This window comes from Cydia pomonella, chromosome 1 (genome assembly GCF_033807575.1).
Source record: "Cydia pomonella isolate Wapato2018A chromosome 1, ilCydPomo1, whole genome shotgun sequence".
NCBI classification, from domain to species: domain Eukaryota; kingdom Metazoa; phylum Arthropoda; class Insecta; order Lepidoptera; family Tortricidae; genus Cydia; species Cydia pomonella.
Window position 1 is genome coordinate 11,255,746 of NC_084703.1, and position 104,704 is coordinate 11,360,449.

General features: G+C 35.8%; 7 protein-coding genes across 9 annotated transcripts in view; 6 read left to right on the forward strand and 1 right to left on the reverse strand.

Moving 5' to 3' along the window:
• Positions 1–6,094: 6,094 nt before the first annotated feature.
• On the forward strand, positions 6,095–6,902 carry LOC133534605 (uncharacterized). Its single transcript, XM_061873794.1, has 2 exons — positions 6,095–6,500; positions 6,576–6,902. Exon 2 carries the CDS (start codon positions 6,576–6,578, stop codon positions 6,861–6,863), a length of 288 nt encoding a protein of 95 aa, XP_061729778.1. The 5' UTR covers positions 6,095–6,500; the 3' UTR covers positions 6,864–6,902.
• Positions 6,903–10,012: 3,110 nt separating this feature from the next.
• LOC133534607 (uncharacterized) lies at positions 10,013–14,164 on the forward strand. The gene is made up of 3 exons (XM_061873808.1): positions 10,013–11,730; positions 12,351–12,495; positions 13,304–14,164. Exons 1-3 carry the CDS (start codon positions 11,484–11,486, stop codon positions 13,968–13,970), a joined length of 1,059 nt encoding a protein of 352 aa, XP_061729792.1. The 5' UTR covers positions 10,013–11,483; the 3' UTR covers positions 13,971–14,164.
• An 806-nt stretch (positions 14,165–14,970) lies between these two features.
• On the forward strand, positions 14,971–26,412 carry LOC133534618 (uncharacterized). Of its 2 annotated transcripts, none has more exons than XM_061873828.1 (3): positions 14,971–15,195; positions 18,754–18,827; positions 25,745–26,412. In XM_061873828.1, exons 1-3 carry the CDS (start codon positions 15,172–15,174, stop codon positions 26,133–26,135), a joined length of 489 nt encoding a protein of 162 aa, XP_061729812.1. In that variant the 5' UTR covers positions 14,971–15,171; the 3' UTR covers positions 26,136–26,412. The 2 variants fall into 2 exon arrangements, with proteins under 2 accessions (XP_061729812.1, XP_061729803.1); XM_061873819.1 differs by having other exon boundaries at positions 14,978–15,195; positions 25,742–26,412.
• Positions 26,413–28,229: 1,817 nt separating this feature from the next.
• Positions 28,230–40,243, forward strand: LOC133534627 (uncharacterized histidine-rich protein DDB_G0274557-like). Of its 2 annotated transcripts, XM_061873846.1 has the most exons (4): positions 34,328–34,825; positions 35,535–35,587; positions 39,286–39,601; positions 40,101–40,243. In XM_061873846.1, the coding sequence occupies exons 1-3, from the start codon at positions 34,808–34,810 to the stop codon at positions 39,599–39,601; spliced, it is 387 nt and encodes a 128-aa protein (XP_061729830.1). In that variant the 5' UTR covers positions 34,328–34,807; the 3' UTR covers positions 40,101–40,243. The 2 variants fall into 2 exon arrangements, with proteins under 2 accessions (XP_061729825.1, XP_061729830.1); XM_061873841.1 differs by lacking the exons at positions 34,328–34,825; positions 35,535–35,587 and adding an exon at positions 28,230–28,725.
• Positions 40,244–45,287: 5,044 nt separating this feature from the next.
• Positions 45,288–50,903, forward strand: LOC133534640 (protein doublesex-like). The gene is made up of 2 exons (XM_061873853.1): positions 45,288–47,713; positions 48,052–50,903. Exons 1-2 carry the CDS (start codon positions 47,631–47,633, stop codon positions 49,115–49,117), a joined length of 1,149 nt encoding a protein of 382 aa, XP_061729837.1. The 5' UTR covers positions 45,288–47,630; the 3' UTR covers positions 49,118–50,903.
• A 6,771-nt stretch (positions 50,904–57,674) lies between these two features.
• Positions 57,675–65,408, reverse strand: LOC133534652 (uncharacterized). Its single transcript, XM_061873862.1, has 3 exons — positions 65,189–65,408; positions 63,162–63,393; positions 57,675–58,336 (listed from the first exon to the last, which is right to left on the reverse strand). The coding sequence occupies exons 1-3, from the start codon at positions 65,213–65,215 to the stop codon at positions 58,203–58,205; spliced, it is 393 nt and encodes a 130-aa protein (XP_061729846.1). The 5' UTR covers positions 65,216–65,408; the 3' UTR covers positions 57,675–58,202.
• Positions 65,409–96,840: 31,432 nt separating this feature from the next.
• Positions 96,841–104,704, forward strand: part of LOC133534662 (uncharacterized) — a 10,451-nt gene continuing 2,587 nt past the window's right edge. The window contains exons 1-2 of the mRNA XM_061873874.1: positions 96,841–96,953; positions 103,539–103,591. Coding sequence (XP_061729858.1) covers positions 96,936–96,953; positions 103,539–103,591 — 71 coding nt within the window. The 5' untranslated portion in view covers positions 96,841–96,935. The remainder of the gene's footprint in view (positions 96,954–103,538; positions 103,592–104,704) is intronic.

Consider the following 104,704-nt stretch of genomic DNA (forward strand, 5'->3'; position numbering starts at 1 on the left):
CGAAGTCCATGCAGCTATTACTAATATTCACCACAATTCACTGCAACGAGCTACGAAAAGTCAATTCCTCAAAAGATTAAATTTATGCAGACGCCGAAACGGGGCTCATTTTGAACAACTACTTTAGTTAGTAAGGTTATTAAATGAATATTGTTTTATTTTGTGTGTTTTAATTTTTCGTTTACAATTTTCATGGCCTTCCGTTATTCTGATTGTATTTGTTATTTAGAGAAAAATGAACCTTATCAGTAACCCTTTCAATCTGCATCATAAAATACACACATTATTTTTTGTCACATTTGACCGGTTCGAGTCCCGACTGAGGCAAGCGATTTTTCATAAATCCTTAAATGCAGTATTTATTGTTTTTAAAAACAAAGGAAAGTCTCCCTTACAGAAAATGTGCTATTTACAGTATTTAAGGTAGTTGCCATCCATGTGGCATTCGATTTTTCCGCCCTGTATATATAAAATATACAAATACATACTTAAAGACATAGAAAACATCCATGACTCAGGAAAAAATATCAGTGTTCATCATACAAATAAATGCCCTTACCGGGATTCGAACCCAGGACCATCGGCTTGATAGGCCGGGTCACTACCCACCAGGCCAGACCGGTCGTGTTATTATTGAGTTTTAGGTTAAAGTTGATCGATAACAGTATACATTTTTCTAATCAAAATTCTTAAGAATACGAGAAACAAAGTAAGCATATGATAAAATAATTTGCGCATGAAAAAGACTGAAAATGTGTCAAATTTATAGGTCTGTGGCGTCTGGGGCCTCTATGTCTTGTTTAACGGAGCCATTAATTATGTAAATAGTCAAGACAAAACACAACTACATGTATATTAATGGAATTCATGGAATGTCTTTTCGGTCTTTTTTATGTAATAGGCATCAAACGGGCAGACGAGCCGCCTGATGGCAAGCGATGATCGCTGCTCATGGACATCGGAGGAGCCACTTACCAAATTTTGAGAAAGGGTGATAAATTATTATTTTTTACAAGAATTTAAATGGCTAGGAGAGTCGTATTTTTTAACATATAGCCTTTAGTCTCATTAATATTTGTACAAAATTTGAAATTCGTCACTTTCATAGTTCAGGAAAAAATAAATAAAACAGTTTTGGGGTTAATCGTGTGTTTTTCACCTCCAGGGGTAACAGACGGATGAAACTGTGTGTGCAGGGTATTACCTCCTCAAAAGGCATCGTTTGATTATAGTTTCTACCCAAAAACGCTGGGGGCAATTTTTCTTTGGTTATCCCTTTAGTAGCAATCCTTTCGTACAACACATCTTGCGTGTATTTAATTAAGTACAATAAACACTTTATTGTACGAGAAAAATAAATATTACATCGGGTGGAAAATAACTGGGTAGTACAAAGGCGAACTTATTCCTAAGAGGGATCTCTTCCAGTTAACCCATACCTAAAAGAGTACCTAATTAAAAACTATATCTAAAGTAATTATATATTATTACATAGGTACTATAAACTATATATAAATAAATATCTGTATATACATATATGAACAAATATAAATATATATTATTACCGCACACATCTTCCTACCTATTAGTAGCCATAGTTTTTTTACTTTATATTTTAGTGATGCCTTCCTATATACTTACTTTACTCTTTGGTAATGCCACTGATTGAAACTTTCTCAAAGGAGGTGGTAGCGCGTTCCAAAGCTTAACAGAATTTACGGTGAATGATTTGTGATATGATCGGTATTTATGAATCAGGATAGAGGGAAAGATCGGTGCTAGAGCGTAGTCGGTGGTTACTAACGTCTGCTAGAAACTTGAACCGCTCAGAGAGGTAGGGTGGGGAAGAGGGAATGAATAGTACTTTAAAAAGAAGAGATAACGTATGCATGTCCCTACGGCGGCGGATAGGCAACCACTTAAGCTGATTACGGAATGACGAAATATGGTCAAATTTGCGGAGACCAAAGACATATCTTATGCAAACATTTTGTAGACGCTCCATCCTATTGAGGAGTTCCTCGTTGAGGTCAAGGGTCGCTAGGTCCGCATAGTCTAGGAGAGGGAGCAGAAGAGAACGGGTAAGGATGATTTTCGTATTAAACGGTAGGAAATTTCGTAGTAGTAGAAGCGAATGAAAAGAAGAAAAGAGTTTCTTGCTGACATTAGAAATATGAGCCGACCAGGAAAGAGTCTGATCCATTAGTCTCGTTTCACATTCATCTCAAAAGTGCGATTATTTGTGGCTGACCCTAATATATATGTAGAATGGGATACATGCATGAAAAATACTTTGTTTGTTTAATAAACACGTTATACAACACGAAATAAGAATTACAATTATTTTTAACTATTTTGTAGAGGTATTCGAGGTTAAAAACGTAAAACTTTAATATATTTTTTTATATACCTGTGACTATGACATCCACGGCCGCACGCTTTTTGTACTTTTAAGGACGTTTGCGCTCGCGGTGCGCGCACCACATTTATTTTCGCAATTTGGAAGTTTCTGGGGTACAATATAAGTACTTAGTGAAACAATGGGGTGGCATATCACATATATTTATTATAATTATATTTCCATAGACAATGTTTGGGCAGAATACATTTACTTTATTTTAAAATTTACTTCTACTATCTAGTGATCTATGTAGATAACAGGTTTATTAGAAACATTTGAATCTCAACTGGAAGTAGAATTGATCAACATCTTCCAAAAAATTGCGTGCGCGGAACGTATTGGTTCGACTCCGTACCACTAGATATCAATCATTGATGTACGTAATAGGGGTAGATGAGGTACCAGGCGCTCGATCGTGAGCCACAAAATATAGGTTCCGGGACCTATATTGAATCAGTCGTACGGGTGACGCTGAAGTGTCAACATTGTCGTCAAATTCGATAAAATATTGCCAAAGAATGCCGTGTTGCGCCTTTTTCCAGTGCTTCAATAGCTCCAAGCACAAAAACAAAGCTCACGGTATCACTTTTCATTCGTAAGTACTGTTATAACATTTGAAAACATATTTTTTTCTAAATAAAATTAAAAATTTCCTTGTTATTGAGTGAGCGCGACAGCTAAATAATGCATTACCCATGTGAGTAACACGTTTATCCGAGTGTCAAGTAGGCCTGCCCACTTCATGCATTGTAGAGTCAGCAATTTTTTTTATAAATAATGCAACTTTTTAAATCATGTGCTCCTATTCCTTGAAACTATAGAATGTAACCGGTTTTTATTTTAATATACGAATAACCGGTTGTTAACCAAAAATTCAGTTTTTCTGATAGTATTGTTAAAACAATATCTTGCATTAACTTGAAATCCAAATATCGGGAATAGTCCATCAAAAATTACTAAATAGTACTTGTACAACAATAGGAAAACTATGGACAACATTTTTAACGAGAGCTCGGTTTACAATTTTAATATGCGAGTTATAGTGTAGTTTTAAGATGTATTTATGTATGTTGAAAACTGTGTAAAAATATTTAGAACAGATATTAGATCAATCAAATTTAACCTTTTATCATAAACAAAAGAAATAAATAATAATCATCTCTATTTGTCAAGTAAAATGTATGATGACTGGTCTGGCCTAGTGGGCAGTGACCCTGCCTATAAAGCCGATGGCCCCGTCCCGGGTTCAAAGTTCTAATGATGGATCCATGAAGAATTGAGGGAACACTTAAAGTCTTATAGGTACACATATAGTGATTTTTGTGGTTTTTGTTTACAAATTAAGCATTTTCATCCAAAAACTGGCAATTAGTGTAGTGGAACTGCTGATTATAAACAGAACGAAACTCCCTAACTACGTATTTACCGTTTGAGTATTTGTTTTAATTTGTCCTCTTTGTAGAGCAACTAAGGTGATGAAAATAAAAACGATGAAAATCAGAACGAATACTTTAAATTGAACATTCTAATGTAAGGGCACGCTGCCGTCTCAAATCGAGAAAAGTGGGACATTGCTAATTTCGCCTTCGATAGGGAATGATTAAAAAAAATATAACTTCAAAATCAGTATTAACGTTAAAAAAATGAAAACTATAATGTTTAGAGAAAAAACTTTCACTTATTTCTATTTTAAAACGAGCTGCAGCTGTGGAAATGCCTAGCGATTGAATTGTGAAAATTAAAAATGATGCTCGGTTTCGTTTTTGATACAATTTTTTTTTCTCCATACATTATAATTTTCCATTTTATACCGCCCTCTCCGCATATTTTTTTTAATTGTATAGATAAACTATCGGTTTTACATATAAAATACATACAGTTTTACATATTTTATTTGTGTTAGCGAAAAAAAAATTGTTTTCCATAAAATAAATAAAGTGCCTATTTATTTTAATTTCGTATATATTTTATAAATATTTGTTTCCTGACGCTACCTAATAAAGACCGCCGTTGAAGGCGCTTATTCCCATGACTTACAACTTGTCCAATATAAGTGAATCCGTATACGTATCGTAACTATGAATAAACAAGGTTCACACTTTTATATTGGTTATCTTGAGTCGTGCGCTCGGTGAACGATTGGAATATATAAATACCAGGAGTAACTACGAATTACCAGTGATTACATTATCTCTTTTCAAGCGTACTTGTCTTTTCCGAAAAACCATCAGAAGTGAAACCTCGAGATCCCTATCAACTGAGATCATATCGTTATACTGGTTTTCTCGAGGCGACACGTTAGTTAAACATAGTGAATAGTCGACCAGGGTTTCAGAAGTAAAAAACGAGGGTCAATTTCATGCTTTAAAAATATGATAGTCAATCATTTGATATTAATCTCAGTGTAACTCGCTCGCTCAGATATTTGCTTGAAGTGAGAGACGGTCTAAGATTAGGTAATATCAAATCATTGTATTTTTTAAAAATCGAAATGACTTAATATCACTTTAAGACGACAATGTAAGAAGTATGTACGTCTCGCCTACACATTTGTATAATGTTATTAGTTTTTCTCTGTTGCACCTCGAGGAATACGCAAAATATAGGGGTCTCGCTTGCGCAGCACTGTTAACTATATTTGGTTATCCCTGTTGCTCGTTGTGCACATGTACATTATAATGGTGTGTAGTATTTGCAAATGAGTGGGTGCTGGACCAGATTTTAGTTTTGACAACTATTAACGTCACATATCTACCCCTTTTACTTACATCAATGATATCAATACGTTCCGCACCTATGTACGTACATATGTAAGTACATGGTTGATTACGAGTTAACGTAATTGCCGCAGTGGATGTGTTAGAATTAAATTAACCCTGACCGCTAGTCTACAGCTAGTGTAGCGGAATACCGCTAGTTTGACAGAGACGAGTTTTATGAAAATACATTTCCTCAACCTCCTAAAACGTGTTGTTATTTTACTAGAGACTAAAATCACAACTCGGGTGCCCCAATCTGTCAAACCAGTTCTTTATTTTGGTACTAAATTGAGTAAATTGACCTATGTGTTATTCTCGAGTAAGTTTTCCGTTTTATATGGAAAACTTTCTCCTTTGAGAATATTTTCCACAAGTAGTAAACGGAGAACGTTCTCGAGAGTTACGGCACAACTACAGGCCATTCGAACTGTTATCTTAGTATATCGGATATAAAAACACAGCTTACGATCTCTACTGTTGACATATTTATATATAATAATACATATTTGCCTTACCTTAATTATATGATAATTAGATCATAGTTATTGAAGTTATTTGGAAATAAAATAGAAGACCTTAGTCTCTTTATCATAAGCATAGGGTTTGGATGGGATTTATTTTCATTAAAGGTAAATAAAGATGGTATATATTATATGAACTATTATGGTTTTTTTATTTCATCTAATTCCCGATGTAATGTATCTATAAGAGAAATTACTGTGACCCTAAAATACTTGGTACTGCGTACAAAACACTTGATGATTGGAGTCTTGCACCTATTTCAGTAATAACATATATACTCATCTATGATCTATTTTATCCGAGAAATAAAGCCAAATAAAGTATTAAAACCTATTGATCTTGACTATAGCTACGATTTTCTATTAATATGTAGGTATATCTAAGTACTGAATAATTTATGTCAAATACACAATTAGGTACGTGGTGTCAATGTCAATCAAGCTGATTATATCGGCGGATTTATAATCGCATCACAAATATTTATGTACGATTAAAATACTTACCTTAAAGCAATAAATGATTACTAATTATTATAAATAAAAAGTTAAGCTCAGGTTACGCGCAACGTGGGAAATTAAAGACTAGTTGATTGAGTTCGCGGGCTGCTACTCGTTTAGCGCTAATGTTGACTTGCTGCCACCGCGGAGGGAAAGTTGGTATTGTTGCAGCACGGCCGGACGCCGCCACTGCTTGTCCGCGCGCTCAAGCCCCTCAAGGTGACCCACTGCGACGATCTACCAGTTTCGCTAAATGCGCTCCGACGAGTCGCATTCCATATGCAACCAGCTTATCGGGAGACACATTATAATTGTTAAACAGTATGTAATGTTAATATTTTTTCAAGTCTTGTCAATATAGTTATACGTATTTATATCTTAATTATGTTATTGCAGATGATGTCAGTGTACGTGATGTGTTTGTTGGCGATGTTAACGCCATCTCTGTGCCGACCGTACGATCCGGAGGACGCAGGCCTCAAGACGGTGCTGCCATCTAGCGGGCAGTTTGAAGCGTTTTATCCGCGTGAGGCGCACGGCGTGCCGAATGGCTCGTCGAGGCCTGCGCACGGGCACGGCAGTTTCTATAAGCACCGCAACCCGGCGCTGGTGGACGTCAAGAACGCCGCCGCCTACGGCTTCAGGTTCGACGGCATGAGGAGATTCAATTTTGATGACGAATAGCTTGTGATTGCAAGTTAATAAACAAATTCATATTTAAAATAGTTTTTCCATTTGGTTAAATATACAGGGTAATTCTTTAGACGTGAGCAGGACTAAGCTTACACAATCATTAAATGGTAATGAATCGTTTACCATCATATTTAAGTAAAACAATCACGCTTTTTTGTTATTTAAGTTTTTGGTAAGGAAAAAATTAATTATCTAAGGTCTGTTTTTTATTCCGTAGACTAAAATGACGTTTCATATGTAAGACATGACATTTCTTAGTACCACATGAAATGTAATTTTAGTCTACGGAATAAAAAAACAGTATATACTATCACGGATACCCTACAACACTTAACTAACAAAGATAAAACCTCTTTAACCGTTATGACAGCATTTTGATTATGAAGAAAATAAAATGTCACACTTGGGTGAGATACGATTTGTCAAAAGTAACGAGATTACGATGACATTCAAGTTGCCACTTGTTAATAGATAATATAATATTAATTAACACTTTTTTAAACTTATTAAATAAATTAACGTTAATCTCACAAATACTGGTACTTAATTTTTAACAAGCAGAAACGTCTGCGAACGATGCTATTAAACTTCGAGTAGATTTATTTAAAAGTGTAAAAATTACTGCCTTGATGTTTGGGTGAGACTGAAACTTACGGCCTCTGGATCGATACTCCAGCGCTCTGCCATCCGAGCGACCAACACCTCATCCATAGGCAGCAAACTTTCCCACCATATGGGTCTAGGGTACCCTAGCGACATCTACCGTAAGAACATTATACTTCTTAGACGGCTACCAGAGTTCCAAGTCATATTAGAAATTCACCAGTACCGATGTGCTACCCATACTAAATTATTTTTAACAAGCAGAAACATATGCGAACGATGCTATTAAGATTAGAATAAATTTAAAAGTGGAAAAAAATTACTGCCTTGGGTGAGACTTGAACTCACGGCAACTGGATCGATACTCCAGCGCTCTGCCATCTGAACGACCAAGACCTCATCCATAGGCAGCAAACTTTCCCACCATATGGGTCTAGGGTACCCTAGCGACATCTACCGTAAGAACATTATACTTCTTTGACACCTACCGGAGTTCCAAGTCCTATTGGAAATTCACCAGTAACGATGTGCTACCCATACTAAATTAATATTATTATTAAAGTTGCAGAAGTTTTAAATAAAACATGACACAAAGAAAACTTTCATTCTATAAATGGAATAATCTGCATCCTATACAATACTACGTGAATTTTCCAAAATTTTCCAAGTGGTAATTTCGATATATGGGAAATATTCCGACGGCTCCAATTATACACAGTGTTTTTAGGGTTCCGTAGTTAACTAGGTACCCAGTTATGCCATGTCCGTCAGTCTGTCCCTCTGGGACTTTGCTCCGTGATCGTTAGTGCTAGAAACTAAGGTGCAATGACATAGATCAATAAATCATGCCTGGCGAGGAGTGCGGAGCCGAAGCCAACACGTAAAGTCCCTTTGGCACTTCAATAAGACTTAAGGTGTACACCGAGCGGTAGCTGTCCTTGCCCGTGTCATGGGACGCACACAGGACATATTGTAAACAGGTAGAAGTATACAGAAGTAAATATCTAGGTAATCCGTGCACACTAAAGGAAGCAGTTAGCAACCTGAAGACTGCTAGGTTTTGTGGAGGAGCTGGGGTGGTTAGAGTAGCGCTACCTCGTTTCACGAAAAAAAAGGTACAATGAATGTCGATTTGCGGAAAATGCCCAGCAAAACTAAATAACTAACTAAGCTGCCCTGCGTCGATTGATTGCACTTGTAAAACGTAAAACCAGCGGACGATGGGGTCAACACATCCCTACGCCTTAGTTATTATTTATTTGTGTTCTTTGAAATGATTTACCTATAGCAACCAGGCCGAGGCCCAACACTTCAATAACAATTTGCAAGACTAATATCGGTCTTCGAAATACTTAACCGCAGGTACCCAATTGATTTCAAATGTTTACTAACCACAGCTTGTTACACAACAAACAATACTTATTTACTAACATTTATTTAGTCGGGAAATTATCGCAAAATTTATAAACAAAATATTTGTTTTATATAGCTTGTAAATAAGCATACTATTTGCTCGCGGTTTTGACGGTCGGTATTTAACATATTTAAGAAAACGAACTATTTATTACTCAATAGGTACCTAATTAATACTTACATATGAGCTAGATAGCTTTGTAATAATGCCGATAGTCAGTAAGTAACGAAACTAATAGATTTAAGGCTAAATCTCACTAAACTTGACCGAGGCCGGCAATATGTCTCACTTTGTCGCTTGCCATGAGGACGAAATATGGTTGTATTATTTATAGGAATAACCTGCAAAGGCGTCCTTATGGCAAGCGACAAAGTGGGACGTTTTGCCACACAAATTACGAGGAAAACCTAGGTTTATAAATTGTCCTTTTTTTTTAAAGCGAAACCTATGAACCATGAATATATTGCTGAAGCGATCGACATCAAAATCAAAGTGATTTGTTATAATTTAGTTGGTGGAAATCGTTTTCTTCCGAAAAAGATTTTCATAGAAAAATTACCGTTATTTCGTTAGATTCATAAAGCTATTCTTCCTTCTTAAAGTTGGCTTCGTAGAAGAAAAATCACGAAAACATGTCTAATTTTTATTTATTTTCAATCGTACCGTTTTCTTGCATACTATTCGCTATGTGCACGACTGTCACGCAACCTAGCGTCCGCAAGTATAGGGGAAAATGTCAATGCACTACATCTTATAAAACTACTCCAAAACTAAAAACTACTGAACATATTTTCATACGACTTTAATCTATCAATAGAGTGATTCTTGAGGAAGGTTTAGGTATACACATAATTTGTTAAGGTTTTGTGTAAATTGTTTGAAATATAACGATGTTGTCGGAAAAAATCACGCTAGCTACGAGTAGGAGCTTTAATCGAAAACGCTGCCTAATCCGTTTGAGCTATAACAACACAATGTATGGTGGGGATGTCTCTCTTTCATGGGTCTACAAAAAAGTCCGTGATGTTGAATGTCTATCTTGTACTTCTAAATATAACATACTGTACCCATTCTTAACTTCTAGAAAATGATCACATAGTATGTGGCATTTGCAAACCTACTTACACGGATACAGTATTAATAATTATCAAATTAAATACGTCAGTTATATTAAACATTTCATACAGATTACAATGGTCCCTTACACCATACAATTTAAATGACTATTTCAGGAGTAATCGTAAATTAAAGTTTCATTTCGAGCCATATACCTTGTACGAAATATTAAGACACTATCCGCAGTTAGTTCTAATTTTTACCACCTTATGTGCTGGGATCGGTTTACTTACCCCCACCAGGTACTTCGCACGGTCCCAATAGCAGTATACTTTTAGTATAAAATAGCTAGTGTATATCACTGTAGCTGAGGGATATGACTAGCAAAATTGTAATCAGAGGTAGGTATACTTTCAGAGTTATTGATGTTAAACATTACGAGTAAAAGCCACGCAATCGCTAAATCTTCCGTCGCAAGTTTCGTGCGGCACTCCATATATTGTTCCTTTCTAATTGTCTGACTTTACGCTCCCTCTAAGTTTAAATAAATAATGGCAGCGGTTGCCTAACTTTATGAACGTGCTGCTTTGAAGCCGGAAGTGGCGAATTCGAATCCTTTTGTATTAGGCCAAGTATGCCAACAACAACAAGACACACGGAATTTGTTACTTTCAGATAATTTACAGGTAGGTAGGTGGGTAAGATTGTTTCATTTTCCAAGTACAAGTTCCAATATAGGTCGGGTTATTGAATCAAATAGTTATGAATCTATTTTTAACAAGTAGATACCTCTGAGAACGATACTACAATTTTTATATTCACGGAAAAAATTGAAAAATTTACGCTTCCGGCAGGACTTGAACCCGCAAGTCTGCAATCCGTGCATTACTCTAAACCAATTGAGCTAAAGAAACCTTGCATATATTTCCATTCCTTCCCTTATGTATACACACGCCTTCTGGGGTGGCGTAAAGTGACAGCTACCGAAAGACGATTACACCTTTTAACGGCACCGGAGTCTCGGGTTTTTCCCTTCAATATAAAAATTTCAAATAGTTGTGATCAATAATGAATTATTTTGGTGACGTGAATTGACGTGAAAGTGATTCAATTATGTCAATAAAACTACTCCAATTTTTATTATCAGTTTGCTTAATTAACCATTCCTCAAGAATCACTTTATCGATAGGTGAAAACCGCGTTCAGTGTTTTTCAGTTTATCGCGAACATACATACACACAGACAGACGCGGCGGGTGACTTTGTTTTATAAGTAACTATGTAGTGATAAATGTTGAACTAAAACAAAACAAAAGTTTTACGTTTCACTTTCATAACGGTCAGTTCTCCAGTTGGCTTTCAGCAATGATATTAATTAGGTTAGTGTCAACATTTAATTAACAACAACTTAATTCCAAATTGATTTTGGTAGTTTTTTTTTAAGCTATTTTATTTTCGTTTGGACATACGGTTACTTAATAATATACTGTTTTCTATCTGTCAATATAACGCGGATTCAATGAAGAATCCTTTTCAAAAATGCAAACAAAATACCTTATTGAATCTTCTTTCAGGTTATTTTTTGTCCTTATTTTCTGTCAAACCGCCTTGGGCTTCTGGGACATGGGAACGTCCACAGAGGCCCTGCCTAAAGACATGCGAACGCGGCTGAGCATGTTTCAGTGGCAAGTGCAGACCGACTGGTTCGAGTTCTGGTTCCCGGATTGGGACTGGGCGGACTCTTGTTATAGACGGCGTATGAGCGTCGTAGCTGGGATATCTATACGTACGTGTTGAACGATTGGACCGCCAAGTCACTATGGAATTTATATAAACACTTGTAAAAACCACACAAGTGATGTCATGGTCAGGTTACCTTTGTTGTTAGTTCTATCCATTTTATTAAATAGACATAATTTAAAAAAATAACTGCTCTCTACGTTTTCCTAATAGTTATCTGGTGCTTTATTTCGTGCATGGTGTCAAATAATTTATTTCAAACACAGGAAACATCCCTATTATTTTAGTTAGATACCTACTTACGTAATATATTTACTTATGTATTTCCGCTTATGCCACAGTCTCCCAATATACATATAAACTTCATTCACCTCACACCTACCTTGATAGTCGCAATTAATATTTAAAAAAAAATGCATTCAATTCAGAATTCAGGGTTTAAACAAGTGGATTTTAAAATTTAAAATCTAATGATTTTATTGGATAAAACGTCACTCATGTTACCAAGTATCATCTGTACCTAATATATGAAAAAAATGGCTTTGTATAACATATTTTAGTATAATGGATACGAAAAATAATTAAATACATTATAAGTAACCAAAAAAATATACGTACAGCAACGGTTCAAGAATTTTTTTCGGGTAAAGTTGATTTGATTTTCAGAATTTACAAATCTCGGTGTGGGGAGCCTTATTAACCGGCGGACAGTAATCACATCAGCGAACATTGTAGAAGCTCACTTAGATGTGGCGCAGGATCTCCGCGTATGGGCACTTGGTCGAGGGACTTACTACTACACACCTTTCAGGTAGGTGCCCAGCCTTATTATGGTAACATTACCTACACCCAAGTGATAGAGTACGATGGTAGTACGATGTACGATACACTTTATAAGTATTACATAAGGGCCAAAAACATCCACACTTCCAGATATCGGGCCCGAAGTCAGTCCCAATGTCGAGCTGAATAAGTGTTTTCCGTTTCACTGAATATCAGCACATCTTTGACTATATTTGAAATGTAAACAAATGGTTAATATGCAAAAATATCAAACATTGAACATTTTTGGCAAATAAGGGGCCCACTGATTAACAGTCTGCCCGACGGTATCGGCCTGTCAATTGGAACAAAAAGTTGACAGTTCCGAACAACTTAGAGACAAAGTATTTTTTACATGTCAAATGTAGTAAATTTTGCTAATATTTGGTGAAACGGAAAAGTACTCTTACTCGGGCCCAACATCGGGCCCGTTTGCATATCGATGTAATTGGTGTAATAGAAGATAAATATGTGTACCTGTATTTCATGCCTGAGTTGAAATTATGTAATATATCGTTTTTCTCATTACTTTGCATGTTTTAAATTTTTGTCGAGGTCTTTAGACCTGTTTTCGAGAAGCAGTTTACAGGTACAGTAGAAGCCGCTTAATAAAATTTCCCGCGTCATTTTCACGGGATCGTGTAACTTGTGTTTTTATGCATTTACTTACGGTTAGTACCTAAGCTTTCCTGCGTAAGATGCGTTTTATACAAGTAGGTACTGCCAGTTTAAATGTAGAGGATTCATTTTCTGATGTAGCACATGCAGGGGTTGTACGTATAATTATCTATGCACAGGTATCGAGTTTGGAGAGCCCGAAGAGTCATACCCAAGAGCAACAACCCAGAACACGAACACGGCCCAAGAGGAACGCATATTCCGAGACACGACATCTCCATCATCCACACCAGAGAACAAATGTATTTGTATCCGTACATGCCGCGCACGTACCACTATTCAATAAGAGCGCTCATCCCCCCAAAGCATATGTCACTTCCGGATGACATGATATTCGCAGGGGCTGGTTTCGAAGACCTAACGCACATCAAGGAGAACTACAAAATAAATTATCAGACGCTGCACAAACGTGAAATCGTCGACTGTTCCCGATACCTCGTCAAATGGTGGGGCAAATTTATATGTTTTAAGAGTAATTACGACCAGAAGAAAAGAGCTGGAGTGCCCGCTGGAGGCCCGGTATTGACAAACGATATGCACGTTGTGGGGATAGGATGTTTTGAGATAAGGTACAATGAAGATCGTATATCGGTGTTCACGGATGTGAGGTACTACGTTGACCACATTTATGTACTGTCCAATATTACTTGGGGAGAGTACTATGACTATGCTTATCAACTTTATGGTAATTATTTAAGTTGGTTTTGGTTGGGAAAAAATCAGGCTTTCATACCGGCTTGGTCGAGTTATATTATGCATGACAATTTTGCTCCTTTGGGAAAGTAACTGTAGGTATAGGAATAATTATTATACCTAACTGTAATTAAAAACTTCAATAAAGTTTTATTAATCTGCTACCCCAAAACTATTGGATCTATAACTCTATGCAGTAGGTTGGTAATCTTGCACTTATAAAAACGCAAATATCAAAACTCTCGAGGTTGATCGTATTTTAAAATAATCATTGCTCTTAGGGATAAAAAAATTAAGAGGAAATAGTGGAGTATGTTTGGAAAAATGACCGCTAATGTTCCTCCTTAAGCGGCAATGTCTTAAAGTGGGTGCGCATCCATTACCTCCGATAGGTTGTCCATAATGACAACGACAGCTGGTCGTAAACTGTCCCTGCTGACCGATATCTACGCCAGCTCCCACTATAAATCATAGCACGTTACTTTGATATCGATCAGAAAGGGGAATTTTAATTTGTATGCATCTTATAAGTAACGGGACTTTTGAGATAGGAGGTAATCTTACGAGTATTATCGATTTAATAAATTAACATAATATGTCACAACCTACATACTTACCCAACAAAATAAGTATAACTTCACAGATTCTTTCCGAGTCAGGGGGGCTTCCTATAGAACCTTTATATTATAGAAAAAGTAGTATTTAAGCGTTCCCTATATTATGTAGCCTGTTTATCGACAAGTAAGGTTCTTAAAAATATCGTATTGAGGGGCGCTTAAAGTGCTATTGGGTCAGAGTTGCAAGTCACGTTGGACCAGGGTTTCGGAAGGCTGGTAATGAAAACGTTGGCCATTCGACACGGCGGCGACGCATCCTTCCGCCCGCGGCGGAGCGCGACCCCCCGAACCCACCTACGTCAAAACACTAGCCACTTCACGAAAAAAGTGTGAAATTATCTTAAGTGGTCTGTATCTACGAAACTCCCTCTTAAAATCGGGCTAATATAACGGTACATTTTAAGTAAAGATAGAGGCATAGATAAGTTAATAAGGTTATTATTATACGTCCGGACGGGGTCGGGGACCGGCTTTTAGGGACGGAATGTTTCTGAAACCGTGTATAAAAAACGAGTGGACCTCTGGGATCAGTCATTCCGCGCTTGACCAGGGTGCGCGCCTCTCCGCTCCGAATAACTATAGTGTGGAGCCTCCTGAACCCTCGCTGTTCCAGTCCTGGCTTTGAGTTTGTAAAGGGTGAACGTTTTGCTCGCATCTGTATCCTCTACGGCAGTGCAATGTTTCCGGATATGAGTGGAACGGTAAGTTGTACTTGTTCTAAACTAGTATAAAATATTGTGCAACAACTATACCTAATGCTTGTGACTTTATTAGGAACGCGATGATTATTTTATATTAAATACTCAACGAAATACTTTAGCGTAAATAAACATTTTATGGCCTTAGCAAAGACAATATATAGGTATGTAGAACTTGTTCGAGCAAAAACGAGAGGTTGACATATCGACGTAACTGTTATCGATACGTACAAAGCTACATCAACTCTATAGAAAACACTAACATTGTTGAAGATGATAGCTACCGCGAGATACAAGCTGCATGTATTAGTGATTTGACTTATAGAGGTTAAAAGTTCTAATAATAATAATAACAAACAAACAACAAACAATATTTGCCTAAAGTTACTAGGTTTGCTTTAACATGTTAAAGTAGGTGCCTACCTACTTTGCGAATATTATATTATGTGTATTATTTAGTAAACACCTTTATAATGGATGTGACACCAGTAATAGGATGATATAGACTAATCCTGTAAAATAAGTATTTATCATCGGTTTTAAAACTGGCAACATTTTACCAAAAACATGAGCCATAGAGCTGCTTACGATTGATGCTTCATTGATTTTTGTTTATTTTAAAATTAATGCTAGCCGTGACTGGAGCTAAAAACATAGTATTTATTGAAATCAATTGCAATATTTCATTCAATAATCGACAAAATATCAATAATACACCATATTTTCTCTTAAATGTCCCATGATTGGTGCCGTTAACCTATATTGTACAAATAAATAATATTGTTTTATTGTGTATAATAATACTTAATAAAGTTTGTCATTCGTGTCATTATAACGTTTATAACTTATAAAGAGGTATATAAAATCAGATCTGGTACCTTGCTCTACCATACTACTTATATTCTAGTACCGTTAAATTATTATTTGTCTCATAGCCACCTAACTCTTAACTATTTCATTTCCAAAGTAAAACAATAAGACAATAAAAGATAAACAGGAAAGTAGCTTGATAGTTGTACTAACCAAAATAAATTAATGAATACCTTTTTATATTATCAAAACAGTCGCTGTTGTTGTTTACCTTCCCTTAATGATGGTATATTGTAGGAGTTAAACCGAGCAACTAGCACTTGCAAGTCATGCGGTCGGCTACTGCCCACTGGACTTCGTTGTCACGGCTGACTTATCCTATTGTAATGTCATCACGTCATTATTTAATTTGTACATTCTTCCACATTAAAGATTGAGTAGGACAGAAATATTCATAATAATCAGTTTAGTTTACTTCTAAATTTAAATTAGTTCTCAAAAACGACAAGATTTACTTAGCTATTAATCATTCTTATTAAGATAATTTGCTTCTCCGAGATTTTACGTTTAGGTACTAAGATTTATTTTATAGTTAAATTTAACTTTATAATTGATTGCTAGTTAGGTGCGTTTTTATTAAATCTACCTTTTGCAAGAAGCTGTATATATTACAAATCAATGTTTTACAAATGAAATAAGCATTTAATGAATTCTTTTTTATAGCACACATATTAAGGTGAAATAACTTTGGGGTTAAAGGATTGCCGATGGCCGGCCGGGACCATGGTAATATAAATTTACGAACCGGGGCTCGCTCGGCCCATTTAAAGATTATTCACGGACCGACACAAATTACTTTATAATGTTCTGGCAAATCACTGTTATTAAAAAAATATTTGGAATAACTCGATACATATATGTTTTATCCCACAAATAGGTTGAAACCTAAATTAACTAACGAGAAGAATAAAATATAGTTCCTTTAGGGCCTACGCTAGCTGACGCGGGTGCACGGAGCGGACGAGCGGGTTTACGAAAAATTGTATGAGCAACGCTAACTGAAGCGGACGCGTGCGGCGGGTGTCCGCGTCACCTAGCGTAGGCCCTTAAATAAACTATGTGAAACTAAATTGAAATTACTACTTTTTACCAAAGTATTTATGGAATTCAAGAAACGGGCAAAATTAGTTCTGCATATATATAGTCAGTTATACACGACCACTTAAAGGGAGTTCCCTGTTCTCTTACTAACTTATTTCCGCTAGCTGTACCCATTTAGGAACAATTAGCGAATGATACTGATACTTATACATTTATTAGGTCCATTAATTGTCCAGGTTGGGTCCAGATGTACCCGAAAATAATCAGTAGATATGAAACGCGAGAGCTCTCAAACATTATGAAAAAACAGATTCCTGAGTAGGTATTTATTTTAGACTGCGAGCCTGGAACAAATTTCCATGACCAATCGTCTTCCGGGCGTAAACTCGTATAGTGGTTAACGGCTATGTATGATGAACCCTCGTGGACGTCAGCTGCCGCTCCGTTGGTGGGTTAAGGAATGGCAGCCACCGAAACACGTAAAAAAATTGTCATCGCCTTCCGTTTGATACTTTATCAGATGATACTTCAGATGCTATTGTTAATTTAAAAAATCGTCAACCATTTATATCACGGTGGTAAGAACGTCAGCTGGTCGCATGAACATGTAAAAAATATATAGATAGCAATAACAAATCACGAAACTTTGCATGAAGCATTTCATCAGGTGAAACGCCTGAAGCGCCATAAACGGATTACGCAATTTACACATTCACATTACGCATACTTTGCGGACATAAAGTGGTGAGGCGTGTATTTTTTACATGTTCATGTCATAAACCGACGGTCTTTCCACTGCGGTACAATCGGCTGACTATTTTTGGTAATACATGATAGCATCTAAACTATCATCTGATAAAGTAAATAATTACAAATTAATTAATATGGTCCTATTCTGCCTGAAACACAGGAACTCCTAGTTCAGTCATTTGTCAACTTTTCCGTATCCTTAATCCTTAGTCTTTAAGTGCTACCACTGTCCTATACTGTTTTCAATAAATTATTTGTATTTGTAAAGTATCGAACGGGAGGCGATGACTGACGAAATATGCTCCTGGCCCGCGGTCTATTTAAACTAGTATCAATTACTAAATGCATGCTTACGATATTATGTTCACTTGCTGCATAACCAAAGCGAAACTATCGGATTTTTTATATATATTTAAATTGCTATTCTGTTATAAGTTATAAAATATTTGTACAAGAAGGATAGACAAATAAATTTCCAATGTCCGTTATATTTCAACTCTTACTCAATTAGTAAAAAAAACACTAAACCATAAAACTGCCTTAGTAATGGCTATAGTTAATAAGCTTCAATTATTTTTTATTAATTGCTTTCTCACTGAACCTGATTGAAACGAGCGCGTGATTGACAACTGCGTTTATATAAAGCATTGTAATTAGAACAGAAACCATCAAGCAGTTAATAAACGACCTCTAAAGTCATTAATCACGAAGTTATTATAGATCAAATCATCTGTCTTGAACCTTCCCCTATACAATGAGTAAAAAGACAAATATTTACGAAACTTTTTAGGGCGTTTCAGATGATTATGATTTTGTGGACTAACTGAGTTGTGTTCTCGTGTCGTTTATGACACTTATACTTTAGGGTCATTATAATATTGCGGTATCCTTTTGTTGCAGACTCGCTTCCTTTTGAGCTTGGCACTGCTTGCCTCGACAGAAGCTTTCTTCTTAAAATGGGGTTCGGACACGTCGTAAGTACATACATAAATAAAATCGAGGGGCTACTATAATGGTCACGTTTATTGTGTATCAAAATCTAGACAGTAAATAGTACATTACGATACAAATGCGAAAAATAGGAAATTCGAAACGAGTGACGATAAATTAAAACACGACCGAAGGGAGTGTTTTAAATCGACACGAGTTGCGAATTACCTATTCGCACATGTATCGTACAACGTTTTACAGTACATGTGGCCCTTTAAATGTTCGACATAGTAACGTAATATGCTAATTTGTATGCCATATGTACTGTAAATATTATTTTACACCACTTAAAAAAACAAACTGATGATTCGGCACATGATAAACGTGACCCTTATAATGCCATAATTGTGGTGCTCACTCTTACATTGTCTTTGTGAATTACTTGAATCTTAGAAATTATTGTGCTTAAACAAGAAAAATGTAGGTAATAATAAAATTGCCAAAACCGAATGCAATGTCTCTAAAAGATTAATTACCTCCTTCTTTAACCGAATGGTGATTTTAATTTTTGGCTCAGCGACTTCAAAATGCAAATGCTGCGAATTTTAATTTATGAATAGCTAAATATATGTTTAAATCCAATCCCTGAACGGTGCACCGTGACTAAACAATGACAGATTTTATTTCCACCCGCGACTCAAGAAGTGGCTTCCTATTCTTAACGTTTTCTCTAAGTATTTGATTTCCTTTTCTTTTGTGTACAGTCACCCATAAAATCGAAAGCTTTATTATCTTTTAAATAACTATAATCTGCTACATAGTATACAGCTTTTTCTTGATAATAACGATGTAACAATTGATGCCGGGAATAATAGAGTAAAGTTAACAAAAGATGCGTCAGTTAAGCGACTAGCACAACTTTAGATTTTTTTACATATGTAGAAACTTATTTTTACAACTTTTATTTATTAATATGATTCAGCATATAATATAGATTAGACTTAATTATTCCAAATGCTCATATTTAGATTCAGTATTTTTATAAAAAAATATATATATGACAAAATAGGGCAATTTGCCCAGAAGATGAACACGGTGCCGTATCTCTGAACGTTTTGACCCCAAAAGATGAACCTGTATAACACTTAAATCAAGTACCCTAATATTGAACGACAAGATGCCAATAGATGAACTAGTAAATATACAGTGTAACTTTGCCCCTTTTGTTGAATTCTGCCCACTGAGCAATTATAATCGGTAGCGAAAAAAGTGGTCTATAAAATCTCAGTTTCTTTGTGCCAGAGAGAGGATTATTTGTGCCACAGAAAAAAAGGTCTCATCTGGTCTCACCTGATGGATATTTAGCCACTTAACATGGGCTCTTGCTCATCCCAGCTCAATTAATATTTTTTCACTATATTTTAAATTTTCGAAATTTGCAACTTTACTCCTTAAAAAAAATGCCCTGGTGGAATTTTGCTTCAAGGAGAAAATATGATCCTCAAGTAAATTTAAAAGTTTTTCTACACTTTTTTAATTTGTATTTGTAAATAATATAAAAAAGTAATTAAGCTACCGGTTAAAGATATGAAATTAACTATTTTTACAATTAAACTTGTTCAGTGTTGAAAATGCTATCCAAAACATGAACGAATAAATTACTTGGTTCAAGTTTTGGACACGGTATTGAAGAATGAACTAACAAACTTAATGCGAAAATCATGTATCAGAATTAAGCCCAAAAGATTTTTAGTTGAACAGCCCGTACTAAAATAAACCTCGAAATAACTGGGTTAATAAGAGAAAGCTTCGTTCATCTTTTAGTCAAAAATACTACAACTAGCTAGCTGTCAATTTAATACATACATTATGAGTCTACCTAAAAAACAAGCCCTTACCCAAAACTTGACCGCCGTTCATCTATTGGCTTAAGCATACAATATTGGAACCATAACTTGAACTGCAAATATTTTAATAAAATAAGATAAAATATCCAATCCTTGATAACGAAAACGTTGGAGGAATTAGTATTATTTGTAGTTTTCTGTGTAAAATCATGTAAATAGATGCATAATTCAATTTTATACTCAATTATAAGCTTATACTTTGAAGCGCTAATCTTATTAAGATCTCCATACAAATGGCGAATGTGGTGTGGACCGCGAATTTGATGATCGCTCTCAGCCACACGCACAGCACAATTGTCTGGGAGTTTAAATGTCAGCCTCGGAAAAAATACCCTCAGGTGCGTAAAATAATTCACGATTTAATTATATCGATTTTAAAGCCAAATGTTCATCCTTTGGGGGCTAGTCATCTTTTGGTGCCACTACCTTTTTGTGTTTTCATGATATTTTTGTCGGTGGAATTACCTAGTTTAAATTCTATCCCCTTTCTATTAAGTTAAAAAGAATTTAATTACTTTCTGATGATCAGACGTTTTACGTTAATCTAGTTGGATATTACTGTAACTGTATTACATTTTTACCTGCTGATGATACTGAAAGGGTTCGCTCATCCATCACGTACACACGCTTTCTATCGGCAAATTTTCTAATTTGCGCTATGTAATGCAAGTATGTTGGTTTTTCGAGGATAATTATCTAGACGATCGGTCTGGCTTAGTCGGTAGTGACCCTGCCTATGAAGCCAATGGTCCTGGGTTTGAATCCCGGTAAAGGCATTTATTTGTGTGATGAGCACAGATATTTGTTCCTGAGTCATGGACGTTTTCTATGTATTTAAGTACTTGTATATTATATATATTATTATGGTTGTCTGAGTACTCACAACACAAGCCTTCTTGGCTTACCGTGAGACTTGGTCAATTTGTGTAAGAATTTCCCTATAATAGATATTTATATTTATTTATTTATACATTCTCTATCATGTGAACTGATTTCAAAAATTGTTCTTTTATTTGTAATAAGGTGTTTTTAATGTATTTTCATAGAAATTGTAATAAACACACGTAAAGTTGGTTAAATTGCAAAATGGATTCGAAAATGTTTTTTGTAAATAAAAAAATAGTTACCAAGATAGAGAGACGTCTGATTATATTTTTCCTCTAAAATGTATAGTAATGTTATTCTTTTTTTTAATGTTACTAATCTTTATTTACATAATGGATATATACAGATGATTACTATAAATACCTTATATCTAAAATAGGCCCTTGAGGCATTGTACCAAGGATGCTGGCGGCATTTCCTCGTTGTATCGCAATACTGATATGTTGTGCGAGGGAGACGCCAGCTCTTTGGTCACCAGTTACGCCAACCAGACGTTTTGCGATTTCTCCAAAAAACTTGTGCGCGCTGGGACCCCATAGACCTAGACCTAGTGTTGTTATAAATGTTATAATATTAGCGTTATTATTATATAGACATTTTAAATTTTTTCTTCGGTAGAATTTGGAGATGAGGGGGGGAGGGGGGCGAATGGTATTTTTTTCATTTTCCTACATAAATTTTTCGCTATGAAAAAAAAAGTTTTAAATGTTTTGGGATGTACACTTTAAGCTCTTTCAAATGATACCTCACTTCACCTAGTCACTAGACTTTAAAACATTGGTCATATTCAAAATATAATAATAATACTTTCAATGTGCCTGGGTTAGTGTTGTTCATAACCATTCAATAATTCAAATCGATAGCTTGAGTGGTTCTGGAGATATTTAGCGATGTGACACACAGACAGACGGCCGGGGTCAGAGTAACTATTCAATAATTTAAATCGATAGCTTGAGTGGTTCTCGAGATATTTAGCGATGTGACACACAGACAGACGGCCGGGGTCAGAGTCGATAAGAGTCCCTTTTGTACCTTTTTGGTACGGAAACTTAAAAAGGGATGCTAGATTTTTATATTTACTACCCAACGAATTATCGTATTAACGTATAAGTATTAACTATGAGAGACACAATTTTATGATCCGAAATTGAGCTTTTGTATAAAAGTGATTCTTATGAAGAAAGAAAAGTATGTATTAGAGATTACGTAGATTGTAAATGATATGCCTAATGTAATCCATCGTTACAAACCACATGTTCCTAAAGTTATCTATTTTATATTTTACGTAAAGATACGGGTTATTCTCACTATAGTTACCAACAAGTTGTTACCAGTGGTAACTACTGGGATTTTTTCCCACCTTTTACCAACTCTTTGGTCTTAGAGTTCAATACTAATAAAAACAATAGAAATAGTATAGTATAACTATAGAGTGCTTTAATAAAATTATAAGTCGATTAGTCTTTCAGTAAACTGCCTTAAAAGTGATCAAAAATATTAAAATAAGTGCAAGTGCAAAACATAAATATTTAAGAAGAAATTAACAGGTGTTTGAAATTTATCTTATTTATTGTAAATTGAATTAATTGTGACGTTATCTATGAAACCTGGATCTTTTGTCGAGGGCGCTTAATCGACAATAAGCTCCCTTTCAATAAACTACGTCACAATTATACGAACAAAGTAACAAATCAGTCAAAGATGACTATTTTTGGTCACTTTTAAGGCAGTATTCTGAAACAGTAATCGACTCATGATTAAAATAATAACTACCTAACTTACTTATAATTAATTTGACTTTTAATTAATTATTGATTAAAACACTATATTTATACTCTTTTATTAATATTGAACGCTAACAAAATTTTGATGGTAACTACTAGGAAAAAAAATCCCTGTATTTACCACTGGTAACAACTTGGTGGTAACTAGTGGGAATAACCCAAGGATGTCAGTGTTTTACTTTTGGTTGGTACTGATCGCCCTACTTCGGCCACTTTTGATTGTTACCTACATAGATTGAATAGAACGAATTTGCGTATTAATCCTTTTTTACTTGTTAACGTAAAATCAATACAGTGTAAGCTTAACAATAGGCACAACTTATTATTACTTGCTTTTTTTTCTCCTTGGGAATGTAATTGAACTGACTCGCAATTCCGGAACTACGAATAATGCGATACTTACATTATACAATCATCTGTTCTTTTTTTTTGCTTACGCGCCTCTTTTCGGCTGCCACCGGAACGGAACCTATTAGTTCGATCTTTTGTTGCATCGGAACCATACACATCGGGGTTTTTGGTGCGGGAAGCTTTTGTGTATTTATAACTTTTTTTATTGTAAAATAATTACCAAACAATAAATTAAAAATAGGTAGTAGCTCCAAATGTGCTTCGAAATGTTAAAATTGTATCGGTTTTCACAGTTGTTATCCATTTTTTGGCTAGTGTAAAACGTTGTTTTTTTTTTTGGGTAGCATGTAATTTCATAAATGTGTCCATCGGGAACAAAATGTAACATAACTTTGTTAATATTGTAGTATAAATAGGTATTCAAATTAACAATTTAATTATTAATGGTATGGCGTTCCAGCTGTTGAATATTACATAAAACAAACGAGAATAAGTCTCTTGCTTCAAAACGAATCATGTGAGCCTAATCTCGTGGGGTCTAACTAGTACCGTAAGATGGGGTGAATAGGGATTGCGGGAGGAGTAGGAATGCGAATCCAGAATTACTTTTTTAAGTAGCTACTTTAATTTTCGGGCTCAGGTTGCTCTTAAAGTAATTTAATTCTATTTTTAGACATATTTTTTTCTTTTGGCAACACTAAGTTGCCAAATCATACAATTTTAAAACACAAATTATCTGTCAAAGTTGATGCTCGAAAGCGACGGATTTTTGTTTGAATTTAACTTCGTTTTTATGTGAAATTTGCCAAAGTGAGTGTTCATCATAAATAAATAAATATATACTTACGAGGCTTATTGAAAACAGAAAAACATAAGTTATATTTTGATGAACATTGCAAAGTATTAAAAGCGATACGGCTATCAGAAGTATACACGGTATTTTTTTAACTCCGGTTTTCGGCGTATGACTATGACTGTGGCATAGTTAATTTAGTTTTTTCGTAAAAAGTAGTTAAAAGGGTTTTTTTAACACGGACACTATATTTCAAATCCACCATAAAATTGAAAACTATGACATATCAATGACATTTAGAATAGGAATCGATTGCCCGAGATAGTACTTGCATTTAGTTGCAAATGTATAAACTCATACTAAACACTAATCAATATATAAACAGGCCCTAACGCAAGTGTACACGTTCACTAGATACAAATAAATTATTTATTAATGATTATGTCCAAAATGGAGTTAGTTAGAATGTCGTTTTCTTTGAGAAAGTAGGTAACTTAATTCAAGCTCAGGAATGCACCCTTGAAATTAACGGACTTCGTGTAAGTTAAAATCGATTTTGAGATTATTATTACATTATTAGTCACAAGTAAAGTTAACACGAGAGTCCTAAAAAAATCGAGGTTAACCTCTAGGATAGTTTTTGCGACCGACCGTTAATTGTGGAGATCCTTGGCCGAGGCGATTGTCCAGCAGTGGACGTCTTTCGGCTGAATAATGATGATGATGAGTATTCCACCAGAATCATGTGTTTGACTGTCTACACACGGGTGCCGTATGCGTTCAGAGAGACTGTTAAGATGGAAGTATACATATTATGCTGAAGCGACTGACATTAAAATCAAAGTGATTAATTAAGATTTAGTAAGTGGAAAAAGTATTCTCCCGAAATGGAATTTCATACAAAAAGCAAGCTAAGATTGCAAAGCTATTCTTCCTTCATTAGCCATCCTCATTTATAGCAATAGCTAGGGCAGTTTCCATGTAATAAGTATCTAATATCTGTTTAATGCGGTTCAGTTGGCACCGCGCTCTATAGCTTATACAGGCGTATTACTTGTATGCAGGTATTAAGAAATCCCTCATGCAATGGAATAACTTTAGATAGATATTATCTACGTCGCACGTAAATTTTTTAACCTATGCAATTAATCTGCTATTTATTGCTGTACTGACCCAATTACATCGATTTTGTGTGACCAGTAACATTTAACTATATATACCTTTTTCACTTGTTTCAGCAGGCAGCCGTCGTCATCAAAATGGGTTCAGACTATAGGGCCGAATATGTCTCCCGCCTATCGGTATCAGTACTACTCGCCGTACGAACCCCGCAAGGTGTATCAAATGGCACCCCAGCAGTACCAGGCCGAGATGCCGATGCACGCACCGCCGAGCATGGCGCCCATCCCTATCAGCATTCCGGCCGGCGCCAGCTTGACCCCGGTGTCCCTCCAGCACGTGCAACTGGTGCCCTGCATGTGCCCCGTCGCTCCCGAAGAAGCCGAGAAGCTACAGGAACAAGTTGGACCTGGGCCCTACTTGGCTCAAACCTACGCCCCACAGTCGCATTCCGTCCCACAACAAATGACTGTCGCCACGGCTGACAATACTAAAATCTCATCCAACCAATAGTGATTTTGTACCTTAATATGTAATTATCATTGCAGCGCAATAAAGTCTAGTGCCTTATCGTTGTATCGCTGTCTGTATCTCAATTGTTAATACATTCAGTTGCGGTGAAGCGCCGGTGGATCAAAAGGGCATTTAAATATTTTTAAGAATCCCACCAAATAATTTAGTGTGTTTTACCCTAATTTATTTTTATTTATATTATTTCATGCGAAGACTGATAGAGTAAGTGAGACACATGTATGTATGTTCTTTTTAAATAAAGTAATACAGAATAATAGTTGTTATTTAATTTTCTACATTAAGTTTAATATTAAGTACAGCAATATGTCTATGAACCGTATTCTTCTTACGAGTAGGTACTATGTATTCAAAGTGCTAAAGCTAATTTATAATACTCATATTGAATGGCGCAATCAACTTGTACCCGATTGATTGTCAATTTACATATCAAAGAAACTGGCCTAAATCAACGTAACAGAGCAAATAACTGACCAGTGTCGTAAGATTCCCATTAGTCTGGAATTGATTCGGATGTACGCCCAACCCACAATGCTTGGCGGGCACGCGCCTCCTTGCACGAATGCGCCCAGGGCTTATATTCCGGTAAATTATAAACCGCAGATGAGTCAAACGGCTAAGTGAAATTGTAAAAGACCGCTCGCAGTTCACGTACATTCGTTAAGATTCTAGAGGCGATAGTTAAACCGGTTCGCCTGATTGGACGATTCGCCGGTGCTTGTTGAGCAATGGAAATACTACGCTCGTACTCGGAAATAGCAGGAAAATTACGCAAACACTTTCATTGTGTTTTCGATCTCACTAGAATGATACCGACCAGACAATCATAACAAATAGGCTAGCCCTCTTTTGTTACGCCCTAAGTGCTACCTGTAAATTAGTATACAAACATGTTTCTGTGAAGCTTAAAGAATATGAATGTGGGAGCACTAAGTAGGTAGGATAGCGCCCTTTGAGTTCACAGAACGTCGAAAGCTCTATAACTATAACTTACGATTAGAAGCTCTCAGCGCCGAAATGTGATGTACAAAGATGTCTTTAAGTCAGTAAGCACTCATACACATCACAAAATTGTACGTAGTACATACGCATCACAGGAAAGCTATTATTATAATATTAGAGCAATGGCAGTCTCTAGTGCCTCTACCGGAGTCAGAGATAGATAATTTCAAAGTAAGTACTTCCACTTTCCATAAAAGTAAGGTTTCACTTTTGACGCCTTTTCACACACACTGTCACTGACTTGACAGGCGATCAACAGAACATGTTTGGCATTTGTATTTTTTTTATGTAAAGCAAGTAATAAAACGTTTAATCCAATAACAAATTTTGTTGTATAAGTAAAACCTCATTACTAATATAACCACTACTATAGTCCGTTTTTTTAGCATTAGAAAGAATGTAAGCGATTTAGACTTGTCTTTTTATTGAAAATCACTTTTGAAAAAAAGTCACTGCAAATAATGTATGCTGTTGCCGTCTTACTGCAAAATTTCTGCAAAGGTAGATGTGCGTATAATTAAGCGCTCCAGAGCCTACATTCGGTTAAAAGTTTTTTTACAGGCATATATATCTTTTATTCGCTCCCTTTACCCTTTAACGGGCAAACTTCGATTTTAATAGGCAATAATGACCACAATGATTTTAAACTTCATTTGAAAATGACACGGTTCAATTTTGGTACTCGTCTGACCGTTAAAGGGTTAAAAAGAAAATTGTCTAAATATAAGCAAAATTGGAAATCAGCATCAACAGCATACTGTAAGTAGGTATTGTGTCTAAGAGTTGATTTTTAATATGTTGTTAGCGGTTGGCGTTATTGAGTATGTTACAGTGACTCCAAAACAGCCTGTACACGGAAGCTGTTTAAGCATACATTGCTCTCTACAAAAATAAAACGAATAGTATAGTATTCAAACGCAAAAAATCAGAGAAGATCCCTTAAAAAGTGGAGCATAAATTCCAAAAAGACACGGATGTTATGCGTGTGAGCAGTGCGCCTTCAACAGATGTTATACGATTTCTTCCACCCTCCGTAATATGGTTAAGTTTTATTACTAGAACATACTCGTATGTACACGATATTGTAAAAAGACGCACGAATGAACTGTAATCGATTACGACTGAATTTGTAAGTTCGTAAGCGGTGGTTTTGTTCCATCAGCACGTCATGGGCTAGGTTGCGCAAGAGTAGGAACTCGCGTCTGGAGTAACGACTGTGACGGATTTTATTTTTCAACTTTTTCAATCACTAAATGTAGCTTCTACTCAACCTACATACTTGCCGATAGTCAGTCACCTGACAGTGACTTGATCGTGACATTTTACCATTACCAAATGTCATTATAGAGACTTAAATATTAGTTATTACCATGTTACAACATACGGCTTCTTTGTATAAAAATAGTAAATAATTTAACCATTTTGGTCGGTGTAAAAGGAGTATATGTTTTTGAATGATGATAGCAGCACATAGTTTTACTGAAGAAGAGCTTGAGAACAAAATCATTGAGCTGAAGCACTTGTATAGTCCGATAGATTTAAACCCGACCTTCCATAACAACAAAATAAGGTGTGTAAAAAAACTAAATGCTATTCTGGACAGAGTAAACCGACAAAACCTTCAGAAAGCCAATACAAAGGAGATTGTACTGTGTGCTTTAACACTCATATATTATTTTAGCATGCGATTCAAACTAAGTAGCTCAACTTCTAAGCATTTTTCCCGGTGGTATAGTAAAAGACAATTTCTTAAGGCGGAAACTGTCTTTCAAAAAACAATGGATAAGCTACTACCTGAACGCAGTGAAGCGACAACAACAATCATGCTCACGTTTTTCACTGATGTCGCCTTATGGCCTTTTGAAAATTTGGTTGCCCAAATTTTTGAAATAGTTCTTTACTTCACTCGCCAAACAATATTAGTACTTAATATGATACTCACAGACGTACAGTGCGTGTTGTGTCACGATATTGAAGATGCAAGACATCGCATTAGAGTACTATACGACCTGCTAAAGAGTGAAAATTTAATTTTAGAGACACCTAGACTAATATCTTTTATAAAGCGACTCTTGGATTACTATACAAATGATATAGTTGATAGCAACAACAAACTAGTTGTTAATTTTTATTTGAAAAGAGGGTTTGAAATTTGCCTGCGTCGTATTTTTGAGAGAGTTGCTAATCAACACCGCATAGAAATTATATCCACTATGTTGGATTGGTTCTCGTCGCTCAACAAGGAATACGACGACATACTGGAACTCTCTGCGTTAGTTCAATATGCAGCAGAACTTTATAAAGTAGGCTTGTTAAGTAAATATCTGCCAGAAAATTTGATGATTCGAGTCCTAGATTCTTTTGTTGGGTCGACGAATCCATCTCACTGTCTGGTTGGCTGCCGTTTACTTCAACATTTTCTAGACAGACAACTAAACGCACAATATTTAGTGGAACCTAAATTGTATTATGAAATAACTGAGGTAAGTTTGAAAAGGGTTATATTTTTGTGTAGATTGAAATTTGTAAAACTGTGGATTAGGTTGTTAATTTTATTTTAAGCAGTCCTAATAATAAATTCAGACGCAGTTAAAAATTGGAGATCACAATAAGAGCGATAGAGAATTTATAAGGAAGCATAAAGAACAACTTCACGAATATTTTATACTGGCTGTAACGAAGCACTGTGAGAATAGTACGAATGTGAAGGCCGTCTTCACTGTAGTATGCTGCATGATCTTGGAAGTGCCATGTGGCATGACCGCAGCGTCAGCTGCTTTCATGATGATGGTAGTGCAAAATTTTGCACTGCATGAACAGAACATTCCGCTAAGATGTAAACACTGGATGCATGCCATTGTCATTTCTGTCATGTCCCTTATATGCTGGGTGCACAAAGCCCCATTTTTGTGTCGCTATGTGAACCAAATAATGACCCGCCGTGCGAAGGAAGCCCCACAGCTGAATCCACCCCTGCTGCAAGACTACAATGTGAGAAATACAAACCCGTGGACCAATGCAACACTATTCTTTGAAGATTGGGAATTGAGATATGGACTGTGGAAAGCTTTTTCAGTTTCGCCAGGTATATTATATTAGGTACCAACTTCATAGACTTCAATAGAAATGGCAAATAATGTAAATAAACAAAATCTGGTACTTTTTGTGGTCAGCCATGACTTCATTACAGTGGATTAACTTAAACTTTTATTTATATTATGTACTATTTAAAAATATGTTCATTATTAAATATTTGAATGAAACAAACCATCGTAAAACTTTTAGGTTAAACGTCAAATGTTTACAAATTTGCCTTATTTGTTTACTTTAACTAAAAAATAAAAAAAAGTTACTATTGAAGTTTACACGGTTAAACTGTTGGGAATATGGGATTGATACGTATGTGCCTAGATGTAGATAGAGTGCAAACGTCCAAAATGGTTTAGTAAATAAATCATAAATTGAATTAATTACAAAAACTCTACTTATTATATGTGCTATATACAGGGTGTTATCGTTAAGTGTGGCCAGGCCATAATTCCGTAAATATAACAGATATCAGAAAACTTCCAACGCACTTTCGGTATCAGTTTTCTGATATCTGTTATATTTACGGAATTATGGCCTGGCCACACTTAACGATTACACCCTGTATATGTAAATAGTACCAACTGAAAAAAAAACAGTCAGGCGTTGCTAGATTATTTTTTGTTTGTTTTGTGCCATTTCATAGGCTTTTACCTACAAATATATTTTTTCTTATGACATATTTATTTTCAGTGTAAGCATCTAAAAGACTGAAGAATTACAAAAGATATAACCAAATTGGACTGAAAAAGAAATCACGTGAGCTTACTTATTTTCTAATTAACTCTGGCGTTGCGTTGCTTATTGTTATAATTTATAGCCATGACAAGAATTATGACCAAACGTAACGATCAAGCAACGTTTAGTAAAACAGTTAATATGCTCATTATTATTTTTCAAATAGGTTATTACCTAATGTATGATCTATATTTTCATAATGAGTACCATGTCTGTGAATTTGGAGTATATTAAGTAGGCACATGGATATTTGATGCAGTTATGTTTGCGTATAAGCCAAAGTAAGTTGCCGCCTTAAAGATCTCGCTACGACGCGCTGTAACAAAAACGTGAACTTTTTTACTTTAAGTAGACAAGAGAGCTAATGTGAACTTTCCCGCTGACTAATTGATATAAATGTACAATGTCAGTGCAGCACGTTTACCTCGTAACATGGTAATGATTGAGTGCTATTTATTACAGGAGTTTCACTCTCGTTTAATGATGACGTTACTGTCTATGCTTACCGTATCATTTGAAAGATAAATGTCGCGCGGTGAAAATATATAATAAGCCCTGATTCCGATAACTTGATAGAAGGAAATGCGAGTTGATTCACTATTCCATCTAGTTAAAAATATTCACTTTGTGGTTTCGATTGTCGTAATCGATGAAAAATATTTTTTGTACAAAATTGCAAAACTTGACCCACATTATACCTGTCAAGTTGTCAATATTGTATACACCGTGTTTTATCTAATAAAATATTGAGGAAATAAGAAGGAATTAAGTAACCTCATTATGTCACACGGGATAGTGTTGGACTGAAAAAATATATATTAATAGACCTATTGTATTTTTCTCATTAAACACCGTAGTCAGTTAATTATGAGTGACTTAATTACAATTTACACAATAATAGTATCACGATATTAAAACTTTACCTGCGCTTACATTTAAAACTAAGTAAGAAATTAGAAGAGCAGTAGTAGATATAATGTCAAGCAGTTGGACAAATTCATCGTGAAAATTGAGTAAAAACCATAATAATGGGTTCGCAGATTTGCAATCGAGCCCTACTTTATTTGAGTCGAGTCGTCGCAATTTAATGGGATTGCCTTTATCGATCATCTACGCCATGCAATATCGCTGTGACAGATTACTAAAGCGAACCGCTCCATAATCATTTTACACAGTTGTTATTACAAATATTGCAAGTGCTCAATACGCATAGTGTTGATTAATATGGTAAAATAAAATGTTTTGTAGTAGAAAAGGAAACTTTTGGACTGTCGTTATTAAGATTCACTGTAAAAATTAAACCATTACAACATTTTACAAATGTAAATCAACAACAGATGCAAACTTTGTTCTGTGATTTAAAAAAAAAGATCATTTTTAACATTTATTCGATGTGATGTGTCTATTTGTTAACAAAACGCGAATTAATTGTTTAATCTGGTATATGCTAAATATATTTATCACCACACCAGCTGGTAAAGGCTCTCTTGGTACCTCAAAAACGGATAAGAAAGTTGCATTTTATCCACATGAGTGACAAAGTAATTATTTGCAAATTATAAGTTGTTTACTCGTGTTGGGTGATTGAATTGACTTTTAAATGATGATTTTGAATGATAAATATTTAATAACATTCATTTGGATTTGATTTGGTTTGACTTAATTTGATGTTTTACAGCTAGGATTTTGCTCGCCTTGCTGTGATGAAAAATTTCGTGTTTGTTTTTTTTATACTACGTCAGTGGCAAACAAGCATACGACCCGCCTGATGGTAAGCAGTCTGCATAGCCTATGGACGCCTGCAACGCCTGAGGTGTTACATGTGCGTTGCCTACCCTAACACTCCGCACCCTCGTTGAGCTCGCTGGCAACCTTACTCACCGGCAGGAACACAACACTATGAGTAGGGTCTAGTGTTATTTGGCTGCGGTTTTCTGTTTCAGTCGGTGTCAACATTTGTTTAACCCTTGCCTTGCAAAGCCTTATAACCCTCGCACCGCACAAGATTCCACTTTTCGAACCACTCGCACTTGCTAAGCTTGTGCGTGTAATGAAATGAATGAAATGCTGGATTATATACAATATCAATAGTTTCACGTAGCTCTTGACCGGCTTACTCCTAAAATGTATTTCTGTTAATAAATAAATAATAAATAAATAAATAAATATTATAGGACATTATTACACAAATTGACTAAGTCCCACAGTAAGCTCAATAAGGCTTGTGTTGAGGGCACTTAGACAACGATATATATAATATATAAATATTTATAAATACTTAAATACATAGAAAACACCCATGACTCAGGAACAAATATCCATGCTCATCACACGAATAAATGCCCTTACCAGGATTTGAACCCGGGACCTTCAGCTTTGTAGGCAGGGTCACTACCCACTAGGCCAAACCGGTCGTCATAAAACAAACAAACATTAGTAAACATTAGGTATTAAAGAATGTAAGGATTTCTTGTTTTGTCTGACCATCTGAGCACTTAAACTTGGTTCCCTCAATGCAGCTTTTATTTATTTGACGAATACTTAAGGAGTCAGCTTATACTGGTCGCATGATAGTGACCAGTACCATCCATGAGCAACTAGATTATGAACAGTCAACATAAATGCACATGAAACAACGCGCCTAAAGTCATGCAACCCTCTACAGTTCGTCTCATCAACGATGACGTCCAGATTTGTCAAATCTAACCTTTAATAACATGACATTACGAGTCAGTAGGGCACGCGTCTTCGTGAATGACACGATATATAATGCTCATCGTTCAAAATTATTTGCTACAGTAAATTTTTTTACATTTGAGGGACATATCTCTTTTTGTTAATCTATTACAGAATGGTAGATACTTTTGACACGTAGTCTGGGGGCCTAGCCAAAATACCAACAGTTTGCGCCGTAGCGAATGAAACGCTAATGTCTCTCTCTCGCACTAATATGGAAGAGAGACATTACCATTTTGTTTTTTGTGGTGCAAACGATTGGCATCTTGGCTAAGCCATCTGATCCGCTACTTTTGATGCTGACTGTACAAGGTGAGAGTAGTGTGGTACGAAAATTGGCTTGATGCACACTTTGTCGTTGCAAACTCCGTGCAGAGTTAGCCCATTCAGCACTAATCACGATACGTTGTCGTTTTGCCTCTACGATGCATTTTCGCTATATACCGGGATATCAATATTATTGGCTACGACGTAGCGCTACGACCGGTCCCACTCTACAATTATGATGTTTCTACTTATAATTAAATTATTTTTCGAGAACTTTGGACTGATATTTTCTTACTGTTGGTATACTGAACAAAAAACAGTTATTTAGTGCGTTAATCATTCTATAGTTTGATTAGGGTTTACAATTACTACTTCTGTTATTATTTTAACTAAATACTACTTACTGTTAATCGTATACTAAAATATGTTATTAATCGCTACCGGTAGAAGAGTTAGTGAATTTCACAACAATCTAGAAAATTCTGATACCACTGTTGGCGGATCGATGAAAAGAGATAGCGCTGCGAAAACATCGCATTTGAAACGGGACGAAAAATGCATGTGCTCCAGAATAGGGGATCAGTGCATTCGTGGGTTGCATTCATGCAAGGCATATATAAGTATTGACAGAAGCGTCGGCTTTCATTGTATATCGGCACATAGCGAGGTGCACATCATTTTCGCGCAAGTGTGGGAATGTGATTTTCCGGAATTGCATCGCCAGCGCTTATTGATCTGTGATTCGCACGATTATCTCGACGCTTTTTGCGCTGAGAGTTACATACGTTAACTTGTGCTTTCCACCTTACAATAGACTCACCGTAATGGATTGTCGAACAGTGGTAAGTGGTTTTTTCGTGATTCTATTATATCGCCTAACTGCATTTGCATGTTCTGACTTAATTCATTTATACACATTACACGCGCGTAAATCGTCATCAGTCATCATGTTCGTGATATTGAGAGATAATCTCGGTGAATCGATTTGTAGCGCTATTATTATGTCAATGTAAATGCTAACATGCTCCACGTGGGATAAAACCAATGATTAATTAGTACGCTCGATGATAGACTACAATGAGATGTATTAAAGATTAGCATAGTTGTTTTTTGATGAGCTTGAGGACTTAGTAATGTAAATATTCCTACATCTTTATGTCAACCAACATCTTTGATAGGTTGACATAAAATCCATCTATCTACTCCGAACTAAATATCTTATTAATGAATTAGATTATCTTTTAATAATCACTTCTCCTTATAAAACAAAGTTCGCCACCGCATCTCTATGTATATATGTCTGTATGTTCGCGATAAACTCTATTTTCATGCGGTTTTCATCTATCAATAGAGTGGTCTTGAGAAAAGTTTGGTGTATAATTTGTTAAGGTTTTGTGTAACGGGGCGGCTCGCTAGCAAAATATAAATTTAAGATTCAATTGCATACAAGCGAAAAACAAGAACACACATTCGCCAAGTCTTTGCTCATCATATTACATTCTATAAATGTTATAATAAAGTACCTAACTGTGAAATTAATTTCTGTTTCAGTTTTTGTTCAGCTTAGTCATCCTAATGGCAGTACTTCTCACTTCATCTGAAGGGTTAGTCATTAATTATACTTACAAAATTAAATGTGTGTTGCGGACACTTTCCAAAAAGTTGGAAAAGTTAACTTAAATTTCACTACAGGAACGTTTTGTAGTGGATATGCAAAGTTTGGTTACGCATACAAAAAAGTGACATGTTCTTGAAAATTTGTATAATCTATGGAAAGTTTTCGACGGCACATCAGTAAATATATACATATATCTTGCTATACTGCACAACTGGCCCAATGATGGTCCCACTTATCGCGGCAACGAGAACATCACTTTCTGATACCGTAACATAGTAAAAGACAGACACACTGTCTTGTCATTACACCGGAGCAAGCGTGACTATTGTACAGCCGCCATCGGATACATCGCATTAACGTCTCGATAATAGAGCCGTTGTCCAAATATTTGTGAACACCTTGGCCGTTCTGATATATCTGATGGCGATTGTGCACCTGCTGTAATGTTATCGACATTGAGGGATAAAGATATCGTTTTCGACATGTGATGTAGGTACCTAGAAGTGGCGCGGTCAATAGGTATTTGCCCGCCCTGGTGGATAAAAGTTTTTATTTAGGCGCCATTTATTTGCTATGCGGCGCGGTGAAAATGTACAGTTAGCTGCAGTGTCGAATGACTTTCTTATTTGCATTGAAAATGATATGCATGTAAGGTATATATCTGCAGCTACATACACCCGTGACACAGTTTTGAAATTTATAAATGGAACGCATTCAAGTGCGAATCGGACATGAAACATTTTTTTACAACGTTTTCATTTATTTTCATAAGATCGATTAATATAAGTTGTCTGTTAACTACAGATAAAGAACTGTTATGAGTTTTTCATTATTATATGTACGTATAGTTGGGAGGTAATGAAAAGGTGAATTTTCTTAAAAAGACGTTTAGCTACAATTTCTAAGAATTAAGATAAATAATAATATATTAGAATTTATAAATAAAAGCTTTTTCATTCAATATTCTTTTTTAATGTACCCGACAAAAGTGGACCCAAATTGATCCAAAATATTTTTATTATTGTTACACCTTCGTTTTCGGATTTTTAGACTCCGGCTCCGCCTCCAAATAACAAAGCTATATTTCAAATGAACCGATCAAGAACTTTTAGTGAAAATTGGTTGTGATAGGCAGACGGAAATTGGACGGGTTGTGTGTTTTTTCCTTTTAGTTTAAAAAATATCGAACCTACCAAAACTTATTGTCACCTGCATACGTATCAATATTCACATATGTGGTTGCAATAGTGCGTTATCTTAGTTTAGTATTATGTCACTACCTGTGAGTTCCTATAATTGGCTTCCTGTATCTACTATATTTTTCTATGTTAATGTCACAGCTGTTGGATCTCCAAATAAATAAATAAATAAAATAAATATTCATGTAAATCATATTTCATCACGGTAATGATCTTTTGCTAATCACTGGAAAAAAGTAGATAATTAACATGTGCAACGAGTCGAAAAAAAAAATCTTCTCCTGAAATCAAGCCAAGTATATGTCAAATGCAGAAACACTATAGGTACTTAAATGTGTTTGCTAACAAAATATTGTATTTTTAGTTTTCACGTAGTTTTCATTAAAGGCCTTAGGCCTTTTATTATTCTTTTAAAGAATATATAATTGAGTTATTTTTATTTTTGCACCGAAGATTGGTAATTTAAGTACTTAATCACAACTTGATTCGGAACCCACAAGTATTTTTTTAAGATACATCAAATATATATGTGTTAGTTAGAGAAATAGGCACTTGGTTGACACTTACAGTATCATTTTTTACTTTCACTGGTTATTACCATTGAGTAACAGGTTATCTTTGCGTATCAGTAATCCAAAAATGGTAAACCATTTGTGGAATTACATAGTACGCCCTCGGTAGCCGGAAACAACTGTAAATGGCATGTGCGCGGATCGCGCGAGCATATTACCCGCTGAAGTGTGACGGAACCACGGCTTTTACAAACGACATTCAACCTTATTTTCATAGGCGAAGATATGAAAATAAATCCAAACTTTAAAAAGTCGCGTGGCTGAAGTAAATATTTACAATTTCGCGCGTGAAGACGTGTATTACATAAGTTCGAGAAGTTTCTGTAACATACGTAACGTCCACACCTATTGTTTTTCTTCTTCACAAAAACGTAAAGAAAATTTCTACGGCATTAATAGTAGCATGACTTTTTAGGTTTCACTGTTGTGATTGCATTTAGTAAGAGTGCCAAAAAAAGCGTGTATTGTGTGAATGTTCTATCACTATTGTTAAATGAAACCTTAGTCTTGGCGCGGCGTACACATACCATGTCTCCTACAAAAAATGATCAGAACAATGTTAAGGGGGAAACTTGTAAACATGTGCCACTTGGTGACTCAATTACGAACCATTTGATGTTCGCGCTTACTATTTTGTGTAGTACAAGTAATATGATTTGTATAGTTATATTTGTTCCTGAGTCATAGATGTCTTCTATGTATTTGTATTTGTATATTATAAATATCGTGTTCTGAGTACCCACAACACAAGCCTTCTTTAGCTTACCGTGCGTGGGACTTAGCCAATTTGTATAAGAATGTCCTTAAGTATAATATTTATTTCATTTATTTATTTATAGTGTAGATCTGTTAATTCATAAACACAGTAAATTCCTCATTAAATACATACTCGCACCGTGAGTTCAAAACAGTCGTATAACATCGCAGATCTTGTAATCATTATGTTTCAATTTACGTCAAGCAATGATATTATATAACAAGACATAAGCAAAAAATGCTTCCATATTTATTTCATTACCTACGAATGAATCTGTTTCTCTTGATTAATTTTCGTATAACATACATCTTTGTTATACTCGTTTAGTCTCTTTCTGTGTGCGGGAGCTCGTTAGTACGTGTACATTTCTCGCTTGTCTAGGCGCGCCTAAAGGCAACTTGTACAGTCGAGTACACAGATATCTTTACAACCCAACATTTCAAATATATGTCAACGCGACCTTAAAGTCAGTGTCATAGAGGCGTGTAAATATATTATTGGCATGTTGGCTTGTAAAGATGTTGGTGACGTCGACTGTACAATTTGCACGAGGTAAGCGTTTCAATTTTGGAACGCCTATAAATAACTTATCTGAAGTTATAATATCATTGAGCTCAAATTTTCAATTTGGGTGGTCAACTCATCAAATTGTATAATAATAATATATTTCGAGTTCTACATAACTGCTGTTCTAGACATAAATATTTAAATTGAACTAGTTACTTATTGAATGCTTAGTTATAATTATAAACAATCGCAAGTCGGACTCGCGCCCAAAGTTTCCGAACTTCTTACTTCTTAACATTGTCTTAAGTCCAACTCACCCTTGACCGTAGACTTCTTGTAGGTTTCCCATCTATACTCCATAGTACTGGTAAAAAACAATTTTCTGTTTTTTTTTTCTCTTTCGGAGAGAATATACTGAAATGGTCAATCTTTGACATTATTAAACAAGGAACTTAAAAAACATATATCGGTTTCTCATGACAAGCTCTTTTATTTGACTTAGTATATTTTGCTTTTTCTTGTAACTTTTTAGTTTCGAGCCAGGACGTCAGCAAATACACATCTAAAAAAATAGCCAAGTACCTAAGTTGACTTAAAATTCAAAACATTTTTTGATTAATGTGTCGACCAAACTCATATCTGTTCCCAGGCGCAAGAAGAAAGTAGTCATCCACGTGCCCTATAAAGTGAAGAAGATTAAGCACACGCACACGGTGTACAAAACGATACACCATCACCACACGCACCACGACCACATAGATCCCCTTCTCGCGCACGCGCCCACGGAGGAGCACGAGCATTTCCACCACATGCACCTGCACGACGAGGGCCAGCACAGCCAACCGGTGCCGGGCATCGGCATCCCCGAGTTCCTGCCCGACGTACCGCTGGATGCACCCGACGAGCACGATCTGCCCCTTCATCCCAATCGACACATCATCCCGCTTTACAGAAGAAAAAACTAGGTAAATGCCAATATAACTATTACTATTTATGATTTGTCAGTAGTAGTTTGTTAATCAAGGAAATACATTTTTATTATTTAATAGAATTCTTAGTATTTTTATAATCATTTAAATATGCTTGCGTGTTATTATGTAGGTACCTATGTGGACCTATGTTAATTAGTTAGTGTGGGTCAAATCATAGCAGCTAAATTTGACACACTTCCCGATTTTCGATTGAGCTGTAATTTTACATACATAATAATATATAAATAGTATGACAATGCAATATTATGATGACACGGAGCTGATCTGATGATAGAGACATAAGGTGACCATGGGAACTTTGTGGTAAAACAATGCAAACTAATTGTGTTTGCTAGAATTGACTCCATTATTAGTATTAATAAAATTGCTCGTGAAAAGAAAAGTACAGTCAGCTATAAAAACTTGTAACAAAAATTATACACTTATGCTAATTAAATAATATAGCTAACTACCTTATTTCTTGTATTTTCAGAAAGTTAAGACATGGTAAAGAAGGAACCGAAGACTTGGAGAACCGGCCATACTTAAGTTATTTGTAACTATTGGAGCTTTAAATTTAAAAAAAAATGGGACAAAATTATAATGATGTTTCTAAAATTATAAATTTATCATTTTCCTTCAGTCACTAACATGTTAAAAGATTATAGGTACTTTTATTCAATCAAATTTATAATTTAAGCGTCGTCTATATAGTAAAATAAATTCAAGTAGAAGATAGTTAATATGTACAAAATCTTTTACAGTTCGCAAATGTTAATAGGTAGTTATTTAAAAAATAAGATACAATTTACTTTAACTTCCATTTGCCAAAGACTTAGACTTCATTCTTTATTTACTCGTTATAAATCTAACTCTACGTCACTTTATAATCTAATAATATATATAATTACTGTTAATAAGTGCTAAGTTGTTATTTTTATTTATTTACCATAACATTTAGATACTAAAAGTGTATAGGTAACTAGGCAACCTAAGTGTTTGATTTTTTATTTACACAATAAGGCGATGTGTTATAAAAATAAGTTGTTTCTAATATATGATACTTCACTTGAATGGAAACTAAACAGGCTCCAAACAAGTTGGTCCACATATAAGTACGTAATTGGCATGTGCAATGCGAAATCATACTAAATAAAATTATTGATTGCGAATTTGATTACCTGTTATGTTATTTAATTTCAACACATTAACGCTAAATATACGGTGTGATTATTATCATGTCTGACTGAGAAGTAAATATGCAGATCATACTGGAAAACTTTTACTAAGGGACTAACCCCGAAAACGCGACAAAAACTCAGCTTTTTCATACGTCGAGAATGAAGGGTTTCAGCAGCACATGTTTATTGAACCGATTTTCGTGATTTTGAAGTCAGTCCCAAACTAAAAGTTGTTTAGTATGATTCACATACCCCACCTTAACGAAATTCAAAAATATGGTGCATGTTGCGGTTAGGTATAAGTAGGTACAAAAAATTGCAGTTGGAAACTTGTCAAGTGGAAAAAAAAAAATCTGTGTCCGTACAAAATTTTCTTTCTGTGACCGAAAGAAAATCGCAATGAGGCAGAGAGGGAGGAAAGCCTTTCAATGGCTTGTTTTTACTTCTTTTTAAGATTCCTTCGTCAACTAGGAATGCTTATAGTTTCGTCATGTCCGTCTATCTATCTGTCTGTCTGTCCGTCTGTCCGTCAACGGCTTTGCTCCGTGATCCTTAGTCCTAGAAAGCTGATATTTGGCACGGATATATAAATTAGTTACCATGGGTCCCATAAACACGGGAAACTAAAGCTTAGTAGACTTTAAAGGAAAACTACACCGAACCTGATCCGTTCAACCGTTTTTGAGTTATTGTAAAAAGTCTATTTTCTACTCTAGTCTACCCTAAACTGAGCAGGGCCCGACATGCTCTTGGTTTTTTTAGTACCAATATAAGCATGATGCGTGCGTTTCATTTCATGCAGCTTAGAAATTTAAGTATAGTGTTATTTTAGTATCAACCTGCCAACCAAATTTTGTTTCATTTCCTAATAAATTCATTAAAGTTATCTGTAAATATTACACGACGGTTTACTCATTCTTACCCGTTTCCCCAAACAATATTATGTACATATAACTACATCGTGTTATTCACGAAGACGCGTGCCTTGACTCGCAATGTCATATTATTAAAGGTTAGATTTGACAAATCTGCGCGTCATCGTGGATGACACGAACTATCGTGGACTCAATAAATTTATTATAATGCGCTCACTGACTTTTAGCTTTTTGTTCTCTAAATGGTTAATAATAATTAATTTCCTAGAAATAAAACTATTTTATTACTTAACAAAAAGTAATAAGCTAATAAGTTAAAGTTGGCAAAATATAATACCTTTTACTCCAACGACTTTAAAATATGTGCCACCTGAATTTATTAAATCTAGACTGGAATATTTTTCTAAAAATAGCTGCCAACCTTTGCCAATTCAAGAGCCAAGGCACAAAATATTAAAATACACCTCTGCAGACTTGACAGACTGATCAAAGTTACTCATCGGAAAGGGTATGCAGAATAACCTAATAAAATTTTCCCCCAGCGTGTTTGGGTCGAAACTATAATCAAGCGATGCGTTTCGAGGAGGTAAAACTCTGGACGAACTTTCATCCCTCTGTTATCCCCTGGGGGTTAAAATTGAAATTAACGGAAATAAAAAAAAACACGGTGTATAAGTATAACTAGAATAATAATAAAATTTAAATTCTGCAACTTTTACTCCTAAGATGAACAATTTATACTCCTTGGAAATTATCATTCTCATCAAGACCGGATTATACATATGATGTTAGATACTTAAGTTTTCTTAACATAATAATATGTAGGTAAATGTAAGAGGTAAAGCTGATATTGTTATGAATAGGCTCGCCCAGGCATACAAGATTGTCGCGGTCATCGTCTTGTACCCATAATACAAGCTTTGCTTAGTTTGAGGCGAAGTGGATCTGTGTAAGGTTATCCTCAAAATATTTATTTATTTATATTAGTTAAGTACCTATTTTCTATTAAAAAGTATACTTAAGTAAAATATCGGCGTATTAACCGATTTTGCTTAATGAAGACGCTAAATATTAGGTACAACATGAATGAAGACATGAAGAAGACTTTCCTGATAATAGTAAGAAAAATGTTACAAAGTAGCGGCCCGATTCGAAGAATGATTAAGACACGTTTAAGATCTTAGAAAGATCTTTAAACCATCGGTAACTAAACGGCATGTCAAAATTGACTTTTATTTCGATTCCGCTGTGATCCCAATAAGTAACGTCAAAGTGACATTGGTTGCCCAAATTGAGCTGCTTCTGTCAATTATACGACATACGAGTACAAACTTATCTAAACCAGAACTTAACGTTATCGTATCTCATTCTTCGAATCGGGCCGTAGGTATCCGCGAAGTTAAGGAAAAAAAACAAACTTTATAACTTAAGGCAACAATGAAACTGAAATAAGTATGATATAATAACGTTGAGACGATAACGTAAGCGGGTCCCAATGTCTATGTGATATTAGTAGAAGCCACAAATGGCGTTAACTCTTACTGCGTGTTCTTTCACTCATCGCATCGCATTATAAAACTAAAATAACTGTGACCAAGATATAACGACGATAAAATGTGATGTTACTTTCTTATTTTTTATTTATGTAGGTACCTTTATTACGAGCATTACGTAGACAATACTTTTATTTGGAGTGCGGCAATAACGACATGTCCTACTTTGAACAAAATAGTTTTGCTGTCATCAAAACAATATTTCTAAACGTTACGAATATATATACGCTATAATGAAATATTTCGAAATTTACGTATTGTGTTACAGATGTGAACTTCAAATGTTTGTAAAAACTTTTTTTTAGGATATAGGAGGCAAAAGAGCTGTCGAATCTGATGGTAAGTGATTACCGTCGCTCATAGACACCCGCAACACCAGAGGGTTTGTAAAAGTGAGTTGCCGGCATTTAAAATGGGCGTACTCTCTTTTCTTGAAGGTACAGTTGGAGAAAAGCACAGTTGAGGACTGCCCATCAAGGTTGGAAATGTTGTCGCGTAGGGCGATGGCAGAAAGAAGCGACAGGGATTATCCTTTCGTATGCTCCTGACAATTTTTTTATAGCAATCATAATAAGTTCATAAATTCGTGTTTAAGTGAATATATATTGGAGCATATCTGCTCCTAAGCATAACGAACAATTACAGTGGAGAGATCCCTACCTTCAAGATTGCTAATGCGACGAAAAATGATATCATCTCTAACGTACACGTGTACACCAGCCTCAGGTGAAAAGGGGTGTTTCAGTCCGTTTGAAACGAATGTAAACCCCTGATGTTGCAGAAGTCCACGGCTTTGCTCTTGCCTTGGGCAGAATATAGGGCAAATCATTAAGCGGGGTAGAGCCATGTTAGTTTGCATATGTCAGTGCCAAAGTGGTGGTAGCCGACAGTTGTTAGAGCGTATTCAAATTTGTAAAATAAATATGATACCAGTTTCGTTTGAATGTATAAGTTACGTTGACATCACGCTTTCATTTAAATACAGTTAGGTGAGTGCAAATACGTCAAACATTGGGTAGGTTAGGTCATAAAATTCATCTTTAGACCTGTAATTCTTATTTTTTCTACTCGTCGACTGTAATGGTTGAATTAAGATTTCGTTTACCAAACTATAATTGCGTACTTTTCATGTATGGGCTCCCAACGTAACTACATATAAGATTCATTTCGATACGCTGTAGTCAACTGAAAAAAATACCAATCACGTGCCGCCGTGTTCCCATAGAAAAGACTAAACGAGCGTAGCGGGAGTCGCGCGTTTATGTCTACAATTTTGCCTACCTACTATAAATAAGTATTATTTTAGATGACTCGTAGAAAAAGTATTGTATACTATAGTGATATAATCAAGCTTTTCAATCTCGTACCTTACTTAGGCAACTCAGCAAGCTTCGTTGGCTAAACACGGTTAGGGTCGACAACGCACATGTATAAAAAAGATTACTTATAAGAAGATTGGCCCCCGCAAGGGATTTGGTTGTAATTTGAGGTGCAGTAGTGGCAGGTCCTAAGAACACTGTATGCGTAATATCAGCCTTCGATCTTCTTTTGTTTCAGACTTATCCACGAAAATGTCAAAAAATCAAGGTAGACCCTATGCTGATTTATTCTACTGGCGGAAATGGCTTGATAAACTATAGTAGTAAACTCTTTATTGTACAAAAATACATATTAAAATTAACATACAATTAGTAAGAAAGCTAAAAATTTATACAAAGGCTAAGGCTGGTTTGTCTCTGAATTAAAAAAATATATATTTACAAAAGATATACCTGAAAAAGGTTTTATTTGCCGCCATTTGACGTACAGTTTATCTTTTAATTAGTTTGTAAGTATAAGGGCCTGTTTCAAAATGCCCAAGTAAAGTATTGGATAGCTACTTAGCAAATAAATTTATTGCCAGATAAAACTTCCTTTAAAACTTAGCACTTATCTATCAGTTAAGTTTATTTGAAGATTATGAAACTCTAACGATGGATTTATTCGTCAGATAAGTGACATGTAGCTTATTCAGTACTTTACTTGGACGTTGTGAAACAGGTCCTTAATTTAATTTATTTTGTTGTTTATTTTGTTCTTGCGAAGTTTGGACACTAACACTGAAAGAAGAGAGTCAGCTCCTGGTAGCGGAAAGAAAGGTGTTACGGAAGATCCTGGGACCTATCAAGAGAGATGATGGCACCTGGAGGATCCGTAAGAATGCCGAAATCGAGGAGTTACTGGCCGAACCCAATATCATCGGCGAAACGAAATGCCACAGACTTCGCTGGTTCGGCCATTTACTGAGGATGGGTGAGGACCGAGGTGTTAAGAGAGCGTATTTGGGACGACCGACTGGTCGCCGTCCAGTGGGTCGACCCAGATACCGCTGGAGCGACAGTGTACAGGCGGATCTGTGCCAACTCAAAGCCGATAACTGGCAGGAAGTGGCACAGGATCGGGACAGGTGGCGTTCTCTCGATTTGGAGGCCAAGACCCTCTTTGGATCACTGCGCCACAAAAGTTAGTTAGTTGATGTTTTTAAACTATTTATAACCTAATAAAAAATTGTTCTGTTATTTTTAAGCTTTCGTGTAAACTGAGCGAGAAAGATATTTCGGAGACGCCACCTCATATCCGCGAGTGTCACCATAGAGCAACGACGCCAATGCCGGATCTATCACGTGGTTAGTGAATACATCATAGAGTGTTTATATTTCTACGAGTATTTCTTTATTCACGTAATCACAAGAACTATATCCAAACTTATTTACTAAGTATCGTTAACCAGTCAGGTTTGTATCGATACCGCATTCCGTAGTAGATTTTATACAAAAATGAACTATTTTATAACAAAAGCATCAAACTGTTCAATATAATATGTGTGTAGATAAAATACTCTATGTAATTGTGCATAATTAGGCATTATAACATTTTCGCGGTTTCGGGGCTGGCCCCATAGTAATCGTTGTTCAGTATGACCTACATATCCACCCCTCAGCGTATGGTCGAACATAACAATTGCAACCTGTATATAGATCAGAACAATTATATTAGATATATACTTTTGACGCGATTTGTAGAGATACATAATATATAAGTAAAATATGTGTACATAAGTATCCCTATTTGGAAAATTATTTCAGGTTACAGATACTCAGGTGGCGCATTGATTCATCCGATACTATATTATTACCGTATTTCACGTGATCATTAAATTCATCTCCAGACTTTAAGATATTTTATTTTATGCACTGATATTAATGAAGTGTTAAATTGTGGTCATATTTTACATATCTGAATACGGCTCCAATTGTCTTGTCTTGGGTAGGTAGGTATGTTCTTAGTACCACAAGTACCTACTAAATTTTACGTGATCATAAAATAATTCTTCAGCCCATATGTTATTTATTTTTGTATACCTATTCCTTCTTTACAAACTCACACTTTCAGATTAATAATCGCTTAATTTATTCGCATATTTTAGACGTGATCCGTTAGGATCGATACTAAACAGCGAGCGCAACAATATATCTTCTAAAAGTTACTTGATATTAATCCGTTGCCGGCGGCAAGTCATAAAAAATTATAAAACCACTAACAAATATCCTTCTCGAGGGGAATCAATAAATCCGATTGAAATAGATAATTAAATTTTACTAAACCCGTTTACACTTCGGAATATTTACGGACTCAAAACTGACGCCTACAAGCGTTATTTATTACTGACGCCGGCCATATTTTATGACCATTTTGTTTTATTAAGGTTCATTATGGAACTCGCCGTCAGTTATTTTTTATTGCTAGGAAATGACTAAAACGGTTGATAATTCATAAGGCCCCTCACAGTGTTTTATAAACATGGCCCTTCCGACGTGGCCGAGCCTCTAGACGGCCGACACTGAACTGATGGCGTCGCAAATTCGAACCTTCAAATACGGTAACTGCGTTCACACAGCGGACTAATCGAATGCGTTCCTTTGGAACGGTAACGAAATACTTATTTCATACCACGCCGGTAAAAACGATCATAACGTGCCATTTCCTAATCTGCAATTGCAACTCTCGCAGCGTACAAATTGGAACGGTTATCGCTTTGCCAACTTCCTAGAGTGTGCCTTGCTCACTGCATGCTTCGTTGATAATGGTCGTTATTGTCTTTTTGTTGATATTACGGGTTTATTTAAGTGAAATTGGATAAATGGTCATCTCACGATATTTCGCTATTCAATCCTGTTCGGTGCACCGACCGTGCGGCGCGGGCTCGCAGCGCTAGTTGCCTCGGCTTCAAATAAGACTAAAACTTAGGAATGAATTAAGTAAATACAGGCTGACAACAAAATGTGAAATAGATTTCGACCTTAGTGTTACAGTGTTCCTTGGGACTCGTATGCAGGATCTAGATATCTATATAAGTGTGTGATAAGACTGAGAAATGGATTTGAGTAAATACCTTGCAGTGCTGGTGGTACTCCTAGTGGACGGTGGCGAGAGTGGTGGACACGGAGAGAAACATCAGTAAGAAATGGCTTCTAACTTGATCTATAAAAGTATAAAATATTTCTTATGCTTTGCGAGTGATTGATTTGGCATTGCAATTCTGCTAACGAATTCTACGTGTATATGACATGTTTTTTACTTGTTCATAAAGGAAAATTATTTATTCCTACCGTCGCTAGTGTAGCGTGGTAAATACTTCGTCACACCTTTAAAATTCTTGGACCTAGATCCTAGACCAATTAAAATACTGTTTGTCATTATATACGCCATTTATTTACATCATTTATTAACGCCAGTTATTAGTATTCCTATTTAATTTAAATCGTTATTATCGACTTTTTTTGTCTTGTTCACAGTGATCATGTGAAACTACACGTCCCAGAGTTTATTCACCACGACCACCATACAAAAGTGATAACAATTCATCACCATCATCATAAACCAAAAAAGGAACATCACCACCATCACCACCATCATCATAAGCCACACATTCCTCATGGACACCACTACCATCATGTAAAAAAGGTGCACAAAAAGAAGACGGAGAGCAAAGGCCACCATGGTCACCACGGCCATCACGGACATCACAGCCACCATCACAAAAACCACGGGCATCACGGGCATCACGGGCACCACGGTCATCACGGCCATCACGGCCACCACGGTGGTCATCACCATCACGACAGCCCATCGTATTTTCCTCACCACGATACTCCTTCTATCAGCTACGACCCTACACCCACGACCTTCGAAGAGGACTTCGGCGGCTACAGCCCAGCAGTGCCGGCTTATGGTGCGCCCGCATTCATTCCTCGGACACCACAGGTCCATGGCGTAACACACACTGTCAAGCAAGTCAAAGTGTTCGATTCATTACCAGGTGGCATACCGAGTATCACAAATGGTCACGCCGCCGGCGGCGGAGGCTATCAAGTTACAGAGGAAGGGGAGGAGGAAGACGATGCTTTTACAGCTTTAGATGGACTTCAACAGAGTTATCCCGGAACGTTTTCTTTTGTGCAAAACGCGGCGCCAGAACCGGCATCAAACGATATATTCTCCTCGCTGTCTCCCCAAAGCACAAGTCAGGCTGCCAATCATGATCCATTTGCTGAAGCTCCCACACCTACAGCTTTTAGTGGAAATGAATTCACCAGCCCCTTAGCTCAGGCTCCGTTGTCCTCTTTAGCGCCAACTGAGAATGTTATTCCGAGCGCTGAATCTACTCCCGAGTTCCCGATGACCTTCCAGGCGGAGCCGACTGGGTTTGACGATCCCGCGAATGCGTTTGCAGGGGCGCAAGCCGGCAGCACTGCGCTGTCACCCGAGGACAAGGCGGTTAACGACATCGTGTCCTACTCGAGGGTCGCCGGCATACAGCAAACTATTAATACTGGAGGACACGAGACTGTGGTTTATTAATAGGTACTTAATATTTATACCTTATTTAAGTCATGTATAGGTATATCAGCAACGCCACATTTTGTGCGGTCTGTTCAATCGGTTTTATATAATCGGATTTGGTAGAGCAAGAACAATCTACCTAATCCTAATGAATTCTAAATACCATAATGAGCAGCGAGTCATTTCACTTCGCGCCTTGTCAGTTTAGATTGGCAATGTTTAAAACACATCTACTTTTGGGGCTTTCAAAAAAATATTCACCTTTTCTTAAAAGTTGACAAATGTTATTGTGTTTTTAACCGAACCGAAATAAGATTCTTAGACTCCAAAACAAATAAGAGATTACTTACGGCATTCGTTCCGCATACTCCGTTTTCGTTGTATAAAGAATATAAAAAGGTAAAAGTAACATGACTCCCTTAATTCTATTCCAAATTACATGAATGTTCTTACATAACTAGTTACAAGCAAGATTTTTTTGGAAGATGTTAATCGATTTTACTTCCCATGAGATTCAAATGTTCCTGATAACCCTACTACTGCTAGCACAATAGGTGCCTCAGAAACTTCCAAATTGCGAAAATAACTGTGGCGTCTGTGGGATATGCTCAAGTAAAATCGCCCCGACTCCATACAAAAAGCACACGGTCTGTGACGTCACAGGTTATATACTTATAACGTATGCTGTTGTATATAGTTTCTATACATTTAATAATAATAATAAGAGATAACCGCCATGTGGGATGTTGACTCGACGATGATTGTTCCGATAGTCGTGTCAGCGAACGGTCTCATAGCGAAGAGTCTCGACCAATACCTAGAAAGACTCTCGCTGGGTGGCTGGATCAAGGGTCAGATGCAGAAGGCAAATCTTGGACACGGCGCGTATAGTACGTCGGTTCCTCTCTCTGCGGCCCTGACCACCGGCAGCTTGGGCCCTGCCCCGCTGCTGGCAGCACCCTAGGTTAGGTTTTTTATAATGTGTTTATATGTATTTTGTATTGTTTTGTAAGTGTTTTTGTATTTCACTTTTATATGCATATTCTAAATAATCTAACCTACGATTTTAGACCAATAAACGAAATAATAATAAAAGTGGTTAATACACACTTAGGCAACAAACACATGTTAATATTTTACGTTTTTAAATTCAAATACCTTTACAAAAATGAAAATGGAATACACATTTTAGCATTAATTTCGTGTTGTTAAACGTGTTTAATGAACGATCAATATGAAATATTTTTTCTACTCGTCAACTGTAATGGTTGAATTTAGATTTCGTATACCAAACTATAACTGCGCACTTTTCATGTATGGGCTCCCAACTAAACTATAATTTTAATTTCAATACGCTGTAGTCAACTATAAAGAATTGCCGATCACTCTTGGCAACTATAACCACGTGCCGCTGCGCTCTCGTAGAAAAGACATAAACGAGAAGCTATTTCATGAGCATATTCATTCAACGCACGTTTATGTCTTTTGTACTACATTTTGTCTACTGAGATACTTACTAAATTTTCGTTCTTATTTAGGGTTTAAAATAAACAATATATTATTTTAGGTGACTTGTAGAAAAAGTATTGTATAGTGATATAATCACATTATATAAGAACTACAACAATGTCTGTAAACATGACACATGAAACATAATATTACTTCGTCTAAGTAGGTACTCTAACTAGATTATGAATGATAATGAGAGTACAAAATAAAATGGAAAAAAGAGCCAAAGGATGTATATTTTTTATTGCATAAGAATATTGTTTGTTGTAAAATGATGTAATAAATTATAAATTGTTACATGTAACACTTTCGTTTTGTCGCCTGTAATTTAGTACACTATGTAATAACCGAATCGAGACATTGTACCTCGGAAAGTCCGTCAAGCATTCGGTTGCTTTCATGGTAAGTAATAATAAGGCGTGAACGTTATTAGATCATTACTCGATGTCACCTATTTTTAACAAGTTTGAAAGTTCTTATTTGCGGTAAGTTGTAGAACGGCTAGTTGTTAGTTATGGCACCCAAAAAGTACACGAGGGACAATTTAACACGCCCCAGTTACGAGATTGCGGTTGAAAATAAACCGAATCTAATGGTAACGTAACCAAATATTGCGCAACCGACCGAATCGCTCAACTACTGAACCGAAAATGTGATTGAATTGTTGAATGTCGATAAATTGTTTTGGGGCGACGCTTCAACTTAAAATAAAGGGTTAGCCACACTGCTACTCAAAATACGCTAGCGCACTGGAAATACAGTACAGCGTGAGCATATACGCTGTGGCAAGATCCGATGTGGTTGATCTTTTATTCCTTTCCACGTCACAAATTCTCGCCGGTTGGGATAGCAAAAACAACATTCAACCATGGTAACAGATACAGGTTTAACTTTTTTCATAGACTGAGACACCAACTCATGAAGACAACGAAAAGTACGAAAACAGTCTAGGCGTCTGGCAGGCCACCAAGGGTATTGAAATCAATCGAATAAAGCCTCCCGTTTTGTACTTTGCCCTAGGAAAGTAAAACATTGAAAACGCTTTCAAACCTAACTATGTTGTTCATTTTGTAGTAGTATGTAGGCTCATAGTAATATTATAAGGATTAACTATAAGGCATCAATAAAAAATAATAAGGTAGAAGTACTAGTGCTCGACGCTGCACTAGTCACCGACACGGGCACTTTATTTCATGGAAATATAGGTTAAATTTGAACAACGAAGATTTTTCTGTATTCGAACTTAATCCTTGTCACTTTGACATAAAGTGCCCATGTCGAGTATTAGTGCAGCGTCGAGCTCTAGTACTTCTACCTTATTTTAATCCATCCTAAGCCAACTTTACACTGACCAACGAGCGACTACCATTAAACTTCGGATTCCTACAAGAATATGACATTCATTCTACGTGGTTTTTTAAACTCCGTTACCTTCCGGGTATGGTTAACTGGGGTTTTTTTTTTTGTATTTTATTTACTTTTATTTTTCGTGAAAACCGTAATAGCGTTGTTGTAAAATGGGCATGCTGTTTAACTTATCTAAACAACTGAAAACTGACAAATCTGGATAAGTTCGCCTTTATTGTATTTAATTTACTCTGTAACTGTGTTTCTCGTATTTTTATATGTAGGTACTTGTACAATAAAGTATATACATTCATACATTATTATATACCCGAAGGTCGTTTCTAAAGCGGTAGGTATAGTAGGATCCGAACTCTCGATTTTCTTAGACAGCAATATTTTGCAATAAATATTAAACATACATATATACAAATCAATATCATTTTAAACATCGATCGTTCAAGATAGTACTTGCGTTTAGTAGCAAATGTATACACTCATACCAATATGTAAACAAGCCCTAAGGCAAGTGTATACGCTCATAGAAGCCTTATCACATAAAAAATAAAATGATTATCTCCGAAATGGAGTTAATAAGTATACTGCTGTCTTGAGAAAATAACTTAATTTAACTAAAACTCAGGAATGCACCCTGGAAATTAAAGGAGTTAAAAAAACAGGGTGTAGAATCACCCACAGCCATAGACTATCGCTTGCCAAGTAAGTACAGACTTGCTCGGACGGGCTCTAAATAGAAGCAAAATAAACAAGAAGAAAGTTAAACACCAATCAGAATTAATATTTACATTTTATGTTAGCTATCTCATTATCTTTAGCAAATTAAGTTTTCTATTTACCAAACTTTTACGAGTTCCCTGTAATTGCATAGGTACCATTAATTATAGAGTCAAACCAAGCTAAGTTGGTAGCGATTTTGACAGCCCAGACGGAGCAAGTGTTAAGTAAACGTCATAATTTCATAGAAGTTTGGCGTTTAAAGTAGCAGTTGCACTGTCTGGACTATCAAAATCGCTGCTAACTTAGCTTGGTTTAAATCCCTCACGAATATAACTACTCGTACGCAGCGTCAGCATCAAAATTAGTGGATAATAGGTACGACGCGCCAAAAGTATCTATCACCCTCGAATACTTTTCCAAGTAATATAGGTGTATCTCTTTTTGTGAAGCTATTAGAGAATAAATCTGATACGTTACTTTTTATGTTGACTGCACTCGTAAATATTGTCAAGAAACTTTTCTGAATTAGTTTTCGTCGATGAGTGATGGTAACACAGGTAAATATACTTGGCTATCTTCAACAATGAAAATTCACCGGAAAAACGTTAGGCACCAATAACATGTGATTCATAAATATGGCATTGAGACATTTGGGAATAGTCTGCATGAAATACATAGTTACACCCAAGGTGGCCAAATAAACTATGTGTCGAAGTGTAAATAGGTTTTATATTTTTTATACATATTGTCTATGTTCATTTGACACCTTTTATGTATATTTCTTTTATTATAGTTGTCATTAAAATCTAGACTGGAAAGCCGGTTGTTTCGTTCTGCTCTCCAAAGTTATCCTAAATTAATGTCCACAATCCCCGGACTAAGGACTTAAGACTAGTTGGTGGAGAAATAGAGTTCATTTTTAGCAGCTTCTGATCATGTTTTGTGATATTAAATTGCTTAATAAATTGACTTGACTTTGACTTTGACTATGGTGACCGCTTCTTCTCGCATGGTTACTCTAAACTATTACGAGACTACAACAATCGGGATACTTGCAGGTACTCTGACCTAACCAGTTCATTACGATGCGTCCTCTTTGACGGCCTCAACCCAAGTGAACGAGCCTGTCTACTGACACGGAGTACTGGGGACACGGTAAACTGATACTGACTGCTTTGTTATATCTGCTTAAACTCAAGTTTTCCTAAAAAAACACCCGTCTTTATGTGTAGCTTTAGCGATAAGATATTATAAAACTTCTAATGTCGATTTTTTTAGGAAAAAATGAGTTTAAGCAGATATAACAAAACACGCCATTAACTAGCAAGTTGCTTGAGCATCACTTTCTATAGGAGTTAGAAGATTTAGTAACTTTTTAGTACTTTGGAGGACAATTTCTCCCAATAGGTTGAGTTTGGGCAGGTAAAACAAAATACGTGTCCGTTATTTTAGACTACTCTATAACATGTATAAATATGAATCAAATCGGAACCGGACAGTTGGGGTACCTTTCCTTGTCAGTGTGTAAGGTGCGTTGCGATATTTTTGGCCACTTCGGCTGTCACTATGATGCCGACTGAACTACATCTCCCAAGTATTTTGCTAAAGAGTCCTCCCTCATACTTCTTAATTCTGGTTTTATCGTAAAACTAGATCAACGGTTTAGAATCAATTTAGAATCACCTCACCTTATAGGACGCAAAATCTACGCAAGGTACTTAACTAAAGTGTATCGGAGCTATCCACGGGTCAGCACGACCGTCACTTTTTAACATCGAGCTGTTGCAAGATACAAACACTGACATTGTCACGCTGACATGTCAATCCCGACTACCTTATTCGTGCTAAATTCCGGAACCAGTAGCTTATTGTAATCTGGGGTAAACGCAAATGTGAGGGAGAGAATTTGGTATAGTTCAGATTTTAATATAATGTAAGTAAAACAATTACGGGTCAACTGAATTAAAGCGGCTGTCCAAGTTAGGTTATTTTTGAGTCTGAAAGTGTGTGAAAAACGTAAAATAATATTCGTACACTAAGATTAAAAAAGTTAATGAAGGTAATTTGTAATTAAAACTTTGGTAAATTAATTTAAAGGAGATATATTTAAATTACCTCGACCTGATTAAGATTAAGATAAAAACATTTTTAATGGATTATAAAATTGGGGAAATTGGACAATATAACATTATACCTACTCGTTTTCCTAGTGTTGTCCCGGTCCCGGCATATATCTCTAGGGAGCCTTAGGTCCGCTGGACTCAGTCTCAAATGATAACTTCGTACGTAAGTTCAAAGTAACCCGTTGGTTCTAGCCGGGGCCGGGGTTTAAAGTTCGATAGCGCCGAAAAGACTAAAACAGGCACTTAAGCTTCATACGAGTATATTAGGTATACTAACATGCAGTTCTTATTTATTATTAATTAATACGTATTAGCAAGTCTATCGTCAGTACTTACGTAAAACGTAAAGTAGAAATGATGAATAAATACGAGAGAATGGCATGCGAGGCACATGTCTTTGTAATTGTTACATCGGTATAGTTCTTGTGGGGCTCGCTCCCACACTTCGTTAGTGGGAAACGGAAAACTGTCAACGGAGAAAATGTACGCAAAAACTGCTTACGTTCAGTCATTTCTAATTCTAGAATATTTTAGAACATTGACACGTCGCTTTGGTGCGAGTCTGGAGGTGCCTTGACGCACGTAACATGCTTTTGTACTAGGATGAATGACCGAACTATCAAATTTTGAAAGATAACAGACCAAAGACGACAATGTCGCACTTCCTTTTCAATGAATCTATATGGCACTATGAAATGGAAAGTATGCAGCAATTTTCAAATCTCTTAGGCTAAATAATTAAGTTTATTAAAACTTAGCGAACACTGGTGAGAAATAGGTTAGACCTAGGTCTAATGAGATTAAATAATAAGTTGGATTTTATTATATCAATACTACTACCTATTAAATAGTAAATAGAGTGTTGTTATATGTTTGGCAATAAATGCTTGATTTTTGGATACAAAAAAACAGATTGGAGGAATTTCCTCAATTCCTTATGGAAAACCATTATCATAACTAATCTAAGCTTGCTGAACAATCTTAACGACGAAAACATATTGTCAAAGGTTAACGTGTCATTGAAGTATTCTGCTCTGGTCTTCATCAGCAGTTCTAGTTCATCAAATGTCACTATTTTGAATGTAAATGCTTGATTTGTTGATCAAAATACAAAAATCACTAGATATATGTATGCCTATAAGACTTGAGGAGTTCCTCGATTCCTCATGGATCCCGTCATCAGATGTAGATTTTGCCATAAAATGGGCCAGATTCTGTAAGTATAGATACGAGTAGACTTCCATCAAAAAAAATATTTTAGAAATTTGTTGAAGAGTTCGGAAGTAACAAACATAAAAAAAACATATTATAATTTGGTAAATCGTCATCTTGAATAACGTAAATAAAAGCATACTACTATATTACCTGATCAACGACATACATAACATTATTCTTGATATAATGAATGGTTATATGGTAAACTACACAAAAAAAAATATTATAAACGTCAGTATTTTTAAAGTAAAACTCATTTATTCTACTTGGTTTGTATGAATAAGTGACATAATAAAAAAAAGCTATAACTCCCTAGGGAGTTATAAGTTTTTTTTTTCACAATCCATAACTCCGCGGGAACAAAATAGGCCTTTGTCCTTCAGCACACCTGCATGAAATAAGATCTTTTTCGAGCAAGTGTGATGAAAATATTATAACCAGTGACGTGTATTATATGAGCAATGACCAATAGCTTTTTTTATTAAAGGCAAAATGACTGCTTAGGCATTTTCTCGAAGCATAGAAAATAAATTAAAAGAAGGTAACTTTCGATTTGTTACGAATGGCGTCATAGCGGTTACAGACCACACGAAGACATTAGAAAAAGACCAAAACTATTAGAGAAAGTAAATGTTACGGAATGTTCGGTGGACTTCAAATCATGCACATTTGCATAATAGCCAATTGCTTTGTCAGGAGTGCATAGTTTAAAACTAAAAAGGGCACAAAATTCACAAAAAACAAGCAAATAAAAAAAAACTTGTATTTTTAAGTATATTTGGCAAGATTCAATTTGCACCGATCTCTCGAAGGAGAATCAGGGCAAAATATATTTCGTCAAAAAATCAACATTATTTTGATTTGCAAGTATTATAATTATAACAAATTAATGTCTACTAATAAAGTGTAAACGAGCAAATAAAATAATACTTTTCATTTATTAGGTACCTACGTATGCACTCTTGTGCGTTGTAATCGTATAGGTACATGGCATAAGCTGAGATACATAATTTTCAATGCAAGCTACTTATAGAGAGTGGATTATTTGTAAATTTGCTTCTTCCTCTTTTTTTATAGGTAGAAGTTGTAGTTACATACGAATTCTTTCCCAGGTATCTACATATCAAATTACAATAATGTTCCTAATGTATTTGTATCGCTGACGTACTTAATTACGTTGAAAGCATTACCTACATAGCGTATTACCTCATTTGTATCGTGTAGAACTGTAGACACAAAAGACACCTACATTTTAAATTTAAAATATAGTTTCATACTCAATGTTGCTAAAGTTACTAACAATCTATCATAATCATAGTTCTAAATACTGGCAGTGCAGCTCGCTCGCCGCCCGTATGTGGTGCTTGCTCACATATAATGGCAGGTCAGAGTGCGTAGACGAGATGCATATCGTTAACGCTCCGTAGCGAACGAAATACAACTGTCTCTGTCGCACTAATATGGAATAGTGATAGAGAGAAATAACTACAATACGCTATGGAGCGTGAACGATTGGCATCTTGTCTACGCACCCAGGTGGGAGGAACCAGCGCGCTTGCGTTGTTCTCGGCAGGACGGCAGATGCGGCGCGCATTTATCAAAATGTAGGACTAATGACCGGAGTCAAAATAAAACACTTACAATGATCAGGATTTATCTTAACCATAAAATATAATATTAATAACGATATCCCATTTAAAACAGGATTTAATAAATCACAACAACTTTTAAAACGACATAACAAACATTAAAGTACCGTAAGTATACTTCATAATATTATTTAAAACGCACTGTAAAGTACTCGTTAGTGGTTAAAAAGTATTTCGGGTTTTTTATGGGTGCCGTCTGTAAACGACATTTTGATTTTAATGATTTCACCTAAGCCCGAAGTTTTATTGTACTTAAGTAATAATTAGTTTGACATTCCGAACTATCTTTACTTCCCCTCGTACTTGGCTTTGAAAGTAACACAGGCCAGTGTAACATGTCACATCAACAAAACTAAACTATCGTTTGTATGAGCAGCTAATCGAAAACAAAAACGTTTTCAAATTGAGGTATATAAGAGTACGTCGATTGCATTAAGGAACATTCACGGAATGCCTCGGTGGAATGTGTCAGTCGATCTACCTATACAGGCATATATTCGACGGCTTAACACTGGAGATGGTGGGTTAGTATTCTCCATGGCCGCCGTAATCTTGCCCTTCGCTGCTAAGTCCGTAGCTGCCGTGGTCTCCGCCGTCGAAGCTTACGGGAGAGTCTTCGAGACCCTCGTGACCTTCATCTGCCGCGTGCCAGCCATGTCCTGTAACCAAACAGAAAGAAGATGATTATTCAATTTATTCATTAACAACGTGGAGATCGAGCTGTAGTTTGTATCATCATCAATATTTAAGAACTATGCTCTTGTCGGCGGAGTAATCGCCACTTTTCTCTTCGCTGGACCATTGTATACACATACATAATTCGTTAAGGGGAATCCGTCTAAAACACATACTTATCTGATTGAACGGAATTAGTAAGTAGTAACAGAGGCTAACGTAACAAGCAGGAAAGTGTAAATGACTCGTCACACTGATAAACATTAGTCACGTAACTGATACCGGAACCGTGAACGACTCACGCGACAATTCAATATTGAGATCTGTCACGCTACGCTCATGATATTGAGCTGTGGATTTGCGAATCGATTATACGGAGTTGGTATCAAATCGATCAATTAAAATCTATCGTAATAAAATGCGTATAGTATAACGTGACTAAATAAGTAAGATAAAATAGAAGAATCATATTAAGCTTAGTTATAACAGTGTACAGATTTACTGTACAGTCAGCGTCAAAGTGGCCAAATAGTTCGGTACACCATACTAAATATATGGTGTACCGAACTATTTGGCTACTTTGGTTGCTACAAAGTATTTGACGCTGACAGTACCTAGTTGAAAACTCATTAAACAGCATATGATTATATTCCCTATAAAAGAGGCCAAATTGATGTTAGATCTCCACATGACATCCCTTAAATTGATGCAATCATGGTGCGCTGTAAGTAATGGCATCAACAATAGGTGGCCTAAATTAGGAATAGCGGACTAAGGGACAACCCTTTATATAAAACGCCAATCGAAATTCAAATATAATGTTGGATGAAAAGTGAAAAACTGTTTAGTATGAATTTAGGTTCCTCATAGAGAAAAGTGAAAGGGCAAGGTCCTGTGGCCATTATAAAATAAATGGTATTAAACGCTGCATCATGAAAGTATTAGTAAAATGTTCCTACCTATGAAATAAAACTATGGAAACGAATTATATTGTGTATAATTAATTGAGGGCCTACGCTAGCTGACGCGGGTGCACGGAGCAGACGAGCGGGTTAACGAAAAATAGTATGAGCAACGCTAACTGAAGCGGACGCGTGCGGCAGATTTTACCTAAAAATAGCACCCGCGCGTGCAGGTAGCGTCCGCGTCAGCTAGCGTAGGCCCTTATAGTTCATCCCGGCGTTTCGAACCCTTTACAGCGTTCATGGTCAACGGGTGACAATATTATGTTACTACACTTAGTAGACCAAATTGTAATTTTTTTAATTTGCCCACAGAAAAGACGCCCGATTTCCTAAATGTTTTTGATTCTTTGAATTTTAGATTCTCGTTTGTCGCTAAATGATTACATCTGTTTTTCACATCACTTTAATTATTATGTTGCAAAATATTATTTAAGCTTAAAAAATTAATTACGCAAAACAGAAATAAAATCGTGTCCTAGAAGAGAAAATTGTTAATTTGATATCTCCAAGCAGGCAAGAAAAGTGCCTTATTGAACCCTCCTGGCAGGGAAGAAAAAGCCCTTTTTCGAATGGGTGATGTGAAATAGTACATTTTGCATTGGGGGTAAAGGAAATTTTGGACACGAGGGTGGTAATTCCCAACCGACACCGGCTGGAGGGAATTAAAGACCCGAGTTGGCAATATTCTTACCCCCGGAGTTACACACGATGTTTTTCATAACACTTGCGAATAAAAACTAATTTTTAAGCGAAATAAGTTTTAAATACGGTGACATATCAAAACATTCGTCCGCCATTTTCTTATTTCTTGACAGGTTAGGCATCGAAGGCACAAACCTGTTCGGCATTCAGCCACGATTGAAAATTATGTAAAAATATTTTAAACTGTTAGTGTTTAATCCTTTCGCATTTTCTCAAAAGTTACCTGGAAGACATCCCTTTTAATAAGTTCGCCTTTGTACATTTTTTTTGTTTTGTCAGTTTTATGTTAACCTGTTTATATGCTTCAAAGTGACATACATACATACAAAACGCACTTGCCCAGCTATGACTAATGTATGGAGGGTAGGGGTAAGGAGGACAATATCTTGTGGCAGAACTGTTGCAATAGTGTCCAGCTGGCAGCTGTAAATAATAGTTCACAATCTCTCTGGTGGCGCCAGGGTAGCACTAGGAGATGACAGGAACTTAGATGTTATTGACGGAGTGGAGTGCGTTATTATCAAAGTCATAAATTTGTTCTCGATGTATTATGTGGCGCCACCTATTCAAGGTTTTATGATGGACACTTTTCACACACATAGATTGTTTCCTGACCTCCACCCTTCATAGACCTATGAAATGTCGTGTCAAACCAGAAGACATCTACCCACCACATAGACTTATCTACCTACCACAAAGTTTAGTGCAAAGAGAATATAACTTCTTAGTGAAAAAACCTCACGGTTCAGGTGAAGTTATGGCAATACTACGAGTATAAAGACGTTGACAACTGCAACGCTTTTGTTGCTGTATCTGTACTAAAATGACAACGACGAACGAACGAGCTAATACTACTCTTTGCGAACGAGGGTATGGAGTGTTAGGGTCGATAACGCGCATGTAACTCCTCTAGAGTTGCCGGTGTCCATAGGCTACGGACACTGCTTACTATCAGGCGGGCCGTATGCCTGTTTGCCACCGACGTAGTTTAAAAAATGGATCAATGAACTATATTGAATTACGGAAAAGAACAATAAAATATATTTTTATTATGAATTTCTAATTCCCGTCCCTTATTATGACTTAGTATATTATAATTTACATAGTATTGTTTCAACTTGAAATAAAAACAAATCAAAATATTTTCTGAAAATAATTTGATTTGTTCTAATACTTCTAATAGTATGAGTATATTGCGTGATAAAATGCGTAATTAATTAATATAATACTCGTAGTATGAACTTTAAACGCGATAGTACTAAGTGGGTCGAAAATCGATGCTCTCCTATACTTATATGATTTTATATTTTGGTTTAAGGTTTGGAGATTTAAATGAATTCAAAATACGATCATATCATGCTACTTTATTAAACGAAACGCTTCCGTTTTTTTCAATCTGTCAATTATTTGCAAGCAACGACAATCAAAAAGACCTTATTTCGTTGAAAGAAGAAACTCTTGTAAGCCTTTATTTAAATTAAAAGAACTGAACATACTGACACTTACAACCATATTCATATATGAACATCCAAAATTGTTAGACAAAATCCTCAATTATTCGCTAGACCTGTACAAAGTCCAATGTTACAGGAAAGGGATATGTAATGTTGTAATTAATGTAGTTATGAATTGTTGTGTACATAATTAGCTTAAGAAATTCCTTTGCATTGTTGGCGAGATGTGTGTACCTTGTGTAAAACTTTATAACACCTTATGTAACCATGTCGCTGACATAATAAATAATTTCAATTTTAATTTAAAATGATCAGTTATTAATTTGTTCACTCTTCTTAGAAGTAAGAATGAACTTCCAAATTTTGAAATCTTTAATTATATGAGTATACGATTTCAGTTTCATTTCCATGTCAGAATTTGTCTATATTCTTTTTGTAAAAGCCTTAATAATTTTGCAGAATAGTAGGTATTAATAGTATACGCATTTGCATATGAAAGTTTTTCGTGTCATGTTAAAGTTTTTATTGCAGGATTTCTCAAAATACCCGTTATATTTCGTGATTCTCATTTCTCTAACATAATCTAGGATAGCAATTAATTTACTATATCACAAGTATAAATTTCATGTATAACTTTAATTTGACGAGGTTGCCCAACCGTTTAAGAAAATCGACGATCTCCTTTATAACAACCTGAACCGTAAAATAAAAGAGGCGGCTTTTTATAGGGTACCTACTTGTTAAAAAGTTAAATGGGTATTTGACCGCAATGCATTTTTTACGATAAGAAAATTCAATAGTAGATTTAATATAAAATTATTTTCATAATTATTGACATTTGTATTATTGCATTTATTTTTATTTGTTTATATTATTATTTTTAATACTGTTTTTGTGTTTTTAACATTAACGATATTGAAATTGGACAGGATTAGGCAAATTTCTTATGTAAGTAAAGTAAACAATGTGCCTGCAAACCTTAAATTGTATAGCAAATTTCAAATATAACATGTCTTTAAGGGGCTTCAGGTAAACCTATAGATCGTGTCATTCACGAAGACGCGTGCCTTGACTCATATTGACCTCGAATCTGCGAATTGGTTCGCCACGATGACACGCAGATTTGTCAAAACTAACCATCAATAACATGACAAATACGAGTTACAGAAGAATGACACGATCTTCCTTAGTAGCAGCAATGGCAATGACTGTCACTTTATGGCCCCGTAGGTTCGTGTTCTTCTCTGGATGTGCGTGTTCGAGACCGCGGATATTATGTATTTAAATTTTTATTTGTTAAAAGTTTAAAAAAAGAAAAGTAATCGCTGAGTTCTCCCAAAAATAAAATTGCACATTTTAAGAAGATATTTTCATATTTTTAGCTTATGTGCGTAAATTGAAAAAAAATAAATTAAATGTGTTTTCGTGATTTTTTCTTTCGTAGCAATAAAATCAGGTTTCGAATCGCGGAAGTCAAAGATCCAGAATAACATTAGAAAAACCTACATCTCAGTTATTTTAGAACATAATTTCTATTTATTAAATCCGAAAGAAATATAAACAGTAGGTAACTTGACCGTGACGTCATTATTCTGTTTTTCATATAGATTTCACGGTGGCTGATCGTTTTGACAGTACGAAAAAGGAAACTGATTTGTCTAGTCAGTCAACTACCCTATTGTACTAACCTCCGCCGAAGTGCGGCGCCGCCTTGGGCTCGCCGTAGGTGTAGCCGAGCACCTCGTAGTGGTCATCGCCGCCACCACCGCCGTGCTTGTGGTGCACGTGCTTCACGATGGTGTGTTTGTGGTGGTGGTGCTTAACGAGCACCGGCACGTGGATGATCACCTTCTTGTGGTGCCCGCCGTGCCCGCCCGCCGCCACTAGGCTCGTCAGCTCCGCCACGCAGATCAGCGCAATCTGGAATTACACATTCACTATTTTTATAATTTGGTATAAATTGATACAGTATTTACTGATTGGAAGTATTAAGTCCTCAATTACTATCAACACTGGTATTAAGGGAGTTTTAAGAACAGAATTACAATAAATGAACTAGTGCCTATCCAAAGGCATTGACCGAGATTGATTATTAATTTCGTTCCCAATCAAATTAGCTAATATTTAAATCAAAGAAAGTGTAAAAATATGTTTGAACTCGTTGTTATCATATTTATACAGCCAAGTCTGGTGTATCTAAAACTATTTTAGGTATTTAAGCACTCAGGCAACCTGTAAATATAACATGATTTATGTACGCGAAAACGCACAGGTATATATACAAAATGAAACAAGCATTCATTTCTGACTGAAGCTTTATATAACATTTGGAATTACAAATCGAGACGAGGCATATATTTATATTATGTGAAGTCTGAAGTTCCTGTGACTCCCTTCCGTATTTATCATTTTATCAGAACCTACAGTAACGGTACCTGATTGGTTTTACCGAACTTGCATAAAAAGGTATACGTCAATTTTCAACGTTATCGGGTGGAACAAAAACAGATTGCAGATGAAAGGAAATACTTAGATAAAAATTCTACATACAAAAATAATTTGAAAGTTCGTGTCCAAGGAGATTCACGTCAAACTCAAATGAATAGTTAATACATATTTAGTACTTCTATTAATACAAAAATAACCATTTTGATAAAAAAAGTTGACAATTAAATTCGCTGTAGCATGAATTCATGTAAATCGCTTTCGCAAAATGTATTATTATTACGCAACCCTAATGATACAATGAAGCGTCCTATGAGCTAAATTTCATGTTATTTCGATGGACAAATTTGAACCATCGACTTTCTAACCACAGACAGTGAGAAATAATACATAGGTATGTACTGTTCTTCTGCATACCTGAAATCAGTGTAATTAAGAAAGGAAAATGTAGAAAAATATTTTGGTTTAGTACCGCCAATTGTAAAATTTCTTAAGGTACTACATCACACATTCGTATTTAATAGCAGGCACGATGTTTAAACACAAGTATTGTAGTAAGTTGGTGACATATTATGACAAGAACTGAATTCGATTCCTAAGTTTTTATTAGGCCATTTGATTACCTGATTTACTTAATGAAGCTCTACATGATACCTATTAACTGGCGATGAAACCGCACAGTACCGTAAAATAGCTCAATATTGCCTGCCAGGCCAAACATTGGCTGGTTTGCAAATTACATGGTATTAAGAAAGTTTACCTATAGTATAAATTCGATTAGTTTATCCAATTTTAAAAGGGTTTTATCTCTTTATTGATCAGATGGCGGGCCTATCTCGGAATAAAATGCCCGGGTGTCGTAACGGTCGCTCGCGCGCTGAGAAAAGAAAATCACGTCGGAAACTTAATCGGCCATGATAGCTAACCTATCGCTTGCAATACGAAAGTTATCAACTAAAGCGTACTTTATTTTGATCATTGACATTAATATTTTTTAATATGATAAATAATTTGGGTAGTAAACTTAATTTATGATTTTTTTCTCTGGTTTAGTTTCTCTAATTAAATAATATGAGTTAAAGACGAATAACCACAAATTATAGGTTGTTATTTAAATAATTAAATGCTTTTATTCAGCGCGAAATTATAAACTTAGTAATGTGACTTTTTATTTACTTTTTTACGCTTATTCTTTTAGGATGTAAGTAATATATTTTTTGTCACCAATTTAACTACAACACATGTGTATTAATTGAATGATCTAACTCACCAAAAAATTCGCAGACATGGTGCACATGGCCAAATGTTATATCCGAGCGTGAGTGCAGGCGGTTGGTGTGTGATTGATAAAGAAATTTAAACAAAACTCCTTTTATATCGCAACGTGGTCGCGTTTCGCGACACTGCCTCTCGACGACTGCACCCCGCCATCAAATAAGACGAAGCCACATCTATTTCAAACGAATAAAGTTGACTTTAACTTATCTATGCAAACTTTACAGAGCAGATACTCTGACAATGGAAGTTGGACCGGAAGCCGTCAATACAAAGTCTATAATCGAAGAAAATAGTTTCTGCACATTGCGATTTGACGTTCAGCCATTGAGTGAAAATTCAACATTGGTGAGCGTAGAGTGATCTTATTGTACGAAATGATCGAGATCATAAATAAAGACCGTATTGATTGATTCGAGAATAGATAGTTTAGCTAAATAGTGGGGCTGGGGACGTTACGAACAAAGTTTACTTCAACCTACCAAAAAAAATTACAAATTACTAAATGCTATTTATACGCATTTACACATAGTCAATCAATCGGGATCTGCTGCTAAATTTGCAGTGCTGATAAATAATACTACAAAGCATAGTAGGGTTAAGAAGGACATAATGAGCAGTCGGCAACAGTTCTTGTTGTTGAGCATTTGATACATTTATCTCTTGAAGCGTACACAGCAGTCGTTTTTGGCAAAACATTATTTTTGGTACAAGCTTTTACCGCTGATTGTACTTTTCTTTCCACAGGCAACTAATACTCATCGAGACACCTCTAACAACCCCAAACGAAATTAGTTTGCGTTGATTTATCACAGAATTCCCATGGCCATCTCCTGCCTCCATCAGCAGATCAAATCCGTGTCATCATATTATTGCATTATCATCCCTTTTATATGCAAAATGTCATGTCAATCGGAAATCGGGAAGTGGGCCAAATTTATCTTCCATGACTTACCCACTCTAACTTACTAACATACATACATACTAACAGGGCAAGTTAAATTGCTTATAAATAAGTTTTAGGCAACAAAAATGTATTTTTGGTACAAGCTTTTCTCGCTGACTACTTTTCTTTCCACAGCCAACTAATTACTCATCGCGACAATTCTAAAAAGCGGCCAAGTGCGAGTCGGACTCGCCCATGAAGGGTTCCGTACCATTTATGACGTATTAAAAAAAACTACTTACTAGATCTCAACCCAATTTTCGGTGGAAATTTGCATGGTAATGTATATCATATATATTTTTAGTTTTATCATTCTATTATTTTAGAAGTTACAGGGGGAGGGGAACACACTTTATCACTTTGGAAGTGTCTCTCGCGCAAACTATTCAGTTTAGAAAAAAATGATATTAGAAACCTCAATATCATTTTTGAAGACCTATCCAAACGTCTGGGTTTGATAAAAAAAAAAATGATGACGTATAAAAAACTACTTACTAGATCTCGTTCAAACCAATTTTCGGTGGAAGTTTGCATGGTAATGTATATCATATATTTTTTTTTAGTTTTATCATTCTGTTATTTTAGAAGTTACAAGGGGGGGGGGGCACATTTTATCACTTTGGAAGTATCTCTCGCGCAAACTATTCAGTTTAGAAAAAAAATATATTAGAAACCTCAATAACATCACACGTATGGGCTTGATGAAAAAAAAAATTTTTGGGTTTCAGTTCCAAGTATGGGGAACCCCCGAAATTCATTGTTTTTTTTTCTATTTTTGTGAGAAAATCTTAATGCCGTTCATATAATACATCTACTTACCAAGTTTGAACAGTATAGTTCTTATACTTTCGGAAAAAAGTGGCTGTGACATAAACGGACAGGCGGACATGACGAATCTATAAGGGTTCCGTTTATTGCCATTTGGCTACGGAACCCTAAAAACTCCAAACACAATAAGGTTGCGTTGTTCTATCACAGAGTTCCTATGGCCACGTCCTATCTCCTTCATCTAATCAGCTCCATGTCATCATATTTATTATTGCATTGTCATCCGATTTACATATGAATGCAAAACTTAAGCTTAATAGGAAATCGGGAAGTGGATGAAATTTAGCTTCGAAGAACCCACACTAACTAACATACCTACATACATACTGACAGGGCAAGTTAAATAAAAGTTTGTAAAAAAGGAGGTCATAGAGAGAAGAAGATATTGAACCACTGTAAGCTGTAAGTTCAGCAGGGAAAAATATTATTATTTACTAAGTTATACTTAAAAAAGTAAAATGACACAGATATATATTAATCTTAAGTCTTGCTCAATTACTAGGGCTAATAGTACTTAGACCAGTTTTGAGAGGGTTAATTCTTTAACGGGTTTTAATATATCTACTGATTGTTCAATATTGAGCTAGGATTTATATTTCTCATAGTCAACCCTTATTTGCAATGAAATGCAAAATTGATAAAACGGGGTTTTCTCAAAAATACCTACTCAAAACCCCTTTAAACCCCTGCGGCAGATCGCCGTTTTCAGACACATCATTTTTTTAAATTAAATTCACTTATTGAAGTTTATACGAGTATTGACTTTTTCAAAATAAGTTTAAACTCTACAATTATTTCTTGCCCAACAAGATAACACCCACGCTCAACTGACCTCATACTCGGGGCTAGTAGAGTATTTCTGACCACTGTCACTCAAAAACATTTAACTGTGATATGTAAAAAGAGAATCCGCCTGGAGTTTGTGAAATAAACCTATTGTTTGCATAATTCGACACAGTCTAGAAGTTACAGAGTGGTAAACTGAAATTATGTTCATCATGCGACACTATAGTATACATTTTTTTACTAGCCTATTGTGAGGCCCACTGCTTGGCAAAGGTATTCCCTTTCTTTCGTTGCTTATAAACTATTACCAGTAAAAAATCATTACATACATATTTAAACTTTTTTGGCAAAATTAAAACATAATCTTAATCTACATGCCTTCCCATCATCAAAAATAACTTGTTTACCCGATACCTAAACAAAAAAGCTAAATCAAACTTTCTTTTAATAGTAGTAGCTCACAACACAGTTACGAAACAGTAACATACAAAGTGTAGGAAATACTTAATTGGTGGCGGCCTGGCGGCCCATATTCGAGAAGATAGCATCGAGACTAACAAAAGGAAAAAAAAAGCGCGTATCGCGATCACGTCTTCGTAGCATGGACCGTATACACACTGAAATAGTGTTTGATATTAATGCACGTTGTTGAATATCTGTGCAATTGCACACGCGGTTGCACTGTTGGTGGATGAGCGGAACTTGCTCTCACTTTTATCATCATTACGACGAGAGGGAAGCTGATGCGATTATAACAACTACTATAACGTTCCAGATTATTATATTACATAAGTAGTATGTAATTTGTTTGGACCTCTCTAGGTACTGTTAGTATATCAGTCGGAGTCACGGTGCTGATTAAATCAGGTATAAATAAAAAAACCTTTTTTTATACGAACCTAAATGAATACAGACGGGTGTATAACATAAACATAAACATCATTACCACAAGGACATCTCTTAAATTTAATTGCAATAAATATCTATTATTTACTTTAACTGCATGATTTTAAGAGTTCGCAGCAAGCACGGCTGAATTTCACCTTCCCATACAAACGGAGTTTCGTTCTCATTTTATAAATACGTGCTGGATTGAAATAAAACTCTGCACATACAATGAATGACATGAGGTATATCTATAACTGTAATTAGTTTATATAGCTCCAGCTTATAAAACAATCGAAATAAAGCTTAAAACAAGTTTTGTATGAAAAACTTAAATTCGCTGTATTTCTTTAACTACGGTATCTGAAGCTACCACATAAACTAATCACAGCCTTAAATATACCTTATTATAATGTAAGTACAAAGTTTCAGAGCAATCTAACAACTCGTTTTAAAATGAGAGCGTAACTACGTTTGAATGGAGAACCGAGCTTGATACGTGATCTTAATTGAAAAGCGTATTTCGCAAGCGTTATTTTGTGAATCAAGCGTTATTTTGTGTCACTCATGTATCCTACAAACATTGCAGTTATACCATACACTTTATATTTTTCCCTCACTGTCCCATTTCGATGAAACACCCTGTATAGAGTGTATAGTAGGCGAAATGTAATACATAATCAGGATAATAATAAAGAGAGTCAGTTAACTTCAAACTCGGATAAATCCATTCACCTCTCTTAGAAAATATTTTCTTAATACCATAATCACAAATTTGACAGTTGGATTTGGACAAAAATATCTTGTAATATGAACCCATTCTGATTAACACGGAGTTGATATAACGTTAAAATAATATTTATTTGAAATACGTAAATAATTATATTTTTATATACCTAAGATTTTCACACATAAGAAACGTGGAAAGTTTATAAGTAATAGACCAAACCATACGGAACTGGCAAGATACCATTAAGTAAAATTCGGCCAAGTGCGAGTCGGAGTCGCAACTTAAGGGTTCTGTAGGTAAGTATATATTTTAATTCGATGTATTTTTTTGTAAGAAATACACGTGCTTGAGATTTTATATGTTCGACACACGTTTATAGGCAAAAAATATTTTTTTGATTTTTTTTATTGTACGCTCAATCGTTTTGGAACACAAGGAAGGAGGTGGTGGTATAATTTCGCATATTTTCTTATAACTTCAAGACAATTTATTTAAGAATTATTATAAAAACTGAATTATAGATTCTCACAGCGAGTTCTTACACTTGATATGTCACACGGCGTAGTTAGAGTCAGACCAAGCTAACGGTACAGCGATTTGGAATAGCACAGACTGTGCAAGTGTTATTTATTTTAAACGTCATAATTTTATGGAAGTTTTTTTAAAAGCGGCTGTCAGTGGTCCCCGTGTTTAAAATTCATTTACATATTTACGTTACACGTTCGTCTTCAGGTCACTATCTTGCCGAATTTACCAAATTTCAACTCATTCGGTGCAAACTGCCTCGGAATGATACCATGAGGTGTTATTATAATAAATATTATTTATTACATTATAATATCACATTTAAATAATAAATAAATAAATATTAAACACATTATTATACAAATTGACTAAGCCCTACAGTAAGCTCAAGAAGGCTTGTTATGTGTTGTGGGTACTCAGACAACGATATGTATAAATACATAGAAAATACCCAAGACTCAAGAACAAATATCCGTGCTCTTCACACAAATAAATGCCCTTACCAGGATTTAAACCCGGGACTCAGGCTCACTACCCACCAGGCCAGAACGGTCGTCAGAATTATTATATTAAACTCAAAACGTAAAAATTTATGTTAACTTAAACTAAAAAAAATGTGTTTTAGATTTACGGGGCTCTAAAAGTAAACCTATGTAATAGATGCGTGATTTTGAAAGGATCTTAAATACTTAGATGCCTAAAAACCTCGTCCATTCATCCATAACGTTTGATTTTTTAACTTCAAGCAGAAAAAAACGGAGGTCACCAAGGGAAACTTCCACAAGGAAGTATTTCCTCATAAACTAGCACAATAAGACGATATTTTCAGTTTCTCAATCACCTTAATTATACATTGTAAGAAGTGAAAATTAGCCTCACCTTGGATGCTTTTTACATTGACTGATTAATAAATCTACTACCATTCGTTCAATGAACCTGGTCAACAGTGAATAACTGTCCGCGTAGCCAACGCTACAATCGTTAACGCTCCGAAGCGTAGCGTAGTCATCTCTCTCTATCACTCTTCCGTATTAGTGCGACAGTGACAGTTGCGTTTCGTTCGCTACTGAGCGTATTGTTCAGCAACTTTTAATAAAAATCAAATACAAGTTGTTTTTTTAAGTCGCTGAACAATTGTTGGCCAGTTCCTGTTACAAGATCCACCCAGTATAGTTCCTCGTGAACCATAATATATTTCATTCTCTCAATTTACCGGTAAGAAGAGGGAACGAAATTTTGTAACTCGCGTTCCATCAATTAAACGGTTCTGAATGAATGAAATAATAAAACGGTCCTGGAACGATATTAATAGGTATATCAATACCGGTTCCTAGCCCTGCTACCCTTGACCTCCGAGCGCGGGCGACGAACTAAAGACCGCATCATACCTACCTATTTAGTCGCGATCGAGGTAACGATATTCGTTAGCGTTACTCAATGTGTTTTAACTAAGTAATATAATTCGGCCGTGATTATGTACGATAAGGAAGCCTCGCGAGCGGAAACGAATGCAAAAACAATATAAAAAAAATACTCGAATTATATTCAGGTCAAATTATATAAGCCTTAGTAATCTTAGTATACTTTCACGTGATAGGTATAATGTTACTACAATCCGATCAACGACTTAATAGATTAATCGGTTTCTTAACCCCGATATATTGTCAAATCACTTCCGTAAACTGTATGCAGATACTGGACTAGTTACGTTCGCTGTGTTTCTCTGGCGACCCCGTCTGTGTCACCATCGTCTAACTTCATGAGAGCTAAAAGCCGCCTATACTATTTGCACCGATTTTAAGACGAAAATGGATGTCCGCTCCGAAATCGCCTTTCCATGTAAACGTAGTCCCCATTTTCCTCTCTGGATATTGAAATTAATTTGACACAATTTTATGTAGGTATACCGTCCATTGTTATCAAAAAAATGTATGAAAATGGTTCATCGCTCCTAATTCCTATAATAATCAAAAATCTAAAAAAACATAGTTATTTTTATTATTTTTATATTTACTACAAGTCCATTTTTACTTTACCGGGGATATCAGGAAATTGAAATGGCCGGACTACTTGACCCTAAAACCAATATTTTTTTATAGTTTGGTATGAAGTTTGGGTTCAGGTTCACAGGTCAGATATACTGATTAAATAAAATTACTTTACCGAGTGCGCCATGTGACATGAGCAAATAATTAAAACATATAAGGACTATATTGTACTCCTCAAACAATAAAACATTTGTTTAACAACTTTTAAAAATTATGAAGTCTTTAGACTTCCTTATTTTCGTACGGATTAATTATTATCTTCAATGTACGCGTGTACGTACGCTAATATCATTGTAGTTGCCATTGCTTGTCACACTTTAATCATAACAAAAGTTGCAATACATATAATAATATTTTAAGTGGAGTACACCCCAATGTGCCTGTTATAGGGCCCACCCGGTATACTCGTAAATACCTAACTCAGCTCAATTGACTGTTCATGCTTTAATCATCTTAAATATTTGAAATATTTCTAGTCACGCAATCTGCGTACCGCCTTCACAAATCATTTTTTTCTATATTCAGGGATTCGTAGATAATTAGAAGGTCACGCAAAGCGAACGAGGTCCATCCAAGTCCTTAAACGGCCTGAGGCACCGGCGTCAATATTCGTTAACGACAGCTATTACGTAACATACTAAACACACAATTGGCCTATATTGGTGCATTATATACATTCTCCTTCGTAGAATGCTGTTGTCTCGTGTAGTCAGCAGCGGAAGTAGCCGAATAAGTGATGAAAATGTTTTGCTCCCCTTTTTAAACAAATAACGGCACCGTCCTACATCTGTTGCTGACAACCTAAAAGTTTCCGAATTCCTTCGGCAGGCGTGGTAAAAGGATTGCCTTATGGATTGGATTATAGATGCTATCGATTCCTACCTGCCGCCTTACTTGTTACAAGAGCTAATTATTATTTTAAAACAGTGTATAGTACAGCTAATTTGTTCCAGCTTACCCACGAACATTAGTTTTCACGAAAGCGACCGCCACCTAACCTTAGAACCTAGAGAGGAAACTAGGGACCAGTCTAGTTCTCCCAATATTTTCCTTCACTCAAAATTGGCAAGTACTTGGTAAATATCAAGTGAGACCTAAACAATGCAACAAGAAACTCTATGACCCAAGCCGAGGTTCGAACACGACCTCCGATAGGACACCGACGTTTGAAACATACCTAATCTAATAATAAATAAAATATTACGGACAATATTTAGTTAATTAAGCTGTACGTAATGTAAGTAGTTATTTAATACTATATAAACTAGATAATAACATATTATTCATTGAACAAATAATACGCGAGAGATGCAATAAAAGCACATCTCCCGCTAGCATCATCGTCGTAAAATAACTTTAAATTAAATTACTTATTTAGAAAAGCACGTTAATAAATGCAGACCCAAGCCCCAATCAACGGGAACGGAACGCGTTGGGACTCGGGACCGGGACCTTGTCGTGAGCTTCAGCCACGACTTATAAAATATATATAGTATAAAACCCTGTCATCTGTCTGTTACCGCCCGGCTTAACTATGCCTTGATGGATATTTTATGGTACGCCGCTCCGTGGGTTACATGTATACCCATGTCATATAAAAGAGTAATTATTGTGTTACGGAGTCGGAAAGAATTGATGCCAGTATTTATTCCAAGCGATTTTTTGACTAACATATTTTGTTTTACTTCGTGTATCTCTATGGTATTTCCCTGTTGAGACGCGGAAAGGAGAAGGTTCTCAACTCCGGACGTGACCCAAGCTTATGTCACTGTCAAAGGGTCTAGCAGGCTAAGGAAGGAGAAGTGGCCCCTGTGACGAATATCGGATTTTTATGATGTCATTGACAGTTAAACGCTTTCGTTGACATTTTTTTTAAGTATGTTACACCAATTATATTGAATTGATTTTTCGCATGGTAGTAGCTAATACTATTTGCAGATTATGTGATTTATTCCATAGGTGTACCTTTACAAATACTTGTTAAAAATCTCTGCCATTTTAATCATTATTTTTTCAGGGAATTAAATATTTAAAATAATCTGAGTTACACTCCTACTCATTCTTTGTAAAATATGATTGGTTTGATTGCTCTACTTTATATAGTTCAGGAGAAAAACGTCTTTAAAACGACGTCAAGATAGGGGGCTGAAAGTTAAGGTGTTTCTATATTATAAGATAGCCAACAAATGACATTACAAAATCCGATATTTTGTTAAAGGGGCCACTTCTCCTTCCTTAGCCTGCTAGACCCTTTTCACTATAGTGCCTGTGTAGGTAATATATATATTACCTACCAGGACAACGGACAGACAAGAGCGATAAATTCTTGGTTTGATGTTTTCAACATACAGTCAAGAGCCAAACCTATTTCAAAGAAGAAGCACCAAAATGTTGCTTTGAGACTTAAGTTTTTACGCAAGAGCGATTAATTCTTGGTTTGATGTTGTCAATATACAGTCAAGAGCCAAAGCTATGTAAAAGAAAAAGCACCAAAACTTTGGTTTGAGACTTTTACGTTAAATAGTATCAATAAATTTGATGAAGAGGACTAAAGCGCTGGTGGCCTAGCGGTAAGAGCGTATGACTTGCAATCCGGAGGTCGCGGGTTCAAACACCGGCTCGTACCAATGGTTTTTCGGAACTTATGTACGAACATTTGATATTCACCAGTCGCTTTTCGGTGAAGGAAAACATCGGGAGGTAACCGGGCTAATCCCCCAATAAGGCCTCTCTAGTTTAACCCTCAGGGTTGAAAGGTCAGATGATAGTCGCTTTCGCAAAAACTAGTGCCTACGCCAATTCTCGGGATTAGTATCCAAGCAGACCCAAGGCTTCCATGAGCCGTGGCAAAATGCCTGGACAACGCGAGGAAGAAGAAGAAGATGAAGAGGATTATTGAAAACTACAAAGATTTCAACGAATGACGAAAATCATGTTGGTTTAAGAAAATTCATTTTTTATTCAAGACATACTAAACTTGGCGCTAAGAGATTTGAGCTCTAGATATAAATAATATCATATTTCACATTGAGTAACGTACTCTTGAACCAATGCTTTTTCTTGTTTTTATGAAGAAATATAATTCTCAATTCAATTATGAGTATCTAACCCCAAGAAACAAAGTTTCTTGGCACAAGTTCTTTAAGTATTGCACTAAGACAGTTAGGTTCAATTTAAAAAATACAATACTTAAACGTAAACGCTCTTGGTATGAATAATGAGCTTTTTAAAAAAAAACTTTTTATAGCTCGGATAGAGAATTAAATTTTTTAGCTTAAATAATAAACTTTGAAATATTTTATATCTTCACGCAAGAATTTTATTGTTTCCTTATATAGGAAACACAAAATGTCTTGACACAAGAGTATTTACTTGGCTGGAGAACTATTTTTTTTTTCTGTGTAAGTGGTCGTAATACGAGTAACTAGGTTTTTATTAGGCTACTAAAATGTATTATATCCCAAACCTCCTTTTGCTGACCCTAACTAAACCCTACCATCTAGTGGCATGCAAGGGCCACTTCAAGAATACACAGACATAAACATTAACTGCTAATCCCGTATTTTAATTAGAATAGATAACTGTGAAAGCTAATAACGCATTATGTCATAGAAACTGTACAGAAAGTGCATAACCGGTATTTATGTAGATTTATACTTCGGTCAAGTTTTGTCATTTATTTCAACGTTCTCTTGTCAATAGTTACGTCGGACGTCGGGTTACGAATGAGAGTGTAATTGAGAAGCATGTGTAAACATTATCGACTTTAAATTATCAAAACTATAATGTACTCTTTATTTCATAATACAGATATACAATTTACAGACGAACACTTTAAAAAGAACAAACACAAATCAAACTTACAAACTGTCAGAAGCCTGATGACTTGTCTCACGTATTGTTGGACTGCGTCCGGAATTCGGACTTGAGAAAAAGGATATTTAGTAGTTTGGGCTCCATGCACAATGGACAGATCAATTGTTGGTTGGCAGAGCCTTTATCAGACATAGCAATCAGCGTATACCCTTGCGTAGGCAACTATGAAAGCACCCATGAGGCTGACATGTTCACCTAGAGTGTCCAAAGCCTCAATAAAAATCAGATTTTAAAAAAACGAACTACAACTAACTATAAAACTAAACAAGCAATAACTAGATACAATTAAAATATTAAAAATAAAAAATAAACTAAATATAAAAAACTTCCCCAAAATCACCCGCCTCCGGAAAACTCCCCAAAATGCTAGCGACATTCCCCCTCTGAATAGCCAAGCCTAGCCTCTGGGCAAAGAACGAGCCTGCCCTAGGGTCGCCCGAGACGCCTACCAGTCGAACCGACACTTCCTTAACAAATTTTTTGGTGTCGGTCGACCAAGGACCCAATGTTTCCATTGCAAGCGCCGCTAACTCGTATTCGTTCGTTAAGAATGCATACTTGCGGCGCTTGAGTGTCTGTGCCTGGTCCGCGGCCGTCCCAGGCTTTCGAGCAGATCCCTTAACGTGGGACGGGGCCAGCGTATCGACGCAGGTGGCGTCAAACGCTAAGGGGTGACCCAGGCTCCATGGCACGAGAGCAGCCATCAGGTCTACTTTAAATTATTAATATCATAAGGAACCTTATTTATGCAATAGGTGTCGCACTATTTAGAAAAGCAGCAAATGTGCACTTAGAGCAGTGGTCGGCAAACTACAGCCCGCGGGCTAGCTCCGGCCCGTTAAAGGATTTTATCCGGACTGCCGAAGGTCCTTCGATATAATTAGTAGGTATATGGCCCGTGAATTAATAAAAAAATGGGTTGCATTCCGGGAATGCCGGCAGAAGTGAAAACTGATATTTTGGAGAAATTGAGTAGCAGTTTTATAAAAAGAGATAATTCTCTATTATACCTACGTAAATAATTATATTCTTCTTCTTCTTCTTCTTTTCTGTCATTTAACTTTTTGGTAAGGAAAAATTTGAGTATATACAATCCACGGACTTATAACCATGCTACAATCATGAACACCCAACAACACAAAGATACAATACAACACAATTAACAAAGATTAAACCTCTTTAACCGTTACGATAGCACTTTGATTATAAAGAAAATAAAATATCACACTTGAATAAGATACGACTTTTCAAAAGTAACCAGGCTTCGATGACATTCAATTTGTCACCATGATGTCACGTGTCCGTTTTACGAATTTTCAATCTGACGGTCACGTGACCCCGACGCGAGTTTAACATTTTTCCCCCATCACAAAGAGTGCACAGCGCCGCTAAACAAGTTTTCACTTCAAAAACTGCTGCGATTTTGGCCTTCTGAAATTTCTTAGTTTCTGGCTCCCCATGAAGAAAGTTTGCCTACCACTGACTTAGAGGGATGCCAACTCATTTCACTGTCCGCTCATGTTAGCGGAATGTAAATAATAATAGCCAAATTATGTAGTGCATTGGATACATATTCAGTCTAAGTAAGTCTAGGTAAAATTCCATAAGAAACAGAATCCTACAAATTATCATTGTGTTGAGGGGCACACATATACATATAAAAAACATTTTATTGAACATTTTAAATGATCATCTAATCAAATAGCCGAGGCCCTCAAAAGGCGGAAATACGGGGGTCTCGACGCCAATTATAACTTTGCTCCTTTCGGTGTCGAGACCCTCGGTCCGTGGGGCCCGGGAGCTCAGAGCTTCTTTAATGATTTGGCCAAGCAGCTGGTTGACGTTACCGGGGACAAAAGAGCTGGCAGCTTCTACGGTCAACGAATAAGCGTAGATTTAAATGTCGTTTCACGCACAAATAAAAATGTAATTAATATTTGTAAAGAAAAAAAAGCATCCGTTATTTTTTTATTAAAATTAGAAGAGAATCATATTTTTACATATATAATTATTATCTAAAAATATTTCATTAGAATGAAATATAAAACAAATGCTAATGGCTTCTTAGATATTAAAAAAAATTACGCAACCGTATCTTTGGGCGCTAAACTGACTTAGGCTGCTTCTTATATTTCTGTGTGAGTGGAGTCACTGGAAAAAGTTTGTCGAAAATTTGTGGTCGTCTTGGGTGGCATGGGCACCCGCTGGACAGGCCCCCGGCGTGCATACAAATGACAGTTTATTTAGAATTATGACATCTCATTTCTTTAAAGGCTTTCAATTAATGAAAGATACGAAGCCTGCGCAGCCGGTAGTCATTTGTTGAAAAGCGAGAATATTACGTAGAATAGCCATTCCCACGGGATTACCATTGAAATGGTATTTTATTACTATTTAAAATATTTTTTCTTATAACTGGCATTAACGATACCTGTTACGATTATAAAGTTACATTATGACCATCTAAAAAAACTTAGAATCAGTCCGTTGACATTAACTGACAGTTTGTTTTTGATATGTTGATGAAGACGTTACACTTTTTACTCATTTTTATTTACCTCTAGGTATGTATGAGTAGGTAGGTATTACAATCCAACGACCAGCGAAGGCTGATTGCTAGACCTATGTTGTTTTGGTGATGTATCTATTCTGGATTTAAATGGGGAAGAAACACATTTAGCTGGCAATTAACCTTCTTGCACTAACGAATTATGATTTATAAATTGACATTGACATACTCGTATATTATTAAATGAAACAATAGCTTATGATGAGTGTTATAATAGTCAGTTACTTGTAGCAGTTGTTGCAGGTCATACATTAAGGCTGTGGTGGCTGTTTCGATTGTCGAGTATATTTTATATTTTAGTTTTAAGCTTATGTCGAAAATTTAAAGGGCCATAATGTACTGTAAAACTTTGTACAATACACAGATGCGAATAGATAATTCGCAACTCGGGTGTTTAAATTTATTTATTTACTGGTTGTGAATTTCCTATTTTCCGCACTTGTATCGTAAATAACTATTCTAAAACAGTTTCGTTTTTTGAAGTGTGCATGTAGCAGAATACCTTGAAAATTGGAAATTCTCAGTCATCCTGTTTTTGTAGCAAATGCAAAAACAGCTCCATCTAGAGCTATGTTGATAAACCAGAAAGTGAAAGGCTTTTGTATTGTTGCAATCTTTAGTGACTGCAGTGCATGCGCACTTCATCAGTTGCGAATCGCTAAGTTAATGGAAATATTGACAGATGGCGCTCACTAACTGTAGAAAATAACAGAACTGAACGTGTAGGTATATAACGGATCACAGGGGTGCGTTTATGTGAATGTCGCCAGTGCCAAATTACCGAAAATAGCGTAGATGTAAAGACGCACTTCTACACAGGCGCTGTTCCCTAGAAAAAGTATGACGTGTATGTTACTTGGAGCATCAACATCGCAGCCAAGAGCGTCGTAAAAGCGATAGTTCCGTTTATCTGAGAACACATCAAGATACGCAGCCGCGGTGGTCCGCGCGGCGCACGGCTCGAATCACCGCGCACGGTGTGAAACATGTGCGGTTTCCCGACCAACCTGCCCTCTTGGTAACTTGAAACATCTCGAACCAGATTTACCGTAACACAAAAAAATACCCAGATAAGCCGACTTTCTAATAAACCCCACTGGACAAGCCTTCTTCCTTGTACATAATAATAATAAATCTTAAGGAGCCCTCTTTACGCGTCGGCTCTCAAACTGTGACGGGTTTAGTGGTTGCTCTGATTAATGCCAACGCTTTATCCAAGTACATCAGTGAAGTTTATATTTCTAAACCATGTAATGTCGTTATTTCTTCAATGAAATTAGATCAATGGTACTTAGTGCGAATAATGTAGGTTCTTTTTGTACTTTAAATTATATTACGAAGTTAGCATGAAATGGAAATAAGGATGTGTACCGAATATTTGGCCTCTTTGGCCGCCACTAACAGAAGTCACTAAGCGAGCTATGTGTTCAGAATTAATTGAACACCACTTTATTATTTAGAGAAGAATTGCGCGAGGACTAACTCGTAAGTCATTTTGAATATCTACTTCACTCGCTTAGCTTACCCTATAATTATTAAGTTCAATTTCATTAATGAGCAAGTATTTGTAATCAACAACCCTTTAACATTAATTTAATGTGGTTGCCGCTTTAAGTCGAACCCACCGAACCTACTTAACTGATATTACTGACTGAGTACAATCCAATAAATCAAATAAGTTATTCAAATGCTCCAAAGTTTCAAAGTCTCAGCCTGACATTTTAATGTGCCTTAATAATCGGAAAGAGAAAAAAACGGAGTGTACCGGTGGGTTTAGCGATACGTGGCCCAGATACAGCCGAAGGCAGGGCCCTTATCGACGCATTTTTTCCTTTTTATCTCCAGTTTGAATATTGCCTTATAATAAGGCTTGGACCGTTAATTGGGAACACGGGACAGTGAATGAACTCCGACTCTTAGGTTATTTTAGAGGCCACACTTTTTTTTCGTGTGATTCATATTTAGGTATAAGTAACCTATTTACGGTTTGTAGATAGGTAGGTTGTGAAAAAGAACTTGGAGGTGGAAGAACTGGTGGGCGAGTCCAACATCATCGGCGAGAGCAAGACTGCTCGACTTCGAGACGTCCGGTCGGAACGCCTAGGTGCCGATGGGTCGATGAGGTCCAGAAAGACCTGTAGGACATTCAAGAGGCGGAATGGCGTCGGATCGCATAGGGCAGGAACAAATGGAGAAATATAGTATCGGAGGCCAAGATCTACTTCGGGTCGCTCAGCCAGTGAAATAGTAGTAGTAGGTAGGTAGTAGCAGTAGGTACGATATTTTCAAGTTTCCGAATTTTCTCAATAGGTAAGTGAGTATTAAAAAATATTTTATTATTAATAGTACATAAGTACTTTGTATAATAATAATATGGGACGATCTTACACAAATTGACTTAGTCCCAGAGAAAGCTTATTAAGGATTGTATCGTGGGTACTAGACGATGATATATTTATATATTAGATAGATATAGACAAACACTTAATTAAATACGTAGACATATCAATAACTCCGACACCGACTTCAAATTCAAAGCTAGCCAGCGCATACAAAAAGGATAATATTTTCTCAAAAAAAATATTCTATATATCTAGAGCCAAAATCCAGAGTGGAAAATGTCGAAAATGTTTGAAAGGAAAAATCACCACTAATGTTTCCCCTTAAACCCATGTTATTGCCCAAATACTTACTTATTTCTGTAAATATTTTTATTTACATGAGGTACCTAACCTACTGGGTGCGTAGACACGATACCAATCGTTCACGCTCTGTAGCGTAGCGTAGTTATCTCTCTCTCTATCACTCTTCCGGATTAGTGCGACAGAGACAGTTGCGTTCCCTTCGCTATGGAGCCTTAACGCGAAACTGAAATATGCGGTCTTGCTCCCATACTACATTGTTGTAGTACAGGACCACCGATTTATTTACATAAAATTGGGATCAGGCAACAAGATCCGTATTACAAATACCTTAACATATGTTCACATTTCTTAAACCAAAAAGTAAACACTAGTTATTTAGGTAACTCTTGAGTCTGCTCTTGATTCGTTTTCAATAGTTTGCCCCGAACCTCCGAAACACGACACCTTTCAGCTACAAGTCGATGAAGAAGTCCTGTGACTATGAGTTGTCTTACATGCTCTGTCTAATAGTATTTGAGGTAATCTATGTTCAGAGTTAACACGAATTATAAGAAACAACATAGGTTATGTATGATCAGATTGAACGGTGTCGACATTGTAACATATTGGCCGGTGTAATGGTGTGTGTCGCCGTTCGATAGAGACTAATTAACACCTACACATTTACGTGATTATCGATTGTAAGGCCACGATCATAACGAATTTAACAATTGGATTTTCCAATACAATTATAATTGTACACTTTCGTGCTTAATTACGAGTAACACGTTTTATTAAGACCTTAGTAGTAGGAACCTATTGCAAATTGTTTTATGCAATGTCAAGTGAGGGTTTTTCAACGAGCAAATTTATTGTCATTAGGTTCTTTTACTTTTTAGGTTATTTTATAGATAATGGGATTATCTCCAATGTTTAAGTTATATTTATAAGCCCATTTTCCATAATGCTACGTTATAGACACCCATATCTGTGTTGTCATCCCTAAATAATTATTTGAAATGGAATTGGGATAGGTAATAAAATAACTAGAACCCAAAGTTATTATTGTGGATATCATTACCTATGTTTTAATATTAGTACAGATACCATTGAAGCGAGTGTTTTAGCTACCGTAACACCAAACTATAAGGTCAAAAGCTTCCAACTCTGTTCCAAAATTAACTCGAATATCTTTGTTTAGGTAGGACTATTATTTCAATGTAGTAGTTTTATGGTTTTATAAATACTTTTATAAATGAAAGATATATATATAATATAATACTTATCGTTAATTACGTTTTGCTTGCAGTCGCTCCACAGACTACAGTTGGGTGGTGTTACGGTAGCTAAAACACTCGTATCAATGGTATCAGTACAAATATCAAAAACATAGGTAATAATATCCATAATAATTACTTTGGCTTTTATTATTACTACCTATCCCAATTCCATTTCAAATCAATTATTTTTTTGTGGGTATGACACACAAATATGAGCGATTTACAGTTTTTTTGGCAAATATACGCTGCAGGGAATTTAGACGTGATGTTACGTAATGTGGAAGATGATGTGTGCAGTGAATGTGCATACGCTTTAGTATCGTTGCGTGCGTGCATAGTATTTCCTGCACTCGAGCGCCGGTGAAACTCATGAAAATGCGGCGATCAGGGAAATGTTGGGGGGAAAGTGATTTATAACTCGTATCAAAAATTGCAATACTTCGGATACTTTGGTGTTATTTATCAACGCTCCAGCATATTTATTACTTTTTAGGAAATTATATTATAGTGTTTTTAAGTGATTGGTAACATAAAATGTTGTATATTCCGTACCAAAAAATAAGGCATGATGGACCCTACAGTTCTAGTTGTGATTTAAAATTGACAATTTTGGTCCAAAATCTTTACATAGCCCTTATCAGTCAGTGTACTTAATACTCGTAGTTCTAGTTCTGGGCATGCAGTTACGGTCGATAAATGAAAAATTGTACGTCTTAACGTCACAACAAAGTGATACAATGATTATGTGTATGGGACCTGTACTGATGTATATATACCTATAGTGGGCAAATAAATGCTTTTGACTTTTTGGCAATATGATTCGGCACAAACGAATTTAGGCAGCCCAAGATTTAGGTAGGTAATAAATTATACAGTCAAATCCATCTAAGTAGGTAGGTACTAGGTTCTTAAAACTAATCGTAAAGTCCCCACTCGAATAAATATCTTATATAGGTCAAAAATGCCTAAATGGAAATTCACTTTTTCGAAATTGATATAAATAGCTGTACCTACTCATCTCTTACTAAAAGATTACAATATATCTAATGTTTAAAATATTCTAATGTATAATTAGGGTTTTTTAAATGAAAGATATACATAGGCAAGTATAATATTTATCAGAAGAACAAAATACCACATATAGTAACAGTTCAATAAATCTACACCTACTTAACATTTTTTTTTCCATTAAGTATCAATTTTTTTAAAGTACCTAATATTGAAACTGTGTTAAACAAATATTTATGGAAACATTACATTGTGTATAAACTAGGGCCGAGACTCGAGAAGTACTCGGCATAAATGTGCCAAAAACGCTGCAGGTATTGCCTCGCTGGATGGCCAGCGATATATGATGATACACACCACCTCAACATGCCGCGGGTCTCTCAGGCACCAAATTCAACTAATTAACTGAAGATATATTCTTAGGTACCTAACTATAGGTAAATAAATACCAACTGCAGCATAGGTACAAAACTACGTACACTTATCCCTCCACCCAAAGAGCGTGCGTTTATCTCTTACAGTACTCGTACAAGAAAACGAAATAAAAAGAGCCATAATCAGGGTATAGGTTATTTAACACCATATTCCGTCGTAATTATCGGATTTCAGGCACGGCGTGGTTTGTATATCTCGACGTTCACATTAGGATATACTGCATAGTTTAAAATTGACAGTACAGTTATATTCATTTTATACTTTACTTGCACTTAACCGTTAACACAATGTTACCGGTATACCCGGAGTTACCAGTACAATTGTACTGGTAACTCCGGGTATAACCGGTTAACTCCGAGTTAGTTGCTAACCCTGGATGGTGCAAGTGGCCCTTACAGGTACGTACATTTTTATTTATAACTAGACTAACGGTAAATTTCAGTCGTTATCGACATTGTCTTATTTTTATTTATTTTTTACCGGTCTGGCCTAGTGGGTAGTGACTCTGCCTATGAAGCCGATGGTCCCGGGTTCAAATCCTGGTAAGGGCATTTATTCGTGTGATGAGCATGGATATTTGTTCCTGAGTCATAGGTGTTTTCTATGTATTTAAGTATTTATAAATATTTATATATTATATATATCGTTGTCTATGTACCCTCAACACAAGCCTTATTGAGCTTACTGTGGGACTTAGTCAATTTGTGTAATAATGTCCTATAATAATTATAATTAATTAATTTAATTAATTAATTATTTTTATTTTTTTGTTTTAATTATGTGTTACCATTGGTTAAGTTATATGAAAGCAAAAAAAGTGTTCTTCTTACAATGAAAACCTCAAATTTTGAGTTTTTTTGGTCACGATTTCATCCGCGTATACCAAACAGCAACATTAATTTAAAATATTTACCTGCTAACTAGCGCACCGATTTTTTGCTCTAATTATACATATATATTGTGACTTCTATCGTAATTTCTGTCAGGAATCCTTAGCTTTGCCAAACTGCAGCAACAAGAAAGAGGGTCAAATCATAGAAATCAGAAACTGTACCACTGACATTTACTAGTCTATAACACCCACTTTCGATAGGCGCATTAAACCAAAGCAGAGAGCCTTTTTATCTGGCGTAGAGTGGTCCCCGAAGCGTGGCGTGGCGGTCCTCGAGGCTCGAGATAACAACTTGATAGTTGCATGGGGTAATAAAAAGGTTCAAAAATTGGTTACAATTACTCTGGTTACTGCGTCGTAACATTTTAATGGCGAGTTACCTTTTAGTGTGGGAACGAGCCGCGAGTGACGGGAGATGGACAGCGGTAATCTCCGGCCCTTTTGTTTGGAATTGATACTCTTAGGCTTAGCCCTTTACTAAACGGACACAATTATTGCTAATTAAGGCCATTTATGGTGCTTGTAGAAACAATTTTCCTTTGTTCCCCATCTCTGATCTTGATACATTTTAAATTTTTCGATTGGATTTTAGTTATTGTCTATCGTGTCAAGCGTCACACCTAACTGTTAGAATGTGACAGTTACGAAGGCGGATAAAATCCGCGATCATAAATAGGCCCACAGGTTTAATAGTTATTTGTACAACAAGAGAGCAAAGTTTGATATTTCTTCGTGTGCTTATTTTGAGTCCCATGCAAGCGAAAGATTCTATAATTTTTCACGTCAGTCAGCCATCAAAAAATACAACCTGAAAAAATGTAATCCAGACGCACGGATCACTATTTCACTCATATTCGTGTGATGAGCATGGATATTTGTTCCTGAGTCATGGATGTTTTCTATGTATTTAAGTATTTATAAATATTTATATATTAAATATATCGTTGTCTAAGTACCCTCAACACAAGCCTTGTTGAGCTTACTGTGGGACTTAGTCAATTTGTGTAATAATGTCCTATAATATTTATTTATTATTTATTTATTTATTCTGAAGGTATTCTAACAATTAACTTTAATTACCGCAATAAAACTAAACGAAAGAAATTTCAATAAAATAATACGAAAATAATGAATTAACGAACATCAATTGACAGTTCAACCGACAACTTTTTTTGTAAAAAAAAAAACTTTGTAAGATACGGTCCGAATTGCGGATACTACTATTTGTCAACTATAGTAGAGATCGTTAAAAGTAGTTAAGTAGAATAATTATTTACTGCGTAACAATTGCGTAAATTTGTATAAGTTCATTGTTTTGATTGTATAATAAAATACGCAAAATATGGTGTTTTTATTAAATTTTAAACTTTTATTACATTAATTAATTATTACGAATTAAGACTCGTAGGGTATTTTGGAACGATGCGGTCTAACTTATTTCGGGGGTCTTTTTTAAACCGTCAATATACCGTTGAATTACGTATGCACTTTTTTGTCTCTTTCTCTTTACTAATGACGTGAAAGGGACAAAGACAATAGAATCCAAATATTTCGAACTTGTATTAGGCCCCGCACGTTGAAATGACATTCGAATCTAAAGGTCACTTGAATGTTATTTTGTCTCACTCGGTGAGCAAAATGCGATTTTGCTCACTGTTTTTAAGCAGCAAATTATCGTTGTTCGAGCTGCTGACGCGAAAAGGTTTTTTGTCATGTAAACGTGATACAATTAATTTGTATCATTAATCATTACCATTAGGTACCTATAATATTTTTATGTTAAAGAAAGTTTATTTGTTTGTGCTATTTGATACTTTTAAACTCTAATATCATTGCAATAAAGCCGTAATTTACACCTCATGCTGAAGCGCTATCTTAAATCTACAGAGTATTTACCATTAAAATATGTATACTTATAGTATAGAATGTAACAAAAATAGTGGGGGGATCCGTTTAGGGCATATTCGGTATCGTGTTTTGATTAGAAAAAAGTAAAATAAAAAATATATGACGCAAAAAAAATGACGATACATATACACAGGCCCTATTATTTTCACGTATTTTTTTTTTGTTTCACTCATCTAATCTGAAGACAATACCGCTTAAACAGATCCCCACTACTTTTGTCACATCTGTAAGTATACTTATTACTTCGGTACTTACCGGACTCTTAAGAGGGGGCTAACCCACAATTGAATTTTGTGTAAAAAAAAATTACACATTTAAAACACGGAAAACTGCCTTAAAAATGCACACGGAAAATTGACTGTGGCAAGGGCATACTCATGTCTCATTTTCATTTATTTCCAGTTGTATATCGTTACCCTGCATATCACAACAGTATAATTTTAGTAAACAATAGCTAGTGGTATCTGACGAGCATAACTTTAAAACAGAAGTAGTTTTAGAGTAATTGAGATAACAGGTAAAATAAAACCGCGTGATGGCCATTTCTGCCGTCGCAAGTTTCGCGCAGCGTGCTATATCTTTTGTCCCCTTCTAATTTCATGGCTTGACGCCCCCTCTTAAATAAGTAGACAGACAGAAAACTGAATGGATAAAAATAATAGCCGTTAAATAGCTATATAAATAAGAATGGATTAATATGATATACAAAAGATAGGTATTTAGACAAATTATCAGTATTGCCCTGTAAATCACAGTAATCAAATCACCTACTATCAAAACTGAAAAAGGGTTGGGGTTCACCCAAAGATCACTGTTAGTGCGTGAGCTTCCAGGTACAGTCAGCAACAAAAGTAGCGGATAAAACAACCTGCCAGCATGCGTTCGTGTATCAAAGGGAGATATATTTTTACACGTCCCGCTTAAAAGTATCTTCCACATTCTACAGGTTTGCCCAAAATACATTGTCCTTTTTTTAATGACGTAAACGTTTGATTCTGTATATCAAAGTAAAAAAATCATGTTTTGAAGATAAAACGTTTAATTTTAGTTAAATTACTTACCATAGTTTTAATTTTTAATGACATTTTGTTAAATACGTGTGGAAGAAAAATAAACGTATTTTTGGGTCATCCTTTAACTATTTTACTTTGCGTACTTTAGTTTAGTTATGCTACTCGTATCAGAGAATAGTAGATATTTCTGTCGTGTATTCTCATCCATTACTATTGTTGCTTACTGTAGGTATTTCTCGCCATTTTTGATAGTATCAATTATGCATAAAATAGGCCACCTTGGATAATTTTAGATTTACATAGTTAATTGCGCTATGCTATAATTCAATATGAAGGAACGATTTTTTGTCTTACGTAGGTAGCGATAATGCGCGCTCACGGGTGATGGACAAGCCCGGTAGAAAGCGGGAAGTATTGCATTAACAAAGACTAGTATATAATATAGGTTGTCAATCTTATATAGGAAGGAGCAATACAAAAGGTCAATGTAAATTCTCTGAGACATTGTCTATGAATTAGATTATTACATGTTGTGTATCTAAAGACTGTGGATCCGTAGAAAGAAATGTAAAATAATGTGGGGGGGGGGGTCAATCTATGTACAAAGTAGCAATACAAAAGGTCTATATTGTAAATTTTCTGAGGCGTTGTCTATAGATTGAATGCTGTGTATCTTAAAACTGGATCCATAGAAATAGATGTAAAATAGTGTAAACAAACCCCACCAAAACAGTGTAAACAAATACGATGTCTTGTTTAGCATCTGACACATAACCTAAACCTAATATCAAAAAAATATATTGCTAACCCTTTGTAACTTCATGATCTTGTCTACATTTTTATTGATTTTCATTGACAAATATAGATCATATAAATTAAGACAAGACAACTTTACCGCTGATGCTGAATTAAAACCTTGTTTTGTTACATTTCTAGTTCTTTTTCACCCTAAAATAATAAACTTTTTTCAGGCCGATTGTCGATAAATGGATTAAGCAACAGCCAAAGCGCTGTTTCTATTTCATACTTGTCTCAGACAATACGCAACTGGTAAGTAAACTTAGTGCGATTTTCTTCAGCGGGGCCTATTGTACATGATATGTGTACGGATTACTAACATGTTTTATGTAAATTAACGGACTATGAAATTATACTTACTTTATTTGCCGTCATTACGCTTGCTTCGATATGACCTATTTTTGTATAAAAAAATATTGGAATTTCTTTCATTACATTATTGGAATTGGAGTAGGAAATGAAACTTGCATGCACGCTTTTATTGCCGACTATGTTATGACACCATAGTAATATTATAATAAGACTCGTCAAAAAAATCATATGAGCCCATAATCTAGGGTTTACTAGTTAGTAACTACTACATACTCAGCTACCTAAGAGTTTCACTAGTCTGCTCCTGGCTATATCTTCAGATCAGCTTGATGATACCAAATGATTGTATTATTTCTGGATTCGGTATCTCTTGTAAAGTTTCATAGGTTTCAAGATTTTATTATTATATTCGGTTTAAAGAAACTTTATTGTCTAAGAAATTACAGAAATTAGATAGTTTTACTAGCAAATCGAAGATCGGTGCAAATCATTGATTTATGTACTTACATCATTAAATGTTGATACATAGATTTTTTTAATCAGGTCGAAAAATATTAAGAAACGATTTAGACATGTAATTTTAAAACCTCTATTGAAAAGGTCTCCACTCAGCTTGGTATCAAATTATATCAAACTAGTATTCTTATTGAAAACAGGTACGGTCAAGGAATTTAATTTCAGTACCATTTCGTACCTTGTCACAGTGACAAGCAACATGAAACTCGCTGGAGACCTCATACTATTGTCACTGTGACCCATATTGTTTGTGACCCATTTCGTAATGGGTCACAAATTAAATTCCTTAACTGTACAAAGCGATATTTTACTAGCCAGTTCAATGCCTAATTAGTAAAATAAAGAAAAAGTAAATGAAGAGAAAAAATCAAAGCTATTAATGAACCTTATTACATGTCCGCCGACGTCATTATATGTGACGGTCAATAACACCGTTAGCATAACATTTTTTCATTCAGTAAATCGTAATCATGATATAACAGTCGCATGTCAACTTGACTCGGTACATTAAGACTCTAATAACGGATGTCGACAAACAACGATCTCCTGCGCATTTGATGGTACTTATTGAAACGCAATAGATTGCAGAATCGCATGGATCGCGTGAAAAAGTAGGTACTACTGATTTAAATACTAGTTGACCACATAGGCATATATATACCTATTGCATTCGTATTACGTGGACATCTTTAATTAATTTGCAATATTTGTAAGCACTAGGGATATTACAGGCAAGCCGTGAGGATTCGGGTCATACACATATTATAGTACCTATGGTTAACTAGTTTCCTTCTTTCATGTAGACATCGCAAAGTTAAAAGAATCGAAAGCTAATTTAACCCTGCACCCTTACCCTGTTCTTCACAGAAGGAACTTTTTCGAAAATGTGTTTGACTTATTCGGTACAGTCTAGTTATGCATTTCATTATTGGAATTCGGTTACAGAACCTTTTGAAGAAAGGCAAATTTACCTTTTGAATTATAAATAACGTTGAAATCATATTTTAAGTACCTACATAAAAATAAAATTCAAACATTATGTATATTAAGGTCCGTACCTTCAGAGAGCAGAGTTTTTGTAAAATTGTACCGCTTTATTAGATCACAATACATAAGGTTGGCAAAAATGTTGGCAAAAATTAGCAATCTTGAGGATTCTCTCTGCTGACTTCATCGATTCTAATCCTGATTTTTTGACTTCTTCTTCTTCCTCGCGTTGTGCCGGCATTTTGCCGTGGCTCATGGGAGCCTGGGGTCCGCTTAGCAACTAATCCCGAGAATTGGAGTAGGCACTAGTTTTTACGAAAGCAACTGCCATCCGACCTTCCAACCCAGAGGGTAAACTAGGCCTTATTGGGATAAGTCCGGTTTCCTCACGATGTTTTCCTTTACCGAAAAGCGACTAAATATCAAATGATACTTCGCACATAAGTTCCGAAAAACTCATTGGTATGAGCCGGGGTTTGAACCCGCGACCTCCAGATTGCAAGTCGCATGCTCTTACCGTTAGGCCACCAGCGCTTTTTTTTACTTACGCTCAATAGAAAAAAAAATCAGGTCATAGTTCTAACACGCACTTAAAAAAAAAATTAAATTAAAAATTTTAACAATTTATGCACAAAAGCTAAAAATATGAAACATGCTTCTAAAAATACGCAATATTAATTTTGAGAAAACTCATCGATTACTTTTTTGTTAAAACTTACAAATTAAAATTCAAAACATGATATCCGCGGTCCGCGGCTTATGCTCAGTGAGAGTCAGAGAAGCACACGAATCTACGGAGCCTTAACATGTTACTTAATAAATAAATAGGAATCGTATCTATAAACGGGTTAATTTAACACTCTACATATATTGACTTCCCTCTCTCTGCTTATATAGTCGGAAGATGTTAATTCTGCACCAACTTTGACGCGATAAAATGAGGTACCTTAAAATTTAAAATTTCTTTGTTTTAGAATCAATATATACTACTTTTTCGATATTTTCTCCATAAAAGTTCACTATATTGTTATTTTCATGGTCTTTGAGCGCACACACCTTAATGCATAACATTTTCATTTGTTTTGTAAAAAGTACAATTGTTTTTGCTATTCACATGGGCTTTCTTCCTTTATATTAAAGTAGATAATTGACTAAAAAGTTATTTAAGTGTGTGCGTTGCATGCATTGGACCGTGGCCAGCAAGTGCAAGACCTTCCACGGTCATGGCTAGTAATAGTAACTTGGAATATGATAGTTAACTTGTAATAACCTCAAGCACCTATAGCACTTAATAGAAAACAGACTTACTTTCGTTTTTGATGGATAACGTACTAACATTAAACACGATTTTTGTTAAATAGGCACGGAAGCTAATCAATCAGCAAAAATACCTTAGATGTAATAACAACGATCCTTAACGGGTAGTGAAATTACTTTTTACTCGTATTTCGTTATATCACGCGGTAGTTGCTTACTAGAATTAAAATTCCATATAGTTGTATTGTATACTTTTATAAAAATGAAAATGAAAGTAAAACCAATTAAGTAAGCTTTTAAAACCAATAGAAATAAATAAAATGACATAGGTAAGAAATTAACAAATATGTTTTAAAAAAAAACACATTTTTTAAAGTTTACATAACTAACTTGTACAAACGGGACACAGACTATAACCGTCAAATTATGCTTATTACAGTTAATAAAATTACATTGTGTTTCTAGGCTCGAGTTGTTTAAAATATTTAATGGTTACGGAACCCTTTACAAACTACGGGTACCATTTCTCGACCGTTTATTATTTAGTTGTTATCGAGCTATTTCCTCAAAAAATGTTGTTTGTAGTTGTTACGCGATCGGTATTATAATGCGGATGTGTATTGCGTGTGCGCAGGGGAGCTCACGCGAGCAGTGCTCGCTGCTCGGACCATCTTCGAGTTATCCTACTAGCTTGGTTGCGTATAGTTTGGTCTACTTATCCACTAAAATAGCACGCCATGAGTGAAATGAACCGGCAGGTAGTATTAATTATGGTACAATCGGTACGTTGCCTACATTATACCCTTATTTCGCCTCGCAAAATTTATTTTATGAAATATATCGTTAATGTTCTTTGTATAGACAACGCGATTACAACGTGATTTTAAATGATTGACACGAACAATCATCCGTCTGCTTTCATGTGAAGATGAACTTCTTGTTGTGTGTCACCAAAGGCGACTTTTAGCAACTGAGAGAAAAATATGCCGAAAAGTGTTGGCGCTAAGATGCAGCCTTGATGAACTCGTAATTACGCTGTCTGCTCTGTTCCGTAATCGACGGTCTGCTCCTCACTGATGACGCAGCCTTTGTGGCTAAACACCCCAGAGTTCCAAAACCTGGTAGACAATTTGCTTACGCGTGTTCTCGGTTTTCCATATATATTTAATACAAAGAAGACCGTAATGTAACCGCAAGGGTACACTCACTAGACATCAATTCTCTTGGAGAGTTATACCCTTACAGGTGGACAACAAGTTCTGTTGTTGAGCCAAGTAGCATATCAAAAGATTCGCATTAGACGTCCGTTAATGCGGTTTAAGGTCTGCTCGCGTCGTCAAAAAGGTCACGAAATCCACGATAATGTCAGGTTCCAAGACCTAGCCCGAAAACGTGCAAAGAGGCACAATTCTTCAGAAGTTGCTGCCAACATGGCATACTTCAGCTGCCCCAGATGCGGTCGGAAATGCGGGTCTCGCATTAATTTATACAGCCACGAGAGTCGTCCCACGCATACAGGCGCTGCTTAAATCATCTGTCAAGATTTTAAAGGCTTCATGATGAATCTTATACCACAATTAAGAGTGAGCAGGAATGGCGGGATTCATCAACTTTTAAATATCGGTCAGACTACAAAAATCTATTAATTTTTTAATGATTTCTTATGACTGACGTTGCAGACTTAATGGAGAGACGTACGGTGCAATTGTAGTGTGATCCGATTTGCCCTATGATCCGATCCGCCTCGGTCTATCTTTGTGCCTGCATTTGTCCTACCCAAAGGAAAGGGTTTCCTACCCAAAGGAAAGGGTAAGTTGAACTATATACCACATACATAGGGATGTATGTGGTATATAGTTCAACTTAAAAATACGAGTAGCTGGATAGGCTATGTAATGTCAATCCGAACCGAACACTGCGCTGGTACACATATTTACAACAAGGGCAGTAGCTACGTTTTTTACTCATGTATAGATGTGAATTATTTGAAATACTTGTATTTAAAATGCATATAGAAAATGCCAAATACCTATTTTGTATTTTGAGTTTAAATATGTTTTGAAGAATACTATTTTGTATTTTATTTGAAATATTTTTTGGGATCTATTTTCAAAATACAAAAACATTTTATTAGGTAATGTAGGAAGGAGTTACAATCTCTTCCGACGTTAGGTACAATCCTTGGAACTCTCTCATACTTTTAACATGGAATTGTCGTATCTGTTAGTAACGCCGCACAAGACCACAAGCGTAGCGAATGGTTACTGTAAAATTGGAATCTTGAGCGTTGGAGGGTTTCATGGCACGAGAGGTAAACAAACCTTTCTGCCCTGGTGAAACACAAACGAGCCGTTTTAACCACACCAACGATAAGCTTCGCTGTAAAACATTACATAATAATAATATAATAATTGAGCCTATATACGTCCCACTACTGGACACAGGACGATAGCCCAAGCCCTCTCATGTTCGAGAGGGCTTGGGATATCGTCCCCACGCTGGCCCAATGCAGGTTGGGGACTTCAAATACAACTTTGAATTTCTTCGCGGATGTACGCAAGTTTCCTCCCAATGTTTTCCTTCACCTAGTGGTGAATATAAAATGATATTCCGTACATAAGTCCCGAAAAACACATTGGTACGAGCCAGAATTGGAACCCGCGACCTTCGGATTGAAAGTCGGACATCATATCCACTAGGCCACCACCGCTTATATAAAACATTACAAATCTAAATCAATGCTTTTAAAAATAGAGCGTTAAAAAAACATCACTTAAAATCCATTCTACCGGTTAACATGAGGAAACAACTCGAAATTTGCACTCTAGATGACTGACTGACATACTTTGTTTTAAAAGAATAAAGAGAGCCTTTCCAGCTCGGAAATTTCGAGCAGGTAATATTTTTTAGTTCAGACTACGTACTCACTATTCAAAGTACCTTTTATCGCAAAGTTTTTTTTGTTTAAAAAAAGTATTTTGAAAATACCTATTTTGTATTTAGTATTTTAAATACAAATTTAAAAACTATTTTGTATTTTGCATTTGAAATAGTATATCAAGGAAGTATTTCGATTTAGTATTTAATTACTTTTTAAAAACTATTCTTTACATCTCTGCATACATCGCCCTTTCCATACAAGTAATGAAACTTATGATCCTACGAGTATTTAGTTGCATACCAGCCGCCATTGCGATATATATAGTAATTGCGGTACATAAGTCCTACTCCGTAACGGATTAGTCAAATTCAAACCCCTATTAATGATACCGAAGAACCCAGATAAATCAAGATTTATAGAAAATTCCCTTTATTTTTTAAAAGTATTTATTACTAAATTCATCATTCTCCATTTCTGCCCGCTCCTTTCGTAAGTTTTGTTGTATGCCATCCGTCATACATTCGATAGTGTCGTTTGACATACTCGAATTCTTGGTTTGAGTTCTATCAAGAACTACTTATCTAAGAAGAACTCTTTTGTTTCATATCGTTCTTATCGTTTTCACGAAATAATTCTTTGGACACTCAAAACTCAACCCCATACCGTTCAATAGGTCGATAGTGTGGGACTTTGTTAAGTTAATTCTTTGGACCCGATATAGAGGGCATTAGCTTAAGCCAGCTGATGGCCTCATAAACATCGTGGATCATCTCCAACCATTGTCAAAAAAATATTGGAAGATCGTATTATTAAACAAAACCTGCGAACCGTTTCTTTTAGTGATTGTTGATGTTAATTTTTCTATCGAAAAGAAACCAATGACTGGTAACTGATACCAAATCGACTAAATATCTGGTAATTACACCAAATATTTAGAGACACGACTACATTGCATTCTTATTGTTTCATGGGTAGGTAATTATCTTATTCTGAATAATAAACGTCCGATCTCTATCTGCGGCCAGGCCTCACAGCTCCAGTCCGTATGAGAGAACAGACATCCGCGTAGTAGGCCTTGACAATGTTTGGGCACACAAGGTGAGAAATGATGAAATGTGCGGAACTTCATTTGGCGCTCTTCTTATCAATTTGAGTTTGCCATTCAAGGCCATGGTCAAAGGTGAAACCAACAAGACACAAGACATATATTATTAGTTGTCGACAGGGACACATTTTCTACATTCACCAACATAGGTTGTTTACCCTTATCATTGGCAGAAGTAGCTACAGGCTGTCTAAGGTCAAACTTTAACAGCTTTGCTTTACAAGATCATCCATCCATCATTCCGTTTTTCCGAAACCAATATGAGAGTCTACAGGTAGGTAACAGTTTGGACATTCTCGCACAGAGTTGCATCCTATTTTCCGCGTTTCACTTAGGAGGTCGCTCGAAAAAGGATGAATCGTATCGAGTGCGGTTTCAGTAAATAATTTGTAATACACCAGCAGTAGTCCTTATATAGGTTTCAATTCACTAGATGGTGCTAATATAATTTATATTGATGAGGTTTAATACATTTTAATACAAATCAATGATTACGCAGGGATACGAGTATTGCGACCTTTTACCTTAACATTAGCTACTATTGTAAGTTTTTTTTAGGTATTTTTATATGTACCTATGTATATTGTAGCAATGCTGTTTATATTTTTTCCTACTCCTCTACTGTTATCTGTCATTTATGCATTCATTGACACGAATATAAGAACATACATAAAAGGTTTCAAGAAAAGTCTATATTGTCTATTCCTCATAAAAGCTCTTGTGCTTTTAATCGCTATAACGTTACTGCGATTAATGGCTACCAACCTAACAAAACCAAAACGAATACAGTTTTAAACTAAGTGCATTGCTGCCAACTTACAAAATATTCATTTGGTTGCATAGTAAAAATAATTACTTCATAAGTCAGAAACACGCATGTGACACCCGTAATATAGCAACACCCATAGACTACGAAGACCGCTTAGTGTTGCTTGTTAGTCTCCGTAGGCTACGGTGGCCAAAATTGAGAAAAAACTGTCCAAAAATTTAATTTAGCAAGTAGCAAGTACCAGGGCCACATGAGTTACGAGGTGTCGCCGACCGGCCGGCCGCGGCCCGGGGCGGGCTGGGCGCGTAACAAGGTATGCTCGCGCGTCTTGGCTATATACTTTTGCTGTAATTTGTTTACCTAAATTAAGATTTATTTTTGTTGACTCGTAGGAAAAATATTGTATGCAACGTTGTATAAGTAGGTCAAAAAATGCTCGTGGCATATTCCTTTACAATGTAACTCACGCCACTCGCCTTTTTTGACCCTTCTTATACAACTGTTGCATAAAATACTATAAATTGGTCGTGAAATGGCAGGCGCGCTGCGCTGGCGCCGGCTGCACTTGAAGTGCACTGCTACACACACACGCGGAGTGCACCCTTTCAGGCGTGAAAATCAATGTTATAAATAATCAGGCGCTCGCGAATAATTATCATACGAGCTTGAAGGCCAGTGCGGTTTTGACCAGTGCTCCATTCCCATGAAAAAAATATTGAAAACGTGAAAAAAATCTTCCCCCAGCGCAACAGCGGAAAGTGAACATGGATTGGTGGAAATTGGTCGGTATCATGTAGTGTCGTAGTTTTGGAATAGTGTTAAGTGACTGGTGAAAGTGACAAAAAGGTGCATTTTGGGACAGTGAAACAAGTGAACCTAATGAGGATTGCATGATCTAAAAAAAGCGGCCAAGTGCGAGTCGGACTCGCGCATGAAGGGTTCCGTACCATTTAAGACGTATTAAAAAAAAATCTACTTGCTAGATCTTGTTCAACATTTTACCACTTTGGACACACATTTTACCACTTTGGGACTGTCTCTCGCGCAAACTATTCAGTTTAGAAAAAAATGATGTTAGAAACCTAAATATCATTTTTGAAGACCTATCCATAGATACCCCACACGTATGGGTTTGATGAAAAAATTTTTTTTTTAATTTATTGACGTATTAAAAAAAAACTATTCACTAGATCTCGTTCAAACCAATTTTCGGTGGAAGTTTGCATGGTAATGTATATCATATATTTTTTTTAGATTTTTCATTCTGTTATTTTAGAAGTTACAGGGGGGGGGGGACACACATTTTTTCACTTTGGAAGTGTCTCTCGCGCAAACTATTCAGTTTAGAAAAAAATGATATTAGAAACCTAAATATCATTTTTGAAGACCTATCCATAGATACCCCACACGTATGGGTTTGATGAAATTTTTTTTTTTTTAATTTTTATGACGTATTAAAAAAAACTACTTACTAGATCTCGTTCGAACCAATTTTCGGTGGAAGTTTGCATGGCAATGTATATCATATATTTTTTTTAGATTTTTCATTCTGTTATTTTAGAAGTTACAGGGGGGGGGACACACATTTTTTCACTTTGGAAGTGTCTCTCGCGCAAACTATTCAGTTTAGAAAAAAATGATATTAGAAACCTAAATATCATTTTTGAAGACCTATCCATAGATACCCCACACGTATGGGTTTGATGAAAAAATTTTTTTTTTTAATTTTTATGACGTATTAAAAAAAAACTACTTACTAGATCTCGTTCGAACCAATTTTCGGTGGAAGTTTGCATGGCAATGTATATCATATATTTTTTTTAGATTTTTCATTCTGTTATTTTAGAAGTTACGGGGGGGGACACACTTTTTACCACTTTGGAAGTGTCTCTCGCGCAAACTTTTCAGTTTAGAAAAAAATGATATTCGAAACCTCAATATCATTTTTAAAGACCTATCCATAGATACCCCACACGTATGAGTTTGATGAAAAAAGATTTTTTGAGTTTCAGTTCTAAGTATGGGGAACCCCCAAAATTTATTGTTTTTTTTCTATTTTTGTGTGAACATCATAATGCGGTTCATAGAATACATCTACTTACCAAGTTTGAACAGTATAGCTTTTATAGTTTCGGAAAAAAGTGGCTGTGACAGAATCGGACAGACAGACGGACATGACGAATCTATAAGGGTTCCGTTTTTTGCCATTTGGCTACGGAACCCTAAAAAGTGAAGTCTAATACTAAATACGAGAAGTATGATGACCGATTTAGGCTAATTGGAACATAGAGTTAATCTCAAATTAAATGTATACATATTATATGGACCTGAGGACTTGTTTTGGATTAAGTATTTTTCCGGGCTCGTTAATGTAATGCATGCACACTTTATTTTACGCATAATTAAATATGTTCTTTATCATTTATACTGTCATTTCACCTATTTTCTTATACTTACTACCACTTAAGATATTTTTTGTGATGACTATTGCAATTGATTCGCTGCGTAAATATATAAAATTGCACAGATGTGGGGCTTAGCGGGATCAAGGTTGTAGTGACTTACACGGTTAAACTCGCTTAAACTCGGAACACCGCTTAAACTCACATTCTTTATTTCTAATTTGGTAAGAAATTATGACATTAAGACATTTATAAATACTACATTTTATTCCAATATAATAGTATTCCAATATAATACCTCGGTAACTCTTAAACACAATACAGAATTTTCCTTATATTTCCCGAGTTCCATATTTTAATAAAAAATATATTTCATAATTATATTCGTTTCGTCACAAAATTTATTTAGTATATTTTAATTACTCACCACGAAGTACTCAATAATCACTTTTATCCGCGTGAGCAGATTAATCAATTACGTCTGGGTTACGTCCGCTAAACAAGACGATGGATCTAGATATCGGGAGAGCTATGGTTATTAGTTAGGCCGGTAGTAATAGCCTATCCACTTTTGTTTCAAGTCAATAATATGTGACCGCGGCCGGCAAAACGTCCCACTTTATCGCCTGCCATAAGGAACTAGGAAGAGATTTGCTTGTATCTTTATACAAATAACCTGTCAAGGCGTCCTTATGGCAAGCGATAAAGTGGGACATTTTGCCGGCCCCGGTCACATATTGAAATTGTTAGGGAAAACCTATAGACAATAACGACAGTTTTTATCAAGAAAGATGATACTGATCTGATCTATCAAGGTTCAGTGATATGACAAGAATTAAATTGTCTTGCAAATCTATGCAACCGCACACTGGACAAAATGTATCCGATAGGCAAATAACTCGACGCTGGAGTTCAAGGCTCAGTAATTTCGACATGATGACTGGAGATCCTTACCATCAGAGATTGTGACCTCGTCGCATCACCGACATTATAGGGCCGGTAACAGGGCTATAACCGCGAAAATAGAAGTTCGTCAATTGCGGGCATTTTTCTCTATCACTCCAATTACGTCTTAGTGGGTGTAAAAGAAAAAGATCGTCGCAATTTGCGAATTTCGGTTTTCTCGGCAGTCCCCCAGACACTGGTCATACAGACAGCGTTGTAACGATGAATAAGTTGCTCGAAATCTACAGAATTCGCCTTTGAGCAAGAGGTCACTTATTTGCACTTTTAATTATTTTGTTTAATTCTAGAACCTTTATTCAGTAAAGAATGACATCACACAAAATATAAAACTTTCAAGTAACATTACCACGAGTATAATTCTAAATAAACTATCTTATTCTAAAAGAACTCAGCAAGCTGAACCGGGTGCAAAGGTGCCCAACACACTTGCCGCGTTATTTTTAAATTGCCCCTAATATCTCGCTTCAATCAATAGTTAAGTATGGAAGATAAATACTCTATTCAACATTCTAAACGATTGTTTAGGATACGGTAGTCAGTTCCCGGATATTTATATCCATATATTATATCTCAGCATCTCTGAACATTATTTGGACCAATAAAAAGAGTACAGATTATAGAGAAATGATTAAATATTTTTAAAATATTTTATTTTTTAAATTGTAACTAACGCTATTGATTATATGCTAATTTATTTCTTTAATTAGATTAAAGAACTGTTTAGTACGAGTGTGTACATTTGCTACTAAACGTAAATACTAGCTTGGACGATTGTTGTTCGAAATGACATTGATATGTCACAGTTCTCAATTATTTGGTTTAATTAAATGTAATGCCCGTTTTACAACAACGCTATATGCAACATTTCAGTAAGTACTTTTTCTTCTTATAAAAAAATAAGAAATTTCAATATGCAATTTAGTTTCCTTGAACGTACTTACCCATACCCCGGAGTTAACGGAATTCAATATAAACACGGTGTATAAAACCTACCCTAGACACCAAGAAGAAGGTCCGTGTATATAATAGTCATCACTAGTTATAAGCATACATCGTTATCGCGGAAGCAACAACAATTACAAATAAACAATAACAAAAGTGACACTCCTATCGGGAAACGTTTATATGTTGTTGAGTGAGTTCAAACTGTAGCAGTAGATAGAAAATAAGCTCTTATAAATAGTAGCTAACTGAATCCGTGGATTATACCTATGTATAATATTAATATAACTAATCAAAACATTTCTTTTATTTTCGTAAATATACAACGTTTTGGTATATTTGCGAGTATTCACGAATAGGTACTTTTTTTTTTAATCTCTATTTCGTGAATACTTTTCACATACGTTTTGTATGACCCGTCACATAAAACATACAACTGACTTACTTTTTTTTCGAGCATTGTATTTTTACTATATGTATGTATGTCCATTTCTTTGGCACGCCCTACAGACCAAACGCTACGCATTCCTGAGGTAATAGGGAGCAAAAAAAAATACAGTTTATTCAGTAAAGAATAACATCATGACATGACAGTGACAGTAATTATCATTATCTCTAAATCAAGACCGATTTCAGAAAACTTCGTATGATATTTTAGTCTCTAAATGCGGTCAAGAAAACCCGACAGATTTTAAAGGTGTATTAAAATCTGTCGGGTTTTACCAGCCCACAATGTATAAGTAGTCGGGTTTTATGTTATTATAATTAATTTATCATTTAAATCAACATTTCATCTTTTAAATCAATGCTTTAAACTCGTGCTTTTGAGCAGATATAAAATAACCCGACATTTCTAAATATTAAAAAAAATAATGGCCTTATCTGAATACTCCCAGATATAAATTTTTTTAGTAAACAGTGAGGGCACCTTTTAAAATAACCGTAAGGTACTTCAATTTATTCAATATCGAGCGATTCGAGCGAATATACGAGTGCGAGGTTTCTTTTTTTTATTTGTTACTTACATTACGTCCATCCAAGACTGATCACGCTAGACCGGACCGGGAATTTCATAATTTTTCTTCGGTAAACTTCGGAGATTAGGGGAGGGTACAGTTTTTTATACATTTTCCTTCATAACTCCTACGACCTATTTACTAAACTGAAATTTTTCCCCTTCTTCATATTTGACATAAATAGGTAGGTGGGTATAAATTGCCATTTGACGCGGCACATATTTTGACGAGGTAAAATCAACTCTTTCTCAAAACCTCCCAATATCACTCTGCGATTTCTTCGCGCCGCTACAAGTACATGCCGGTTGCCGCGCACCGCTACGGAACGGATAATTTTTGATAAATGGCCAAATTTGATAGATTTGTATTAAGTAAATGACCTTTGTATTTGACATTTATTGCAGTATTGCAGTTGACAGCAGCAGTATTGCAGCATGACAATATTGCCGACTGCATTAGGTACTGCCCCAAGTAACCAAATCCATGTTGATGTGCTCAGCTGAATCAGCTGCTGCAATCCTACCGCCGGCAAAATTCTTGCAGTTACATAAATTTTGACATTTGCAACAGTTAGACAGTAATGTCTCCCTGCGATACTGCTGCCGGCTACAATATTACTGCCGACTGCATTACTGCCGCGAATGACAAAAATCCTGGCAGCGACATCGGTTTTGACATTTGCAACAGTAAGACAGTAATGTCGCCCTGCAATACTGCTGCCGGCTGCAATATTACTGCCAACTGCATTACTGCCACAAATGCAGGGGGCAGTAAGGTCATGCTGCATTACTGCTGCCGACTGCGATATTACTACCGACTGTATTACTGCCGCAAATGTCAAAATTCCTGGCCGCGACATCGATTTTGACATTTGCAACATTAACGTTGCGCTCCAATACTGCTTCCGACTGCGATATTACTGCCACTAATGTCAAAAATCCTGGCAGCGTCAACGATTTTGACATTTGCAACAGCGAGGCAGTAATGTCGCACTGCAATACTGCCGTCGACTGCGATATTGCTGCTGACTGCATTACTCCCGCAATTTTTTTGATTTTGAGGCAATAATGCAGTCGGCAGTATTGCCGTGCTGTAATACTCCAACAGTCGAATGCATTCTTACTGCAGGAAATTTCAAAATTTGTTAAACTTACTATAAGTACATAACATAATATTCGGTGACGGTACTCGGTCCAGACGGTGCAAACTCTAGTTGTAGCTACGCCCATACCACGCCTTTCGAACGAGCTCGGTCCAATTAGCAATGTTTAGGCACGTTTGGTATACCTAAACCAGGAGTTTTGTTATACAGTGAACCTTCTGTACGTATTTGTGTCGTTTCAAATCAAAAAGTCCCACTTTGTCGCTTGCCATAAGGACGCTTTGACAGGTTATTCGTATTAAGATACAAGCAAATCTCGTCCTTATGGTAAGCGACAAAGTGGGACCATTGAGTAGAAATCGATGCATTTATTCTGTTCCGAGGTCTAATATTGTTTGCACATGGCTTACTTTTTTGCCTTGCACTACGGTCACCAAAGTCTGTAAATAGTAAATGTTAGGATAATTATTTTAGAAATACCTAGTTAATTTTGAATCCAATTTGATGATTATATCTATTTACAGTAAATAATACTTGTATAATACAATACAGTACAATACAAATTTAATATACTTTATTGCACACCTCAATACAGAAACAGTACAAATAATACAACACATAAAGAAGAGGTAAACAACAGTAACCTACAACGCCTACTTCATTGACGATGTTTACCGTTCAAGTGCACCGTATCAACAAAATCTTTTGTCTTGCAATCTGCTTAAGTCTAAGGCCACTAAAATATGTGACACAGTCTTATGTCTTTACAAATGAAGATCGTGTCCGATATTTTTACGGCAGTCGTTGTGTAACATATTATTGCAGGTGACATGGACAAGAGGTAGTTAAAATCCTTCTAAAGCAAATTGTTGCCTCAATAAAAAAATAATGCTGATTGTTAATAAAAAGTGTTAAAACCTAACTATTGTTTTTTTTTAGTTCGCCGTCCTGGTAGCTGTTGCGTGTATCCACGTTAGCGCCGATGGGCCCAAGTAAGTAGACAAACAAATTTTAAAATAAGTAACTAGTAGATAAAAAATCTTAAATGATGTCGATGCGTTGCAGAAACGCACAATAGGTAAATTAATTCATCATGGCGATGACTAGACTGATTGCTACTATTTTTTGGTGGTGGTGATGTTTTTTTTATTACTTTTATTGTGGAGATGGACGGTATAAAGTTTAGCTGAAAGCATTGCGAAATATATTCCACACACAGAAACACGATTAACCTGCCAGGCTATGTCATATTTAAGTGTATATTATTATTTCTTACTTACACACAAGCAAATAAATATAATCATAATCATTTATGATAGCTATATTTTACATTTTATTACGAATTTCTGATTCTCTTTTTATTAACTAATTATCAAACTATTATTATCAGGAAAATGAGAATAACAGTATCAAAGCTAATGTTCATAGTGTTAATTAAACGTTTTAGTATAGGTACCAACTTAAATTTTGCACGTGTTATCAATCTTCCACGCTTATTTTTTTATTCCTTAAACAAATAACATACTTTTATGCTCAATATACCTACATATGGCAATGATAACCATGGCAGGCTAATCCATATATACTAATTAATGACCTCCCAGATCAATATAGTATTAAGTTAAAATGTTAAGTACCATTTAACAATGTTTCGCATATACGTCAAATGACCTTGTGTCCCTCATCGTTTCTCATTATTGTTTGCGAAAGCGTTCCTATTAATCGCCATAAGCCACGCGCTGTAAAATTCGATGTCAATGCACCAGCGATTGCGACCTTAAATTGTTATGTTTCTCCGCTAAGCGCTAATTGCTTGAAATGAATGAGCCAACCAGGCGTAATGAGTACTTGGCCAGTAGAAAGTGCGAGTATTTCTAGGGACATTACGCACTATGAGGTAAAGACGATCGGTAATACTTACACTGGCGGTCCAAAATGTGTGAATTACGCGAAGTGTGACGGCGGGGCGGCAGCGACGTCGCGGCGACGAAGCAGCGAAAGCCGCTGCCGCATCACGCGCGAGCCATTGACATTAAGCGGAACCGCCACTGGCAAAACACGATGAACATGCATGCGATCGATCACTCGCAAAGATATACCGACAC

What these genes read in the sequence shown, in the direction of transcription:
- LOC133534605 (XM_061873794.1), top strand. Translation starts at nt 6,576, where the DNA reads ATGATGTCAGTGTACGTGATGTGTTTGTTGGCGATGTTAACGCCATCT.
- LOC133534607 (XM_061873808.1), top strand. Translation starts at nt 11,484, where the DNA reads ATGCAAACAAAATACCTTATTGAATCTTCTTTCAGGTTATTTTTTGTC. An exon ending in CGTAGCTGGGATATCTATAC is followed by an intron (nt 11,731 to 12,350) that starts GTACGTGTTGAA and finishes TTTGATTTTCAG; the next exon opens with AATTTACAAATCTCGGTGTG. An exon ending in TACTACTACACACCTTTCAG is followed by an intron (nt 12,496 to 13,303) that starts GTAGGTGCCCAG and finishes ATCTATGCACAG; the next exon opens with GTATCGAGTTTGGAGAGCCC.
- LOC133534618 (XM_061873819.1), top strand. Translation starts at nt 15,172, where the DNA reads ATGTTTCCGGATATGAGTGGAACG. An exon ending in TTCCGGATATGAGTGGAACG is followed by an intron (nt 15,196 to 18,753) that starts GTAAGTTGTACT and finishes CTTTTGTTGCAG; the next exon opens with ACTCGCTTCCTTTTGAGCTT. An exon ending in AAATGGGGTTCGGACACGTC is followed by an intron (nt 18,828 to 25,741) that starts GTAAGTACATAC and finishes CACTTGTTTCAG; the next exon opens with CAGGCAGCCGTCGTCATCAA.
- LOC133534627 (XM_061873841.1), top strand. Translation starts at nt 28,610, where the DNA reads ATGATGATAGCAGCACATAGTTTTACTGAAGAAGAGCTTGAGAACAAA. An exon ending in TTCCATAACAACAAAATAAG is followed by an intron (nt 28,726 to 39,285) that starts GTGTGTAAAAAA and finishes ATCTGTTCCCAG; the next exon opens with GCGCAAGAAGAAAGTAGTCA.
- LOC133534640 (XM_061873853.1), top strand. Translation starts at nt 47,631, where the DNA reads ATGGATTTGAGTAAATACCTTGCAGTGCTGGTGGTACTCCTAGTGGAC. An exon ending in GGACACGGAGAGAAACATCA is followed by an intron (nt 47,714 to 48,051) that starts GTAAGAAATGGC and finishes TCTTGTTCACAG; the next exon opens with TGATCATGTGAAACTACACG.
- LOC133534652 (XM_061873862.1), bottom strand. Translation starts at nt 65,215, where the DNA reads ATGTGCACCATGTCTGCGAATTTTTTG. An exon ending in CCATGTCTGCGAATTTTTTG is followed by an intron (nt 63,394 to 65,188) that starts GTGAGTTAGATC and finishes GTGTAATTCCAG; the next exon opens with ATTGCGCTGATCTGCGTGGC. An exon ending in GGCGCCGCACTTCGGCGGAG is followed by an intron (nt 58,337 to 63,161) that starts GTTAGTACAATA and finishes GTTTGGTTACAG; the next exon opens with GACATGGCTGGCACGCGGCA.